Source organism: Taudactylus pleione, unplaced genomic scaffold (genome assembly GCF_031769625.1).
Source record: "Taudactylus pleione unplaced genomic scaffold, aTauple2 ptg000393l, whole genome shotgun sequence".
Taxonomy (NCBI): Eukaryota; Metazoa; Chordata; class Amphibia; order Anura; family Myobatrachidae; genus Taudactylus; species Taudactylus pleione.
Window position 1 is genome coordinate 7,751,650 of NW_028284794.1, and position 121,697 is coordinate 7,873,346.

Here is a 121,697-nt window from a genome sequence, read left to right on the forward strand (position 1 = left end):
TTATCCAAAAACAGCTGAAAAAATTTAACTTTTCAACCAAAACAAATACAGAAACATATATATATATATATATATATATATATATACAGTGCTTAGAGGGTAAGGTATATGTCTTGGTTAGACATATAAAACTTTATGCGGATAGAACAGAAAAATTTATAAAATAATAAACACCAATAAAATACATGAAATATGTTAAAACACATTAGCACAACTATAACTTAATAAATCCCCAATTGGTCATAGGGAATGGCAACTATAGTAGTTTATAGGGACATAATAGTAATATGTGAAATGGAGTATTTGAACACTCCAAACAGTATATTAGTGGACCAGTATATTATCCAACATGGCACAGGCCTTGGAATTGAAAAAGTTAGTATCCAGCTATTTGAGGTTTTTTTACCAAGTTCCGTGTGGGGGAACATGGGGTGTCCTTTATCAATGAAATAACAACATCCCATAGATGGAATTTTTTCCAAATACAGTACCAGCGCTGGAGCTCCACAAACAGCAATTGAAGATGATAATTGTGTCCACAAATGTCCTCGGGATAAATCCCACTGCCAATGTAGTCACTGACGCGTTTCACTGTCCTCTCACACTGTCCTCTCACTCTGTCCTCTCACAGTGTGTTTGGTTTATGTAACATTTTGCTTTTATGCCAATCTCAATATGGCTGCTAATTAGCAGCTGTTCCAAATCATTATTCTATACACATAAACCACCACATAATATTTCCACATATCAGTGTTTGATAATGGTCGGCAAACCTGCTTCACTTCAAAATGGATAATACCCTACCCTCCAACATGTCCCCTTCCATCCGGTACAAAATGCTCTGCTCCTGGGCTTCCCACCTAATTAATGATTGCAGACACCTGTGTTGATTGCAGACACCTAGTTAATAGATGAGGCAGGTGTATCACCACAGGTAGCTGCAGTCATCAATTAAGAGAGAAATCCAGGAGCAGAGCATTTTGTACCGGATGGAAGGGGTCATGTTGGAGAGTCTGTAAAACCACAAATTTCTGCAAGTACATAATTATTTAATGAATCAGACCTGCATATCCCTTTATCATGTGACTTAAATACTGCTATGTAAAGCCTGCTATAATGGAAGAAACTTCAGATATAGCCACCTACAGTAAGTAAGCAATTTCAACATAGATAAGTAATATAAAAGTAGAAAATGGTTACAGTTAGTATGAAGTTCAAATATACAGTGATGTAAACATTAACCACATGATCCTACCGGAATGGAGAAGGCGGCCGCTGTATTGGTAGTGTATTTGTGCCGCCTGATCACAAGGTGCAAACAAAGGGCCTGATTCAGAACCGCTCGTAAGCGGCCGCTCGTTCATTCCGAGTGATGTTTGCACAACTGCGCATGCATACGGATCGTAATACGCATGCGCGAACCAGTCAGTGTGGCCGAAAATCGTTTGTTCGCTAAATAGCGAATGCCTGCTATTTTGAGTGACATGAGGAGGCGTATGTGGGTGGTAACAGGGGAAGGTACTTGAAAACGGGGAGTGGAGATCCGAACGCAGGCGTGCTTAAAGGTCAAACGGGCGTTTTATGGGTGCGCATAATTAATACTGCAGCGTCATTGACCGCGTCACTGGGTTATTTTATAGTCAGAACTGCTCGCAAGATTGCAGTAGGAAAAACCAACCACAAGAATAGCGAGCAGTTCATACGCTGGTCAATGTACTCGATTAATCTAAGAAATAGCGGACATGACGTAGGATGTGAGCAGCCAGGGGGCGTAGTTTTCCAAAAAACGACCACAAGTTTTGTTCGCTTGTTCAGACCTAGTGGCGTGAACAGACCGCAAAGAGCGAACGGTTCATTTGAATAGCCACCCCTTTTTTCTGAACGAGCTAGCACAAATAGCGTCTGGCTCTGAATCAGGCCCAAACACCATGTAATCATATGTTCTATGGGTCATGTGATATAAACACATCTTGGTGACTGGTAAAGATAGAGGGATTGGTATTCCAAGAAATTTCAAAGTGAAAATTATTTATAAGATCGTTAACCCTATGGTATGTATTGCATGTAAACAGATCCAAATTTCATGATTTATAGATTTTTTTTATCATTGTTTTATTGATTTCAATCGATATTAAGGAATCCAAAACCATATCTAAACCAAAACACTTGAGGGTGGTTTTGCCAAAACACAATGATCTATTAGAACCAAAACCAAAACAGGGGTTATCCGTGTACATGTCTTGTTTCTAATAATAAGTGCACCCTTATTATACAAATAAAATTTTTATATAGGACAACTATTCTTTTTTACTTTGTATTGTAAAAAACACACACAGATATCATCTATTTGTGTCCTTCCCTCCTTCTACTCCATACAGTATATAAAAAAGAATACATATATTAGTTGGATTGATGACTATCAATATATCTCCTAGGCCAGAGATTCCCAAACACGGCCCTCAAGGCTCCCCAACAGTTCAGGATTTTATAGATATCCATGGTTGAGCACAGGTGACTCAATTAGTACCTCAATTTGATGAATCCTCCTCTGCTCATCCATGGATATCTCTAATACCTGAACTGCTCGGGAGCCTTGAGGACCGCGTTTGGGAACCTCTGTCTTAGGCATATGCTATAAATATGGAGCCTGAAATCTCCTCCTTCTCTCAGTAAAAACATGATCAGATAAAATCAGAAGCAATAGTCATTCCAATACATATCAAACAATTCTATCAATATCAGAATAATACATATAATATAACCCCATATCCATATTTATATTACATTAAAAAAGACTGTCATATGAAATAATTTAATTTCATCGCTCACTGGCACCTGTTAAGTCCTATACTAACTTGATATTAATTTATATGTGTTTTTGTTTTTACACACATTTCTGATAATAATGAAAGTCATAATATAATTTTTTTGTTGTTGCAAAAAATACATATATAATAAATATATTATTTCGCTACTAAAATGTAATAATTGGTAAGTAGTATAGGACTTATGACATATTTAAATGCTATGGTTATTTTATCTTTATCAAATAAAGTGAAAATGTATTTCATGTTCTTGTAACCTTCAACTATTATGAAAACAATTCATGATAATTATTCTGTTTATATGTTAAAGCATAAATCAAACTTTGCTGGCAGTTCTATCAAAATATTAGATTTCAGGACAATGAATCTCCTCAGGAGCTCATTCTAAAGGAAGCAGCTACCCAATACAAAGAAGCCAGGGTACCCCTAATTTCCTCAAATGGCTCTTGTCACCAGAGAGGAATCTCAAGCTCATTTTTGAAGTGTACAGTGATTCAGTTTAGCTTGGTTTCTTCTACAATTGGCTTGTTTCATTGTTTCATATGACAAGTGTTTGTAATTTGTGATTTATTTAGGTAATTTACAGGGTCCTAACAGTGAATCCTGCGAAAAAGTACAAACCACCCTCCCCTAAGATGCACAGACGTCCCACGAATGCTCCTAACACCACGTCAGTCTCTCCCACAACTGTTGATTCCAAATTCAAAGAACTTTTAGGACTGATCGACTGGCCTGAGCCTCCATCCACTGTGACACTCTATAATCTATCCACCAGCCCCAGACAATGTGATTACCATCTGCTGAACGCACGGGACACATACAGGATTGGAGAGACATTGGAGGTGCTCATCACAGCTCGGGACCACAATGGTCGGCCAAAGGTATATGGTGGAGATTACTTCCGGGCCAAGCTGCACTCTCCGGCACTGAAGGCTGGAGTGACTGGACAAGTAAAGGACCATGGTAATGGCAGCTATCTGGCCACATTCCTCCTCCCATGGCCAGGGAAAGCAGAGGTACAAATCCGGCTCATTCACTCCAGTGAGGCTGTGGCTGTTTTGAAGAAGAAAAGGGATAGTCATCCAGAAAAGGTACAGTTACATAGCAGCCCTTAGTGTCATGTTGATATATGTGTACTATTTGTGAAATAAGGCAGGTTAAAATAGTAGACACCAACAGAATCCAGATACAGCAGGAAGATTTAGTACATAAGCAGGTGTTTGGATTATTGAAGTATAGTAGAGCTCACAATTACAAAAACAGTGGACCTGGATGGAGCATAGATGAGTGGGACATACAGAGGACCAAATAGTCATGTATAATGGTAGAATTGCAGGAATATGCAGGATATATGTAGGGTCTCTGGAGTAAAGTGGAACATGTCCATGTTCCATTATGGCACACTAAAACAGTGACTAGATGGCACAGTGCATGTGCAGGAGACTGAATGGCAGCCATCTTGATAAAGTGAAATGCTTCACTTATGAGGCAAGTATGGAGATAGAGCTGTAGCACACTCCACAATTCAACAACATCTTCACTTCAAGCTCTCTCCATGTTACTCAAATATTTTCAACAAATTTGAGGGTTATACAAACAAGAATCCATCCTTTCTCCACAAGATCTTGATTATTGTGACACTCAATGTTAATTGAGTCTTCATTGCCTCTTGATTATTTTTGGGTTCACAGAATGTGATATATGCAAACTCCTCATGATATCTTCTGTGGTTTTCCAGTATTTGATATTGTTCTATGGTTGGTTGTCCATGCTGGTAGCTTGAATTTCAGGTGTGTCTCCACTTGCTGGCATATCCAATAACACATACAGTACTTGTTGTGAATTTCCAACTCAAGCTTTGTTTTAAGTGGTGCTGTCTCTAGGAATATACTGTAAAATCTCTTGACTTGACAAGCCTTTTGGTCTTAGGATTCCAGAATCTATAACCTCCAAGCATGATGCATTTTATACACTTGGGAGCCAGGTTACGTCTTCTTTCTTTGAGAATGTGTTCATACCCAATACACACAAAAACCCACACAAAAACCATGCTTTTATTGGTGTATTGTCCTTTAAGGCAGATACTGCTCCTGCTGAAAAACACATTTGGACTAGCATCTTTTAACATAGATTGGGATCTCTGCACTAAGGTTTGATTTGCACATTAACTTAACACCATTCTGCTATGGCGTGTATGCAATGGTTAGTTGATGCTCAATGCCATGCTTCTTCAGAAAGATTTCCACAACTTTGTTCAGATATTCTTCCTCATTGACAGACCTGAAGACATTTAGTTTGTGACCTGTCTGAATTTGGGATGTGGTATAAGAGACAGACAGTAATTAGATAGACAATGTCTTGATAGACACCAGATGTTAGATAGTCAATAGTTAGACAGGGACAAAAGGTCAACAGGGATAAAAGTCAGACACACTACAGTTAGACATCTTAAAAGGTTGACAGGTACAAAAGGTCGACAGGGTCAACAGGGTCAATAGTTCACCAAGAAAATGGTCGACACAAAAATGGTCAACAATTTTATTTATTGTATTTTTAGCCCTAATCTTCACCCTAACCCTCCCCTTGGTGCCTAACCCTAACCATCTGGGTAAGTGCCTAATCTAACCATGGGGGTAAGGGCCTAACCCTCCAATAAGTGCCTAACCGTAAAACCATAAAAAACAAAAACAAAATTGTCAACCATTTCTGTGTTGACCATTTTCATGTCGAACTATTGACCCTTTTGACATTTTGTACCTGTTGATATTTTTACATGTCTAACTTTGGCATGTCTGACTGTTGTCCCTGTCGACCTTTTGTCCCTGTCTAACTATTGACTGTCTAATATCTTGTCTCTATCTAAACATCGTCTGTCTAATTGCTATCTATATATATAGTCCGGAACCCCTGAATTTGTGCTAATTTCTACTATTTTCTTATAGTCTGCAATCTTCGTCATGAAGTAAGAACAGTATTCCATTAATGGGGCACTCACATAGACAGTGACTTATAAAATATAACTTTTATTTTTACGGTAAAAGCAAATGATAAAACCATTAAGTTAAAAAAACGGAAATCTGAAATACATAGTATAATACTCAATGTTCCCTAGTTCCGGAAACTTAGCTATATATATATGCAGTAATTAATATTTAAAAAGTATTTTAAAAAATATTAACTGTGGTATATGTACGTACACAGGGAATTAATTGCCACATCAGTGGAATAATCCCCTCCTCCTAATGCCCTCTAAAGCAAAAGTCCCATTTCACCACTTTTAACAGACTCAGCTAAATCAAACATTAATTTGTTAGATGCTACTGCAACATGCTGAATCTCTATACAAGAACAGCACAGGAGTATCTTAGAATGAATTGTATCCAATAAAGTAACAGGTTAATAGTTTTAACAATGTTCACTAATACAATGTTGCTGTTTCATTCAGCTATAGCTAAAAATAGCCTGTGTGCTGCTAATTTGTCTCTTATGCTGTAATTAGATTGTGAGCAGTTCTTGCTAAACACAAAGGTCAGACCAATTATATTACAGCTCTCGTTGTGCCTTCCTGGTTAATATGTTACTTCAATGTGTTGTCTTACTGGGTGTATGATTAGTACTTCTTTTATACCTAAATTCCGTGTCTGACCCGGAGGTTGGAACAGGGGGCCTGATTCCGCTTTGGAATCTCACTCAACTGATCATCTTGGTGAAACCATGCTGCAGGTGTTGTAGATTTAAAATGTGCAGAGAGATTTATATTTGGGCAGGGCCATAGCTAAGGTAGTGCGGCCGGTGCCATCGCACAGGGTACCACAGGTCAGGGGGCACTGTTTCTGCCTGAAAAATGTCTGTTTATTATCATTCTCACTTGTAGCTTCCTCTTATTTCATCCCCAGCATCTCCTGGCCTCTCATATCTCTTCCCAGGCCCTTCCCCTTGAGGCCATTCTCCTTTTTTGGGTGCATTATGTCCCTTTGAAAAATGAGGGGGGTGCCAATGCTCTTTCTGTCACAGGGCACCAAAAAGTCTAGTTACGGCTCTGGATTTGGGAAGGAGTTGTCCAAACTGACATGTAAATTGTAGAGTAATAACAAAGCTGTGCAGTATTTGTAGGCTACATACAAAAGAAGCCAGTATTTACCCCACATGCAAAAAAATGTATGTATTTACACCCCTTGCATTGCAAAATGGTTTGTCCAGGTTCATAGTTAAGTGCTATTTCTCACTCTATTCGAAAAGCTGAATCAGGCCCAGGGTTCCAAACCGGATCAAACCCATAAATTAGATGGCGCCGACCCAGGATATTCCCGAGTCTGCACTGTTCACACCGGAGCCAGGTCTGCAGTGACCCAGCTCTTCTGGTGTGGAAGTGGATGCCAAGTGCTACTGAAGCAGCATGCGGCACCCTCCAGGTCATTGTGACCTGGATCGGGACGTTTACACTGCATGGTTTCACGGGTCATTCCCGTGTTATACCCTACAAGTTATCTTGGTTGGATTGCCGGGTCACTCGACCCGGGAATCCAAACCTGTCAACTTTTTGACCAAGGAGCTATCCGGGTTAACCCTTCAATAACCCGTGTTAAGCTCTGGTGTAAAAGGGGTATAAATAATATAATCTTTATAAACTCTCTCATGTGGTTAAATTATTCTTCAATGAACGGCCCTGCTGCACATTTTGGGCCATATTGAATTAGAGGTGAAAAGACCGATGTCGGACTTTTCGCCGTCATCGTAGCTTTTCCTGGGGATAAAGTATGGGGCGCGTGCCCGCGTATCCCTGTCAATTAGGAATTGGTGAAAACGGGACCCGATGGAAAGGTAAGTATCAAAAAGTCCTGTCACTTTTGGGGAAATCAGCCTATCACCCCCAAAAAGATGGTCTGACATGTGGGATCACTCTCGGTACCCCTGAATTGGCCTGCTAAAGGTATTTGGAGTTTTTAAACGGCTGCAGAAGGTGCTTTAAAGAAGTGGTGAAGAAAAAAGTTTAGCTTCATTTTTTTGAAAAAATAACTAGTCCCATCATATTTGGGGTACATGAAAATGGGTGCAAGCATATTTTAAGTACCTAAAGTTATTTAAAATTATTAAAAATCCACCTGCCGCAACCAAGCGCATTCTATAAAACACCTGCTGCATACCTATGGACCCCCGTGAGTCTATTTGGCTAGTTTTTTAGTTTGTCTCCAAACTTTTCTTTTTTCACCCCCAAAACGAAACCACTTTTTTTGGAGTGTCCTATCGAACTTTCAAAAAAAATTCTGACACAGATTACTTTAAGGGAACATTCCAGGGGGTGCAGGGTACATTTTTTAAGTCTGCACTACAAAACCCCAATTCTGCACTTTTTTTCGCCACTTATTCAGTGGTGAAAACTTATCGCCGGTTTCTGACAAAGACTTCGCACCTGCAAAAAGTCTTCGAAATTGAATATGGGGATAAGTGAAAATTGCGAAAATGACATCATCGGCAATAAATTATCACTGATAATGGACTTTTTGCTTCTAATTGAATACGGCCCATTGTGGTAAATGTGACAAGCAAGTTAGTAATAGCAATAGCTCTTCTAAATTATCATGCAAGTTCTCATGAATCGTGCGTGCGATCTGTGCCTAATGGTCACAGATTATCTTTATGCCACTTCTCTAGTCTATGACATACAGTATGGTGCATATGTCATAATTATCTCACATGCGCCCTCTGTGAATGACACAATCTCCAGCACCATCTGATAAACAATTACTGGGAATATTAGGATGTTAGTAGATACAATATAACATGTCTCATATCTTCTGGGTTATGTTCCCCTCTCACACATGCTTTTCATTAACAAGATGAATGTGTGATCTCCATATGTTATAATATAGACACAAAATAGATCAGTGCTATTTACTTAGTCCTGAAAGTTAAGCAGGCGAGTCCACTGTGTATCCAGCATCCACTTTAATATAGTAACAGCACACTAATCAATTATTCTCCCAATATAATAGGCACACCTTAAAAATGTCACACTGTAGCCTGCTACTATCTACATATGATCTGAGAGTTGAGATGATTTATAATATATCAGTCTATAGTTAGACTATTTCTGGCGGTATGTGGACAGAAAGTTCCCGTCACTGGCTCTCTCCTGCCAGAGCTCCTGGCTTCATAAAGAAGTTCAATTACATTATCCACACCGATATTACCACACAGCATTTGTGGACATTACTGCATTTATCAAAAAATAAACAATGAATTGCTAACTGCCTATTCAATAACTAGCTCAGCCAAGCAATGACACTAGGAAAAAATGTGGGCGCCCGTCAAACCTAGGTCTGTTTGACGTACGTCTTGCATCAGAAATGCTTTGTCAAAAGGAATAACCAGACCTCTGGGTAATCCTTCCTTTTTAAAGCTACTTAAATTTGACTCACTCCATTACATATATATATTACAGGATGTGCAGTCCAGAAATCTTTCCCATTCACTCCCCATTACATAAGGTTAGGGGTATAAATTAACCCCCCGTATACCCGATGACTGTGACTATAGATAATAAGGACTAGAAAACATTTTACATAGAAAGAAACCCCTTTCCTTTATCCCTTCTATTTAAATACGGTCTTATCATGATTATGAGAACAAAGGAACTCCCAAACCACAGAGAAGAACATATTGACATACTGATGGTGCTGGACATTGCTTTATTCACAGAGGGCACATGCAGCAGCGCAGTAACTTTATCCCTGGTGGCCGGAGGCAAGATAAATGTTGGCGTCCCCGCCACCACCCCTCAAATTAAAATTTACCATCCCTCCAGCACCTATGCCAGACCCAGCTGCTGCCGCCCCCCTACGCAGTTCCCATTATGCAGTGCCCCTTATGTTGTGCCCCTTATACAGTGACCACCTATGTAGTTGCCCCCAGTAATGGTCCCCCTATGCAGTGCCTCCAGTAGTGCCCTTTTATATTGTGCCCTCAGTAGTGGTCCCCCTATGCAGTGCCTCCAGTAGTGCCCTTTATACAGTGCCCTCAGTAGTGGTACCCCTATGCAGTGCCCCTTATACAGTGCCCTCAGTAGTGGTCTTCTTATGCAGTGCCCCCAGTAGTGGCCCTTCCTATGCAGTGCCCCCAGTAGTGCACCTTGGCTGCCTATGGCTGCAGTATCTCTCTGTCTAAACTATCTCCACAGTGTATTGCTAACTAGACCAAGTTCCTCAGCTTTGTGGTATTCATTGTTCGTTTGTGTTAGGAATTTTATTACTTGCCATTTTAGTGGATGGGTTTTGGGGGTTGATTGCAATAATTGCATACACATGTCAGCATTCGCTATTTAACTTTCATTGAGAGGCTGCTGGTGCATAATATTAAAAGTGCATAATTTTACAAGTGCACTGTATCCATATTTTGGCGTTATACCGGCGTTAAACCGAAGTCTAACAGAAGGAGACCACTCTAACCTCAGCCCATCCAAAAAACCTGACCATCTGGACAAGGTATAAACAAGATATGTAAATTCACAATCTCTTCTCTACAAGCAACTGCTGTCTGCTCAACTTGGACATTACTCACCGGACTCACTCTATGAACTTAACACTTTACTTGCTAATATTTGGGCTGGCTCTCTGATTTCACAAATATTTTACAGCATAATGTACTGTATCTGTGCCAATTTCAGTTTATCTCTACCTTAATTATTTGCCAAGCCTGTCATCTGTCTTCTAACACAGTTTACTTTAATAATCCATTTCTTCCCCACTAAATCTCCATTTTTCCTTCCCTCAATTATAACCTTTTATCAATACACATACACCTTCTTCCACTGTACTTTTACTTGATTCTCTGCAAATCTCCTCCACTTTCTCTTACATATATATTCTGTTCCTACATCTAGATTTCCTCCCCAAACTCTACCCAGCCACACCATGACAATGTTTTCATCCAATTCCTCCTCCACTCAGTGTATACTCGTTCCACTGCTTTGCCCCCTTCTTCCACCTTTATCATTTCCCCCTTATCTCCTCCACCTCCTCCTTCCTTTATCTCCCATCCTCTGTCTGCCTTCCTCCCTCTCCTCTCCCATTACTCAACATTTGTTCTCTTCTACCCCACCTGGGTCCTACTACCCCACCGCTAATCCTTCTTCCAAGCCTCCTCTCCATGCCATGCCACCCCACCTCCACCCACATCTCATTAAACTCCCTCCCTGCCCACCACCTCCAGGTTCCCTTCCCAACACTGGTGCCCGCACAATCTCTCCACTACATTCATCTCAGTCAGCCAAATTAATCTCACCTTCTCGTCACAGCAACCCTGGTAATCTCATTCACATCTCTCCCATAAACACTGCCCCTCTATCTTGTGCCCTCTGGAATGCAAGATCAGTCTGTAATAAACTGGTTCCCACCCATGACCTTTTCATTTCCAAAAACTTGCATCTCCTAGCCATTACTGAAACCTGGATATCACCCCCTTACACCACTTCCCCAGGTTACTCCTACCAAATCCTACCCTCTGAACCATCCCTTACATTCTCTACATTTGAGGTTCATGCTATACACCTCTTCCAACCAGTAAACCTGCGAGTAGCTGTCATTTACCGTCCCCCTGGCCCTCCCTCTAAGTTCATTGACAACTTTGCTTCCTGGCTCCCACACTTTCTCTCCTCTGACCTCCCCTCCATTATCCTTGGTGACTTCACTATTCCAATTGATATCCCCACAGAATCCTCTCCCTCCAAACTCCTTACCCTCACATCTTCAATTGCTCTCTCACAATGGACCTCCTCACCCTCACATGTGAGTGGGAACTCACTCGATTTAGTCTTCACTCACCGCTGTAATATTTCTAATTATTCCAACTCCCCATTCCCCCTCTCTGATCATCACCTTCTTTCTTTTAACCTCTCCCTCCTCTACCTCAGAAGGCCACCATCACTAAACGTAACATTGAGGCTATCAATGCTGTTTCTTTATCTTCCCTGCTTGACTCGCTTCTCTCCCTATCCTCTCTCTCTCTCCTGCCCTGAACAAGCTGCTTCCCTATACAATGCCTCCCTTACTTCTGCTCTGGACTCTTGCACCGGCAATCACTACTCACCCTCGCAGATCCACACTACAACCCTGGCATTCCAAATGCACCAGATATCTGCAAAGGTGTTCAAGAACTGCCGAGCGACAGTGGAGAAGATCACGCTCTAAGGCAGATTTTCTCCACTTCAAATTTATGCTCTCATCCTACATTGATGCCCTTTCCCTATCTAAACAGTCCTATTTCAAGAACCTCATTTCCTCCCAGTCCACAAATCCCCAGCGTCTCTTCACCACCTTCAACTCCCTCCTCTGTCCACCCCCTCCCCGCCTCCCCTCTTCACTCACTACCATTGACTTTGCTACCTACTTTACATCCAAAATCGATTTCATATGTCAGGACATCACATCCCACCAGTCCCCCTTCTCTACACCTCCTTCTTTCCCTGATCACCCATCTCCATCCATTTCACCGACTCTGACATCCTTCTCCCCTGTATCTGGAGAGGAAGTCATGGCTCTCATCCAGTCCTCCCCCCTTTCTACTTCCCACCCTTGACCCTATCCCTTCCGTTACCTCTCTCCTTGTGCCTGTTCCCATCTTGCCCACCTCCTCAATCTCTCCCTCTCATCTGGCACTGTCCCTTCTGCATTCAAACATGTGATAGTCTCCCCCATTCTTAAAAACCTACCCTTGATCCCAACACTCTCTCCAATTACCGTCCCATCTCTATCCTTCCTTTTGCCTCCAAGCTCCTTGAGCGTGTTGTTTACAAACGCCTTACCACCTTTCTATCCTCCCACTCCCTCCTTGATCCTTTTCAGTCTGGTTTCCATTCTCTCCACTCCACTGAAACTGCCCTCATAAAAGTCAGCAATAACCTCCTTGCTGCCAAATCCAAGGGCCACTACTCTCTGCTTATTCTCCTTGACCTCTCTGCTGCATTTGACACTGTTGACCACCCACTCTTGCTGCAAATCCTTCACTCGCTTGGTTTACATGACACTGCTCTCTCCTGGCTGTCGTCCTACCTTTCAGACCGGTCCTTCTCTGTCTCTTCTCATGTCTCCTTTTCCCCACCACAGCCCCTTACAGTAGGTGTTCCCCAAGGTTCCGTTCTTGGACCTCTACTATTCTCCCTCTATATGTCCTCTCTAGGTGAACTCAACAGCTCTTTTGACCTCCATTATCACCTCTATGCTGATGATACTCAGATCTACCTTTCCTCCCCTGACCTCTCCCCCTCTCTCCTCACTCGTATCTCCAATGGTCTCTCTGCTATTTCTTCCTGGAAGTCCCTGCGATTTCTTAAAATTAATATGTCTAAAACTGAGCTGATCATTTTTCCACCCTCGAACATAACCTCACTTCCCACTATTTCTTTAACAATTGATGGCACAACTATCTCTTCTAGCCCCAAGGTGCGCTGTCTTGGAGTTATCATGGACTCCTCCCTCTCCTACAAACCACATATCCAGAGCCTCTCACAGTCCTATCGCTTCCATCTCAAAATTATTTCCAAGATTAGACCCTTTCTCACCCAAGATTCCACCAAAACCCTCATACACTCGCTGGTCATATCCAGATTGGACTACTGTAACCTTCTCCTATCTGGCCTCCCCAACTCCCATCTCTCTCCTCTCCAGTCTGTCCTCAATGCTGCTGCTCTACTCATCTTCCTCTCCAAGTGTTCTACATCTGCCTCCCCTCTCCTACATGCCCTCCACTGGCTCCCCTTCCCTTTTAGAACCCAATTCAAGGTTCTCACACTTGCTTACAAAGCCCTCACCCATTCCTCTCCCATTTACATCTCTGACCTCATCTCCCTCCACTCTCCTGGCCGCCTCCTTCGCTCAACCAATGCATTCCACCTCTCATGCCAACTGATTACTTCCTCCCACTCCCGCCTCCAAGATTTTGCCCATGCTGCTCCAGACCTTTGGAACTCTCTCCCTCTCCCTATCAGACTCACCTCCTCTTTACAATCCTTCAAACGGGCTCTCAAGACCCACTACTTCATCAAAGCCTTCCAGCTCCCATCCTAACTTGCTGCAACATGCTCCTTCCTCCGTTTACCCCATCTATGTCACACCTGTTTGTCTGCCCCTCCCCTTTAGAATGTAAGCTCTTATGAGCAGGGCCTCTACCCTCTTGTGCTTCTCCTTACTTTACTTTCACCTACTTCATACCCCTCCACCATGCCACCTAACACGTGGTTGCTTACGCTCTGTTGCATATCTAGGTATTATGGTCACTTATGTATCAATGTATATTATCCATGTCCTTGTCCTATTTTTTACTGTAAGTCTGTTGTCAAATTATTTGTTTATGTACTTTGTAAGGCATTGCGGAACACTTGTGGCGCCATATAAATAAACAATAATAATAATAATAATATGGGTGTCTGTCATACATAGGTCTGTTAGTATTCAAGCTCTAGAAGGAATGAATGTAACACCACAGCCACCAGACACACATGCACCTGCACAGCTACACACCCTCCCAAATCCTGCACCACCACAGCCCTACCCCACTTATCACATACAACCACAAAACCCATACTATCCATATTACCCATACTATCCATATTACCCTCAAAATCCTTATCCACACCCACAATCTTTCTCTACCACTTAACCCACACAGCAACCCTTTCACCCACCCCACTCACGAAGGTGCTTTAACTGCAACCAAGTGGGACATATAAGTAGGAACTGTAAGGTGAAGACTGTAGGACCCCCTAACCAGTCACCAGCTCCAATTGTGGCCTTAAATGCTGTATTGGAGAGTAAGAGTCAATGCTAGAGGTCACCCCTGTAGTCTACAGATAGTCAGGTTAACGGGAAATATTAGGGAAGAACCGGTGATGATGGTTGATGTAGCTGGTACTAAACATCCTTTTCTTGTAGACACAGGGGCAACCAGATCAGTGATAAAATCTCCAGCTAATTTACAGGTGACCTGCGAGACAGTACTAGTAATGGGTGTAATGGGTAAAGTGCGACATTATCCTTTAACCAAATTCACAGAGGTTACTATCAGGCCATTGCATGCCAGGCATTCTTTTCTCCTGGCAACAGCGGGTCCTACTAACCTACTGGGAAGGGATTTGTTATGTAAGATGGGATGTGTCATATATTGTACCCCTGATGGTAAATTTCTAGATATCCCAGAGAGAGTTGCGCCCGAGGTGAGGGATATGTTGGACACTCCCCAAACGATAATGTATCACTCTACTGGTTCAGGTAAAAATCCATCTCAGGTAGATCAAATGTTATACCAAATTCCAGATTCACTTTGGACCAAAGATGGACAGGACACTGGATTAATGGCAAATGTAGCTACCATAATGGTAAATCCAAAAAGCGGTAGGCAAGCTCCAAAAATTCCCCAGTACCCATTAAAACAGGAGGTAGAGATAGGGGTTTATCCCATAATTGAACGGTTATTACAGCAGGGAATTTTAGTCCGTACAGCAAGTGTAGCCAACAGTCCCATCTTTCCTGTGAAGAAAAGTGGTGGGATGAGTTATAGGCTGGTACAAGACCTTATAGGGGTTAATAAGGTAGTAGAGAGCCAATTTCCCGTAGTGCCAAATCCAGCTGTCATTCTTATGCAGATCCCACCAAATGCAACCCATTTCACTGTCATTGACCACTGTTCTGCTTTCTTCTCTGTACCTCTTCATCCTGACTGTCAGTACCTATTTGATTTTACATACAGGGGTGTACAATACATATGGACATGATTTCCCCAGGGCTTCATAGACATCCCCAGTATCTTCTCCCAGGCCTTACACAACTGTTTACAATCTTTTCAACCTGCCAATGGATTTGTTCTAATACAATATGTGGATGATTTATTGTTATTTTCTGATTCATTTATGTCATGTTTAAATGATACTAAACTTTTATTGCTTCATCTCTCGCAAACAGGACACAAGGTTGCTAAGGACAAACTACAGCCATGCCAGTCCAGGGTTAAATACTTGGGGTATTGCCTAACCCAGGGGTTATGACATCTGACAAATGACAGAATCCAAGCCATACAGACCATGACACTGCCGCAGAACCAACAGCAAATTCATACCTTCTTGGGAATGTGTGGATACTGCAGAATGTGGATCCCAGGTTTTTTTATTTTGGCCTTGCCATTACAGGACTTAGGGCCTCATTCAGAGGCGGTCGGAGGATGCAAGCTGTCGCTCAGAAACTGGGCGGCCACTTGCATCCTGACTGCCCGCCTCTGTTCCATTCGTTAGGCTGTGGGTTTACACCCACAGCTCTAACAACCACTAGGGTGATGGTCGCGATGGTCAGAGACCATCACGACCATCGGGGCTTACGACGAGACCCTAGGGTAGGGTCTCACTTGTCCTAAGCCCCGGAGAACTTCTGGTTCTGTCAGAGCCGGAAGCTCTCCACTGACATCACTAGTGATGTCAGTGGGGCCTCCCCCAAATGGTAGGCATTCCCATGGGAATGCCTCCATTTGGGCTGCCACCCCCAGGCCCGCCTTCCAAACGGGGCGAGCTGTCAATCAACATCGACAGCTTGCCCCCTTTGGAAAGAGACCCACTACGACCGGCACTGTCGGTCGTAGTGGGTCTCACGCATGCGCACAAAGGAGCCAGCTCCCTCATGCGCATGCATACTTGACAAACATCAAGGCGGCCATGCGGTCATAGACCGTACGGCCACTTCTGAATGAAGGCCTTAGTCTCTTCCTCAAAGCCTGATCATTTCATACACACAGAGGAATCAGAGCAGGCTTTCCTTAACCTTAAGGATAGTCTGACAAGAGCACCTGCATTGGGAATACCTGATTATGAAAAACCTTTTGATTTGTATTGTACGGAAGCTGATTGTTGTGCAGCAGGTGTCCTCACACAAAAACATGGTGATGCCAGTAGGCCCGTAGCATACTACAGTGCGCAATTGGACACTGTGGCAAAATCACACCCAACGTGTTTAAGAAGTGTAGCTGCAACTGCTCTATTGGTCAGTAAGAGTGAGGATGTGGTATTAGGCAATGATATGATTGTCTATACTACCCATGCTGTTTCTGCTTTGCTAAAACTCTGCCCAAACCAGACATGTCTCCTCAGCTAGGTTCACAAAATAGAACTAGCCCTAATAGCAACTGCAAACATCACCATCAAAAGGTGCAGTACGGTAAACCCAGCAACGTATTTACCATATGTGCAACGTGATGTACAAAGGGTGGAGAGAGGTGAGTCACTGGCGAAAGGTGAGCTCTGCAGGTATATTGATGCACATGATTGTATGGAATATCTGAATCAGACCTTTACTGCAAGACCTGACATACGGGATACACCTTTAGAAAATGTAGATGTGACATTTTACACAGATGGGAGTTGTCATAGACAAACTTACACTGGAGAGTTTTGTACAGGTTATGCTGTGGTAAATGACGAAGGTGTCATAGAGGCAGAGCCTTTAGGACCACCACACTCAGCCCAAGTGGCGGAGCTGGTGGCATTAAGGAGAGCGTGTGAATTAGCAGAAGGTAAATCTGCTAATATCTACACTGACTCTAGGTACCCCTTCAGGGTGGTACATGATTTTGGGGCTCTATGGAATCTGAGATATTTTATGACAGTAGCAGGCACACCAATCGCACATTCCAGACATATAAAAGGACTACTGACAGCAATACAATCGCATAAGACAGTGGTGGTAATTAAGTGTAAAGCCCATACATAAAGGATGATCCGGTGTCACTGGGCAACAAAAGGGCAGACAAAGCTGCCAAATAGGCAGCAGGGTTAAAAGTAAATGTGCCAATTAACCAAATGATGTTTCAAACGATTGACATGCTGAAATTAATTGAGATGCAAAATTTGTGTTCCATCCAGGAAAAGGCAACCTGGAGGTCCAAGGGATGTGGGCAAAAGTCTTCTGGACTCTGGAGAGAAGGACAAGGTAAGCCAGTGGCTCCCAAAGCGTACTACCCAAGCCTGGCTGAGGCAGCACACGGTCTGACTCACTTGGGAAAGCAAGGTATGTGAAAATTGGTGAGAGCATACTGGTGTGCAGCAGGTTTTTATTCTCAAGTGGAAAAGAAAGCAATGTCCTGTCTGACCTGCTTGAGGAAAAACATTGGGAAAACGATCCCTACCGAACCATCCCACATTCCTCCAACTGACGGACCTTTTCAGGTAATAAAAATTGATTTCATCCAATAACCACCTTGCAGGAATCTCTAGTATGTATTGGTGTGCACTGATGTGTTTTCTAACTGGGTTGAGGCATACCCAGCTGCCACTAATACTGCTGTGTTTACTGCCAAGAAAATTGTTCAGGAATTTGTATGCAGATATGGTATCCCTAGAATTATTGAAAGTTATAGGGGTACTCATTTCACAGGTGATGTCTTCCAAAACATGTGTAAATTGATGGGTATTAATAGTAGACTTCACACCCCCTACCGACTGCAAATCAGTGCCCCCTACCGACTGCAAATCAGGAGAGGATGAACGATACTATTAAAAACAAATTAAGAAAAATCATGGCGGAAACTGGACTGGGTTGGCCAGAAGCTTTACCACTTTTCCTCCACAGTATCAGGACCACTCCTAGACCCCCTCTCAGTCTGCCCCCCTTTGAAATATTGTTTGGTAGACAATCTCATTTGATTATAAGTTTGCAGGAAGATTTGAAAAGTAATAACGAGGTAACTGTAAGGTATCTTATAACAATGAGTAAACAGTTGAAACAGCAACAGAAGAAACTGAAATTGTTGTCACATGATATGCCTGAAACAAACTGTCATGATGTTGAACCTGGAGAATTTGTTATGATCAGAAATTTCTTGCGCTCAGGTTGTTTGACAGATTGATGGGAAGGTCCACATCAGATGTTGCTGATGAGTATAACTTCATTGAAGGTGGTGGAGAGAGATACCTGGGTCCATTCCACTCACTGTAAGAAGGTCAACCAACCAGTGGAAAAACAAGGCGGAATCGAGACAGATAACATAGACCTGTCAAGTTGCAAGTCTGTTCCGGGAAGGTTAAAGGTTACAGTGAGATACCTGTGCTAAAGAAATTTGTAGATCAGTGTTTTCAGCAATGGATTGGTCTGCTGTGGTTATCTTTGTGTTTTCTCCCAGAGTCCTCATTATCTCGGGTTTTTTCAGGATATCTGGTTTCTGTGATGGAGGACAGAGGACGGAGAGGGTAGTTGATGTTGATATCAATGGAGTAGAGTTGGGAGAAGGAGTGCTAAACCAACCGGGGGAGTACCTGACCAAACCCAGTACAAACTCGGAGACAGTGTGAAGGTCTATTGTCTGAGGATTATTGTATGTGTGAGTTCTGTGGGTCCATAGTCAATGAGAGATGCATCCAACAGTGCCAAGTATAACCAGTATTGGGGTGGGTATCCTTTAGAGGATTATCATACCATGGTGAGCAAAGTTTTAAACCAAACCGACTGTTGGGTGTGCTCTCACGTGCCCCAAGGACAGCATAATGTAGGATTAGTGCCATTTCCATTAAATATCTCTGAGATTTTAGAATTACAAAAAGGGAAGACACTGGATGGAAAATTTCTTAACACCAAACCACCCTATTTTAAACTCCACCAGTACCAGGTAGATAAAACACTTTTGTGTTTGAACATCACCAACTCCAATGACCCAGGAAGTTGGGAGGTGACGGGGAATAACCAGACAATGACCTTCTCACTAAGAGCTGATCATGAGCCTATGAATTATGAACTGTTACCCACAAACAGGTCAGGTGGGAGACACTTCCGGTATAAATATACATTAAGTTCCACCTAAGAAATGGTTGGTAGGGTACCGGAAGGGTATTGTGCCAAGATATTACAACCAGAAACTTGCATGAGTCAAATGGGAGAACCTGAAATAGGATCACTTGCTAGGGAAATTTGTGTGACTATAATGATGTTTACTATTCCTTATGTTCTCCCCGATGATGCATATTTTATATGTGGAAGGAAAGCATATAAGTGGCTCTCTACGAAGGTTTGTGTTATCTGGGAAGAGTACTTCCAGAGGTTATGACCCTTACACATGGTGAAATGCTTGGTATTCATAAAAACACACCATCACCATATCTTCACACACAGTATGAACATAGAGACAAAAGAAATATGATACCTGGTGATGTACATAAAGCCACACAGTTAATTAGTGAGACAACCGGCTGTCAAATTTTGGTAGCATTGGATCCCACCAAGATCGCTCGGGGTACCCTAAATTTTAGATATATCCAAGATCTTGCCAAATTAATAGATAATATCACTGAGATGTATAATGACACATTTAACAGCTGTCACTGGAGGGTGTTGCGTAACTTTGGCCACCCAATTTGGTGCAAAGTGTTGCACATATATTACAAATAACACTAGTGACCCCAAAAAGGTGATAGACTGAAAGATGGATGAAATTCTGCAGCTGAAATGGGAATTCTGGAAGAACCATAATGCTTCAGTGGCTGAAGTAGAGGAGAAGGAAGAGGAATGGGTTTCATGGTTGAACCCAGTGAAATGGTTCTCAGGTCTAGGAGAGTGGGTCAAGGAAATGGTTGCTAGCATAGGTAAACTCCTGATCCTGATATTGGTTGTAATCATAGTAATTGGCTTATGTGTCAGGTGTGTTCCTACTGTGTTGAAATATGGAAAATGTAAAGATAAGGTAAACTGAAAGAATGAAATTATGATGGTGGTCAGTAGTAACGATATGAATACTGAGGTAAATGTAGCACTGCATTACAGCACTGAACTAGAAGGTACCATCATATGACGTATAAATTTAGCCATGCATGAAATGTGTTATTAAAATGTTATTTTAAACATAATAAATAATGTAAGTCCCTATTCCCCTTCAAGACTTCCTTTATAGGATTGGTGCATCCCCACATCTTTCCCATGATCTCCCTAGATCTGCGGTGTGCGTATAAGAGTAGTTTTATGTCCCCTCTTATTATTATTATTATTATAATTTATTTATATGGCGCCACAAGTGTTCTGCAGCGCCTTAGAGACACATCATTGATGGTTGAAGAACCACCTTATGCCATCCCATAATATAACATTAAATAATGTCAGTGCATGCCTAGACTAAAATTTTAAAATCAGAGTGTCATAGCATGTTGTTTGCTATCAAAGGGTGAACTGTCGAAGCTGGATAATTGGCTGAAACAGAATCTGTTTAAAATTAAATCTGCATGACGCCATTTTGCGACTGGCCACCCAGTGCCATTTTAGCGAATCTCACACATTATAAGTACATACGGCGATGCTACTATTTACAGTTGTGTGATTCCCATGCAATAGAAAGATGTTAAAAGTCCTCATTATAAAAATATAGACAGTTACTAAAACATATTATATGATCAACCCTGCAAAACACGTACCACGGTGTACTCCACAAAACACATAGTTGCACAACGCTAACTAGCGTCTTTTTTTAATACCCCAATACTTACACTATATACACTTATATAAAAAGGTTCCCTAGCATTAAAGTTAATATTTAAGGTTTTATTCATTATCAGTAATGTTGTGAAAAACATGTTATTTGATATCTAAGGTTTAGTGCATGATAAGCTGACCGTGTTTGGTGTCATAAACCACTGTGTCTTAGCAGATTTCCCGTTCCTTCAGGGAAGAAATCTCAGCATGTGTCTGCAAGTTATGGATCATAGAGAGTTAGGGATTGAAATCTTTCCTGTAATGCAGCCAGTCTAATTTGTTATGCAGCTGGAAAATGGACACAAAGAGCTGTTGGAGGCTGGAATGTGACCATACGAATTGACCTATGAACTGTACTGTAACAGAAGAACCAGGAGGAAGAACCAATGGAATCATGCCAAATTGTTCTATTGTATTGCCTATCCCAGTAAGAGTATATATGCAGGCTTCCTGAAACTAGATGCTAGTCTTCTTGCTTTGCTGTTGATGGAAGTTTCATCTTTGATGCCGGGATCTGGATCCAGAGCATCTGCGTATGTAACGACTGTACCGTGTGACTGTATGATTTATTTGCGCTATTTGTATTTAGATCACAGCATGTAACCATCTGCTTTTATATTGAATAATACTTTTTGTGCTTTGGAACCACAATCAAAGTCTGAAAGCAAATATTTCTTGTGCGACTCATAATGCTAAATAACGACAATTTTAGAGTGTATAGATAGGAAGGAATCAATAGGGATTAGGCCATGCCCCCTTCACCCGGGCATGCCTGGGCACATGTGAGAAAATTGTGACATATGCAACATATACCTATCTGTATGTCATAAACTAGAGAAGCGGCATGAAGATATTCTATGACCATTAGGCTCCGATCACAAAGATGATTTGTGAGAACTTGCATGATAATCTAGAAGAACTTTTGGTAGGGTCTCATGGCCGCAAGCCCCAGAGAGATTTCGGCTCTTACAGAGCCGGAATCTCTCCACTGACATCACTTGCTTGTCATGTGTTATCAGCACTTTACCACTATAAATCACTGAGAGTGTTGTAATAGCAAATGGAGCCATGATTGCTATCCCTTATTGATTGTATGTGTTAGAGTGGGTACCCACAAGAAATATATATCTGCAGATGATGGTCGTTTATACACACTTAACAAGCATCACTGCGGTTCCGCTGGCCGGCGGCATCTACAGCAAGAGTACGGGCGGTCGGCTGACACTTTTGTTCATGTTCATGTTCGATATTTAAAAGGGCAATGCTTTTACTAGTTGTATCTTGCCTCTGTCGGGCTGGCGCTGTCGGCCGTTGGTAAATCATATTGAATCCGACCAGCCAGTTTATGCACAATATATGCAGGGTCTCAAAACTGAACTCTCTCTTCTTGATACAGACTACTGGCACTTTTTAAAGGTCCATCACTTTCTTTCCTCTGTTGAGGACTCTGCTGTGGCATGTTGGCAACTTTGATTATTTGAGGTGATGTGCACTTAACGTGCTTCCCCATCCTATCCCATCTAAGGTATATACAAATTATTTTACAAGATCTGTTTGCAGTTAACCCTTACTTTGCTCAGATAGAGATCTGGCAATAATGATTAAAAAGCTGGTATTGGACAAGGTTTTCCAGATTGTTAATGCCCGTTCCTGTAGGCTGGAGGTGCATGAAGCATGAGGTGCATGAGATTTTAAGGAGGTGGGACAATTGTATGGATATTTTACATATGAATACAGCATTGCTTCTCCGTTTTCGGGTATCTTCTCCTTTCTCACCCTGGAAGTCAATAAAACTTGAATTCATTCCTACCCGTCTTACTGTAACCTTAATCTTGCTGGATTCACAAGCTGCCACACTGCGAATGCTGTGCAAGGTGAACATCGGGCAAGTGTTCCCTGAATCTCCACCTTCTGACCACCAATCTGGATCAGTCCAGATTGGCTCCGGCATCTATATCCTGCTAGTGCTAGTGCTGCTCCGATGGCAGTGATAGAGTTCTCATGTTTCTGGTTCTGGCTTTGTCTCTTGTCTCCAGTTGAGCCCCAGTTTTCCTGCCTTCTATATTGTTGTTCTGCTGTTTGTGTCATCCAGGCGACACGGTCCGCATATCTGTTCCTTGCCGTTCATGTCATCCAGGCAGCACGGACAATACCTCTGTACAGCATCAGCTGCTTGTGTCAACCTGGCAGCACAGGCCACACTACAGCCTCAATTGCTTGAGTCAACTCAGTGACACAGGCTGCACTACAGTGTCAGTTGCTTGTGTCATCTCGGCGGTACAGGCCACACTACAGAGTCAGCTGCTTGTGTCAACTTGATGGCACAGCCCGCACTACAGCATCAGCTGCTTGTGTCAACTTGGTGGCACAGGCAGAACTACTGCACAGCTGCTTGTGTCAACTTGGCGGCACAGGTTGCACTCCAGTGACTTTTGTGTGCAGTCTTGCGCATTAAACACCAGTGACTTTGTTACAGCTTTACCCTGCTACTGCTGCATCTTGTCAAGTTATTCCAGACCTCAAGCTTGCCACACAGCCTAAAGTCTGCTACTTGGCCCAAAGGCCGCATCTATCCCAGTTTCACCAGCCATCAAGGCTGTTGCTGGACTTTACTCAAAAGAGTCACATGCATCCTAACAGCTGGCCTTCAAGTCCCCCATTTTGTCCTTCTTTAGTCTATCCTCATCAACGATCCAGCCTAAATTGCTCTACTCCTCCTTACATCTGCAGCCTTGTTTCCACATACCCCTTCTGCACTTTGCTCTGCCAAAGACTTCCATCTCCTGCCTGATCACTTGTTCCTATTTCTGCAGTCAGGGTTTCTCAACAGTGCTCCAACCAATGGATGTGTACTGAGAGTGATGGGACTGTTTTTAGTACATTTGTCCTGAGACTGAAGGAACGTCAAGGCTCTATTACATGTTTCATGAATGAGCAGTTTTCTCCCCCAAAGAGCACCCAGCAAATCAAAAATTAATGGGAGAACTGACTTACATCATGTATTTCTGGTGGACTCATTCACAATATACAATATTGATAACATTCCAGTGATCCTCATACCGCGTACCATATAAGTCACCACTAGACCAGCAGGGAAGTTTGTCAACAATCTAATCTTGTTGACTTTTCATCATTGAAACAAATTGTTTAATTGCAAGAGAAACAGGAACATGGTGGTTATATGCCAAAACAATGGCAAGTCCATAGGTCAATCTCAATGACTAAAGGCCAAGCAACGAATCAGATGCAGGTCTACGAGAATACCCAGTTAATTGCATCATTTAACAAATCTAGAATATTTAATAATGTACTTTGATAACTAAAAACAGGTCCATGAGACTTGCCATCAATAAGGAGTATATAGATCCGGGATACTTTGTAGGAATATTCATAAGTTGGTTTCTGCAATCAAATATGAATGTAGTGTAGATGTGTATCCTGCTAGGACCCTGCAGGATGACACTTTCTATGGGGCTACACATGCTGAGAGGGAGTTTCTTGTTTGTTAGTCAGTTCTGTTCCTGATGTGAAAATAAGTAAAAGCTGTTATTCTGCACTACAGAGTCCATGGGGGCATGTGAGAGTTTTTAGAAGTGGAGTTGTTGTTGATATCAACCAATCAGTTTCTAGCTATCTTCTAGCTATTCTGCAACAAGCTTAACCACTGTGCAAAGTGTTGCAGATCCAGACATACGCTGACAAACAGTGAGCCACATGCAACTCAAGGAGAAAGACAGACGCATAGAGTCAATTACACAGGCACGGAGTCAACAGCACACACCGCTGAGACCATATATTCTGAAAGCATAGATCTAATTACAAATCAAGGAGAGATTTTCACCTACCTATGTGATAAAAAGAGTGGCAGTAAATTGAAGATTAATATGGACACCGGTGACAAATGCAATGTAATCTCCAGGACCCTGCTGCACAACATCAGCCGGCAGGCAACCATAGACCACACAGACCCTGTAAACTTAGTGGCATTTGGGGGTCAAATTATTAAGACCATGGGCACCACCACAATTGAATACACATATTCACTGTTGCTATTCCACAGAGTAGATAATGATGTTAGACCATTGCTCAGACTACCAGACAGCGTGCGCCTTGGATTGATATATTTAAGGCCTAAAGTACACATGATACAACAAGACCCCCCAGAGTTCTGTGACTTTAAGAATCTATTCAGATGCGACACCATCTGCAAACTACCTGTCATCTACCACATGCACTTGGATGAATCCATCACCCCTACAGAGTGTGCATCCTGGAGGGTTCCAATCACTCTTAAGGATAAAGTTCTAGCTGTCATAACCCCTATTGAAGAAGTGACCCAATGGGTATCTGCAATGGTGGCTGTTGTAAAAAAAGATGAGACTTTCAGAATCTGGATAGACCCCGCACACCTCAATAAACGCATGCCATAAGCCAAGGTCTACAGCATATTAGATGCCAAATGTTGCTTTTACAAATCCCACTAAACAAAGAATGGTCACTCCTCACTGCTTTATGACACCAGCTGGGAGATATGCCTTCTTACGCATGTCATATGGCCTGACTACTGGCAGTGAGGTGTTTCAAAAGTGTATGGAACAACTGTTTGCTGGGTACCCCTGTGAGATTATAGTCGATGACATCCTCATCTGGTGCCGTAATATCCAAGAGCATGATGAGCATCCTCACCAGGTATTGGAAAGAATACGGGCTCTCAACTTAAAGCTCAATCCAGAGAAGTGCAAAATCAGAGTGGCTGAAGTTTCATATGTGGGTCATCTCCTCATGGACCAAGGTGTTAAACCTGATCTTGCCAAAACGACATCCATCCAGCACATGCCCCTGCTGGTGAACAAACATAGGACCTCATTTAGACCCTGTCGCAAGCGCTGAGTGCTCGCAACCAGGTCGATGTTCAGGCCCTGCACACGCGCAGTGGCTGCACTGCGCGTGCGCAAGCCCCAGAGCAAGAGAGAAATTCTGTCACTCCGGAGCTCACCACAAAAGGGGAGGCTGTCGATATTGATCGACAGCTCGCCCCATTTTGTAAGCGTGGCGGGGGGGTGGTTTAACAAAGGGAGGTGTTCCTTAAGGAATACCTGCCTTTTTGAGGGCGGCCGCACTGACATCAGCAGTGATGTCAGTGGGGAGCTTCCTGCTCGATTAGAGCAGGAAGCTCCCTGGGGCTTGCAGTTGCCGAGACGCAACCTTAGGGTCCCTTCGCAAGCCCCGATGGTCACAATGGTCTTGACCATTGCGACCATCAACCTGATCGTTCACTAAAGCTGTGGGTGGTAACCCACAGCTTAGCTAGCGACCAGGAGGCCGCACTTCCAAACCCAAGTGGCTGCCCTCATTCAGAGTGAGCGCTCGCTTCTTGTGAACGCCTGTGAATGAGGGCCATAGCTTCCAACACTTCTTAGGGAGTCAATGCTGTCAAAAATCCTCCCCACCAAGATACAGAGTGGTGTTGGTTGAAACCACACCATGCCGCGGTGTCAAGACTTAAGTGCATACTCACCAGCCCTTTTGTTCTGCAATACTTCAATGTACACCTACCGGTAGTGATCTCACTTGATGCATCACAGCATGTGCTGGATGCAGTTTGCCTCCAGAAGAATAGACCAGTTGCTTTTCATTCCAGTTCCCTGGCGGAAACAGATTCATATTATGTGCAGATCGAGAAAAAGCTGCTGGCCTTGGTGTTTGCCACAAATTCCATGATTTCATCTACAGATGTCCAGTCACCATCAAAACTGAAAACCAGCCACTCATCACCATCATGAGAAGCCCCTGCACAATGCATTTGCCTGTATTCAAAGGATGCTCAAATTACCGAGGTACCACCTAGACATCATCTACAAGCATGGCAAAGAACTGTTTGTGGCTGATGCCCTCTCCAAAGCATTCCTCCCTCATTCTGCTCCTCTATAGGTTGAAGATAACTATAATGGGATGTCCGTGGAATTCCTATCCTCTGCCCATATGGAAGAGCTGTGAAGAGAATCTTTGGCGGATGATTTATGTCGACGTCACTCTCAGGTTGTCCTGCAAGGCCAGGGGTATGCTTATAATGAGGTGGTTGATCTATAAAGTACAGGGTAAGCTAATAATGAGGAGGTTGGTGTATAAAGTACAGGATATGCTTATAATGAGGTGGTTAATGTATAAAGTACAGATGTACACTTATAATCAGGTAGTTGCTTGGTGTATAAAGTACAGGGTATGCATATAATGAGGAGGTTGGTGTATAAAGTACAGGGTAAGCTTATAATGAGGTGGGTGGTGTATAAAGTACAGGGGTATGCTTATAATGAGATGGCTGGTGTTTAAGTACAGGGGTATGCTTATAAGGAGGTGGTTGGTGTATAAAGTACAGGGGTACCCTAATAATGAGGTGGTTGGTGTATAAAGTACAGGGGTATGCTTATAATTAGGTGGTTGGTGTATAAAGTACAGGAGTACCCTAATAATTAGGTGATTGGTGTTTAAAGTACAGGGGTATGCTTATTATGAGGTGGTTAGTATATAAAGTACAAGTTATGCTTATAATGAGGTAGTCGGTGTATATAGATTTACCCTCATAATGAGGTTGTTGGTGTATAAAGTACAGGGGTATGCTTATAAAGAGGTTGTTGGTGTATAAATTACAGGGGTACACTGATAATGAGGCGGTTGGTGTATAAAGTACAGGGGTATGCTAATAATGAGGTAGTTGGTGTATAATATACAGGAGTATGCTAGTAATGAGGTAGTTGGTGTATAATGTACAGGATTACGCTAGTAATGAGGTAGTTGGTGTATGCTAGGTCACCAGGTCCAGATGGTTTTAGCTGGTAATTTTACAATCTACTCCGTCTCTACATTTTGGAACCATTGACATACTTTTTAACCTCTATACTAAATGGAAACCCCCCTCCATTCAGCCATTGTTAAAGTATTACCAAAGCATGGTAAGAACCCTCTTGTAGATTCATCTTACAGAGCCACATCTCTGCTCAATGTAGATTATAGAATGTTTACCAAATTGTTAGCAGAAAGACTTAAAGTTTTTCTCCCTTCAATAACACACCCTGACCAACAGGATTTATATGGGACCGAAGCTTGGTTACTAATATCAGAAAAGGCTCACTATTTTACAATCCTTGCTCAACTCTCCTGGTGGGTGACGCTGGGTTCCTTCTTTCTTTAGATGCTGCAAAAGCTTTTGATCTGGTAACCTGGGATGACCTGTTTGAGACTCTTAGGTGGTTTGGCATTCCCTCTTCTTTTATTGACTTACTTACTTCTTTATATTCTTCTCCTACCATTCAAATTCTAACCAATAAATATATCTCGCCTGCCTTCTTTATTCAAAAGGGTACGAGGAAGGGGTGTCACCTTTTCCCACTCCTATTTGCAGCTGCCCTTAAACCTATAGTGATCGCTCCGAGGGTCAATGCCAAAATTTCACAGGTATTAAAGTAAGGGTACAAGGAGTACAAATTAACTTTATATGAGGATTATATGATGCTTTTTATTTAAAAATAATTGCAGTCTATCCCAGCCATCTTAAAATGATTAATATGTTCCGCTCTTTTGGGGGGTATCGCATCAACATAGATAAATCTGAATTGCTCAGAATAAATGCTCCTTCCTTCCTAACTTCTTACTCACAAGTAGCCTCTTTATTCACAGTTGTAACCAATAAACTTAAATACTGTATCTGGGTATCGTCATTACAGCAGAGATCTCTTCAATCTATTATATAGTTAGAGATGTGCGTCGACCCCCGTGTTTTGGTTTTGGATCTTGATCTCCCCTGGTTTTGGTTGATTCTGGTTTTTGATTTTTTTTTTCTTGGTGTTTTGTTTTTAGGTTTTGGTTTTGGTTTTGGATCTGTATTTTTTCCCAAAAATTATATAAACAGCTAAAACCACATAATTTGGGCCTGATTTTGTTCCTACAGTATTATTAGCCTTAATAACAATCATTTTCAGGCATTTCTACGCATGTTTAATCACCTCACAGCTCACAATATTGATTTCACTATATTCCACCAATATAGACCAGAGGCTGCAGCGAGCTGGCAGGCTAAAGTAAGCAACAGAGCAGCGGCACAAACGCACGGCAGTTTTAAAAAATATAGGACATCTATGAAACATTGCCACACAGCAGTGGCAGATAGGATGGCAGTTTAATAAACTATAATAATGTCAGTCGGCAATGCCCCAAATTGTGCCAAATGTAAAGGAAAGAGGTGCAGGATGGAATTGTCCCTCCCACCCACTTTTATGTGGGATATTACAAAGGACATGCACAGTTTAACAAACCAAGCACTTTAGCCTCTAGGGCTGACACTTTCGTGGCTGAACTCCTTGGTTTGTTTGGGCCCCCACAAAACATTTTTTGGAAGGACTACCTTCAATTATTAAGGAGGAGGTTGATGATGAAGGTGTTGGTGGTGGAGATTGCATGTGCTGGTCCAAACTGCTGGTAGCTGATTCTGGACTGCTTGTTATTACTTTACAAATTGCATGAACTAGCTGTAAATTATGTAACAGGGATGAGGTGCCTAGATGGTTAATGTCCCTTCCTCTGCTAACTTTGGCTTTACAAATGGAACAGATGCCTTCACAACTGTTGTCAGAATTTAGATTAAAATAATTCCACACCCAAGATGTTGCTTTTCTGGCTTTCTTTTTATCATTAGCAAGAACTTCTGCCACTGGTGGCTGATTTACACAAACCACATCCTTATCATCAACATCCACAACATCCACATTAGCATCAGATAGAACACAAATTTCCCCTTCATCCTCCTTTTGCACTTCCTCCTCACTATCATCCTCATTTTTTATTATTTCACCATCTAATACTAGCACAGCCGTCATGGTGTCAGTGATCCGCTGTGAAACTGGGTGACAGCTGTTATACTTACTTCCTCTATCAAAGGACTGTTTGATAGTCAATTGTTTTTTTAAATTACTTCAGATCATGTATGAGGATGTTGATGATGATGCAGGTGTTGGAGATCGAAGGCTCTTGGATCCTACAGAGAGGGAGCAGGCAGGTTACACTGGACTTGTTACATTTTGAGTTTTGAAACTTGGCGACATACACTTTGATATTTGATGAATGCGCTCCAAGTGACGTAACAAGGAGGAGGTTCCTAGGTGGTTTAGGTCCCTCCCTCTACTCACTCTTGCTTTGCAATGGTTACATATGGCTTGACAACTGTTGTCCAGATTGGGGTGGAAATAATTCCACACTTGAGAAGTGGATTTTTTTTGTCTTTTGCCCTGGCATGACAACAATGGGCTTTGGCTTTTTCAATACATGGGCAACAGCTGTTGCCTTACTTACACAAAGGACATCCTCGGCATCAACATCCTCATCACCAACATCTTCATCATCAACATCCTCATCATCCTTAACACCTTGAAACTACCAAAATATCCTCCTCCTCCATTTGCAATTCCACAGAAGCATTCTCACTGACTACATCTGCAAGATGTTGACTGCCCTTCCCCACATTTACAGAGGGCACAGAAATGTTGGAACTTGGAGGATCCACCAGTACACTAGTATTTAGGTCTGGCTCACACATGGCAACCGCAGACACACTTGCACTCTCCTCGGGGATTTGTGATTTAAATTTCTCAGGGCACACAGTTGTTTATCTGAAGGGCTATCAGAATCAAAATCAGCAGTCTTCCTAAAGAAAGGCCACAGCCTTATCCTTTCCTTGCCACTTCGTGTAGTGAATGGCATATTGACAATTTTTTGTTTATCTAAAGGCAAATTTCCATTAAAAAATTTTTTTTCTTAACTTCAGTACAAGTAGCTTTACCATATTGATGGCGTGACTTAAGCCCTGGGGCATGGGCCTTCATAGAGGACGAGGAAGTTGACAGCCTTTCACTGCTGGCGGCAGCTACAACATGTGGTTCTTGGCCTTGCTCTCCTGTCATGTGACAGCCTCCATATTTTCTGTGGTCTTGAAGCAGTGTCACAAGCACTAATAGTGTAGCCAAGGTGCGGTTACAAAATTCAAACACGTGCAGCCATGCACACACACAAAAATATTAGACAAAGAAAAGACAATTGATTTAATTGTTTTTTATGCTCAAGAACATGGGCCCAGAGCAGTGACTGATCATGACTGGAGTGGGGCAGCACTAGGTTGCAACTTGCTTTGCTGGCTGGATCTTGTGTGGTACTGCGGTTAAGCCTAATACACACAGAAAAATATAAAAGACACGTTGATTGATTTTTCTTTTTAGCACAACTGGAGTCAGGCAGCACTAGCTTGCAACTTGCATTGCTGGCTGGATCTTGTGCAGTACTGCGGTTAAGCCTAACACGAATGCACGTGCACACACACAGAAAAATATAAGAGTTTTTTTTTTTGCTATATATTTTTTATTTATATTTTTATTTTTTTGGAGGACATGTGCCTAGATGAACACAGCACCAGCCCAGATGTATCTAGAGTTCTGCACCAGCCCAGATGGACACAGCAGACATGACAAACACCAACCCAGGGCACAGCAGACAGCACAGACAGCCCAGATCAATCAGCAACAGACCAGATGGACACAGCAGACAGCACAGTGACAGCTGTCTCAGGCACCAGCCCAGAATGGATCAGCAGTCACCAGCCCAGGACACAGCAGACAGCACCAGCACCTCTCCCAGCCCTACACTCCCCACCTTCCCTGTTCACATAATTAGCTTGGTAACATGGTTTAAGTTTTAAACAGTAGTTTAAAAATTATGAATGCCATTATGTGGTGTATCAATAGTTTCTAACTATTGAAACCTATATGTTAATATATTTTCTTTTATTTATCTTTAACTGTTTGTATTGCTATACATATTTTTTTTCTAATTGTACAAAAAAAGAAAAAAGGCCAGCACTGATTATTTCGGACTATTAGCAGATGTTATTTATATACATTTTCAAGATTTTGTGAAATGTGCTTTTTCTTGTACATACAATTTCTGAACTTTGGCCCTGATTCAGAGCCGGACGCTCTGACCAGAGCGCTCGCTCTGAATCAGGGCCCACCTCCATTAATATGGAGCGTCCTCCTGGACGCTCGTATAGCTGTGGGTCACCACCCACAGCATATACGAGCGTGCAGGATGATGGTCACGATGGTCTTGACCATCGTGACCATCAAAACTGTGAGCAAAAGCCTGCGGTTGAGTTTTTCAACCGCAAGGCCAGGAGTGATTTTGGCTCTATCAGAGCCAAAATCACTCCCACTGACATCACTAGTGATGTCAGTGGGGCCGGCTTCAGACGGTAGGCGTTCCCTTGGGAATGCCTCCGTCTGGCAGGCACGCCCCCGGCATGCCCATCAAAGGGGGCGTGCTGTCAGTCACCATCGACAGCACGCCCCCTTTGATGAGACACTCCGAGCGAAGGAAAGTCCTTCGCTCGTCGGGTCTCGCGCATGTGCACGACGGAGCTCCCTCCGTCGTGCGCATGCGCAGTGGGGACCATCGACCCACTTGCGAGTGGACAGCCGCTCACGAGTGGGTCTGAATGAGGGCCATTGTCTAGCTGTTCAATAAACAGTTCTGAAAAAAAAGTTCTGGGGTATGCTAGTAATAAGGTAGTTAGTGTATAAAGTACAGGGGTATGCTTATAATGAGGTGGTTGGTATATAATGTACAGGGGTATGCTAATAATGAGGCAGTTAGTGTATAATTTACAGGGGTACACTAATAATGAGGTGGTTAGTGTATAAAGTACAGGGGTATGCTAATAATGAGGTGGTTGGTGTATAATTTACAGGGGTACACTAATAATGAGGTAGTCGGTGTATAAAGTACAGGGGTATGCTAATAATGAGGTGGTTGGTGTATAAAGTACAGGAGTATGCTAATAATGAGGTAGTCAGTGTATAATGTACAGGAGTACTCTGATAATGAGGTTGTTGGTTTATAATGTAGAGGGGTATACTAATAATGAGGTTTTTGGTGTATAATATACAGGGGTATGCTAATAATGAGCTGTTTGGTGTATAAAGTACAGGGGTGTTCTTATAATGAGATGGTTGGTGTATAAAGTACACTGGTATGGTAATAATCAGGTGTTTGGTGTATAAAGTACAGTGGTATGCTTATTATGAGGTGTTTGATGTAGAAGGAACAGTTGCATGCTTATAATGATGTGGCTGGTGTATAAAGAATAAGGGGGAAGAGCTGTCTCTAGTAGTAGGCTTTGGGCTTCAGCAAAATGTAAATTATTTGTTTTGTTTTAATTGTCGATATTTCCCTTGTTATTACTGTAACCCTGGTTTAGTGTTAAAGAAAATCCATTAAATGTATACTTTAACATATATAGTACATTTCATAGCATTCTGAGGTAATTTAAATCTGTAATTGCTTAAATAAATAAGGTATATGTGTGTGGAGATATCAAGGTACATTATATTCCTACTGTACATGTTTATGTATATGTTTAAGTAGTGTGCACTATACAAGAATGTGCCAGAAATGGCAGGTAGGAGCTGCTGTCAGGTGGCCCATGTTTAACATAAGCGGAGTGATACATGCAGGAGTGAATTGGTTCCTCTCAGGAAAAGTGGGTCCGGTTAGAGGGAGGTGATATAACAGCTGTTAGCAGCAGCTGACAGTTAGTCTGGACTTCCCCTCCTCAGGTGCAACCTCCCTGTGGCCTGGGCAGTGGAGCCTTAGTAGGCTGCCAGGCACAGGGATGTGGAGCTGGAGAGGAGTCATCAGCGGTGGCATTCAAGGTGTAGGTCCCGGCAGTGGAGCTGCAGGGTGGTCCCGTCAGCAGAGCTGTGAAGGGGGACTGATGGCAGCCAGAGGCTGTAAGTGAGGTGGAGTTGCGATACACCCCTGCTGTTGAGAGGCTGTGGTCCCAAAGAGGGGCATGTCTGCAAGCGTGGATGTGGAGCAGCAGCGGTTGCATCAAGGTCAGCTGCCGCCTCATCACAGCTATGGAGCTGGGATGGTGGGGAGGGGACACACTGGGCTATGTGAGGAGACAGAGAACAGGAGAGAGGGAGAGTCCACTGGAGGTTTGTGATAAGCTGACAGGGAGCAGAGGGGCAGTGCAGCATCAGTGAAGCCATATGTAGCAGCAGAGGAGGGGCTTGGCAGCATGCCATAAGCATACAAGATGTTGCAGTATATGGGCTAATCCCAGCAGTGGCTGCCTGGTTAAAGACTACAATTCAAAAGTGATAGCAGTTATAAGTATGAGAGCCCTTTACCAAGCATACAAGCAGAAACCATTCAGAGCAGGGGAGTGGCAGTGTCAGCTGGTTACAGCTCAGGAGCAGCAGGTAGCCCACAAGTATTACAGCAGGACTGCTCATTGGCCAGCACAAAGATGAGAGCCCTGGTGGTCATAGGGGGGGCGGAATTCTCAAGGGAGTAAAGTAGTTGCTTGGGGTGCACCTGTTTTATGACACATTGGTAGTGGCAGCAGTGCCCACCAGTGGTCAGATTGCACTGCATTCTGCTACAGCAGGATAACTAAGTGTTAACCCACCGGATATACAGCACTGCTATTTACACTGATTTATTGGGCAATATTTGTCCTATGGGAACCTTTCCATTTTATGTCATCCTACAAATTGGAAATATAGAAGCTGGAAGCCAATAGTTAGCACTGAGAAAGGACAATAACTATTGCTTTGGTGAAAACATTTGCAAACAACATTTGTTTAGTTTTCTTAGTGTATCACCAATTAAATAACAGGATATAGCACCGGCCAGGATTCTGCAGACTTTGAACTATAGATAGTGTTTGCAGCACCAGCTTGATAAATCCAGCCAAGGGCTAAGGAGATATATATATATATATATATATATATATATATATATATATATTAGATAGATAGATAGATATTAGATAGATATTAGATAGTTATGAGATAGATATTAGATAGATGGATATGAGATAGATATGAGATAGATAGATATGAGATAGATAGATATGAGATAGATATTAGATAGATAGATATGAGATGGATAGATATTAGATAGATAGATATTAGATAGATACAGGTTGAGTCTCCCATATCCAAAATGCTTGGGACCAGAGGTATTTTGGATATCGGAATATTCCGTATTTTGGAATAATTGCATACCATATTGAAATGTCTTAGGTATACGGCCCAAATCTAAACACAGAATGCATTTATGATTTATATCTACATTATACACACAGCCTGAAGGTAATTTTATGGAATATTTTCAATAATTTTGTGGCTCAAACAAAGTTTGTGTAAATACATGAAATTAATTTCTGTGTCATATACACCTTATACACACAGCCTATAGGTCATTTTATACTTTATTTTTAATAATTCTGTGCCTTAAACAAAGTTTGTGTGCATTGAACCATCAAAAATCTAAGTTTTCAATATCTCAGTCATGCAGAAAATATTCCGTATTTCGGAATATTCCGTATTTCGGAATATTTGGATATGGGAGACTCAACCTGTATGAGATAGATATTAGATAGATATGAGATAGCTATTAGATAGATAGATATGAGATAGATAGATATTAGATAGATAGATATTAGATAGATAGGTATGAGAAAGATATTAGATAGATAGATAGATATGAGATAGCTATTAGATAGATAGATATGAGATAGATATTGGATAGATAGATAGAGATATATAGATGTATATATATAATTCAGTTATTGTATTTTTAGTATTCAATAAAATTTAATGTGATGCCGGTTGAAAGGATGTGTATGAAGATAAATACAGGTATACACATAAGTTGGACTGCATACAGTATAAGATTAGAGCAGTATTAATTAGGGGTGTGCACCGGCCCCTTTTCGTGTTTTGTGTTTTGGTTTTGGATCTGGATCTTTCTTCGTGTTTTGGATCTGGATTGGTTTTGCCAAAACCACCCTTCCGTGTTTTGGGTTCTGGGTTTTGTGTTTTGGATCTGTATTTTTTTGAAAAAAAGGATAAAAACAGCTAAAATCACAGAATTTGTAGGTTTTTCTGCTCCTATGCTATTATTAACCTCAATAACCTTAATTTCCACTCATTTCCAGTCTATTCTGAACACCTCACACCTCACAATAGTGTTTTTATGTCCAAAAGGTTGCACCAAGGTAGCTGGATGACTATGCTAAGCGACACAAGTGGGCGGCACAAACACATGACCAATCTAGGAGTGACACTGCAGTGGCAGACAGGATGGCAGTTTGAAAAACTAGGCCCCATACTGTACATAATGCAAAGAAAAAAAAGAGGTGCAAGATGGAATTGTCCTTGGGCTCTCCCACCCACCCTTATGTTGTTAAAACATGACATTCACACTTTAACAAAGCAATCATTTCAGCGCCAGGGTCTGCCACACGACTGTGGCTGAAATGATTGGTTTGTTTGGGCCCCCACAAAACAAGCTGGCAATTAATCTGTCCCTGCACAAACTGGCTCTACGGAGGCAAGATGTCATCCTCATCCTCCTCATCCACCAATTCCTCACCCTCTTCAGTGTTGTGTACATCCTCATCCTCACAGAGTATTAACTCGTCCCCACTGGAATCCACCACCACAGGTCCCGCTGTACGTTCTGGAGGCTGGTCTCCCTGGAAGAGTTGATAATTAATTTTTATGAACATCATCTTCTCCACATTTTGTGGAAGCAACCTCCTACGCCTTTCACTGACAAGGTTCCCGGCTGCACTAAACACTCTTTCGGAGTACACACTGGAGGGGGGGCAACTCAGGTAAAATAGAGCCAGTTTGTACAGGGGCCTCCAAATTGCCTCTTTTTCCTGCCATTACAGGTATGGACTGTCTGACATGCCTACTTGGATGCTGTCACTGATGTAATCCTCCACCATTCTGTCAATGGTGACAGTATCATATGTAGTGACGGTAGACATGTCAGAAATTGTTGCCAGGTCCTTCAGTCCGGACCAGATGTCCAAACTTGGTCCTGCCTGCCCTGCATCACTGGCACCGGGTTGCTTAGGATACCTAAGTTTTTTCCTGGCAGCCCCAGTTGCGGGAGAAAATGAAGAAGGAGCTGTTGACGTGTCACGTTCCACTTCTACTGACAGTGTGTTCACCAGCAGGTCTTTGCACCTCTGCAGGCTTGTGTCAGATGGAAAGAGAGACACCACATAGGCTTTAAACCTAGGATCGAGCACGGTGGCCAAAATGTAGTGGTCTGATTTCAACAGATTGACCACCCTGGAATCCTGGCAAAGCGAATGAAGGGCTTCATCCACAAGTCCCACATGCCGAGCGGAATCGCTCCATCTTAGCTCCTCCTTCACTTTCTCCAGCTACTTCTGCAAAAGCCTGATGAGGGGAATGACCTGACTCAAGCTGGCAGTGTCTGAACTGACTTCACGTGTGGCAAGTTCGAAGGGCTGGAGAACCTTGCACAACACGGAAATCATTCTCCACTGAGCTTGAGTCAGGTGCATACCCCCTCCTTTGACTATGTCAAAGGTGGATGTATAGGATTGTATGGCCTTTTGCTGCTCCTCCATCCTCTGAAGCATATAGAGGGTTGAGTTCCACCGTGTCACAACCTCTTGCTTCAGGTGATGGTGGGACAGGTTCAAGAGTGTTTGCTGGCACTCCAGTCTTCGGCACACAGTCGCTGAATGGCGAAAGTGGCCAGAAATTTTTCGGGCCACCCAAAGCGTATCCTGCACGCCCCTGTTGCTTTTCAGAAAATTCTGCACCACCATGTTTATTGTGTGAGCAAAATATGGGACGTGCTGGAATTTGGCCAGATGTAATGCCCGCACAATATTGGTGGCATTGTCAGATATCACAAATCCCCAGGAGAGTCTAAGTGGGGTAAGCCACTGGGCGATGATTTCCCTCAGTTTCTCAAAGAGGTTGTCGGCGGTGTGCCTCTTACTGAAACCGGTGATACACAGCGTAGCCTGCCTTGGAACGAGCTGGCGTTTCTGAGATGCTGCTACTGGTGACGCTGCTGCTGTTGCTGCGTAAGGTGATACATCTACCCAGTGGGCTGTCACAGTCATATAGTCCTTAGTCTGCCCTGTTCCACTTGTCCACATGTCTGTGGTTAAGTGGACATTGGGTACAACGGCATTTTTCAGGACACTGAGGACACTTTTTCTGACGTTTCTGTACAGTCTCAGTATCGCCTGCCTAGTGAAGTGGAATCTAGACGGGATTTGGAACCAGGGACACACTACCTTCATCAATTGTCTAAATCCCACTGCACTAATGGCGGATACCGGATGCACGTCTAACACCAACATAGCAGTCAAGGCCTCAGTTATACGTTTTGCTTCAGGATGACTGCTGTCGTACTTCATCCTCCTCGCTAAGGACTGTTGGAGGGTCAATTTAGTAAAAGTAGTGGTGTTCTTACTTCCTCTCTGGGATGAAGAATGACTCCCAGCAGCAGCAACAGCAGCAGCGGCAGCAGGAGGCGTAGCAATGCAGGATCCTCCGGAGGAATCCCGGATAGGAGAGTCAGTCATGCCAATGACATGGCCTGCAGGACTACTTCTGATCCTGACTAAGGAGGAAATTGATGAGGAGGGAGTTGACGGTGTGGTTTGCAGGCATTTGGATACAACAGGACAACGGGATTTAGGTGTCCCTGGACTGCTTACGGTCTTAGCCAAAGTTTCTGAACTTGACAGTAACTTTTTATGAACGCGCTGCAGGTGCCGTATAAGGGAGGATGTTCCTAGGTGGTTAACGTCCCTACCCCTACTTATTTCACCTTTACATATGGTACATATGGCAAGACAGTTGTTGTCCGGATATGGATAGAAATATTGCCAGACCAAAGAGGTGGAATGTTTGGTCTTCTGCCCAGGCATGACCGTGATGGGCTTTTTCATCCCACGGACAACAACTTTCTCCCCCGGAGCCTGATTTAAACAAACCACATCACCATCAGAATCCTCCTCACCAACTTCCTCCTCAGCGCCAGCTACACCAGTATCCTCATCCTGTTGTACTTCAACAGTGAAATCTTCAATTTGCATATCAGCAAGTGGACTGTGGGTGCTCCTTTCAGCACTTGCAGGGGGCGTGCAAATGGTGGAAAGAGCCACCTCTTCCCGTCCAGAGCTTGGAAGATCAGGCATCGCAACCGCCACCACACTTGGACTCTCCTTGGGGATTTGTGATATCTTCTTAGAACGCACAGTTCTTCGCTGTGCTTTTGCCAGCTTAACTCTTTTGATTTTTTTAGTGGGAGGAGGGCTTCCATCGTCATGTGAAGCTGAACCACTAGTCATGAACATAGGGAAAGACCTTAGCCATTCCTTGCCACTCCGAGTCGTAAATGGCATATTGGCAAGTTTACATTTCTCTTCAGATGATTTAAATGTTTTTTTCAAGGTCATTTTCCTGAACTTTGCCATTTGGGATTGTATGTGCCCTCTACTATGACATTGGGCATCGGCCTTGGCAGACGACATTGATGGCATGTTATCGTCTATGTCATGAGTAGTGGCTGCAGCTTCAGCACTAGGAGGAAGTGGTTCTTGATCTGTCTCTATTTTATTTTTATCGGAGAAAGTTTGGTCCTCCATTTATGTTATATCGATTTAATATATACGTGCGGCTAAGGCGCACACAAACACAGAAAATATTTTTTTATTTTTGCTAGAGAGTAGTGCACTTTGTGGGTTACACCACCCTTTAAGAAATGAGCCAGCCGGCTCTTTACTTATGGGACACAGGCGCACTCTTGGAGCTGCTCCTTTGTTGATGCACGTGTGGCTACTGCGCACACAATTCACAAACACAGAAAAAAAATGTTTATTTGGTTTGGAGTGTACTTTGGGGGTTACAGCACCCTTTAACGGTCAAGCCAGCCAGCCCTTTACTTATGACACAGGCGCACACTTGGCACTACTTTGTTGATGCACGTGCGGCTACTGCGCACACAATTCACAAACACAGAAAAAATATTTTTTTTAGCACTTGGGGGGAGCACCCCTGATGGACAGAGCACCCCATGGACAACACTACAGCACCCCTTTAGGACTGGGACACTGCACAGGACTTTGGAGTGGACACAGCCCCTATGGACAACTGACTGCACAACACAGTCCAGCCAGCCCCTATGGACTTTGAAGTAGTGGACACAGCCCCTATTGACAACAGCAGCACAGCACAACACAGCCAGCCCCTATGGACTTTGAAGTAGTGGACACAGCCCCCATGGACAACAGCAGCACAGCGCAGCACAGCACAGCACAACACTACTCTGCACTACACTACACTACACTACATAGCCCAGCCAGCCCTAACTCCCACCCTCCCTCTTCACTGTCCACAGCCGAGTGAGAAAATGGCGCTGACGTAGGTACCTTGTATAGGATCCAAAACACGCGAGACCGGGAAGGCGGGATGATGACGTTTTGCCTCGATTTCAGATCCGAGTCAGGCGGGAAAAGTCGAGCCTGACTCGGATCAGCCTCGGATCGGGGGGGTTCGGATTTCAGAAATCCGAACCCTCTCACCCCTAGTATTAATTGGTATAGGAGTTACCATTAAGGTAACATATAGTAATATACATGTAATTTACGGCATACATATGAAATACGTTTAACAGGAATGTGCCCACAATGTCTTTGAATAACAGCTTTTCCAGAGATAGGTGAAGTAGTTATTTATACTTGTATGATGTCTTATGTAATGACAAGTAATGGTGTGTTATGTACTATGATATGTACCATGTTATATGAACCTGTGTATTTTCTATAAATATAGCAGGTGATGTAATGTTATGTTCATGGTAAGGAATGTACATAATACTTATACTACAACTTCATAAACTTAAGCATTTACAACTGTACCATATGTTGTGGTGACTTATTATGGTGCTAAAATGTCGGTAAGCCTAACCTTCTGTAATTAGGAGAATAAGAATAACACGAGTATATCACATAATCCCCAATTTGGGTTTTCCCAAGTAGGCACACACTATATACTTATACCTGGGTGGAGGCACTGTTAACATTATATGTACCACTTAGTGGATAGATGGAGGAGCACATTAGACCACCTAGTGAAATGAGACTTAGTAATCTGGTATCCCTATAGTGGTAAAAGTGGGGTTACATTTCAGTAGATATAGTACCAATGAAAGCTTTATGGCGATAGGGGTGAAATTGGTGCCACCAGCTTCTGCCGCAGGCAGTAGAATTGCTTTGTATACTTTAGATAAAGTGTATATATATATATATATATATATATGTGTATATATATATATATATATATATATATAACATATATAATATATGTGTGTGTGTGTGTTCTGTCTTTCCAGCTCTATTTTTATGGATATTTCCAATATAATGGTAGCAGTGAAAGGATGGAGTGTAACTTGGAATTGACGGGAAAGGACGTGTGCAAGTACAGGGACCCCGTCTCTGGGGACACTTGGCAGTGTGTGCGACCACGGACGCTGCCATGTGACTCCCGGCTTTATCACTCCATGGGGGGATACCGCAAAGTGACTGACCAACTGGAGGACTCTCTGCTGAGTGGGTGAGCAATACTGACTTTTAGGGAATCTGTCATTGTTACAACTTCAACAGGGAAGTATAACAAACAATCATTAAATAAGATTGATTCATGGATGGAATATTCTAATAAGTGCTCCCCAATCTGTATTATATCAGGTGTTAAAGCAGGGCTGAAACTAGGATTTTTGTCACTCGGGGCAAGACAGTAATTTGGCACCCCCCACACCCATCATAAGATGACCTTTTCTGACATAAATGTAATATCCATTAGAGATGTGCACTGACCCTCGTGTTTTGGTTTTGGATCTGGATCTCCCCTGGTTTTGGATCTGGATTGGTTTTGCCAAAACTTCACCTCCATGTTTTGTTTTTCGGTTTTGGTTTTGGATCTGGATTTTTTCTTAAAAAATCATAAAAATAGCTAAAATCACATAAAAATTGTCCTTTTTTGTTCCTACAGTATTACTAACCTCAATAACATTTATTTCCACTTGTTTCCAGTTAATTTTGACCACCTCACAGCTCACAATATTGATTTTTTCATCTAGTTTAGGCCCAAAATTACGACAGTTCAACTTCAAACATGACACATCAGGAAACACTTATATTATTCAAGAGAGGCAAAAGGGAGTTGGAGAAAGTATGTAGTTGAAGGCAGGGCAGGGACAGGGATGGTTGATTGGCATTAAAAAAAAAGCTGTGATACATTCACATCAGTCCTTGCAATAGAAGAATCCTTGAGCATGGCTGCTGCTGCTACTGGGAGTTGATTTTCTCATCCCAGAAGTGGACCAGGAAGAGTGCTTTCCAAAAACAAACAAACAATTGACTTAAATAATCCTTTGCAAACCATCTTTAAAGGCATTTCACAACCTGTACAGGTACATAAAAAATATATAGTTAGTTAGTGGCCTCAAAGTGCCACTTAACCAGCACAGATATGTGGAAAAGCATAAGATCTATGATTTAAGGCAGGGGGTAGCCAACCGTGGTCCTCAAGAGCTACCAACAGTGCATGTTTTCCAGGTCTCCTCACAGAATCACAACTATAATAATTAACTCCACCTGTGGATCTTTCTAAATGTTTTGGTGAGTAATGAATACACCTGTGCACCAGCTAGGTCATTTGGAAACTGTGAGCTCTCAAGGACCGAGGTTGGCTACCCCTGATTTTAGGCCTTACTTTGTGTCTTTCTTGAGAATCATGTGCCTGCTTCTGCAGCTAGGAGTGGATTTTCATCCTAGAAGGGGACCATGAAGAGTGCTTCCAAAAAATAATTGACTTAAATAATCCTTTTAAAACATTCTGTTCTGTAAAGGAATTTCCCAACCTGTACATTAAACATTAAAAAAACATTAAAAACATTAAAAAAAAGTTAGTTAGTGGCCTTCAAATTGCCGTTGTTCCCACTGTCCACTTAACCATTTTACTTAGATATGTGAACAAGCAGAACAGAACATTAAATGCAACATTTCAGTTTAAGGTTTAAGTTTTACTTTGTGTCTGGAGATCATTTAGAAATCAGAAAAAGAGCTCCACCACATGCGGCAGATGACTAAACTCACACACAAAGGTTTAATAGAAATAGATACAACACTAGATCAGATGTTTACCATGGAGGATCTGTCTGATTCTTCATGGTGCCCCCAAAACCAAGATTGTGCAAATTTGGCTAAACATAAGAGTGTGGATGTGAATTTGTCTCATGGGGAAAACCCAACCCTCAGATGAGATGGATCTCAGCCAGTGGACATTGAAATCACCATTAAAAAGTCACAATGGAAGACTACAGTGTGGAGAATCTTTCTTCACAGTCAGGAGAGACCTTAGAGAACATGAAAAAAGATGCTCTAGGTGCTGAACTTCAAGGGATTTCTCCATCATGTTCTGCAGTGTGGAAAGGTTTCATTCACATGTTTTCTATAAAGCAGATAAAAGCTATAGCCTTCAAAGTGTCTGGCTATAACACCCACCTTTGCCAGGAATTACCAAAGATTATCACAAGCAAAGGATTCATCTGTCCGGAATCTGTCTGGGAATTCATGGATTGTATCTGGCCTGAATGCACTAAGACATCCAGTGATTCTGTTTTCTGTAGATGACTTTATTCCTACCTGAATCGCAAACTGAAATACAGAATAGTGAGCACAGACAACATGGAGGCCTTTGTTATTCTGCTGCTTGCATGCCAACCAATACCTCCCAGACCCCACCCACTGGGGGGACCAGGTCTTGATAATGACCATCCCCATCTGTTGCTAGTCCTTCTTCTTCCAAACCGTCCATCCTGGACTTCCTGTCCAAAAACGGTAAGCAGGGTACAGAAAGAGGAGCTAGATGTCCCCGATAAAAAAAAATTAATCTATAATAGATGATGTGGAGAGAGAAGAGCTTCATCTGTTGGAAGGAACAGGGGCTCCGACCTAATTGGCTTCCCTCCACAGAATAGAGCTTTGTTCCTCAGGAAGTGTCAATGCCTGAGCTGTTAGGTAGTCTCTGTCTATTGGTAAACACCATTCAGAAGATGGCAACCCAAAATAACAACAACTATAATAAATAATGTGTCCATTGATAAACAGCCTTATCCTTTAACAGCAACATACCCCATATGGCCAACTCATAACATCATAACATAACACCCAGTTTGTAACCTCCTCTTCCTTATGACACTAATCCAGTCACCATGGTTGATCAATTAGCCATGTGTGGTCCACCCAATTTTTGGCCTTCTACATTCTGACATCATAATAACACACCAGACTTATAATCTTTGCTTTTGCTTACGTTTTTGAATAGAACAGTTTTAGAATTTAGACTGTCCACTCTATATAGGTTTGTAAATAAATATAGGCTTTAGTTTTTTTAGAGCATAAAACTTTATAAGCTGTTAGGATAACATTTTTGCTATGTTTAAGATTAAAAAAACAACTTTTTGCTACCCAATAACTTAAAAAAAAAGATTTCATTGTAATTTTCATGCAGCCCCTTGACAGACAGCAGCACAGCACCCCTGCGCAGCTACGCCGATGACAGGTATGGTTAACACGCACACAAAAACTATTGTTTATTTTTTGGGCAGCAGTCCTATGACAGACAGTAGCACAGCACCCCTGCGCATCTGTGCTGATGATAGTAACAGCCAGGTGTGGCTGGCACACACAAAGAAAAATAGTTTATTTTATTTTTTTGGCAGCAGCCCCTCGACAGAAAGCAGCACGGCCCCCCTGAGCAGCTACACGATGACAGGTGTGGCTAACACACCACACAAAAAAAAATGTTTCTTTTTTTTTAACACTGGGGTGAACCCCTGAAAAGAGGTAGCAGCCCCTTAACAGACAGCAGCACAGCACCCCTGCACTGATGACAAGTGTGGCTAACACTAATTTTTTTTTATTTTTTTACACTGGGGGTCGGTGAAGAGCACCCCTGAAAGACAGAGCACCCCCTGGACAACACAGCACTACAGCCATCCAGCCCCTATGGACAGGACAAGTACAACAGCCAGCCCCTATGGACAGGAGAAGTACAACAGCCAGCCCCTATGGACAGGACAATGACAGCCATCCAGCCCCTATGGACACGACAACAGCCAGCCAGCCCCTATGGACACAACAACAGCCAGTCAGCCCCTCTATAGGAGACAAAAGCCAGCCAGCCCTTATGGACAACAGTAGCCAGCCCCTATGCACAGCATCAGCGTGCAATTAACAATAATACAACACAACAGCATAGCACAGCTCCTAGCTCTCTCCCTCTTCACTCTCCACAGTCAGAATGAAAAATGGCGGCTAATCATGGGACCTTTATAGAATCAAAACCAGCGAGAATCTGACAGCGGGATGATGACATTTTACCTCGTTTTCAGATCCGAGTCAGGCGGGAAAACCCGAGCTGACTTGTATCTGCCTCGGATCTCCGTAATTGGGGTGGGTTCGGTTCTCATGGAACCGAACCCGCTCATCTCTAAAATCCATTCCTTAAAAATATTAGTTAAGGTTTATTAAATAAAACCATCAAATGCCCAAATTATTTTATTCAACTTACAAATATTGATAGAACAAACATATTACACATAATGCCACATATTGTAATGCCCTTTACACATAATGCCACATATTGTAATGCCCTTTATACATAATGCCACATATTATAATGCCATTTACACATAATGCCCCCCTGCAGCAGTGCCCCTATAGTAATGCCCCCTGTAGTAGTGCCCCTTTAGTAATGCCCCCTGCAGCAGTGCCCTTATAGTAATGCCCCCTGCAACAGTGTCTGTATAGTAATGCCCCCTGCAGCAGTACCCCTATAGCAATCAGTTTGTAATGCCTCACTTTTAAACAGCCCACTACTAGTTTCACTATAGTGTCTAAGTCTGGGACAGCACCCACAGTGGAAAAAAAAATATTCTTTTTCTGGGCTCGAACCCGGGACAAGCACTGTTACAAAGTGATCACCTAACCTCTAGCTCACAAGCCATAGTCCATCCTTGTGCAATCCACCCACCCGCTGCTGTTTTTAATAATAAAAAAATATTCTTTTTCAGGGCTCGAACCTGGGACCACCACTGTTGCAAAGTGATCACCTAACTTCTAGCCCACAAGCCAGCTTATCAAGAACTGCACATAGTCCATCCTTGTGCACTCCATCCACCCGCTACTGTTTTTAATAATAAAAAAATATTCTTTTACAGGGCTCGAACCCAGGACCAGCACTGTTACAAAGCGATCACCTAACCTCTAGCCCACAAGCCAGCTATATCAAGGACAGCACATAGCAAGCTCATCCTTGTGCACTCCACCCACCCGCTGCTATTTTTAATAATAAAAAAATGTGTTATCCTTTCAAAATATTATACTAGTACATATATACACAGTACCCCACCATTAGAGAATAATTCATCCCATCACATTGATAGCTGTGCGTGCATCTCATTAATTTACAGTATTGGTCATAACAACACAACTACTACACTATTTTACAGTTATGTACAGTATGTGTACTGATTTGTGTCCTGTCCTGAGAGCTTATTTGATATTAAAAAGATTGGGTGTGTGAACATGCAAATACACTGTGTGAATGTGATTTTCATCCAATTTAACAGTATGGTACAAATTACACAGTGGAGCACTCGCCACCCAGCAGTTAAGCATTGTATTACATGCCGTAGCATATCCTTCATTGAAGAATACCATGGTACACCAAAGTCCAGCCATTGCGTAACATTCCATGGCACGACACAGAGGCCTGAATGGCACGCTATGAGCTACAAACTAGCTGGCTCCATCTGTATAGCAGTTATTTGTCAGCATCACACTAGTACAAGTATTCTGGATTTCCATTAAAGATATTCTACAAGCCGGTCAAAGCTGGATATTGCACACTTTCAGAATTGTTATTTTTCATATGTATATGCTACATTTCAACTTTTGTTTTTAAAATAGACTGATACTAAAGAAACAACACAAATTGAATCTAACTGGTGCTCCAGCACTATTTGTATCTACAGCTGGTGCTCCTCTTACATAATTTTTGATGAGATCGTGGATGGTTTATTCGAGATTTTTATATTTTATCTGTGTTTGTTTTCAAGAGCACTTATACCTGCAGAGCTTATAGATATTGAGAAGATCATTTATTGTCAATGTTGCCATTTATGTCATTTGGTTCTTATTTGTTCACATCTAGGATAATAAATTGTTTTTACAATTACCCCACATTGTTGTGTGTCTTTCAGGGTCCGGGATAGGCATTGTGGCGCTATCCTTTACTATTTTTCTGAATTCAGAATTAGGGTTTCAGTGGACCCCAAGGAGAGCTGCCTGCCATGATCTGGCTACAGAGAGGTGGGCACCCGAATATTTATTTTCAATTAAACCTATGCAGAAAATAAATTCCAACTCTGCATGCTCATGGATTTAGTCTCTGCAAGTTTTCTTTATCTTCCTTTATATTGTATTATCTTAATCATCTATTGATGGGGGCAATCAATCCATTTATTTCAATGATGGTAGCAGGTTGCCAGATCAGAAATGGAAAGGTACAGTATGGTTGTCCCTCCTTGTTATCCCAATAAAAAACTAAAACAGATATGATGGAAACTCTGAGGTTAAAAGTAAGAGACCTCCAGTAGTGGAACAGTTGTCTCTGAACATTTGCTCAGGGTGATCATCTTGCAGACTACATACAAGGCAGGTGCCCCAGAGGGGATGTAGCTAACTTAGCGGAATCCAGAATGCTAGCCATCGGAATACAGACTATGGACTAAAGATAGGCATCTAAATACCAACGCCTATCTTTAGTCACATGCCAAAATCCCAACAGCCACCATGCGAAACGAAGGTAAGCTGGGAGGGTTAGGCTAGGGGAATGGTGGATAGGCACCACTGGGGGGAGGTTAGGGTTAGGCACCCCCCGGGAAGGTTAGGTTTAGGGTGCCAGAAAGGGGGTTAGGGTTAGGCACCAATAAGGGAGGGTAAGGGTGAAGGAGGGGAGGGTTTAAAGTACTTACCAGCCCCAGTCATGATGTAGAGTGTTCGGGCTTCCGGCATCAGTATTTCATCTGGCGGCTATTCAGCCACCGGCATTACATATCGATTCCACCACAGAGACCTCAGACAGGGCAGTCATTTTGTCTTGATTCCCAGATGTTAATGCAGTGGATTTGTCCACAAGCTCAGAGAAAATTAATGAACTCTCCTTGTCTGGATAAGCTACAAGATGGTTGAATGTAGGTAAATAATTGGTTGGCTTGGGGCATCAAATAAAATGTTCATTTTAGGCCTGTTTTTGTCATTCCTCAGCCCTGTTACCGACAAGATTATCACTAGCACGGTCTCACCAATCCATGTGATCGCAGATAATAGCTCATTGGGTAAGTGCAATAGAGTTATTTACACTTTATTATGTCTCTTATACGTTTTCTTACATGTCTGACATAAGATAAGAACTTCTTATATTTCTATTAGTTCTCTGGACCTTATTACTTTAAATATTGATAATTATATCCTTTATTCTGAATTTACAAGTTGGAGTGGGGGATGTTTTTGGCTAGGATATACTTTATAGGACAAGGGAGGATTTATCAAACCTTCTAAAGAACACATGTGAAGTTATTGCTCTTAGCAACCAATCAGCTTCTAGCTATCATTTATCTAATACACGCTAGAATAATGATAGCTAAAAGCTAATTGGTTGCTATGGTCAATGCCTCCGCTTGTCTTCTTTAGAAGATTGATACATCTGCCCTTTGAGTTTTCATAATATATAGTCAGGTGCATAAATATTGGGACATTGACAGTATTTTCATATTTTGGCCTCTATTCACCACCACAATAGCTTTGAAATGAAACAAACAAGATGTGCCTTAACTGCAGACTTTCAGATTTAATTTGAGGGTAATTACATCCAAATCAGGTGAACGGTGTAGGAATTGCAACGGTTTCTATATGTGCCTCCCACTTTTTAAGGGGCCAAAAGTAATGGGACTATCAACTCAAAAGCTATTTCATGGACAGGTGTGGGCTATTCCCTCGTTATTTCATTATCAATTAAGCAGGTTAAATGGTCTGGAGTTGATTCTAGGTGTGACATTCGCATTTGGAATCAGTTGCTGTCGTCTCTCAATATGAGATCCAAAGAGCTGTCACTATCAGTGAAGCAAGCCATCATTAGGCTGAAAAATCAAAACAAACCCATCAGAGAGATAGTAAAAACATTAGGTGTGGCCAAATCAACTGTTTTGAACATTCTTAAAAAGAAAGAATGCACCGGAGAGCTCAGCAACACCAAAAGACCCGGAAGACCACGGAAAACAACTGTGGTGGATGACAGAAGAATTATTTCCCTGGTGAAGAAAAACCCCTTCACAACAGTTGGCCAAATCAAGAACACTCTCCAGGAGGTAGGTGTATATGTGTCAAAGTCAACAATCAAGAGAAGACTTCACAAGAGTGAATATAGAGGGTTCACCACAAGATGTAAACCATTGGTGAGCCACAAAAACAGGAAGACCAGATTAGAGTTTTCCAAACAACATCTAAAAAAGCCATTACAGTTCTGGAACAACATCCTATGGACAGATGAGACAAAGATCAACTTGTACCAGAGTGATGGAAGAGAAGAGTATGGAGAAGGAAAGGAACTGCTCATGATCCAAAACATACCACCTCATCATTGAAGCATGGTGGTGGTAGTGTCATGGCGTGGGCATGTATGGCTGCCAATGAAACTGGTTCCCTTGTATTTATTGATGATGTGACTGCTGACAAATGCAGCAGAATGAATTCTGAAGTGTTTCGGGCAATATTATATGCTCATATTCAGTCAAATGCTTCAGAACTCATTGGACGGCGCTTCACAGTGCAGATGGATAATGACCCAAAGCATACTGCAAAAGCAACCAAAGAGTTTTTTAAGGCTAAAAAGTGGAATGTTATGCAATGGCCAAGTCAATCCCCTGACCTGAATCCGATTGAGCATGCATTTCACTTGATGAAGACAAAACTGAAGGGAAAATGCCCCAAGAACAAGCAGGAACTGAAGACATTTGCAGTAGAGGCCTCGCAGAGCATCATCAGGGATGAAACCCAGTGTCTGGTGATGTCTATGCATTCCAGACTTCAGGCTGTAATTGCCTGCAAAGGATTTGCAACAAAGTATTAAAAAGTGAAAGTTAGATTTAAGATTGTTTAGTTTGTCCCATTACTTTTGGCCCCTTAAAAAGTGGGAGGCACATATAGAAACCATTGTAATTCCTACACCGTTCACCTGATTTGGATGTAATTACCCTCATATTAAATCTGAAAGTCTGCAGTTAAAGCACATCTTGTCTGTTTCATTTCAAAGCCATTGTGGTGGTGAATACAGGCCAAAATATGAAAATGTTGTCAATGTCCCAATATTTATGCACCTGACTGTAATTGCCTGTCATGAATGAGGCTCTTAAGGGGCACATCCACTAGGCGACAATGAAAAGATTGAATGATAACGATATTGTTTTAGTTCAGTCGTTCATTGTACTGTGCAGTGCCTACACTGAGCGATATATTGTTCAGTGTAGGCACCCACAATCATTCCCGAACATGGCCAATTTATTCTTATTGGCAGATTGACCGGCATGTTCGGGCGATGATTGATGTTAATGATTGATAACGATGTCATTATCATTCAATCGCTCTGTTTAATCGGGTAGTGGATGTGCCCCTTTAGCTTCCCATACAGATTGAAACACCTCAGAGATGTTTCCTTGTAATTGCCTGATGCACCTGTGCCAATGGCTATTCACCACTCCTTATTTAATCAAGCCCCTGGATTTAACCAATTGCATTAACAACATGGTCCTTCCCAGGATAGTTCTAGACTCCAGGTCTCACTCCCTGTGCCCTGTTATCATGTCCCCAGTAACTTCTGTTTGTTACTTTGTGGGCTACTAGCTGTTTACCATCCTCAGCTATCCAGTGATGCTCTCTGTGAGCTGCTACCTGCATTTCATCCACCGCTGTTTATCAACATCATATATCAGGTGTTGCAGCCTCCACGCTACATACAGACTTGCCCTCCTGTTAGTCTGTTACCGAGCCGGCATGTGCATCTGTGTCTCATCCAATCTGCTGTTGTGTTTCACCCTTGTACCATATCCATGGATCCTGCTTTACGTTGGTGCCTCTGGCTGCTACCATTGGGACTGTGCATGCAAGTTACCTGTACTCTGTTTACTGTGCGCTCTGTGCTTCACTTCAGGTTATACGGCTAAACTATTGTGCTGACCTTGTATTGGTTTCCCTGTGCTGTGTGCTATTCTCTTGGGCTGGTACAGGAAGGGTGCTAGTTCCAAGACTAGGGTTCAGTGTGCAGTATATGGTCTGTACACTAAGGTGTCCAGTCACCTGTATTACTTATCCTGACTCTCAGTGTTTGATTTCCTCACTGGGTTCCAGTTCCAGGTCTTGTATCAGAGTGGTACCAGGGTTTTAGCATCATCAAGCTCTACCCTGATTACATAAGACTCCAATACTGAGTTCTGAGTTCCAATCAACCAGTTCTATATTGTTCTGAGTCCTGGAGGTTACCCTGTCCCTGGAGATTGTCCCTGGTCTTGCTGACTTTGCAGATCATTAGGTGAAGGGTCGCCTAGAGGATCTGGACTGATCACTCTGTTTCCAGTTCTGTATCCATGCATATCACCAGTCCCTGGCTCCTACATAGTCACTAGTGTGCCTATACTCCTATGTAGACTAATGAGTGAGAGTATCATCAAGTCTCCACATTTCCTGTGCACTTCAGTCCTACCCAAGGGTCCTGGGCCAGATCTACAGAATACTAAAACTGTGACATCACCAAACTGTATTTAGGGCTTAGTGTAGACTAGAGTTGAATGTATATCAGCTATACAGTATGTTCTCCCACATTGCTTGCACATGTGTATAATTCACCATTATATATTGTTTGTGCCCCCCTGCCAATCCTTACGCTAAAAGCCTTATTCAATTCTTTTCGCCCCACGATACTTTTTCGAATGCCAGACTTTTCGCCGAAATCACCAGTTTTGCATGTGAAAGAGTGTCGCGCGCATGTTCCCGCTATTCAAATTGGGAAAATCAACCTGACACCCCCCAAAAGATACACTAACATTGGGGATCAATCTAGATGTCCCCTACTGAGGCTATTTGGGGTACTTAAGTGCTGTCAATTGCTCCAAAAAAGCGGCTTTGCACAAGTGGTGAAGAATAGAATTAAGCAGCTTTTTTTGGGTGAAAATAAGTAGTCCTGTCAAATTTGCGGTACTTTAAAATGGGTGCTAGCATAGTAAAATATCGCTAAAGTGTTAATTGTGTAAAAAAATGCACCTTCAGCAAGCACCTGCAATAAAAACCACCTCCCCATACTTGCATACTCCCCAAAAGTCTATTTCACTAGTTTATGCATTTGTACCCCCACTTTGTACTTTTTTGCCCCATTTTCAAATTGCATTTTTGGGGTGTTCCTCTTTTTTTTTTATTTTTTTGATGCAGTTATCCTTTGGGAGCCTGTTCAAAGGGTGCAGAGTGGTTTCTGCACCTTTGCACCCCAAAACCGCAATTCTGCATTTTTTTCCGCCAGGTATTCATAGGCGAAACTTTTTCGCTTATTACATTGCATTGACTGTCCGTGTACGTGAAAAGTCTTTGCAATTGAATTCGGCGAATAGTTTCCACTTGGCGAAAAGAGGCAATCGGCAATACTTTTTCGCCGATCACGGCTTTCCGCACCTAGTTGAATGCGGCCCTTAGTCTGCTACTCATCAATATGCACCAATTTATACAGTATGCTATAAATGACTGAATGGCTAATCACCCAATGTGTGTGCAAGAATCGATCTAACCTTTATCTCCAAAGATGGCAATCGCACCAGGTTTTTATATTAGGTGATCACAAGATTTGCCTAATATGAAGTTTCATGGATATTCTCATATTATGGTTGCCTACCTGCCTAGGGATGTTACTCCAAAACAAGCCAGTATACATGGAAGTAAGAGGAGAAAGTAGTATTCTGATGGGGGGCACAATTATCTTGTTATTTGAACAGGCAAAACATAACTTTTATTTATTCATGTTAATAACCACTCAGTGTAAGTGGAAACACATTCAAATACAGTGAACTAAAACAATATAATAAAGTATGAAATCATTTGTATAAAGGCTGTGAAAAGTCACAAACCCTTATTCAGTGTGGCAGGGGTGTATCTAGAGGTCTGAGAGCCCCTGCAAAATAGGGGCCTGGCGCCCCCACCCCATTGGCAGTTAGTAAACAGACACCGTAATGGCTGTAAGAGTGTCAATTGCCAGCCCCCCCACTCCCTCCCCTCCCTCGCTGTCCAGCAATGATGCTTATGACTGAGATCAGACTTTTAGCCGAACTGGCCAGTGGTGAACGCAGGATTTTTATTGGGGTGTATATATATATATATATTTTTTTTTTTTTCTTTACCTCCTTATTAATACTTGCCTCTGCCACTATAAGGCGCTTGTCCTTGTCCCCCTCTTTTATATATATATATATATATATATATATATATATATATATATATTAAGTATTAATAAGGAGGAAAAGCACACACACACAACATTCAGTACAAAACACATAGCATGTGTGTGGGCTATGCTGCTTGGACCTCTTCCTAGGTGCCGGGCTACTGGGTGGCCATGATACGCGTTCTCCCATGATGACATGCTCTCTCAGAAAGACTGCAGCACAGGCGCGCTGCCCGGACCCTGCCGGTTCAGCTGTCAGTGCTTCCGCCTCAGGTGGTATGACGCGGAAGCGCTGACAGCTAAACAGGCATTGGCTGGGCAGCTCTGAATATGGTGGGTGGCCTGTGGCCGGTGGTTGTCTCCATCTCTAAGAAAACAATTTGGTCTGTCAGGGGGGAGTTCCGCTACTGCTGGCTGCGGGTGGCACTGCCGGGGGGTGCCAGCGCCCCCCAACCAGCTGGCACCCCTGGCGAGTGCCATCCTGGCCAATAAGGAAATACGCCCCTGCAGTGTGGTCCTGTATTACTCCTGGTATATCTCAGCAATACACAAGCTTTGTAATGTATTCCAGCATATACTAGCTGCAATGGGCCATCCAATTGAATCACGGTTTATGCTGGGTATACACTGGCAGATATATTGGCCGGTCAGTTGATTGGCCAATATATCGTTTGTCCATCGGCCAGAGTGTACCAGCGATATGTCTGTGAAAGACGTTGTTCACAGACATATCACATAGGCTGTGCTGCACAGCTGATAGCAGATATATCTGCAGATATACTGTATCTGTCCATCGTGCTGTGTGTACAGATGATCAGCCGACCACCCGTCCACTTGCAGCAGCAGCCGCAGGGAGGTTCGACATGACCCCCAACCCACGGACAGAAGGAAAATGATGGTTGTTCAGTGTGTATGGACAACCATCATCTGCAGATAAATCTTCTAGGTGTGTACCCACCTTTAGACAACACACCCTGCTATATATTTTCATTGGGCATGTACAATTGTTATAGAAATTTTTTTATAAATGCCAAGTACTGTTAGTTATTGTTGCTACTTTACCCAATTTAATGTGATACAATATTGTAGCTATAAACACTTTATCGGCTTCCTATTAATCTATGTGTATCTCTAATATTCAGATGTTCTAATATGTCATAGATAATATTGATATCTCTACGTCACTCAGGAAGTAAAGACTTTAATTTAGGAGTTGTAATTCCAACACTCCATTTAGTAGGTTTCCTAAATGAGGTCTTAGGACCTTATTCAGAGGCGGCCGTATGGTCTACGACCGCACGGCCGCCTCGATGTTTGGCCAGTGTGGGTGTTAGGCTGTGGGTGTAAACCCACAGCCTAATGACCAAAACAGAGACGGGCGGTCAGGATGCAAGCGGCCGCCTAGTTTCTGAGCCACCGCTTGCATCCTCCGACCGCCTCTGAATGAGGTCCTTAATGTTAGTATGCAATTACCATAAGGATAGATATAGGTTAATTATCCATTAATATGGGCTGATTGTGTAACCTAATTAGATGATTCACATACGTTTATACAGAGCAGTTTAATTGTCTTACATAACATCTCAGTAGTATATTTAACCTTAGTGCATAATTCCGTTAATGAGGATTACAACACCGCATTTTTGTACTGTTACAGAGTGGATACAATACAACTCTTAACCCAATCTATCCCGTATAACCATGTAGTTAATTTCAATAAGCCATAGGTTTGGGGGCTGAAGTGTGCTGTCTAGCACATGCACGACACTGGGTTGGAATAGGCTGTCAGTACTACTAGCAATCAAGGCAGATAATAATGGACACAATTCTTTTAGTAATGTATTTTATATTAGTGCATGATGTATTTATTTATTTCTGAAACACAGTGTTTATATACAGCAGCAAAGTGGAGACAAAACTCACTAAACTACTTTGCCCTGCATAACAATGTAACAAGTGCCGTGGGTTCAGGGCTGAAGTCTGCCTGTCAGTACATGTGACAGTAGGTAGGAGTTGGCTGTCAGTATTGTCAGATTAGCTTTGATTAAGACATACGGCAGGCACATACTATTCTAACTAACCTCGCAGGCCTTGTGCTAGCTATTGGTCACACACACATACAGGGGGGTTAGGTATGACATGCCTGTCGGTAAGTATCCAAACCCTATCCCTCCAACCCAACAGCCTAAACCTAACCCTCCCCCCAGTTCCTAACCTAACATCTGTCGCCGCAGCCTAACCACCCACCTAGTGCCTAACCCTAACCCCTAACTCACCGCCAAACCACACTACTTACCATCCTGATGCTGATGGTCGGGATGCCAGTGCGAGGATTCTGACTGGTGCCAGCAGTCTGAGCGCCTACATCCTGAGTGGGATTAAAACTGCATCCCATACCAGGGGCGTATTAAGAGAGGAGGGGCCCCCTCCTCTCTCCCCAATGGCTGGCAGCGGATTGACCTCTGCAGTAGACCTCAGCATTAAGGACCTGATTCAGAGTTAAACACTAAAAGCACAGCTGTGAAAAATGATGCTAATGCCGCAAATTGTATCCCATTAAATTTGATAAAGTAGCAACAATAACTAACACAGTACTCGGCATTTACAAAGATCTCTATAAAGGTCCGTATACACGGAGCGATCAGACAAAGATCAGATATCGTTGCCTGAGAGTCCTTCATGTGCAGAATGTTAGATATCGAACATCCAACACATGCACCAACCCCCAAACAACTATAACGACCCGCGATCGATGATCACGGGTCCCTATAGTAACCAGGCTAATCTGGTCGATATCGGCCAGGTTGGCCTGCATGTACAGGTGATAGTAGATATCGATATAGACCATCCGTGCCCACACATCGACCATCATTTGGGGGTTAGAAGGGCCCAAAAACAGAACGATAAGTACAATAACGACATGATCAATATTGTTATCGTTCTTATCATCCTATTATATCTCACCGTGTGTACACTACACACCATAACAATTGTTCATGCCCAATGGAAACATATGGCAGGGAACGTTGTCTGAGCCATGATTCAGTTAGATAGCCAGTATATACTGGTATACATAACACAGTATAAAGCTTGTGTATTGCTGAGATATACCAGGAATAGAGACAGGAACACACTGGACAAGGGTTTGTGAATTTTCACAGCTTTTATTTTAATGATTTCCTTCTTTACTATTTTGTTTTATTCCTCTGTATTTTACTTACAGTGATAATCAACACGAATGAATGAAAGTTAAGCTTTATGTTTTCATATAATAGGATAATATATATATATATATATATATATATATATCATTATATATATATATATATATATATATATACAGTCAGGTCCATAAATATTGGGACATTGACAGAATTTTCAGATTTTGTCCTCTATTCACCACCACAATGGCTTTGAAATGAAACAAACAAGATGTGCTTTAACTGCAGACTTTCAGATTTAATTTGAAGGTAATTACATCCAAATCAGGTGAACGGTGTAGGAATTACAACGGTTCCTATATGTGCCTCCCACTTTTTAAAGGGCCAAAAGTAATGGGACAACTAAACAAAACTAAATCTAACTTTCACTTTTTAATACTTTGTTGCAAATCCTTTGCAGGCAATTACAGCCTGAAGTCTGGAACGCATAGACATCACCAGACGCCGGGTTTCATCCCTGGTGATGCTCTGCCAGTCCTCTACTGCAAATGTCTTCAGTTCCTGCTTGTTCTTGGGGCATTTTCCCTTCAGTTTTGTCTTCATCAAGTGAAATGCATGGTCAATCGGATTCAGGTCAGGGGATTGACTTGGCCATTGCATAACATTCCACTTTTTAGCCTTAAAAAACTCTTTGGTTGCTTTTTCAGTATGCTTCGGGTCATTGTCCATCTGCACTGTGAAGCGCCGTCCAATGAGTTCTGAAGCATTTGACTGAATATGAGCATATAATATTGCCCGAAACACTTCAGAATTCATTCTGCTGCATTTGTCAGCAGTCACATCATCAATAAATACAAGGAAACCAGTTTCATTGGCAGCCATACATGCCCACGCCAAGACACTACCACCACCATGCTTCACTGATGAGGTGGTATGTTTTGGATCATGAACAGTTCCTTTCCTTCTCTTCTCTTCCCATTACTCTGGAACAAGTTGATCTTTGTCTCATCTGTCAATAGGATGTTGTTCCAGAACTGTAATGGCTTTTTTAGATGTTGTTTGGCAAACTCTAATCTGGTCTTCCTGTTTTTGTGGCTCACCAATGGTTTGCATCTTGTGGTGAACCGTCTATAGTCACTCTTGTGAAGTCTTCTCTTGATTGTTGACTTTGACACATATACATCTACCTCCTGGAGAGTGTTCTTGATTTGCCCAACTGTTGTGAAGGGGTTTTTCTTCACCAGGGAAATAATTCTTTTGTCATCCACCACAGTTGTTTTCCGTGGTCTTCCGGGTCTTTTCGTATTGCTGAGCTCTCCGGTGTGTTCTTTCTTTTTAAGAATGTTCCAAACAGTTGATTTGGCCATACCTAATGTTTTTGCTATCTCTCTTTGATGGGTTTGTTTTGATTTTTCAGCCTAATGATGGCTTGCTTCACGGATAGTGACAGCTCTTTCGATCTCATATTGAGAGTTGACAGCAACTGATTCCAAATGCAAATTTCACACCTAGAATCAACTCCAGACCTTTTACCTGCTTAATTGATAATGAAATAACGAGGGAATAGCCCACACCTGTCCATGAAATAGCTTTTGAGTTGATAGTCCTATTACTTTTGGCCCCTTAAAAAGTGGGAGGCACATATAGAAACCGTTGTAATTCCTACACCGTCCACCCGATTTGGATGTAATTACCCTCAAATTAAATCTGAAAGTCTGCAGTTAAAGCACATCTTGTTTGTTTCATCTCAAAACCACTGTGGTGGCGAACAGGGGCCAAAATCTGAAAATTCTGTCAATGTCCCAATATTTATGGACCTGACTGTATATATATATATATATATATATATATATATATATATATATATTTTAACTTTTAATTTGTATTGAAATCAAATTACTTTAAGAAAAATAAGGATAATATGGTGACTGCAGGGGTGTAGCTTGTGCGGAACAGGATACAGAAGGAATATGTACCAAAGACCTTACTGGACAAACATAGCTAAATAACACAGTGCCGCAAGACAGACCCAAATTAATATTTTGTTATTGGAAAAAAATCTGCATGCACTAGCCACACGCCACCAACATTTAATGTTTCTAAGCAGATCTAATTATGCTCGCAAGTTGCAAATGATACTGTTAGGATCTGCAGTTAGCAGATTATATTGTGCTGTTCTCATGTGTTCATTAATTACAGCCTGTCTGGGTGCAGCATCAGCTGCATACTAATTAATTCCCTGTCTATGCACAGGCCAGGTGCACTAATCTTTCATTAGGGAGGATTGCAAGGTTTGCTCTGATTGGGCCCTGTGTCTGTTAAATTGCAGCAAGCCCTTCACTCCATGCCGGTGATAGCGTTCACATGTTTCCGGTTGTGGTCAGTCTCCTGATTATTCCAGTCAAGTTCCAGTACTCCTGTTTGTATTCCAGTCACTTGCCATTTGTGTCATCCAGGTGGCATAGTCCGTATACCAGCTACTTGCCGTTTGTGTCATCCAAGTGGCACAGTCCGTATACCAGCTACTTGCCGTTTGTGTCATCCAGGTAGTACAATCCGTATACCAACTACTTGCCATTTCTGTCATCCAGGTGGCACAGTCTGTATACCAGCTACTTGCCATTTGTGTCATTCAGGTGGCACAGTCCATATACCAGCTACTTGCCATTTCTGTCATCCAAGCGGCACAGTCCATATACCAGCTAATTGCCATTTGTGTGATCCAGGTGGCACAGTACACATACCAGCTACTAGCCATTTGTGTCATCCAGGTGGCACAGTCCGTATACCAGCTAATTGCCGTTTGTGTCATCCAGGTGGCACAGTCTGTATACCAGCTACTTGCAGTTTGTGTAATCCAGGTGGCATGGATCGCACACCTGCATCCTGAGTACGTTATTCCACATGCTGCTTCTTGTGTCAACCTGGTGGCACAGACCACACTCCTGTGTCCAGTGTGCGCCTTCTAGTGTACTGCCACCAGTGTCATCCCAGCGGCACTTGGCGCACCTCAGCATCCAGAATACACAATCTTGTGTTGCACAACTAGTGTCATCTCGGTGGCATATAGTGCATCCCAGCATCATTTTACCAAGCATTCCAGCCCTCAAGGCTGCTACACAGCCTAAAGGCTACATCTTAGCCCAAATGCTGCATCTCGGCCCAATGGCTGCATCTCGCCCAAAGGCCACATAAAGCAAAGATTACCAGCCCTCAAGGCTGCCACACAACTCTTGAACTATTACATTCCTGCCCTCAAGACTGTGCTAGACTAGGCTCCTAGGTAATCATCCCTACCAATCCTGACAGATACCCATTTACCCCTAACCAATAGGTCTGTCTTCCAAGTCTGCAATTTGCAAAGTACTGACTCACACATCCCAGTGCAGCAATCTGCAGATTTAGCACCAGTTCCGACACCCACAAAGCCCCATGAAATTCAATCACAAACACCAATTCAAAAAGAAGGAGCTCAAATTTGAAGTTGGAGACACAATCTTGGTATTCTAACAAGGAAGGACGGTATTGTGCATCAATAGGTCTTGACAGCCATTTGCATGGACAGGTTCACCCCTAGTCTAATCCGTAAAGAACCTACTTAAACAGAAAGTCAGGTCATAAACTCCAGAGAGTTAGGCCAAGAAAGAGATACTGTCGAGTAAACATGAGACAGTATCAGCCTATGCCTTGGCTCCCCTCCATGACCCTCAGGGCACAAAAATACTCCATCCAGGTCAACTGGTATGATCAAAGAGTTGCAGGAGCAACCAAGTGAGCCTTTCATGGTGGTTTGATAACCTGCCAGAAATAAGCAGGACAGGTGTCCCCAATCAAAGCCACAAGTGAAGCCAGCACTCTAAACCTTACCCATTAAATTCAAGAGAGGGCATCAGCAATCTCACTATCTACACTGTGCAAATTCCATACCCAGAAATGATGTTACAGGACATATACTGCATCATGAGACATGCAAGCAAGTGCACCTCAGGCAGGGAGGAAGCGATCTGGCCATGATGGCATGCACCACTGGTCAAGCTGCACCATGGACTCCACTGCAGCATCCATGAAGATCATTACTTTGAGAAGGGGCAGGCCAAAGAAGAACACTTTTAGAACTTAGAAAAACATAAGCGAGATTGAGCACTTTTAAAAATCCACAGAATGTGATAAGGCCTGGCAATCCAAGCTGCAACTTGTGTCACCACCCTACCCACTCATGCACCCTTATGCAAAATGAAACAGGCAGAGTATGGACTGTGTTTGATGCTAGCAGAGGGAATGGCCATTGCAGCAAATGGAAGCAGCATGTCTTTGTGCCAATCTCCATCAGACTTCTTGTAAGCCACCAGGGCACCAAAATTCACAAACAGCTCTGACATCCAAAAAAGGTTCACTTGGCATGGAGAATTTTTGGTGTGTACAAAGGAAGTTGTTGAGGCAGTGAACCACCTTCAAATTGCCTGTACAAGCCAGCACAAAACAGTGCAAGAAGGAACTAAAGAAAACTGTAAAGAGACAGAACACCCCATAGGTAAATATGATCTTTGGAGTAACCATTCCGCAAGTGGAGAAGAATTGCTGATGCAGAGGCAATAATCAGAAGACTGATTCCACATCCAACATTGCTAAGAGAGCTCCTGGACCAAACTTGACCATATACAGAGCAGCTTCAAACAACTGATAACACAGCACAATTTAGCCAGGGTGACTTCATTAACCAAAGCACCAGTTGGAAAGGAAGATGTTGAATAAGGGAAAACTTGCCCAGATCCAACAGTTGAAAGTGCAAGACTATTCAGAGGCCTGACAGTCCTGCAATTCTATTAATTACCACTTCCATCAAAATCTTCTCCAAGGCCAAACAAGGTTACATGATTGCAGAATGTAACTTATGGTGGGAGCTAGATGGCATGTCCTCAATCACTGAGAGCCTAATACCTTCTGCAAAACCATGAACAAAAAGAGGCACCCACACATTGATCTGGATTCCATGCAATCAACTTTAAGATGGTACCCAGATAGACAGTTGATGAAACCTTATTTATGGCCAGAAGCAGCATAAATGTGTGACCTCCTGGCTCTTCCTACCAAACTTGGCACAATCTTTAGACAGGTGGTAACCCCTGCAGTTCAGGCAGTAAAGGAGAAGCCCAGCGAAGGACAGGCATCAGCAAAGACACAGCCTTGCTGACTAATGTCCAACTAGACCTCTACATCCTAAAGATCAAAGTTGATCACTGACTGCTTACAGCAGAACCCCTCATCATAGGGGTACCACATCATCGCATGCATGCTCACAGCCATACCATGAATCAGATGCAAAAAGTGGAGCACTTTCATGTATTCAGAGGAGTGCATCTCTAAATAGTAGTTTGCAAACATGTACATGCCTAAGCGCCACACATGGAGAGATTCAACTGTGTCCTTGCCAACACACCACACTTCTGCACCTTGAGCAGACCAGTCTTGTCTTTAGCCATCAGTGTAAAAACATTGACATATTTTACCCAACATAACTTTTCAGGCATCCAAGAATGGAAGCCATGCCACATCACTGTGTTGTCACAGTGTCCCACAGCTATACAGTTTTTTTGGGGACTCTCTTGTGATTGTACTCACATTTCTAAATTGTTTTTGGGACTCTATTTTGATTATACCTGCACAACTGTTTTACTAGCTCTCCTGTGATTGTACCTGCACAATTGTTTTTCAAACTCTCTTGTGATTGTACTTGCACAATTATTTTTGGGACTCACTTATAATTGTACTGCACTTGCACAATTATTTTTGGGAGTCTATTGTGATTGTACCTGCACAATTGTTTTTCAGAATCTCTTGGGATTGCACCTGCCCAATTATTTTTTTTGAGTCTCTAGTGATTGTAGTGGACTTCCACAATTGTTTTTGGGACTCTATTGTGATTGCACCTACACAACTGTTTTTCATACTCTCTTGTGACTGTACCTGCACATTTGTTTTTCAGACTCTCTTGTGTTTGTACTGTACCTGCACAATTGTTTTAGGACTCTCTTGTGATTGTACCTGCACAATTGTTTTTTGGACTCTATTGTGATTGAACTGACTTGCAGAAATGTTTTCGGACTCTCCCGTGATTGTACCTGCACAATTGTTTTTGGGGTACGTGGTCAGGAAGCTGGCAGTCGAACCGCTGACCGCCAGCTTCCCGTCAGCATAATCCCGGCAAGGTATTTAGCATAGGCATCAAAATACAGATGCCTATGTTAATCCTGATGCTGGAACACTGACCCCGCCATCCCAATCATCCGAGATGGGTAAGTCGAGCACTTAGGTTTAGGGTCCCCCAGGGGGATTTAGGGTTAGGCACCCCCCTGGGAAGGTTAGGGTTAGGCTTGGGAAAAGGGGGATTAGGGTTAGGTACTAGGGGGTGAGGTTAGTGTTAGGCACCCCTAAAGGAGGGTTAGGGTTAGGGTGGTAAAGGGTTAGGATTAGTTAAAAAATACTCACCATGTTGGGATGTTCACTCTCCTCGCTTCCGGCATCAGTATTACATCCACCGGGCTTAGGTCCCATGGCATGTCATACCGATTCCGTCTTTGGGACTGTCTGGTGATTGCACCTGCACAATTGTTTTTGAGAGTCAGTTGCATTATATAAATAATGGCATTTGTAGATGGGGGACCAATTTATGTAGAAGTCTGGGAGTAATTATATAACACCACCCTTTTTGCCGTCTTTATACATGTGAGATTGTGGTGTAACTATATCACCCTTTAAATTGAATTGTATTTTTTTATCTCTCACTCAGTCTGCTCTCTTTCAGGACTCCCCTCCAATCTCTCGGCCTGCAGACCTCACCACGAATCTACACAGCCTTCTGGCTTTTATTATGATGACAAATGGACATCACTTACTTGTTTAGCACGCTATTTTTCTCGGCCACCCAATGCTCTTGCATGTATCAAGGGGAAAGACATCCACATGATTGGAGACTCCACTCTGCGCCAGTGGTTTGAATATTTAGAGCGTTTCATCCCCAGTAAGATTTTCACTTTATTTTTCTGAATATATTCATTGGCATGGCATACACTATTATATGGGGAGATCTCTATTTATCTGTGCTTTTGCAGGAAGAAAGTGGAAATGGATTTAAACTTGAGTAACTTTCATGAAGTTTCTTGTTCTTTTCCAAGGCATGGCAAAGTATAACAAGCAGTTCATTTAGCATTAAGTCATTTATTAATTAATGTAATGAACTTATAACAGTTACTACTAAATTATATCATAAATAAGTTTATCCAAAAGATGTTATTGAATAAGCTATTTTCTTAAAAAATTCCATGTTATTAGGCAAGCAATTGGCTGTGAGAACGATGCATGTGTATTATCCCTGTATAGCTGGCTACACACATAAATCTTTCCAACCAGCCAACTACAGTAGTTGTCCAGTTGGAATGAAAAACTTGTACTGTACTGTATAAAGGCAAATGCTGTAAAATGGATGTTTAGACAAGTTGGTTAAATCAAACGGATTTAATCAACTTGTTCAAATGATTATTTTTGCCTGTTTTTCCAGCGTTTGTGAGCAAGTGGTCATTTGTAATTTGCTCCCATTCAGCTCTTTACCAGATGTTTGTTCCAGTCAGTCAACTACTTGGCTGGTTGGAAGCTGGCTATACACCAGACTAATGATCCTCCAACCATCCAACTGATCAACTGTCCAAGTAAAATGGTATTCCACATATCTAACCAACTTTTTCATCAGACCAGCCAACGTCTTTCCGACTTGTCACAGAAGTAGGACGGACACTGTCAACCAACTTCTGCAGGTTTTTAATAAGAACTTTTATTTAAAAAAATGTTTAGTTTTTGACCATGGAAGACAAAAACCCAAAGAATAATGTAAATGAAGAGTGGGAAAATTAACTAGTAATGGCAATTCTGCAGCCCAGCTCCTAGTGAAGTATGAAAAGTTTTATTGAGATTTTTGCTAATTTAATTTAAAAAAAAACTAAGAAATCATATGTGCATAAGTTTTCACAGCCTTTGCCATAAAGCTCAAAATTGAGTTCAGGTGCATCCTGTTTCCACTGATCATCCTTGAGATGTTCCTATAGCTTCTTTGGAGTCCACCTGTGGTAAAATCAGTTGATTGACATGATTTTGAAAGGCATACACCTGTCTATATAAGTCCCACACTTGACAGTGCATGTCAGAGCACAAACCAAGCATGAAGTCCAAGGATTGTCTTGAGGCACAAATCTGGAGAAGGGTATAGAAAAACATCTGCTGCTTTCAAGGAAGAAGTTCGGAACCACCAGGACTCTTCCTAGAGTTGGCCGGCCATCTAAACTGAGCGATAGGGGGAGAAAGGCCCTAGTCAGGGTGGTGACTAATAACCTGATGGTCACTCTGTCAGAGCTACAGCATTCCTCTGTGGAAAGAGGAGAACCTTCCAGAAGGACAACCATCTCTGCAGTAATCCACCAATCAGGCCTGTATGGTAGAGTGGTCAGACGGAAACCACTCCTCAGTAAAAAGCACATGGCAGCTTTCATGGAGCCTGCCAAAATTCACCTAAAGGACTCTCAGACCATGAGAAACAAAATTCTCTGGTCTGATGAGACAAATATTGACTTTATGTTTGGAGGAAACCAGGCACCGCTCATTACAAGGCAAATACCATCCTTACAGTGAAGCATGGTGGTGGCAGCATCATGCTGTGGGGAAGCTTTTCAGTGGCAGGAACTGGAAGACTAGTCAGGATAGAGGGAAAGATGAATGCAGCAATGTACAGAGACATCTTGGATGAAAACCTGCTCTAGAGCGCTCTTGACCTCAGACTGGGGCCACGGTTCATCTTTCAGCAGGACAATGACCCTAAGCACACAGCCAAGATATCAAAGGAGTGGCTTCAGGACAACTATGTGAATGTCCTTAAGTAGCCCAGCCACAGCCCAGACTTGAATCCAATTGAACATCTCTGGAGAGATCTGAAAATTGCTGTGCACCAAAGCTTTCCATCCAACCTGATGGAGCTTGAGAGGTGCTGCAAAGAGGAATGGGCGAAACTGCCCAATGATAGATGTGCCAAGCTTCTGGCATCATATTCAAAAAGACTTGAGGCTGTAATTGCTGCCAAAGGTGCATCAACAAAGTATTGAGCAAATGCTGTGAATATTTATGTACATATGATTTCGAAGTTGTTTTTTTATTAAATTTGCAAAAATCTCCAAAAAACTTTTTACACGTTGTCATTATGGGGTATTGTCTGTGACATGGCATTTAGGAGCTGATTGGCTGGTACTTTATCTCCATTCACTTTATCTCCATCCAAGGCTTACTAAATAGAAGAAAGAGAGAGGGAGTGTGTGTGAGTGTAGAGAGTGTGAGTGTGTGTTATGGAGTAAGAGGTAAGGGAAAAATACATAGGTGAAAGAAGAGAAATGGGAGAGAGAGAGAGGAAGAGACAGGAAAGAGAGGGATAGTATATGGACAGGGGAGTACAAGGTCCCCTTGCTTGGCCCCTGAGTATAACATGTGAGAGTATGGTGGAGTGCCCAGTGTGAATGAGGTTGCTATATTGTCTCTCACTGCTCCATCATCAGCAATCACTATCCTGCAGTGGTTGCTAAGAAAAAAGACTCATGGCAACTGGTTGGGAAAATATAATTATGTCACCAGATATCAGATGAGCTACATTGTCAGTAGCAGGGGTGGGATGTGGGTGAGCTCTCTCCCATAAGGGTTGATGATACTGTTCCACCTTCCCCAGGGTTTCACTTGACAAAACATCCATTTCATAATCAGATGGATTGTATTTAGCTAAATTAAATACTATTGTTTCCTCCTGCCCAATAATCTTTAATTTATCTAAATTCAATCCATCTGATAATGAATTGGATGTTTTGTCAAAGGGACTTACATTTGTGCGAATGCATAAACAAAAATCTTTTGACACTGAGGTAGATCTATATAAGTTCCAGCGACAATTAAAGTTAAAACATTATTTTGGTGATAAAAGAGTAAGGTTGAAAGTCCAGGACAGTTTAGACCCAAAAGCACTTTTGAGCCTACTATAAATGTCCCTTTATTGACACATTCACTCATTAGTGAAAAAGAAGCATAGATGCTGATTAAGAAAGAAAGGACCTCTTTTTCGAATCTCACCCTAGACAGTTGAAAGCGGTTGATACATTGAAAAATAACAGGGATATCATGATTCGCCCCGCCGATAAAGGTGGGGGAATTATGGTGTTGGATAAATTGGATTATATAAATGAAGTTTCAAGGCAGTTGTCAGATGAATCCATTTATACAAAATTCTGAATGGACCCCACATCAACTTATAAAAAAGAAATAGATAATGTGATTGATTTAGGATTAAATAATCACTGGTTGGATGAACCAATTGCAAGGTTTTTGCAACAGGCTTTTCCTTTGACACCTTTAATATATGTTCTGCCAAAGGTCCATAAGACACTACATAATCCCCCCGAAAGGCCGATAATGTCCTTCCGGAGATCATTATGTCATAGTCTTTCGCAGTACATAGACTTCTGGCTATAGCCAGCAGTGTAGAATACTGAGTTCTATTTGCCAGATACCACCCATTTTCTAAACAAATTAAATGAGCTTTCCATATCCTCCAGGGGCGTCTTACTGGTAACATTTGATATTGTCAACTTGTACACAAATATCCCGAACGAAGAAGGGATGGACCATTAAAAACACAGAGGAAATAATTATTTACGGCAATTTTGTCCAATGAATATCCTATTCTTTCGTGTTTCTGAATTTTAATCCACATGTATATCTCAGGTTGAACCAATAGTACTCGGCAACGTGAGGCAGAGAGATACAGAAATGTAACATATGTTAACATTGAGTGAATGGTGGAATAACAATCCCAAAGACTGTATTAAAACACCAGTGTCCGTTAAATACAAGTAAACTACCGGATTTCTTCTCCCAGTGTTCTCATGCAAGAAAAAAATAATAATGCTTACATTTGTGCTTACATAAAAAAATGTAATAAAGCACATATAAAGGTACCTTTAATTCATCTGAATAACCATATACCCTCCCATGTAGTGTATCATGCCAGACATACATATGGATGCTCACACAGTATCTTACAAAAAATTGAACATATCTGTGGTTTAAATACCCCAGAACCAGAAGTCCCCGCCAATAATATGCTAATATATGCTATGCTAAAATCCTTTGTATGTGGCTCAATATAATGTCACATTTATTATCCAAACATCTTCTTTTTTACGTTCGGTTTATAGATGACCTTTTTGTTGTGTGGACTGGAGGCGAGCTGGATCTTTTGTGTTTTTTCAATGATTTGCACACAATAGAGAGTACCATGAGGGTGACCTTGAAAATTAGTCATTCAGTGATACAATATTTAGATGTGACAATAACTATTTCTGATGGGCATTTTAACACTTTTGTTTATAATAAAGCCACAGATAAAAATACTTTTCTTGCGGCAGACAGCTTTTACCTCCTACTATTAAAGAAGGGTATTCCCAACTTATACGGGTTGCAAGAATTACATCGGACCTAATAAAATTGCCAGCTGAATTAAAGAAAATGGGTGACAAGTTTGTGTAGAGGGGATATGCTGTGACCGAAGTACAGAAGGCAATTGAGAAATGTATGAAATTGAACAGGTCTACGCTATTAAGACCCGGAGCAAAAGAAAAATCTGACTGGATCATATTCTCAACAATATCAGTTCCACAATTTTGAAATGTGCATGATTACGTCATTGGCATATAATACAAGGAGACTTGTGTAAAGAACCACCTATGTTTTGCTATAAAAGTAGTAGCAACTTAAAAGACTTGGTCATGAGATCCGATGTAGGGTTGAAAAGCCATACAAATTGGCTAACATTAAGAAATAGAGTATTTCGTTGTTCAGGGTGCATTACCTGCAGATTCTTGATCACTGGTGATATTTTTGAGGATCCAGTGACAAAGAGATCATACAAAATTAAGCACCATCTGACATGGGAGAGCAGATTCGTTATATACACCATTAAGTGTCTATGCAATCATTTATACAGTATATAGGGAAGACCATCCAAATGTTCAAAGAGCGTATAGCTCTACATTGCTCCTTGATTAAGAAAGCTTTCAGAAATATGGATGGGAACACCCCCCCTGTTGCGAAACATCATCATTTGGATTTTAAGGTCACGCCAAATGACCATATTCCACCGATGAAAAAGAGGGGGTGATCACAATAAAAGTCTGCTATTATGTGAGAGTAGATGGATTTATCAAATAATATCTACTTCTCTGATTGGTCTAAATGAAGAGTTACATTTTTCCTGCTTTTTGTAACCAGTAACACCATGATGAATTGTTTATTTTTCAGTGTGTATATCCTTTTTATTATAATATGTGTTTCATATGATGATATCTGTCAACCTAGACACCTTCCCCTCCTTCTCATCAAGTAAATTATTTATTATTTATTTATTACCAGTTATTTATATAGTGCACAAATATATTGTGCAGCGCTTTACAGAGAATACTGTATTTGACCATTCACATCAGTCCCTGCCCCAGTGGAACTTATAATCTATATTCCATACCACACCTACACACACATACACACTAGGGTTAATTTTTGTGGGTGCCAATTAGCCTGACAGTACATTTTTGACGTTTGGGAGGAAACCGGAGCACCCAGAGGAAACCCACGCAAGCACAGGGAGAATATACAAACTCCACACAGGTAGGGCCATGGTGGGATTCGAACTCATGACCTTAGTGCTGTGAGGCAGTAATGCTAACCATTACACCGTCTGTACTGCCCAGCTGCCCAGTTATGTGCCCCAGCTTTTTTTTTATTAATTTCTTTAGCATTGTGAGTATTTCTAAGTATAGATTGAGAGCAATGTGACAAAGTTTAACAGTGTAAGTTCTGTAGCACCAATCAAGTGACTCCTTTGCATATCCTTGGGTATTTCTAAGTATAGATTGAGAGCGCTGTGACAACGTTTAATAATGTGAGCATTGGAGCACCAATCAAGTGACTATTTTGTACATTCTAGTAATTCGAGCTGAAGCTTGCATTCCAGGGGCTGAATGGCAGTTCCAGTTAATGACACGAATAGACGCGCGCCACTTCTGGTATCCGGAGTGTGGCTGCTGCGTGACATGTGGAATCTTCGGTGTTTAATCATCTTTTATTCGGAGCAGGTGAGTGCGTGATGAGGGGCATGTAGGGGGAGGAGCCAGGTTGCCAGATGAGTATATCTAGTAGACTGGGTCAACTAGTCAGTGCACTGCCCCTGGAAGAAGGTGCCTGAGTGCACCAAAATGGTCATTAGGCATTGGGCTGCCAGACCCTAGCGTCCATTCCCAGCATGATGGAAAGATGAGTATTATGTGCCATTAATATGATATTACGCACTTGGGAAATTGCACTTTTTTGCATATTTTGTACATTTGTGGAACTGATTGCTGGATATGCATATTATTGCATAATATAAAGAAGTTTTTTTGAATGCATTATGGTGTGCTGATCATCTATTGTGTGGACTGCTCACCGTCCATTGTCTGGACTGCTGCTATATTTAATTCTCTATGGTCAAGCACCTGACTTTGAGCTCAGTATGAGTGTGCTGGTTTGCCTGTCTTGTTTTCATTCTCTCTCTCTCTCTCTCTCTCTTCTACCCCCTCACCCCCCACCCCCCACTTTTCGTGTTTTAGATCTGGATCTTTCTTTGTGTTTTGGATCTGGATTGGTTTTGCCAAAACCACCCTTACGGGATTTGGTTTTGGATCTGTATTTTTGGGGAAAAAAGCATAAAAACTGCTAATATCACAGAATTTTGTTTTGTTTCTATGCTATTATTAACCTCAATAACATTAATTTCCATTCTATTCTGAATACCTCACAATATTGTTTTAGGACAAAAGGTTGCACCGAGGTAACTGGATGACTATGCTAAGTGACACAAGTGGGCAGCACAAACACGTGGCCCATCTAGGAGTGACACTGCAGTGGCAGACAGGAAGGCAGTTTAAAAAACTAGGCCAAAGAGTACATAATGCAAATAAAAAAGAGGTGCAAGATGCAATTGTCCTTGGGCCCTCCCACCCACCCTTATGTTGTATAAACAGGACATGCACTCTTTAACAAATCAATCATTTCAGCACCAGGGTCTGCCACATGACTGTGGCTGAAATGATTGGTTTGTTTTGGCCCCCACAAAACAAGCTGGCAATTAATCTGTCCCTGCACAAACTGGCTCTAGTGAGGAAAGATGTCATACTCATCCTCCTCATCCACCAATTTCTCACCCTCTTCAGTGTTGTGTACATCCTCATCCTCACAAAGTATTAATTTGTCCCCGCTTGAATCCACCACCACAGGTCCCTCTGTACTTTCTGGAGGCTGGTCTTCCAGGAAGAATTGATAATTATATTTGATGAACATCATCCTCTCCACATTTTGTAGAAGAAACCTCCTACACCTTTCGCTGACAAGGTTCCCGGCTGCACTAAAAACTCTTTCGGAGTACACACTGGAGGGGGGGAGACTTAGGTAAAATAGAGCCACTTTGCACAGGGGTCTCCAAATTGCCTATTTTTCCTGCCAGTACAGGTACGGACTGTCTGACATGCCTACTTGGATGCTGTCACCAATGTAATCCTCCACCAATCTGTCCATGGTGACAGCATCATATGCAGTGACAATAGACATGTCAGAAATTGTTGGCAGGTCCTTCAGCCCAGACCAGATGTCCATACTTGGTCCTGCCTGCCCTGCATCACTGCCAGTGGATTGGTTAGGATATCTAAGTTGTTTCCTCGCAGCCCCAGTTACAGGAGAAAATGAAGAAGCTGTTGCTGTGTCATGTTCCACTTGAGCTGACAGTGTTTTCACCAGCAGGTCTTTGCACCTCTGCAGGCTTGTGTCTGACACCATGTAGGCTTTAAACCTAGGATCAAGCACGGTGGCCAAAATGTTGTGTTCTGATTTGAACATATTGACCAGCCAGAGCATCTCCTGCACGGCCCTGTCATTTAAAAAAAAATGCACCACCAAGTTTATTGTGTGAGCAAAACATGGGACGTGCTGGAATTTGCCCAGACGTAATGCCCGCACAATATTGGTGGTGTTGTCAGATATCACAAAATCCTAGGAGAGTCTAAGTTGGGTAAGCCATTGGGCAATGATTTCCCTCAGTTTCTCTAAGAGGTTGTGGGCGGTGTGCCTCTAACTAAAACTGGTGATACACAGCGTAGCCTGCCTTGGAATGAGCTGGCATTACTGAGATGCTGCTACTGGTGACACTGCTATTGTTGCTGTGTAACGTGATACATCTACCCAGTGGGCTGTCAAAGTCATGTAGTCCTTAGTCTGCCCTGTTCCACTTGTCCACATGTCCGCAGTTAAGTGGACATTGGGTATAACCGCATTTTTTAGGACACTTTTTCTGATGTCTCTGTACATTCACGGTATTGCCTGCCTAGTGGAGTGGAAACTAGACAGGATTTGGTACCGGGGACACACTACCTCCATCAATTGTATAAATCCCACTGCACTAGTGGCGGATACCTGATGCACCTCTAACACCAACATAGCTGTCAAGGCCTCAGTTATCTGCATTGCAACAGGATGACTGCTGTTGTACTTCATCCTCCTTGCAATGGACTATTGGACTGTCAATTGCTTAGTAAAATAAGTTGTGATGTTCCAAGTTCCTCTTTGGGATGATGAGCAACTCCCAGAAGCAACAGCAGCAGTAGGCGTAGCAATGCAGGATCCTTCAGAGGAATCCCAAGTAGGAGAGGAGTCACGCTTGCCAGTGACCTGGCCTGCAGGACTACTACTGATCCTGATTGAGGAGGAAATTGATGAGGAGGGAGTTGCTGGTGTGGTCTGCAGGTGCTTGGATACAACAGGACAAAGGGATTTAGGTGTTCCTGGACTGCTTATGGTCTTAGCCACAGTTTCTGATCTCTACAGTAACTTTTTATGAACACGCTGCAGGTGATGTATAAGGGAGGATGTTTCTAGGTTGTTAACCTCCTTACCCCTACTTATTACACCTTGACATAAGCTACATATGGCAAGACAGTTGTTGTCCAGATTTGGATAGAATTTTCAGACCGAAGAGGTGGATTCTTTGGTCTTCTGCCCAGGCATGATGATGGGCTTTTTCATCCCACGGACAACAACTGTCTCCCCCGGTGCCTGATTTAAGCAAACCACCTCCCCATCAGAATCCTCCTCGTCAACTTGTTCCTCAGCGCCAGTAACACCAATTTCCTCATCCTGTTGTACTTCAACAGTGACATCTTCAATTTGAATATCAGCAACTGGACTGTGGATGCTCCTTCCAGCACTTGCAGACGGTGTGCAAATGGTGGAAAGAGCCAACTTTTCCATCCAGTGTTGGGAAGGTCAGGCATCGCAGCTGCCGATACACTTTGAATCTCCTTGGGGATTTGTGATATCTTCTTAGAACGCACAGTTCTTTGCTGTGCTTTTGCCAACTTAATTTTTTTAAATTTTTTTAGTGGGAGGAGGAGGTCTTCCATCATCATGTGAAGCTGAACCACCAGTCAAGGAACCTAGGGGTAGAAGTACTAAGCCTTGGAGAGAGATAAAATGGAGGGTGATAAACTACCAACCAATCTCCTCCTAACTATAATTTTTCAAACACAGACTGTAAAGTGACAGGAGAGGATTGGTTGGTACTTTATCCGTCTGGAAGGCTTAGTACATCTACCCACCAAACTGTTACCTAAAGTTAAGAAACCAGTCACGTTGTGATTCAGGTACATAATCAGTTCATGGTTCTTCAAGAAACATAACAAGTTGCACATACAATGAATCTAAATTAATATACCCATAAACACAAATGAATCCCCTCAGAGTTTCCCAGCCTCCTACTGGAAAATCTAAATCTAAAAGCTGATAAAACAGAGAGAACAAGCCTCAGAAAAAAAAGTAATTTCATCTGGTAATTAGGCTGGTTTGATGCTGGCTTAGGTCCCTAGTTCATAATAGTCTCCACATGATGCATTTCGAGATTACTCTCCTCATCAAGCATGTATGCTCCATTTGAAAACTGTCCTCCATTCATACTGGAGTGCGATGTATAAAGTGATAAAAAAAATTATGCACCAAAATGGGAATCTCAGCTTGTGACTGAGTAGGTGTAACAGGGCTGTAATGTGACATTATTATATAGGCCAAGTTCTGTGAGGGCATTTGAATGTGAGATATGCAGGATTTGATGTTGGTGTACACACACATTTTCAATCTTATCTTTTACATCTACTATAGGGCTGGTGCAAGCGGACCCTGATTATTATAATGTTGGTTAGGAGTATCAAACCAAACAAATGTTCAGGGGCAGTCTGCTAGCCAAATGTTAAACTAGGCCATGTAGGGCCAACCTTGGGAGAATTGAATCTCAGGGGCCTATCAATTATTAGGACATGGACAGCTACCATATAGGTTGTGGCCACCAGCCAGAGAGGTGTGGTCAGTCACTAGAATCAGAATTCACAACCCCTGTTACCTCATCTGACTGATTCTTCAATACTTGGGGGTAGGGTTCTTGGGGGGTGGCAGTGGAGTCTACAGGGGATTTTTCCCATACCTCTTTGTGCACTTCAACTCTGTGCACATTCTATTTTGCAAGCAAAACATTTAATCTAGTTTAAGTTAATCAATTGGCCATAATCACTTTTCATGATAAATTCTATAACTCTGTTCTGCTGAGGTTACAATAAACAGTCTATTTTTTCTTCTTAGGTCTCAAGAGGATAGACTTGCATACCCATAACAGGTCTGGACCTCTGCTAGCAGTGGATACTGATGCTGGCCTGGCCATGCGATGGAGGTTCCATGGACTTCCACTGAGGACCTTTAAAAGTTTGGTTTCTAATCTGCATTATGAGGCGGCTGTCTTGGGTGGAATTGGTGGCGGGCCCGATACTGTAGTTGTGCTGAACCTATGGGCCCACTTCACCACCTACCCTGTGAGGGTCTATCTAGAACGGTTGGAACGAGTCCGTCAGGCAGTTGCATCTTTACTTTTCCGTAGCCCTCAGACCACTGTGATAATTAAAACCGCCAACACGGGTTTTAAGTCAGTTTATTACAGTGACTGGTTGTCTCTTCAGCTGGACATCTTACTGAGGGCAACCTTCAAGGGAATGGCTGTCACTATCCTGGATGCGTGGCAGATGTCATCATGCCACTATAATCCTGATGACATTCACCCAAGTCCCCCAGTCATCAAGAATGAGGTAGACCTCATGTTGTCCTACATATGTCCACAATGAGGCACTTCTCAGCTACAAGCCAACCAGAACTGCATCCTACAGTACTTTATGTCTTTCTATTTGGTACAGTATTTGGTTTTGTTGTGGTTTATAGAAATACAGCTAGGTAATACATAAATAGTATAAAGGCTGGCATCCCTGCCATGGGATGTAGTTATGAAACCGCCACCAGTCTCAATCCCGACAGCATAATCCTGGCAAGGGAGTTAACATAGGCGTCTAAATACCGAATTCTGTGTTAATCTAACGCCGGAATGCAGAGGACGCTGGTTTAGGGACCCCTGGGGGATATTAGGGTTAGGCAGCGCCCTGAGGAAGTTTTGGGTTAGACTAGGGGTAGGGGGGTTAGGGTTAGGCACTAGGCTAGGGGGGAGGTTATGGTTAGGCACTCCCCTGGGAGGGTTAGGTTTAGGGTGTTGGGAGGAAGGGATTAGGTTTAGGCACCCATGAGAGGAAATTTAGGGTTAAGCAGTAGGGGGGAGTTTAGGGTTAGGCACCCCTAAGGGAGGTTTAGGGAGGGATAGGGGAGGGTTAGGGTACTTACCTCGAGGTGTTGGGATTTCAACCCGCTGTTGGTATTTGATCCGGTGGCTAAACAGTCGCTGGTATTACATATCGATTCCCTCTGCCACTGCTGAGGGCTTCTTATTTCAGAGGATTGAAGTAAAATTTTTGTTGAAAAAAAGTTTTATTTGTTTTGTCACTAAACTTTTATGTATATTAGTTTGTTATGTACTTTTTATTTACCATTTACTACTATAAAATAAAAAATATATATAAAAAATCTAATAAAGCATATTACAGTAAATTATAAAAGTCAAAACATTATTCATTGTACACAAATACATCTTACTGTACATGGCACAACACTCAGAGGTGGACACATGGTGGACATAGTGGAGGGATTGGAGCCATAGTGGAGCTGATTTTGGACATAGTGTAGCGATTGTTTGCTGCTGATCATTCGTCTAAGTCACACCATGCTTGTGTCCTGATTGTATCCATGCAGAGTTGCGATTCTAATCGCAAGCATATGCTGCGAGATGATGTGCTGGGCATTCCTGGGTGGTGACAGGTAGGTGTCTTAGTGCCCGCCTGGAGATGGTCCATCTTATGGGCATGTTGGTGAAAGTGGTCAAGTGCACAGATGCTCAAAGGCTCACATAGGAGGCCATAAATGGGGGGAGAAATGGCACCTTCTACAGGGCTTATGCAAGTTTAGTTGGTGCAACCGATGGTGACATCTAAGGGTGCACCAAGCGATATTACAGCACCTACCGATACAGACAGTGGGTTTCTCAGTCCTTGCACATTTGGATACATGGATGTACACAAGGGAAGGGCTTTTCAGCAGAATTTACATAGCATTGAACACAGGCGACCGGCAATAGATGCTGATACAGGAGCTTCTGCTTCTTAATCAGTGTTTTGTTTTATTTCTTATAAGGACAGGGACTAGAGGCAAAATTAATCTCTTCATTCTAAAATCATAAGAAGACAACAGCGGATCTCTAATCTGGAGCTTCTGACCACCATATACTTACTGACTGCAAGTGCCAACTTCACCACCAGGTACTGCTGCCGCCACCAGGCTAATAACTGGCACCTAGAACCACTTACATTGAGGTGTTGTATTTAAAGTATCTACTGCATCATCCATGTGCTGGTGACCATTTCCTCCTGGCTGTTTGCATACGATCAGAAACAGGTTGTAGTGTTCGGGAGTTGGGGAATCGATAATGTTTTGGCTAATGTATGAGTATTACAGGATTACAGCAGATAACAGGCATTGTGCAGGATATTGTATGAAGAATAGTATACACGGACTATTATACATCACTAAGGGGCCTATTTATCAATTCATATTTGCGAGCTTGCCTCCGAAAACATCTGTTTTTGGGGGACAACCCAAAATACTAAATTTACGCTAAGACGCCAACTGACTGCAATGCTAATCCATCACTGTATTAATTAACATGCACCAACAATCACATTATCAAAGATCACACCAGCCATCTGGAGGTGCAGTTTCTTCATTCGAACATGGCCATCTGTGTCAGTCCCACTGCATATTTAGACGTAGTCGCTGACTGCAATATGCCCGAATCTGGCTAGCCACCCCCATGTCACCCAGGAACTCCCACTGAAATTGCCTCTCTGCGTGCAAATTTTGATTTGCACCTTTGAAAAGCATGCATTACAAAATGGCAACAAACTAAGGCCCAATGATTAGTTTAAGCCTTTGGGACACAACATATCCAGACGATGTATCCACCTCGATTCTAATTGTAGGAGTTTTTTGGAACAATTTTCCCCTCTCAAAGAAACTGGGACATAGTCTACTATATACGATATCTGATGGTGGCCATACTATGTTTATACTGGGCATAGTTGCGAGCCACTAGCTGCTCACTATCCCACTATTTAATGCAGCCCTGATGGCCGACCTGTGTTGGGTCATGCGTTCCTTAAACTGTCATTCTGTCTTACCAACATAATGCAATCCGCATGGGCAAGACAGAAAGTACATTACAAACTTCAAGCTACAGGATAAGATCCATTTTATTATATATTTATTCCCTGTATAAGGGTGCATTATAGAATCTCCTGTGATCATATAGTTACAGGTTGTACAACCCAGGCATTTATAACATCCTTTTTTCCATTGTAAAAAGTTGAGTTGATTATTGGATCCCAGAGGAGAGTCCAAGTGTGTTTGCGGTTGCCATGTGTGAGCCTGACCTTTCTAATACTGTACTTGAAGAGGATCCTCCTTCCATCATTTGAGTGCCTTCTGACGTAGAAATCAAAGATGCTTCTGTGGAATTGCACGAGGAGGATGAGGAGGATATTTATGTAGTTTATCCTTTGTACTTCTCCCCCATATTCTTAAGAATGATTTACTTCAATCTCATCATCCTCCTTTCCTTTCAAAAAATAAAATTAAATAAAATATGAGATTTCTCTATTCTTGTAGTACATATCTCTGTATCCAATTCCACAGTCTACGCCTGCAGCATCTTCTTGTTCTAAACTATTCGGTATTTCTGAGTTGAAACTAGCATTTCCCTCTGAACTTCTCATTATATTACAATACATATTAACAAATGACTATGACCTCGGAAAATGACCCACCTATTGTGATTTATGTATTTGTCTACTGATATGCCAACTTTTGTTTTGCCATCAAACTATGTATATTGTGTTACTATGTGAACTTTGAATACATGTTTGTATTTGAATCTTTGTCTCAATAAAAAAAATATTGTTATAAAAAAAAAGAATGGTAAATCATAGAATACACAAAGTTTAAATAAAAAGCAAAACAAGAACATACTATGTGGATGAAGTAGGAGCAGGTGTGAGACAGAAGGTAGAGATGGCTGGGATCTCACCTGCCGATAGAAGGAGGAAATTGCTACTTATAATGCTGACATTTACAGATTCATAGTTTCTGTTACCTGGGGCATGACGCTTAGTATCATTGTTTCTCTAAATGACCTTGGAATGCTTCCCAGCAGTTATTAAGTGTGTTACGGGAAAAGCGCAGTCATTCTTTACACAAGGAGTTTCAAAGTATCATTAGACAAATTTACATATATTTTCATATCCTGTCCAATACACCCAAAACTATAATCACTAATTTGAGTAGATTTTCCATTAAATATACAAAGTACAGGGTAGTCTGTCTAATAATTTGAGTATGTGATATACCTGCTCATTGTATAACATATAGGAATGAAAGTATAGTGTGTCTTTGTACAACCTCTGCCCCTAACCACTGTCATGGAAGGAATGACTGCACAATGAAGTCCTCTCAAGATTCAGGCCCAGTTTTCCCTGTCATGATGGGATATCATCATGCTTACCTGAAAGACCTTCTGTGTTTTCTTATGTAGTCTATATTGACAAAATAATTCACATAATTTAGGTATTGGTGAATGACATATGGGTCCCCCAATGCAGCCTGGACTTTATTCTGGTTCATAGGTCCTAGCACCCAGATTTTCTGTCCCACTTCATTAACTCTCTCATGGGCAGTGTGGTCATACTATTGCTTCTGGTTTGCCTGGACCTGTGCTATAGTCTCCTGCACCAACCCTGTCATAGCCTGTATTGTCTCTCTTCTCACATCTATCCAGCAGTGAATTATCAGCTTCTACCCAGGTAGTGACAGAACTATCCACTCTCTGACTAAGCTGCACATTCCAGGGGAATCAGTATGATTTACATAGCCACATGGCCAGCGGTTCAAATCCCAACGCGGAAGCCCGGCAGTGAAGATCCCCTGACAGGTAAGTATTTTTTCTATTTACTAACCTAACCTCCCCCATAACCCTAACCCTCCCTTAGGGGTGCCTAACCCTAACCTCCCCCAAGTGCCTAACCCTACCCCCCCTCTAAGTGCCTAAATCTATCCCCCTTCCTAACCCTAAGTCTCCCGTGGGGGTTGCCGAACCCTAACCTCCCCCCGGAGGTGCCTAACCCTAACCCCCCTTCCCCTAGCCTAACCCTAATTTCCTGGGGGGATGCCTAACTCTAACTCCCCCCTGGGAGCCCCTAACCTAACCCTCCTCCCGCAACTGTCCGTTCCCGGCTTACCTTCAACCGTTAAGACAGGTGTCGGGCTCCCGGCATAGGTCTAATGACAGGCATTGGGATTTTGATGCCTGTCATTAGACACTTGCTGGGATTAGACAGTCGGGATGCCGACAGTCAGCATTTAGACTGTCGGCATCCCGACTGCATACCCATTACTGGTCAGTATGGCACATTACATTAATTCTTCTAAGGGACTCACTAATACAACATATTCCTACCCCCCATTCTCAATTATAGTATTTGGGACCCCACCAGTTCTGGTACAGAATTATTCACACTTACATACTGTACATCCTTCACTACACCCCAGTTGCTAGGTCTCACAACACAACGAGAAACTACCTCTAGTTCTATATCCAAGGGACACACATTTTTCCTCTGCTCTACCTACAGTGAGGCAATTGGATTTTTAATTTATCTCTTGGGTCAAAATACTTTTGATCTTGCACTCCACAGACTTACTGTAGGGGTCTATTTACTAAGCAGTGTTAGGAGACAGAGTGAAAGGTGATAAGGTGCCAGCCAATCTGCTCCTAACTGCCATCTCAAAGGCTGTGTTTGAAAAATGACATTTGGGAGCTGATTGGCTGGCACCTTATCACTTTTCACTCTGTCTCCTAACACTGCTTAGTAAATAGACCCCTTAGTCATAGATTTATCTATCTCTAGCTTGCAGATGCAGACATAGCTGTCCCTACCTCTGGCTGTGAGATTTGTGAAGCTACAGGGTTAGAATCTGGGTTTCTAATGCTATGGACTCACTGACTCTCCATCATTTCTAACTAGCAAATTCTCCTCATCAGTAGCACGTACAGAGTGAGTTGATTTAACATTGCAAGTCACAGAAGTGTTACAGTTTCAGGTGCATATTAAGGAGGGGGCCCATGTTCACTCATTGTTCGGGGCCCCCTCCTCTCTCTCCAGCTGCTGCGGCACACTGAGAGGTTCAGTAGACTCCAGGCACTAGACTGTGCCTAGAGTCTACTGTGCATGCTTAAGACACAGGAAAAATGGTGCGGCAGCCATTTTCCTGTCGATTTCCTACTGCGCATGCGCAGAACGCCGGGAAAATGTCTGTGGCGCCTATTTTCCAGGCGTTTTGTGTAGCACCTCTACAGCCAACGTGGGACTTCAGAGACATAAGTATTAGAAAGTATGGGTGCACCTTGCACCCATTATATATATGCCCCTTTACAGATAATACCCTCACTCTCATATACATTCTCCTCCAAGCATTGCTCAGATATGTCATGAAATGCTTCAGCACTGTCATGCACTTTACATTATTGCAGTTTCATATGCATTCCTAATCATTTCAGCATAATCACTCATTCTATATATTTGCAGATGGGTTCAACATGAGAACCATATCACTATAGCACAGTTTTGCAGAAATATCACCGCCTACAATATGTTAGCATTATCACTGAATTCTGCATAATTGCAACAGTTCCCATTATCATATACTACCATAGACAGATCACATGGCTCAGCCTTAATGGAAACTTCCTGGACAGAGGACCATATATTATTGGTACCTATGCTGACCACTATGAACACACAGATAGTCCCCCTTTGGGCTATCCTGTCAGCAGAAGGATCAGTCCCCAGATGAAGGTCTGATGCCTGAGCCCCTGACTGTATAGGATAGCAGCTATATACAGGCTACTCCCACCTTTTAAACTATTGCATAATGTATTATCCCCACAATTTCTATCAGGTTCTATTTACATTTCCTCCTTATTCTTTACATTATCCTCACCACACAAATTATCAGTATTACAGTTTAAAGCAGAGGCACTAAGATATTCTCCTGCAGGTGGATAGTTGGTTGGGGTAAAAGTATGCCCTGCAGTCTAATCTCCTATACAGCTGGCAGCACCAGGCTTCCTAGTGACTGGTGCATAGTGGATGACATATGTATGTACAATCTGGGCAGCCTCAGCTAAAGTCACAGTCTCATGATCCAGAACAAACTGCCTCACTTCAACAGTGCAAACATGCAGGAAATGGTCTTTGATCATTAGATTGTTCAGAACTTCATAGGTTTTTATAGCCAGTCTTTTCAGCCACAGCTACTGTGTGTACTGCAAATTCTCCACAACATCAGTATAGATGTCATTAGCACCACGGTGTAAAGTCATGTATCTTTGTCAGTAATCTCTGATGTTAGACAAAATTTCACGATTAAGGTCTGCATTTAAGTGTCAAAATCACCATTGCTCTCCTGAGGGAGTGCTGCAGAAACTTCCAGTGCCTTGACAAGATGACAAGATATCTATTCTGCTGGGGTAACTGAGATTGCCAGCAAGTTATTTCAAATCCCTCCAGGATAATATATCTAAGTTCCCATTCTCATAAATAGTAGGGAAATGTTCCAGATGAGGCTTAACTGTTACCTGCCTGTTACCTGCCTGGGCTCATTGTTCTGTGTTTGATTGCTCCTCATTTGTTGCTGGCCCATCTGTTGAGAATACTTTCTCCAGTAACTGAAAGACCAGGTCCAATTTTGTGGCAGCATCAATAGGTCCGACATGCTTGATAAGAGTTCAGATAATAAATGTCCAAATTGGATTCCAAATTTGCATATGTCAACAATGCCCAAGTAAAGTACAGCCCAGTAAAGTACAATGAAAAGAATAGTAGTGCACAATAGAACTGTCCTTAATGTATCATATTGAGTCACGGTAGAGGTGTCAAGATTTTGGCAACATTTTTACACCTGACATAATGTTGTTTCATTCTGGTGCACTAAATTGACTCATCCTTATCATCAGTGGGTCTCTTGGAAAAGGTCTGCTTTTTCCTGACAACAGAATAAACAGAAGAAACTGAAGCAGAAGTTGTCATTGTGTCATGTGCCACTTGAGCTGACAACTTGCTCCCAAGAAGCTCTTTGCATCTCTTAAGATCTCTGTCAGTTGTAATGAAAGATATTATGTACAACTTAAACCTAGGATCAAGCATGGTTGCCAAAATGTAGTAATCTAATTGGAAGATGTTGACAACCCTTTGGTCTTGGTGAAGTGAATAAATAACTTGATCTAGAAGTCCAACATACCGAGTGCAATCACTTTGTTTCATCTCCTCCTTCAGTTTCTCTAGCAATTTTTGCAATAGTTTAACTAATGGAATCACCTGACTCAGGCTGGCAGTGGCTAAACTCACTTCATTGGTTACTAATTAAAATGGCTTCTATATCTTGCACAAAACTAAGAATATTCTGTACTTTGCTGGAGTAAAGTACATTCCCCCTCCTTTCCTTATATCATGGCTTGTAGTGTAGATTTGGATGGTATTTTGCTGTTCCTCCAGTCACTGTTGCATGTAAAGGATGAAAATCCACCTGGTTACTATCTCTTGCTTCAGTTGTTGGAATGCAAATTGAACTGTTCTTGCAGCTGCTGCGATCTTTTGCATGCGGTTGCCAAATGCTGAAAATGCCTGGAAATGTTATGGGCCACAGACAGCATCTCCTGCATGCACCTGTCATTTATAAAAAAATTCTAAACCACCAAGTTTATTGTCTGGCCAAAACATGGTATGTGTTTAAATGCACTCAGTTGTAATGCTCGTATTATGTTACTTGTCTTACTTGACACCGGTATGCCTCTTAGTGAAGCCAGTGATACAGAGAATAGCCTGTCTGTGAATGAGCTGGCATTGTGTGTTAGATATTGCTGCTACTGAAGGTGATACAACCACCAAGTAGGCTGTCACAGTCATGTAATCTTTAATTTGACCAGTGCCGCTTGTCCTCATATCTGTAGTTAAGTGGATATTCAGCACAATAACATTCTCTAGGCCAAGAATGAGGGTTTTTTAATGTCCCAGTACAGGCAAGGGATTGCTGTACTGGTAAAATTAAATCAACATGAAATTTGGTAGCTAGGATATAGGACCTCAACTAACTGTCTAAAACCATATTCATGGATGCAGATCTAATCCTAGCATATGCATCATGACTTCAGTGATCTGCTGTGCAACTGAGTGACAGCTTTCATACTTGCTTCCTCTTACAAAGAATTGTTTCACAGTCACTTGTCTGAAACTACTGGTAGTCTTCTTGATTCCCTTCTGTGATGAAGATTCACCATCAGCAGCAGTCCTACTGGAAGAACCATTCTTTGTGTTTTTTTCAAGCATATGGTGTTACTAAATGCTGTTATGCTTGTGATGAGTGGCAGGATGCATCCTGCCCTTTATCACAAATAGAATATATGAAGGGTAAAAGTTGATTATCATAGGTTTTATTTCAGGCTTAGTAATGACGTAGATTTTTCATCTTTTCAGAATACAATATCCAAAATGACTACTTCTAAATTGGTAATTTACAAATGTACTTTGGATTTTTATCTGCTTAGTGCAGGTTTGCCGCCATTATATACAGATGATTGTATTTGGTCATTGGCAATGTTAGGTTGGGGCATGTGTGAAATGCGTCAGTTTTTATAAAGATTAAAGTGTGTCCTCATGCTTAGAACTCACAACCCATATGGCCTACAGTAACAGTGACAGAGCAGAGGAGTGGTTGGCAAAACATATCTTTTGTCAATGACTGTAACACACATCTACTAAAGGTTAATGCAAAATTTGCAGATGTCTGCACTTGCACATTGATGCTTCCCTTGGTGGCAATTTTAATCCAAACTCCAGGCAGCGACAGTAGTGGAGGGTGCCATCTGGACTGTCCGGGTGGGTGAGAACTACAAACACTGTCTGTTGTAAGTGTGTCACTATAACTAGCATGACTTCCGCCACTGTGATAGATGTCTCTTCCCACCCATAGGCCTCTTCAACCTTCTCCATACAGGGTAGGACTGAAAGGTTGTGAAGTTGGGGATATTCCAAGTGGAAACACCCCAGTCTCTCCCTGAGGACTGGACCCATAGCCCAGTCCTCCACTACATTGGAATGAGGCAGCACCTGGTCGCTATCCATCTCATCTGCCCATGAATGTATTATTAGATACAACTGCAGGCCCACATATGAGGTGCCTGTGCGACTGCATCGTTAATGTGGGGAGGATGAGTGTAGAGCAGTAATCGTGGTGGAACAATGGGTTAACAGGTAGGCTGTCCACGGATGGACTGTCCATGGACAGCTCTACAGGATAGAGAATTTAATCACATTGCATTGAATCCAGCACCTCCATAAAGGTGCTGTGCAATTGATGCCCCTACTCTTCCCATGATGCAACGGTACCCTTCTGATCCAGAGTGGCAAAGCAATGCAGTTTAGTAAACATAAAAATGAAGATAAAGCAGATCAGCAATAGGTAAGTAACCCTCTTGAATAATGTTAATGTTTTTTTTCCCTGTCTTATATTTGTTATGTGTTTTTTTTAATATGTGTTTGTCATAATATATAAAAGATTTATATTAGAGGTGTAGTATATCATCGTATTAAGCATCTTTAGTTGCTAGCATTGAACAGTTATTCAATTATCCATTTATTAACATGTTTTTTTATTACACTTTAGTTTATAAATAAAAGATTGTTTCTTTCTCCAAGAAAGCTGACAGAATTAAATTTTTATTACAATGACCTGTTGATAGCTATTATATTTAAAATCATTGAAGGAATAAATATGCAGAGCATTTATAGCAACAAGAACATCCAACAAATCTAATTTTTTTAAATGATTGGATTTTGGAATTATAATTTCTTGTCACCACTTACAACTACAATAAGAAATTATGGATGCCAGGTGTGTTGCTTAGCGCCAATCTTGAGTGAATGCACGTCAGAAGAGCTCTGCCTCATTAACATGTTTTTACCTGTCCAGCTGACCACTGTTGGGTGGATCCAGTGCTAGTCCCTGCCACCTGTGGATCCCTTTTTGGAGAATAAGAGCTGCTCCCAGATCAATCTTCCAGCTGTTGACTTGCAGTTGCTTCTGAGCCAGCTTCTAGATTTTGGAGCCTTCCCAGTGACCCTTCCGCCACAGTGGTTATAGCAGCTCCAGCTGAGGGATCTCACCCTGACAACACTCTCAGTTGAGCCCATATTTACAATCAGATAATCCAGGGGGAATCAACAAGCCACCACACTCCAGTTGCAGGGACCTCGGTCGCATGAGCCCATTTAGCCTGTCCACAGCAGGCCATGACTGGCTATCCTGCAAGTAATGCAGCAGGTCACATACTAACTGAACAGTGGAGCAGTACTTTTCTTTTACCAGGTGAGACCATTCACTATGGGGGCACGGTGAGAATAAGTTAAAATGTTACATTGCCATTTTGGCCCCATACAGGACATATATATATATATATATATATATATATATCTACTGGCCCTGTCATTGTGAGCCTATGTGTGTTTCTCTACTATTTTTTTTTTGCATGTCACTTTGCAACAAGGTTTGCAGGAGAGAATAACTATAAGCCAATAGTATAAACCAAGTTTCCTGTATTTCTGCACAAATTTTGGACTATTTTTTTCCCTCTCTTATGGGTATATTTACTAAAATGATAGTTTTTAGAAATTGAGATGTTGCCCATAGCAACCAATCAGATTCTAGCTATTATCATCTAGAAGGTTCTAGTTAAACATTAAGTAGAGTCTGATTGGTTGCTATGGGCAACATCTCCACTTCTAAAAACTCTCATTTTAGTAAATATATATTTTATAACACAGGGGGCCAAATGTAATAGGGTTAGAAAATGTGAGAGTTTAGCAGTAATCTTTCACACTTTTTAATCTCTGCCAATGTAATAGAGTCCAGAAACCGGCAAACTCGCATAATTTTAGACTAAAAAACTCTCATGATTTAAACTCTCTTCCAGATGTTTTCCAATTTTGAAGATAACACTCAACCAGTGTGAGAGGTTACTGCTAAAATCTAATTTTCTAAACTCTCACCCTATTACATTTGGCCAATGGTATGGGTTAGGTATGAAATCCTGGCTGTCGGGATGCTGCTGGTCAGAATACTGACAGCGGCATACTGACAGCCAGAATCCCAACACCCATAGGAACTAATGGTAAGTTTTTTCCTAACACCTAACCCTCCCTCCCCAGTGCCTAACCCTAACCTCCCCCTAGTGCCAAAGCCAAACCTCCCCCTCCCCGCACCTAAACCTAACACCCCCTCCCTGGTGCCTAAACCTAATCTCCCCCTAGAGCCTAAACCTAACCACCCCCTCCCCGCACCCTAATCTTAACACTTCCTACCTGGTGCCTAACTCTAACCCTCCCCCTAATGTTTAACCCTAACCCCGCACCCTAACCTCCCCCTAACACCCCAATACTTACCTTCGGGATGCACATGGTCAGGATACTGGTGCCGGGATCCTGGCCTGTCAGGATTTTTGCGCCGGTATTTAGACTGTCGGCATCCTGCACACCGGGATGCCGACTACTGTACATCCCCTTGGTATAGCCTTATTTTACTGGATTAACATGTTATTGTGTTCCAGCAATAGTAAACTTTACTCCACTGCCATCTTGTGGATTTAATATAACACTACACCTATCAAATCTGCAATTACTGATTCCTGCTGCTCCACTCACCGGCCTCTCAATTGCCTCCTTTGTTAATTACTAAAGGGTTGTTGCAGCACATTATGTTCTGAAGTTGCTTCTATTCTATCCTCCCAGAATTATTATTGCTTTGCCTGCTCTATAAATCTTCACTAATATATTCACATTATGCATAGGAACACTGCAAGTGGTAAATTTACTAAGAATCGAGAATGGTCGAGTTCAGGTTTTTTTTATCTCGATTTGCATCGCCAAATCTTGGGTGATTTTCCCGTTTTTCATCTCTCAAATTTACTATAAAGTGAGTTTAGCTGAAAGTATGATGGCCGATGGTGAAGCAGATCGAGATATCTCCCATGAATTGCAAGTGAAGATGAGATTACTCACCCGAGATTGCAGTGTTTTCTCTCTGCAAATCTCTCCTGAGATAGCTAGATATGTGCAGGCTGCTTGTGTGTTAGATCTATAAAAAACATATTAAATTATTTTAAAAAAATTATGTAACCAGCCCCGGACTTCTCAGCTGGTCCTGGTACCTAAAATTCCAGGGAGCAAAATAAGTAAGGTTCTACCAAAATTTAGGAACCAGCACCAGGCTGCAGGGCCAGTCCTGGTTTTAAATATAGAAGAAAAAAATTGTGTAGGGGTCCCCCTATATTTGAAACCAGCACCGGATCAAACTGACCAGGGTGGAATGCCATAGCCAGGTCTCCAGGGCCAAAGCATTCTCACCCCAAGCTGTTCAGGCCAAGCCGGGGATCTCAGGGGAGGTGGGGACCCCTGAAAAAGGGGTCCCCCCTCTCCCAAAACCCCAGGCTTGGTCTGAAGCCCGGGGTTCTTCCCCGCACCCCTGGGCTGTGGGTACGTGGGTAATAATGTGTACAATTAAAGAAAACTATTGTATTTTACAGTGGAAGTAAAGGTGCCAGAATGCCTACCCTTTGGCACTTGTGGAACTACAAGTGCCAGCAGGCGGCCGGCACCCGTACCTCCACTGTAGAAATCCATGTGCATGGCTCTGCAAAAAAGATCATATACTCACCTCCATTATGGCGCTGCTCTCCATACTAGGATCTTTGTTGCAGGGTCATGAAAAGTGGACAGACTGGCTGGTACAGGTAAGTATGTGTGATTGAGGTATGTGTGTAGTTAACTTGTACTATCTAAGGTGTGTGTTATGTCTTTATTTAACTATTTATTTTACAGTGGAGGTACAGGTGCCGGCCACCTGCTGGCACTTGTAGTTCCACAAGTGCCAAAGACCAGGCATGCTGGCACCTGTAGTTCCCTGATAAATCCTGAAGATAGTATGTCAATGTACTGAAACGTTGATAACCAAGACACAGTTGTCATGTTTTATTTATTGAGAGTGCCGCACCTTCGCATGGTTATACTTTCTTAACGTGAGGGCACCTCTACATATTGTGTCTGTTATTGGGAGTGCCGGACCACTGCTTGACTATACATATATATATATAAATATATATATATATATTTATATATATTAAATCCATCATAAATAGAATCACATGACGCACATTAGCGAATGCACAATATCCTGCATGCGAACGCTGTTTATTAGCTGCACACGTACACATCTGCCCCAAATCAGATAAACCTAACTAGCGTCTTTTCCCAAACCCCTAATACTTACATAATGCACACTCACACAAAAGGTTCCATAGCTATAAAGTAAAAGATCCAAGTTTTATTCATTTATTACAAATGCTGTGAAATAAAGACTATTTTGGTATCTAAGGTTTAATACGTGATAAGTAAGCCGTGTTTGATATTATACTGATCCGCACTTTCTCAACAGCTTCCTGGTATCATCGGTGTGAAGATCGCAACATGCATTCTCAAATTATGGACCATAGAGACTTAAAGCACCAAAATGTACATTGTGAAACCAACAGCCTAGATTTGCATGAGGTGGGAAAACTGACGCAACAAGCTGTTAGAGGCTGTTCTGTGTCCATTTGAATCAACCTGTTAAATGCCCTGTAACAAATGCGCAGTGATGGGGAACCAATGGAATCAGCAACAAACCTCTCTATTGTGTTGTCTATTTCTGTAAGGGTATAAATGTGTGTGTTGTGACCCCAGTCTGGAGTCTTCTTGGTGATTGCTGATTGCTGATTGACGGAGGTTTCTTGCTGATGCCGGTATCTGGTCCAGAGCGCGTGCGTATGTATAACTGTATCTTGGGTTTGTATAATTCTTTGCGCTAAATTGTACTTAGATCACAGCGTGTAACTGACTGTACTTTACTTGAATAATACTTTGTGCTTTGGAAATACATGTTCAAGGTCTAAAGTCTTTATTTTACTTTATGACTGCGTACGCAAATAGCGTCAATTTTAGAGGTTTATAGGCAGGGTTTAGAAGGTATAGGTAGGTGCATATAGAGGTTGAAATCCAGTATCCTTAGGCAACATCACCGCTTATCTTTTTTAGAAGCTTTATTAAATCTACCCCAAATGGTCTACAAGAGGCCTCCCATGATATCAGTTTACTGTATCAAGAACTTAAGTTTGTTAGAGGTAAAAATGAGGATCTAGAAAACATTGAGAGGAGAAATAATCTAAGAATTCAAAACATTCCCATATCAGTAACTCCCCTAAACTTTGAAGCATATTTGAAACATCTCTTTCAGATGCTAGTTCCTCTTAGGGGTAAATTTACTAACAGTCGAGATGACAATCTTGGGTGTTTTTAGGCATGTTTTTCATCTCACAAATTTACTAAGGGCAAACTCGGGTGGGTTTTTTAGTGAGTTTTGTTTTCTCACTTTTTTTTCTCGTCTGAGATGTAAATCTCGCCTTAACTCGCCTTTGTCAAATATCGTTTTTTTTTTAAGAAATACATCTCTCAAATTTACCAAGAATTGAGTTATAAAACTTGCCCATGAAAATCATTATCTCAGGCGAAATTTCCCGATTCAAACAGACGTGCCTGTCAGCAGCGGGTTCTTGCGAAGCCAGTGTAAAATACCTTTAAAATGCAAACTCGCCTTGAAACGCACCTGTTTTTCAAAAGTTAACATGTGTTTTCACTTCCATTAATGAAGACACTCACGGGGAGACTATAAAAGGAGGCTGGTTTTGGTTTTTGGTTCTTGTGAGGGAAGATGGCTTTTTTGTGAATGCTGTTGTGTTTGGTGTGTGGCTGGGAAACCAGAGGCTCTACCACCAGGCTGCAAGTGAACTGGAGCAAGAAACTGAGCAGGCAGAAGAGGTTATGCAGGTACCATGGAGGCTGCGCAGGCAGCATTTTTTTAGGGGGTGTTTGAACCTGAACGTATTGGTCGATCGTGAGGTAATACAGAAGTTCCATCTGTATGGAACATATTCCATCTGTATGACCTTTTCAAACTTGACATAGTCCCTGAGACAGGTCGCTAACGTGCTGTCTCAGGAATGCATAAGCTTTTGAGTGTGTTGCACTTTTTTGCTACAGGAAACTTTCAGTCTGTCACTGGTAGGGTCATTGGAATTTCCCAGGCCACATTCTCTAGATACTTAACCCAGGTCATGGCCTCATTTCAGCCTCTGCTCCAAGCCTCAATCTGCTTCCCTAACCAAGAGTCACACTGGAATGCAGTCAAGGTAGCTTTTTATGGCATTGCAGGTGTGCCAAATGTCCTGGGCGCAATAAACTGCACACTGCGCACACATTGAGCTGAGACCACTTTGGGCTAGGGTGCATGTTTATTTGAATAGGCACCATGCCCATTCTGTCAACGTCCAGGTGGTTTGTGATGTCAAACTCAAAATCATGAGTGTTGTAGTTGGCTACCCTGGCTCATGTCACGATGCCTTTGTCCTCAGCCAGTCATACCTCCATGACAAATTCGAGGATGGTCAAATGCATGAAGGATGGCTGTTGTGTAAGTATTTGTTACTACCTTTTTGTGTAAGTTAAATCTAAATACACACATTTGGCTAAATTTGAATTCTCTCTTCTGCACAATAGGTGACTCTGGCTATGGGTGTTGCTCTTGGTTACTGACTCCCAGGTTGTTTCCAAATTCTCAAGCTGAGCACAAGTATAATGATGCACATAAGTCCACCAGATGTGTGATAGAACGTACTTTTGGCCTTTTAAAGACTACATTTCATTGTCTTTATAAATCTGGTGGAATTTTATTGTAGGCTCCAAATAAAGTATTAGATATTGTGCTCTGCTTCTGTCTTTATATAATGTGTGTTTGCAGCAGCCTTTATCCATTGATTATGTGGAGGACAGCGAGCAGGCTGGAATTTTGGATACATCAGGCAACAGCGTGAGCACAGAAACTGAAAGACAGGTGAGGCAGAATCTGATTGTGGAGCACTTTACTGGTAAGTGTCATGCATCACATGTTGGCAGAAATGTGTATTATCTAAACTGTTTCACTTTTATGTTCCTAAGTGTATTGTGTTTATACATTTTCAGGGGACTTTGTTTTTTTATATTGTGTTGTCCATTCCCAATGCCTGCATGCTACATTCATAAGCATAAACTGTACAGCAAATAATTTAGTCTTACAATATTAATTCAACATGTATTTTTCAAACAATTTTCCACCTTATCATTTGTGAGGTATGTTTGTAACCAGATGTTTTTGAAACCATAATGTGTGTTGTCTATGTGATACTTTCCAACATTGATTGTTGTAGTGTCCTTTGTCCCAATGTTTGTTTTGGGCACCTTTGAATGAACCAGAAACTTTAACATCCCAAACCAAACTTTAAACTTAGCTATAAGGTAACAACATACAATTTGTGTTGTAAACTTAAAAATTAGACTTGTTTTTGCTTTTCAACAAATTTATTTTTGTTGTTTTGGTAGCAAACTTTGTTGTTTTTAATTACCCAAAAATAAATGTTAAAGGTTATTTCACATAATAAAGAAAGATATATGTTTACATTATTTTTGTTGTAAAGATAGTTCAACCCATCATTGTGCAAACCAACAAAACAATTCGACTATAATGTTTTGCAAACTATCTTAAATTACAAACACATCATATACTTCTAACATTTTGCAAAAAACACAATGTTTAAAGTTTTTTGATGCACAAAAAAAACAATCTAGCTTCAATGTTTGAGGTAGATTAGAATGGTTCAGCAATGTTTCACACATTACATTTCGTAAGCCACTGTTGGAGAATCTTCCAAGCTAAAATTGACTAAACAACAACCCCTCTACAGGTGCAACAGGACATCCCCAACTTCAAAAAGCAACAAACAACGCGTGATGTAGTGTACAGGACATCCCACTCTGTTGGAGGCCAACTACAACTCCCAAAGGTAACACAGACCCACCTCAAACACACTTTTTAGAGAAAATTTTTTAGGGATGATACATAACCCTAATATTGTATTACGCAAAATAGTAAATGGGAGACATTAAGATGCATTCGTATGCAAGTCAGATGTAAACATCAAAACAAGAGTAGATTAGTAGAGCTATTGTAAAGTAAATTTTTATCAAAATAACCCAAATCTCCATTTTTTGGCTAAAAGATGATTTTTTTTTCTTTTTACAAACAGATATTTGGCCCTCATTCAGAGCCGTATGCTCTGAGCAGAGCGCACGCTCTGAATGAGGGCCGTCCTCCATAACTATGGAGCGTCCTCCTGGACGCTCGTATAGCTGTGGGTCACCACCCACAGCCTATACGAGCGTGCAGTTTGATGGCCGCGATGGTCGTGACCATCGCGACCATCTAAACTGCGAGCCGGAGCCTGCGGTTGAGGTTTTCAACCGCAAGGCCCGGAGTGATTTTGGCTCTATCAGAGCCAAAATAACTCCCACTGACATCACTAGTGATGTCAGTGGGCCGGCTTTTGACGGGAGGCGTTCCCTTGGGAACGCCCCCATCAGGGAGGCACGCCCCCGGCACGCCCACCAAAGGGGGCGTGCTGTCAATCAACATCGACAGCACGCCCCCTTTGATCAGACTCAATGAGCGAAGGAAAGTCCTTCGCTCGTCGCGTCTGGCGCATGCGCACGACGGAGCTCCCTCTGTCGTGCGCATGCTCAGTGCAGACCATCGACCCACTTGCGAGCGTACAGCCGCTCGCGAGTGGGTCTGAATCAGGCCCTTTGTTCCAAATTGCCCACAATGAGGAAAGTTGAACTTACAACACAAAGAAACATTGTGTCCAAACAAAAAAAACCCTTGCTGTTAGAAGTAGACCCTTCAAACAAGTGCAAAATTTATACCAGCAAAAGCCTTTACAAGGTAAGCAAACATACCTTACTTTGTGTCCAAAAACATAACATGTACCTTGAACTTTTTTAAATAAAAGCCTCCAAAAACAAATAGCTACACATATATTTCCATTTTCAGATCCACACAAACTCACCATTAAGAAGAGGTGAAGAGAGTCCCCCAGAAAACAAGACCACATCCTGACATCTTGGTGGTGTTATTGGCTGTTCAAAAGATTGCGGTGTCAGACGCCTCTTTTTAGGTGGAAGATTGGATAGACCTACAGAGCAACATTCACAGTGTCCTTCTGTCATTTACATTACTGTGTGTCTCTAAACAACTATTGGCCCTTAACTTACCAGCCTCCTCGGACTCCTGCTGCTGATGCTGCTGTTGTTGCAGCTGCTGTTGCTGTTGGTATTGATGGCGCTCTGGTGGTGTTGGCGCTGCTGGTGCTGCTGCTCCCTTTGTGGATCAGTATTTTTTTCAATAGAATTAAATCCCCTAAAAAAATTACCGGGTTAAAAAGTAAACACATGTTTATGGTCCAAAATGCAAAATACACAGCAAGTGGTAAAAAGAACTGATACAAATCAGGAAACTTCCAAGATTTTGTAGGATAATGGCTATAAATGTAAATGGGGTTTCCCCTTTTGCCTGATTATTGAAGTGAATGGTCATCCTGCATCTGTGAAAGACCCTGAAGATGGCAAAGAGCTGACTCACAGACTTAAACTATCCAACAACAGAGCTGGAGCTCCCTCCTGTGACCGTGACAGGTCTCCGACGTGAGCATCCAGCATGTATTTTATAGTTTCAACCTTTAAAGATGTTTGGTAGTCCAACATGGCACTTGACACCCTTGGACTGGAGATTCAGGATCTCTCACCTCTACTCTGGCTCCAGGCGATAAATTGATTTTTAATATAAGATTTTTTAGAGCATAAGTTCTCGGCTCGCTTGGTTAAATTATGCCGGAAGTATGGGGTTAAAGTGGTGATCTTGCCTCTAGACTTTCCTTCTACACTGTTAGTGTTCCTTTTTTCAGAGGTAACAGATAATTATATTGACATTTTTAGTATAATATTTTTCTTAATGCAGGTGTTGCATCCATTTAAAAACTATTATATTTTAAAATTTACAGTTGAATGGTACATAGGGCCTGATTCAGAGCCGCTCGCTAGATGCGACCGTTCGCACAATGTGTATGCAAATTGCGTAGGCAGTGCTATCGCACAGCAATGCATTAGCACGTCCAGTTTTTCTTAGAGAGCGATCACATAGTGTACGCAGACACCAACAGCCTGTTTTAAGATGCCCACTTGTGCACGTCAAGTCCAGGAATTGTATGCAACCATCGGTACATCGGGTAACATCGGATGCTATCGCAGCGCTTGAGGTTGACAATACACTACCACAAGCACTACGAGCACTTCAGTGTAAAAACAAGCCAGGTGACGTGTACTATGATGCTGTCTCCACCTCCACTCCCCCGTTTCTAGTGGCCTGCCCCTGTTGCCACCCACAAATGGCTTGACCTTTCACTCATTCAGCTGAGCTGGCTATGCTGAGCGAGAGAACACTTCCCTATCTTTCACAGTGGTTCGTGCATGCGCACAATGATAACCATCGGCAGCTACGAGCGAAAGCTTCTTAGCATCAAGGTCTGAATCAGACCCATAGTCTACTAAAAATGTTTATTTTATTTATTTTTAGTACTTTATCTTGAGCGAGCAGTGGCAGACCTTCCGCAGAACGTCAGCGCTGCCGCTCCACCACTCCTCCGGGCACCGCAAAGCCAGCTTCAGCTTGGGATTTTGGCGGCCATCCTGGGGTCCTCGCTAGCTGGCCCCATGGACGGACCCAGAATACAGCACGGACACAAGGGGACAGGTAAGGCGGGTCATTGCTCGTGGTGACACATGGTATGGCAGTCATACATCCAGTTTCAGGGGACAGACCGGAGCAGTAGAAAGTGAACACAGGATTTGTCCACAGTTATCTACTAGACCATCAGGGTACATATGGAGGGGGAATCCAGCATCATGGTGTTTAAAAATCAGCATGGGGAGATCAGCTACCCAGAGCTTAGGGCACCATTCCTCTGAGGTCATGCTTGCCTGAGCTGCTATCCTCCTTCAACCATGCCCCCTCAGAGGTCTCCGGTGCCCATTTTCTCCAGGTTCAGCCATAGCTCTCTCAGGGATATGCAGGGTCCGGTCACCCTACATACCTCTCCCTGGAGTCAGGTTATGTAGTGCTATAGCCTACCAGATGTTGAGGTCACTGACCACAGAATCTGTGTAGTTGATTGTATTTCTGTATTGTATGTGACTTATGCTAGCGCTGCCTGTCTGTTTATTTCTCTATACTGTCAGTATATATCTTTCCCTTTTTTTCTGACTGTATGTTAGGGTTTTACCCAGTACCTCACATCTCTACAATTAATGTATCGGTGAGGGTTGTCAGTAAAGATGTGCTCCGACCCCTGTGTTTTGGTTTTGAATCTGTATCTCCTTGTGTTTTGGATCTGGATTTGGTTTTGCCAAAACCGCCTCTTGCTTGTCTTGGTTTTGGATCTGTATTTTTTTTTTTAAATTTATAAAATCTGCTAAAATCACATAATTTGGGCTTTTTTTTGTTTCTACTGTATTATTAACCTCAATAACATTTATTTCCACTCGTTTCCAGTCAATTTTGACCACCTCACAGCTCACAATATTGTTTTCATCCAGTTTAGGCCCAAAATTTGCACCAAGCTAGCTGTCTAACTAAGTAATGCGGCAGCAATGAGTGGCACAAACATGTGGCAGTTCAATTTCCAACAAGGCACATCAGGAATCAAATGTTTTTATCATTCAAGACGCCTGAGGACGTTGGAGTATGTATGAAGTTGAAGGAAGGGACAGGAAGGTTGATTGGTAGTAAATTTAATTTAATATTTTTATTCCGAAGTAAATTTATGAGGAAGGAGGGGAGGGGAGGAGGGGAGGCACTTACAAAAAATATTTTACTCATTCACATAATCTTTAACCCAGAATAATCCTTGACCGCCATGCCTGCTGCTGCTCCTGGGAATGGTTTTTCATCCCAGAAGGGGACCAGGAAGACTACTAATAGTGCTTTTCAAAACAATTGACTGTTAAATAATCATTTGCAAAGATTCCACTTGAAAATCATTTCCAGACCTGTACAGGGGCATTAAAAATAACATAGTTAGAGGCCTCCAAACTGCCATTGTACCCACTGTCTACTTAACCACAGATATGTGGACAAGCTGAACATATCAAATAAAATATTTAAGATTGAATGTTTATGTTGTCACGGCCAGGGTCTCTCAGCATGGTGGTCGGCGGGTATTACCTGTGAGGTCACTATGGCGGGAGGTGTCTGGTGGTGGCACTGGTGTTTGGCGAGGGGCTTTGGCTGCACGTGGTTCTCTGCGGGCACATTGTCACTCAGGGCTGATGAGGCCTGGCTGTGTTTCCATTCCGTTTGGCATGGGTGCCACCATCTTGCCTTCTGACCATGTGATTCAACTCCCCAATCCTGGTGAGTGATGTGTTCCCTTCAGCCAGTCATAGCACGGCAAGGGGTATTTAGGAAGGTCCAGAGCCTTCCTTCATTGCCAGTGCAATGTGTATCTCAGCCTAGCTGAGAGGGAGTTCTCTGTGTTCACCTCTTGTTCCTGTGTATACGCTATCTGCCAGCCTGCTTGTAGGCTCCAAATAAGCCGCTGGACTAGCCTGCATCCTCCACTGCTTTTTCCCCTGTATGAGTGCCTGAGCCTGCTGACACCATACACCCTGCCTCCATTTCACTCCCAGCAGGACTCATCACCTCTACCTGTGTTTATTTCAGTTCACTAACCTGCATACCTGGACTGTTCTTATCTGCCACTATCTGGACATTCTACCATTATCCTCACTACAGTAATCAAGTGCACTTTAGTGCTAAACCTGGACTTTTGCTTTTGCCATTCCCATGTCTTCTAAGCCACTCATTAAAAATTCTACCTTTTTATTTAAATCTGCTTCTGTGTTTGCTCCTGTCACCACCCCGGGTCCACAACTAAACCAGAACATTACACAAGTCTTACGTTGTGTCTTTCTTGAGAATCCTTGACCGCCATGCCTGCTGCTGCTGGGAGTCTTCCCAGAATGGATGAAGACATTGTGTCTTTCTTCCCAATGGACACAGATCTAAAGAGATGTAAAGAGCTGTTGGTAAGCAAATTGTCAGCTCAAGTGGCACGTGATGCAGTGATGGCTTCTCTTTAAGTTTCTACAGCAAGTGCATCTGCTGAGAAAAAACAAAACTTTCAAAATGCCCATTGGTGATGCAGATGAGTCAACACAACCAAGTTTTAACTTTTGACATCTGGTCGGGTCAGAATTGCCTACAATTATTGACACCTATTCCATGACTCCATCTGATATGGTCACCATGGTTGAGGACTATTTAAAATTGTTAATAATAGCATCCAAATAGGCATGTCAGACAGTCCATTTCACTACTGGCAGAAAAAAAAGGCAATTTGGAGGGCCTTGCACAAACTGGTTTTGCTTTACTTGAACTGCCCACCCTCCAGTGTGTACTCAGAAAGAGTTTTCAGCATAGCCGCGTACCTTGTCAGTGATCAACCTATGAGGCTACTTCTCCAAAATGTGAAAAAGATGATGTCCATCAAAATTAACTACAAATTGTATGAGAAAGAGCTTTATCGTCAACTACGTGCAAAACTTATAGAGGCATCTGTAATGGTGGATTCAAGCGGGGACAAATTAATATTGTGTGAAGATGATGTATACACTGATGAGGGTGAGGAATCAGATGATGATGATGATGACAATATCTTGCCTCTGTAAAGCCAGTTTGTGCACGTAGAGATCATTGCCAACAATGTCAGCTGCCCATTGGAAGCTTGTTTTTTAGGGGCCCAAACAAACCAATAACTTGATGATTGAGGATATTGTTGATGAAGGTGTTGGTGGTGAAGATGGAAGGTGCTCGGATCTAGCAGAGAGAAGGGAGCTAGCTGATGCTGGACTGCTTGTTGTTACTTTTTTAGCCAAAGTTTCTGAATTTTGCAAAAAACTTTTTTGATGGATGCACTGCAGATGATGTAACAGGGTGGAGATTCCTAGATGGTTAAGGTCCCTATCTCTACTAATTTTGCCTTTACAAATGGTACAGATGCCTTCACAACTGTTGTCAGGATTTGGGTTAAAATAATTCCACACCCAAGATGTGGCTTTTATGGTTTTATGCCCAAGCATCACCCCAGCCTATAACCTCATTTTATATAATTACCCCAGCCTATACCATCACCCTAGATTATACCAGCATCTAAGTCTATATCGTCATCCCATCCTGTATTGTGTATAAATTACAGCTGTGCTCCCTGTTAGATTGGGGACTCATTGTCCACTTTAGTGGATATGAGCTCCATTTTAGTCCATATCACCACAACCCCTACACATCTTCTGACCTGGGCTACAGGAGGACAATCTGCACTCTGGAATATGGTTGAATGGAGTTGCCCCTCTGACTCGCTGAAATTCAGGTAGAGGGGCCATGGGTAGGGAGTAGGGACACTATATCAGAGAATGCATCACAATATATTTTGCGAATACACTGCGTTTTCAACTTACAGTGTCACAATATTTTTTTGAATACACTGTGATTTCCACTAACAGTGTCAATATTTTTACGAATACACTGTGTTTTCATCTTACAGTGTCAAAATATTTTTTTATGAATACACTGCATTTTCCACTAACAGTATCAATATTTTGTATGAATACACTGCATTTTCCACTTACAGTGTCACAATATTTTTTACAAATGCACTGGGTTTTCCACTTACAGTGTCACAATATTTATTATACACAGCGCTACCACTTACAGTATAGTGTCACAAACAATATGTGTATGAATATTACACTGCGGTCTGACAGGCAGTGTCACAGTAAAAAAATAATAATAATATAGTACACTGTGGTACAGCAGAAAAAATATATATTATATTATTTTTTTATTAATTATGTTATTATTAACTTTTAATTTTTCATACACTGGGCTCCCTTGAATGGACAGAGCAACCCTGGTTGGTCACAGCAGCCCCTGCCCTGGATGGACACAGCAGCCCCTCAATGGACACATCAGCTCCAGCCTTAGATGGACACAACAACCCCTGGATGGACACAGCAGTCCCTGCCCCTGGATGGCCACAGGAACCCTTGGATGGACACAGCAGCCCCTGACCCTGGATAGACACAGAAACCCCTGGATGGACACAGCAGCCCTTGCCCCTGGATGGACACAGCAGCCCCTGCCCTAGATGGAAACAACAACCCCTGGATGGACACAGAAACCACTGTATGGACACAGCAGACCTGGATGTACACAGAAGCCCCTGCACTTGACAGACACAGTAGCCCCTGAATGGACAAAGCAGCCACTGCCCCTGGATGGACACAGCAACCCCACCCCTGGATGGACACAGCAGCCCTGTCTTGGAAAGATACAGCAGCTCTTGGATGGACACAGCACATCCATTCACTACACACAGCTGGAGTGAAAATGTCGCAGATTGTGGGGACTTTTATATAATCCAAAACCCGTGAGAATCTGACAGTGGGAGCATGACGTTTTGCCTCGCTTTGAGATCCGAGTCAGGCGGGAAAACCCGAGCTGGACTCGGTTCTAGCCTCGGATCTGCAAGTTTGGGAACTGGGCACACTCATCTCTAGTTGTCACATACAGTTGGTTACTGCACAGTGACATATTTGTAATGTGTGCTCCCGTAACTTGCCAAAGCCTAAGACATGATCGGTATATTGCATTCCTACTTGTATTCTACATAACCAGTGGTTGCATTATACCCAGTGCCATATTGTGTGCTATACTACTCTATTGCTATGTCTAGCAAAGGCAAGAGTAGCAAGCAAGCATCTGCACCCATACTGCTATCATGCAAAATATGTGCTGCTTGATTAAGTGAGGAGGATTTGATAGAAGATGGGTTATGTTTTAAATGTTACACTCCACCAGGCCCACCAGACCCCCCAGCCCCTGCACAAGAGCCCCCCTGGGCTTCCTTTTCTCCGGTGGTAGCTACTATTGAGGACTGCCTAGCGGTACCAACTGTAATTTTTCCTATGGGGTTGCCACAGCAGACCATAATTCTACCTCTGGGGCTGCCACAACAGGTTCAGGCTATACAGGTATCTTCTGTGCCCCCTCCATGGGTAGACGTACTCTCTAGTTCAGAACAGAGTCTCCTGGCTACCTCTACAGCCTTTAAAACTATGTTGCAAGGTGAGAAGCCCCTACTCAGTAAGCCTTCTAAGTGTCCTGTGTTATCTTCACAGACCACGCAGCTCTGAGATTCTGAAGTGTCATCTGAGGAAGCAGAAGATGCTGATCTCTCTAACACAGACTCCCATCAGGGGGAGGATGAGAGTCAGTCTAAAATTAATATTCCTGCCTTGGTGTGAGCTGTCAGATCCATTTTACTAATAGAAGATGATGAGCAAGCCCCTAAATCAAAACACCCACTGTTTAAATGACAGAAATTGACGTCAGCAGATTTCCCTCTATCAGATAAAATAGCTGAACACATGGGCAGCAGCCTGGCTGTCGCATGGTAAGAGGTTTCAGCCCCAAAAACTTCTGACCTCCTGTTATCCATTTCACTGTTCAAAATGGGAGACACCCCCTGTGGTGGATTCGCATGTTACGTGTTTAATTAAAAGTGCTACGTTGCCTATCCCTACGGTATCCACTTTGAAGGCCTCTATGGATAGAAAGGTTAAATCAATATAGTCTCTTTCAGGGGCTGTTGCACATCCGACCATGGCTATTGCATGGGTGGCTAAAACTATAGAGAGCTGGGCTGACACACTTGAAGACTCTTCCTTCAAATGCTTCTAGGGATCAGATGTCTTTCATTGCTCACATACTGTATGAGATGCAGCTTCTTATATTGGAGAAGTGATATTGGATGCCAGTCTCCTAACCTCCAGGATCTCAGACATGACAGTGTCTGCCCGCCGTGCCCTGTGGCTATGCTCATGGAAGGCGGATGCAGACTCCAAGAAAGGCCTAGAATTGTTACCCTACAATGGGGAGATCTTGTTTGGCCCAGACCTTGACAACATTGTAACCACATTGGCAGCTTCAAAAACTGAATTCCTGCCTTTAGCATAACTGGACGGTCCTCCCTCTGGGGTATCTCAGAGCGGGAGGCTGACTTCTTCAGTTTGCCCAGTACTGGTATCAAACCACCACAGATGCTTGGGTAAGAGAAGTGGTCTCTCACAGGTTCACCCTCACATTTCTTCGATGGCCACACAACCAGTTTTTCTACACAGGCCCTCCTTGAGACCCAAGCAAGGCCATACAAATCCAGAAAAGCCTACAGTCCTTGCTGCAAGCAAGGGTAATTGTGCCAGTCCTGCTATCTCAGCAGGGGACTGGTTATTATTCTACTCTCTGATTCAAAAGTCAAATGGGTCTCATCGGCCTATCCTCAACCTTAAATCCCTGAATAAATTCCTCTGGGTACCCAGGATTAGGATGGCTAGCTATGGAGCCTGGGGACTTTATGGTATCTCTGGATATTCAGGATGTGTATATATATATATATATATGTAACTATAGCACCCTCGCATCAGCAATACCTCCGGTTTGCTACACTACAGCAATAATTCCAATTCAGCCTTCGCCATTTGGACTATCCACAGCTCCATGAGTGTTTACCAAAATTATGGTCATGGTGGCCCACCTGCGTGGTCAGGGTGTCCGACTGTTGCCATATCTGGATGACCTCCTGCTCTTAGCAGGATCCCCAGAAGTGCTTCACCACCATATGTGGCTAACCATTGCTTTCCTTCACAAGCACGGATGGTTAATCAACTGGAGAAAGTCCTCCCTGAATCCCTCACAGAGGATGATTCATCTGAGAACTCTGCTGGATTCTCAGGATCAGAGAATCTTTCTGACATCAGGCAAGATCTCCACACTTCAACTACAGGTGAACAGATGTCTCCACACTTGATGGGTGTCGATCCACTCAGCAATGCAGGTTCTGGGATCCTTGGTGTCCACCTTCAACATGGTGGAGTATGCTCAGTTCCACTCCAGGCCTTTGCAAAGTCTGATCCTCCCCAGGAGGAATGTGTTACCCCATCAGATCAAAGCTCAGACATTGGTACTCTATCTGGAGATGTGTCTGTCCCTCTCTTGGTGGCTATAGACATCTCATCTAACCAAGGGTTGCCCCTTTTGGATCCCGGACTGGGTACTCCTAACAATGGATGCCAGACTACAGGGCTGGGGCACAGTGACCGGTCCACACTCCTTTCAGGGTTGCTGGACATCGGTTGAATCAACCCTGATTCCAACATATTGGAATTTTGAGTTGTCTACAGAGCCCTCATACTGGTCCAGAACATACTTCATGGAAAACCTGTACAGATACAGTCCGACAATGCCACAACAGTGGCTTACATCAACCATCAAGGAGGCACTCGGAGTCAGGCAGCGATGACAGAAGTGTAATGCATTCTGACATGGGCCAAGGGTCACCTACTAGCCATCTCTGCGGTGTTCATTCCAGGAGTTCTCCATTGGGAAGCATACTTCCTCAGCCATCACAATGTGCATTCTGGTGAATGATCTCTTCACCAAGAGTAAAAACACTAGGACAAATAAGCGATCCTCCTCTGAGGTATAGAGATGAATCAATAAGTAGAAAACCACGGTGTATATATATATCAGTTAATAATAAATCCCAGGAATATTGATTTCTGAGTATATCTTCTTCCAAACAGTGTTAGAGTTGATAATAAATCCCAAAAACAGTGAAAACTGGTTTCTTAAAAATCTCCTTCAGTTAATTTTCTAATTTCAGCACAATCAGAAAGGCATAGTGTATAAGCATTAGGGGTTAATAATGATACCCCAAGCAGTTCACCTTCCCTTTAGACTGACAGGTCCCCTTCAAAAGGTAAGTGATGGCAGCCTCCACAGAATACCAATGCATTTCGGCACACAGCCTTTGTCAAGATATATCTGTGTGTCTAATGATTCCATATATATAGACGTGAATGAAGTAGTAATGCCCCTCCTCTTAATTACAGAGATTGTGCCATTTTATTATTAAATATAGGAAAATCTATCATGATCCTACTCTAGCAATCACGACCTGCTTATTAAAAAATGGATTCGTTATTTAAAACTAGGTATCTACATACCTGATTAGTTCTTTTAAAAACACTGTGGCTCTGCATTCCATTCCTCTGGAACGCAAGTCATTTCCCCCTGAAGAGTGGTTACAACCCCTCCGACTAAGGTGTCATCTACCACCCGCCGGAGAGCGCCAAATTCTGCCCCCTGGGAGTGGTCTTACAGCATCGCTCCATCATGCATCCCATTACTTGGAGCGCACGTCGTGCGCATGCTCTTTGTTCCGTGTAATCTGTATGTTGGTTTACATGGTGATCCTCCTAATTAGTGATCACCTTGTCGAGGGTGCACACTTGCTTTTCACGGCGTGTGGTACACTAGTCCCATGGGGATTTTTTAGTTTAAAATAGTGGATTTCAAAATCATTACTATTTCATTATGGATCCTATCAGATCTATATATAGGAATAATCATTTTCGCAAAAATAAGTAACGTTGATTTTATACCCAATCAGACCTGTTAAGATCTCACATGTATGGTATATATATATATATATATATATATATATATATATATATGGTGTTGGCTAGTTTAGATTGCACATGTACATATTTACATATTGCACATTCCCTAATCTATTCAAGGTGCTAGTCAGTATAGATTGCACATATACATATATTACACATTGCCTGATCAAACATTATTAAAATCGTATATTCCATATTTCCATTTAAAGTGCTGATTAGTATAAATTGCGCATTCACTCGAGTATATATGTACATATTACACATTGCCCATCTTTCCTCATAAAATATTAAACAATCCAGGCTTGTATCATGTAAATATCGATATACTTATATCTGTTTAAGGTACTGACTAATATGAATCTTTATATTGCACATATATCATCTCAAATGATACTGAACTATTGCACATCTATCCATATTCACATGTATGATGTACATGTATCCATGAAGAGTTTCACCAATCCGAATGTACATCAATAAAATAAGAGAATAATAAAAAGTAAAAAAATACACACATATGAGACATACATGAATCTAAAATATAGTATGAATCCAGTTAAACCATCAATCAATTTATCCTACCCATCCTATTAGTGAATAACTCCTGTGGTACTGCCAGTGGTGATACTATTCTCACATAGGACTAGATATATATTAATTGTTACCATTTTCTTCCCAGACTAGAGAAACCATTTTAACTTAAACTCACTGTTTAAGCCATGAGGCATAAGGGTTTTGATATCATATATCAGCTTCATTTCTGGTTTAGCCAACATACTATCTTCCCCCTTCAATCGCCAATGGTTCTCAACTCTTTTGATTCATATAATCGATTTAATACTACCACTGGAACAATTGTGTTTCTCTTTAAAGTGTTGTGATATAGAGTGGTTCTCAAATCCCTTCTTAATGTTTCGCAGATGCTCTGTCCATCTATCTCTTCATTTTCTTTTTATTCTCCCTACGTATTGTAATCCACAATCGCATTCTATCATATATACACAATTAGTGGTATTGCAAGTAATAAACTCATTTATTTTGAAAACCTTCTTTATGGATGTTGAGCAGAATTCTTCTGTTTTTGAAGGTTAGTTAATATGTGTCCTACAGATGTTACATATTCCTCATCTGTGAAAACCTTTTGTTCTTATTCTGCCTGTCTTTTTCTCAGGTATAGTACTCTTGACTAGACAATTTGTAAAATTTGGGGCTCTTCTATATGTAAATTTAGGTTTAGAGGGAATAATTTAAATTTAAATGGGGTCTTGTTTTAAAATAAACTATTTTTTTCTAAAAATATGCTCCATGATTTTCTATTGATAATTGTACGTACTGATAAATGATATGGGTAACGGATTTTCTTTTTCTTTACCTTATTTGTACTCTAAAAGGGTATCCTGGGGTACATTTTTAAAATCTTCCATGGTGGTTTCAATACTAGCCGCATCATAACCTTTCTCTATAAATTTCTTTTTTAGGTCTTGTGCTTGAGTTTCAAACATAGAGGTTTCTGTACAATTTCTATGTAGCCGTTGAATCTGCCCCTTTGTAATATTTTTCAACCATGTTCCATGGTGATAACTTTTGCTACTGATGTATGAGTTACTATCTGTAGGTTTTATATAATTCTTAGTAGCTAGTTTATCTTCAAATTTATAAATAGTAAGGTCCAAAAAATTATATTACAAAGGGGCAGATTCAAAGAAATTGTACAGAAACCTCTATGTTTGAAACTCAAGCACAAGACCTAAAAAATAAATTTATAGAGAAAGGTTATGATGCGGCTAGTATTGAAACCACCATAGAAGGTTTTAAAAATGTACCCCAGGATACCCTTTTAGAAAAGAAAAAGAAAACCCATTACCCATATAATTTATCAGTACGTACAATTATCAATAGAAAATCATGGAGCATATTTTTTGAAAAAAATGGTTTATTTTAAAACAAGACCCCATTTGAAATAAAATTATTCCCTCTAAACCTAAATGTACATATAAAAGAGCCCCAAATTTTAAAAATTGTCTAGTCAAGAGTACTATACCTGAGAAAAAGACAAGCAGAATAATAACAAAAGTTTTTCACAGATGAGGAATATGTAACAACTGTAGGACACATATTAACCAACCTTTAAAAACAGAAGAATTTTGCTCAATGTCCACAAAGAAGGTTTTCAAAATAAATGAGTTTATTACTTGCAATACCACTAACTGCGTATATATGATAGAATGTAATTGTTGATTACAATACGTAGGGAGAACAAAAAGAAAACTGAGAGATAGATGGACAGAACATCAGCGAAACATTAAGAAGGGATTTGAGAACCATTCTATATCACAACACTTTAAAGAGAAACACAATTGTTCCAGTGGTAGTATTAAATCGATTATAGGAACCAAAAGTGTTGAGAACCATTGGCGATTGAAGGGGGAAGATAGTATATTGGCTAAACCAGAAATTAATCTGATATATGATATCAAATTCCTTATGTCTCATGGCTTAAACAGTGAGTTTGAGTTAAAATGGTTTCTCTAGTCTGGGAAGAAAATGGTAACAATTAATATATATCTAGTCCTATGTGAGAATAGTATCACCACTAGCAGTACCGCAGGGTGAGGAGTTATTCACTAATAGGATGGGTAGGATAAATTGATTGATGGTTTAACTGGATTCATACTATATTTTAGATTCATGTATGTCTCATATGTGTCTATTTTTTTACTTTTTATTATTCTCTTATTTTATTGATGTACATTCGGATTGGTGAAACTCTTCATGGATACATGTACATCATACATGTGAATATGGATAGATGTGCAATAGTTCAGTATCACTTCAGATGATATATGTGCAATATAAAGATTCATATTAGTCAGTACTTTAAATCGATACTGTATAAGTACATCGATATTTACATGATACAAGCCTGGATTGTTTAATATTTTATGAGGAAAGATGGGCAATGTGTAATATGTACATATATACTCAAGTGAATGCGCAATTTATACTAATCAGTACTTTAAATGGATATATGGAATATACGATTTTAATAATGTTTGATTAATGTTTGAGGCAATGTGCAATATATGTATATGTGCAATCTATACTGACTAGCACCTTGAATAGATTACGGAATGTGCAATATGTAAATACGTATATGTGCAATCTAAACTAGCCAGCACCTTTTATATACAGGTTGAGTCTCCCATATCCGAAATGCTCGGGACCAGGAGCATTTCGGATTTTGGATTATTTTGGTTTTTGGAATACCTGGGGAGGGGGCCTGGCGGGTGTCACAGGAGGCCCGGTGGGTGTCATGAGATGCCCGGCGTGTGCTGCGGGTGGGTCCAGAAGGTGCCGCATGCATGCTCTGGGTGGTTGCGGTCGTCCAGCAGGGGCTACATGTGTCGCATGAGGTCCGGCGGGTGATGCGGAGGTCGTGAGGGATCCGGCGAGTGAGGCGGAAGGGTCTGGCAGATGCTGCGGGTGTCACGAGCAGTCCAGCAGTTGACACAGAATGGTCCGGCGGCTGCCGCTGAGGGTCCGGCTGGTGTTGCAGGGGGGTGGCCTGGCATGTGGGCCACGCCCACGCTGCTAGTCATTGGCCACTGACACTAGTGACGTTATGACACCGGGTCACGTCGTGATGTCACAGATGCCCCGAAATATTCCGGTTTTTGGAATATTTAGTTTTTTAGAATAATGGATATTGGAGACTCAACCTGTATATATATGTGTATATATATATATCTATATATATATATATATATATATATATATATACATCTCCATACATGTGAGATCTTAACAGGTCTGATTGGGTATAAAGTCAAGGTTACTTATTTTTGTGAAAATTAATATTCCTATATATAGATCTGATAGGATCCATAATGAAATCATAATGATTTTGAAATCCCCTTTTTTAAACGAAAAAATCCCCATGGGACTAGTGTACCACGTACTGTGAAAACAAGTGTGCACCGTCGACAAACAAAGTGAGGGAGATCACCATGTAAATCAACATACAGATTACACTGAACAAAGAGCATGCACACGACATGTGCTCCAAGTAATGGAATGCATGATGGAGCGATGCTGTAAGACCACTCCCAGGGGGCAGAATTTGGCACTCTCCATTGGGTGGTAGATGACACCTTAGTCGGAGGGGTTGTAACCTCTCTACCGGGGGGAAGTGACTTGTGTTCCAGAGGAATGGAATGCAGAGCCACAGTGTTTTTAAAAGAACTAAGCAGGTATGTAGAAACCTAGTTTTAAATAAAAAATCAGTTTTCTAAAAAACTAGGTCGTGATTGCTAGAGTAGAATCACAAAAGATTTACCTATATTTAAGAATAAAACGGCCCAATCTCTGTAATTAGGGGGAGGGGCATTACTACTTCATACACCCCTATATATGTGGAATCATTAGACACACAGCTATACCTTGACAAAGGCTGTGTGCCAAAACTAGTTGGATATCTGTGGAGGCTGCCATCACTTACCTATTGAAGGGGACCTGTCAGTCTACAGGGAAGGTGAACTGCTTGGGGTATCATTATTAACCCCTCATGCTTATACACTGTGCCTTTCTGAAAAGGTTAATTTTGGTACACTGCCATCTTGCTTTTTATATATCTTTTTAATTATATGTGAAGTTCAATAAATGTGACAGTATTTCACGATGGAAGATTCCATGTTCTTTATTAATTGAGGTGCTGTCCAGCACTGAAGGGGTGTTTTTCTGGAGTGTGCTGAAATAAGAAAATTAACTGAAGGAGATTTTTAAAAAAACAGCTTTCACTGTTTTTGGGATTTATTATCAACTCTAACACTGTTTGGAAGAAGATATATTCAGAAATCAATATTCCTGGGATTTATTATTAACTGATACATATACACAGTGGTTTTCTACTTATTGATTCATCTCTATACCTCAGAGGAGTAGCACTTATTTGTCCTAGTGTTTTTATTGTTGTATTGTGTGACGTGTGTAGGTCACAGACATTTTAGCTGCACCCCGTGAGATTTGGAGCGCAGGTTTAAATTTATTTTTTGTTTATATATTGATTCTTTACCAAAAGGTTTTTCAACTCCTAGTGAGCAGATGGGGCCTCCCAAAGGTGGACCTCATGGCCTCCCGACACAATCACAAACTGGCAGTGTATGGGTCCAGAATAAGAGATGCCGAGGCAAACTTTGTAGATGCATTATCAGTAAAGTGGACCTTCCAGTTTGTGGACCTATTCGCTCCAGTCTCCCTTCTTCCTCGGGTTCTTCAGAAATTCAAACAAGATAGTGGCTCCAGCTTGGCCCAGATATCATTGGTACTCAGATCTTTGGAGTTTCTCCAACGAACTCTGTTCCTGCTGTCTCATTTACCGGACCTGTTGTCTCAGGGTCCTTGCCTTTACCTGGACCTGGGTCATCTATATTTGATGGCATGGCTCTTGAGACATCCCTCCTGAGGTCCAAATAATTATCTAGCTCTGTAGTCAAAACTATGCTCAGAGCACGTAAGCCAGTCTCTGCTCGGATCTACCAGAGTGTGGCTTACATATTTCCAATGGTGTCTTACCAGAAGCTATGACTCCCAAGTGTTTAGGATTTCCAGAGTCCTGGCCTTCCTTCAAGCTGGATTGAACCTTTGATTCCGCCTGGCCACACTGAAAGTGCATGTCTCTGCTCTATCCATTTGGTTCCAGTGTAGACTTGCTTCACTTCTGGATGTCCACATGTTCCTCAAGGGTGTCCTCCGTATACAACATCCCTTTGTCCCTCCAGTGGCTCCATGGGTTTTGTCAGTAGTGTTTCGTGCCCTCCAGGGTCCTCTGTTTGAACCCCTGCATTCTGTGGACCTCAAGTGGCTCACAGAAGACTCTTTTTCTACTGGTTATGGCATCAATCAGAAGGGTGTCAGATTTAGAGGCACTCTCCTGTTGCTCCACTTTTCTGATATTCCATCAGGACACTGCTGTGCTTTGGACTTACCCTGGTTTCCTTCCTAAAGTAGTTACTAGTTTCCACATTTATAAGGAAATTGTAGTCCTAGTCTTTAAATCACCAGACCTATCGGCAGGAGAGCCCTCTTTGGATGTGATCCATGGCCCCAGGATATACATGGACCATACTAGTTCCCTTCAGAGATCAGACTCCTTATTTGTGCTCTATGGATTTCACAAGTAAGGATGGCCAGCCAACAAACAGCTGTTGGCTAGATGACTTTGCTTGACTATCTCACAGATTTACATGCAGGCAGGCCTTCCTGTACTGGCTAGTGTTACTGCTCACTCTACTGACTCTGTGGGTCCTATGTGGGCAGCTTGCAGGGTGCCTGTTATGAGTTCCAGTGACCACTCCTAGTGAGCCATCTAGAACTCAGGCTACGAGATCTTCTGCCACTAACAACCTCCTGTTATTCCCTTAGAGATTAATCGCTCACCGGTACTTAGGCGGCCGCCTGGACTTACTGCTCGGAGTAGTAGCAGCTTACAGGAGTATTGACTCGAATCCTGAGAAGAAGAAAAGAGTCTTGTACAGGCAGAACAAATGATAGTTGAAGGAATGTTGCTTGAGAGCCGATGGTGTGACCAATGTGTCAATGATGCGGCTACTGTGCCGATGGTGTGGCAATTGTGCCGATGATGCAGAAAATGTGCTGATGGTGCGGCAATAGCTGGTGATAGATAGTTATTAGTAATGCTGTGACTTTGGAAGCTGATGGTGTGGCAAATGTGCAAATGATGTGGCAAATGTGCCGGTGATGCAACAAATGTGCAGATGGTGTGGCAAATGTGCAGATGGTGCAGAAAATGTGCTGATGGTGTGGCTTGAGTGCCGATGGTGCAGCAATAGTTGGTGATAGACAGTTAAAAGTAATGCTGTGGCTTTAGGAGCCGATGGCATGGCAAATGTGCTGATGGTGCGGCTTGAGTGCCGATGGTGCAGCAATAGCTGGTGATGACAGTTAATAGTAATGCTGGGGCTTTGAGAGCCGATGTTGCAGCAAATGTGCCGATGGTGTGGCAAATGTGCTGATGGTGCGGCGTGTGTGACGATGGTGTGACAAGAGCTGGTGAAAGACAGTTAATAGTAATGCTGTGGCTTTGTGAGCCAATGACAGCATGTTGGTATTGGTGCAAATTGAAAGCCATAGAAGAAGCTGGAGACTCGAGGACAGCGTGGAAGCTGTTGGTGTGGCAAAGGTGCCAAAGGTGCGGCAAGAGCCGATGGTAGAAGAATAGGTAGTCAGTGCTGCAGTTTGGAGAGCCATGGTAGCACAGTAGTATAGGTACAGCTAAGAAACCATAGGGAAGCTGGAGAGCCAGAGATAGCAAGGAAGCCCCTTCGGGAAGGCCAAAATCTGTACCTTGAAGAGGAACAGAATGCTGACCATGCAGCCAAGCTGAGGGAATTCACAGATACACTATAGTCAGTGAGGCAGCAAAAGTCCAGTGTGTACAAATAGGAGGAACCCACAATCACGCTGCACTGTGGAAGACACATCACTTACTGAGTCATGCTGATCACCAAGCAACAGGAGAAACTGGAGTAACCCCATCCTGACTGGGTAAACTGCTGAGGGAGACAAGTCATGACCGTGACATGTAACAGCTCCCCTCTTGATGCGGGTTGAAGAACCCTTAGAACCTGGTTTGTCTGGAAAATCTTGAAAAAAATTTCTTCTCAGCCTGGGAGCATGTAGAGCAGTCTCAGGAACCCAGGAGCGTTTCTCTGGATCATAGCCCTTCCAGTGGACTAAGAACTGCAGATGACCCCTGGATATTCTAGAGTTCAAGATCTTCTTTACTACAAACTTGCATTGACCATAGACCACAACTGAGCAGGCCTGGATGAGAACCTAGCTTTGAACTTGGCTGAACAGAGAAAGGAACAGTGAAAGGTATTGTTGACATGGAGAGAGTTGGGTAATTGAAGTTTGAAGGCTACCAAGTTCACCTGTGAAATGATATGAAATGGATCAATAAACCTAGGACCCAACTTCTGTGTAGGTTGGTGGAGATTAATGCTTTTGGTGGAGAGCCAAACTATATCACCCTTCTTAAATCCACACGATCTCCGATGTTTGTTAGCAGAATTTTTGGAGCAGAGGGATACTTTCCAAAGGCTTTGATGAACCTTACTCCAAATATGATGGAGCCGAGAGACATAAGATGAGGCTGGTAAACTGTAGTCAAAAGAGTTTGCCCTCAGATGTTGCCATGAAAAACAAAAGAATGGGGATACCAAATATGCAGAATGGCACAAATTGTTGAAAGCAAACTCAGCAAGCGGTAGATAGAATACCCAGTCATTATGACACTTGGAGACATAACAGCATAGATATTGTTCCAGACACTGGTTAATGCTCTCAGTTTGTCCATTGGACTGCAGATGGTAACCTGAATAAAGACTAAGGACCTCATTCAGACCTGCTCGCAAGCACTATGCGCTCGCAAGCGGGTTGATGGTGAGGGCCTGTGCATGTGCAGCGCTCGCATTGCACATGCGCAAGCCCCTGAGAGAGTGACAAATGCACTAGCTCTGGGGCTCGCTACAAAAGGGGCGGCTGTCAATGTTGATCGACAGCTCGCCCCGTTTTGTAGGTGGGGGGTGGCCGGACAAATGGAGGTGTCCCTGAAGGAACGCCTGCCATTTGCAGGTGGCCCTACTGACATCACCAGTGATGTCAGTAGGGAGCTTCCTGCTCTGTTAGAGCAGGAAGCTACCTAGGGCTTGCAGTAGACGAGACCCTACTACAAGGAGACCTATTGTATAGGTTCAAAGCTCCGGGATAGGGCATCATCCTTGATGTTCTTTGAACCAGGATGGAAGGAGATAAGAAAGTTGAACCAGGTAAAAAATAATACCCATCATGCTTGCCGCAAGATCAACCTTTTAGCAGACTGAATGTAAGACAGGTTCTTATGGTCAGTAAGAACAATAATCTTCGAAGGCCCATTTAATTGCTAGCAACTCTCAATTTCCCACATCATAGTTGTGTTCAGCAGAAGAAAATTTGCGAGAAAAGAATGCACATGTGTGCAACTTATCATAATAAGGAACTTTCTGTGACAAAATGGCTCCAGCTCCTACTTCAGAGGCATCCACCTCTAGGACAAATAGAAGGTCAGGATCAGGATATCGGAATACCGGTGCCTGAGTGAATGCGACCTTGAGAGCTTTGAAGGACTGGATCACCTTAACTGACCAATTTTGGGTATCCGCTCCTTTCTTGGTCAGTTCCACAATGGGTGCACAATGTTGGAGAAAGACAATGAATCAGCGGTAATAATTTAAAAAAAACGATGAAATGCTGGATAGCTTTAAGAAAAGGCCCCCCTTCAGTATAGCCATGACTTTACCAGGATGCATTGAAAATCCTTGGGACGCGATGGTATATCCAAGAAAAGAAACCTGAGTGACGTTAAAATCACATTTCTCCAACTTGGTTTATAGGTTGTTCTCCTGTAGTTTTTGAAGAACCTGATGTACGTGCTGATTGATCAAGTGATTTAGAGAAAATGAGACTGTCATCCAGATATACGACAATGAATACTCCCAAAATCTCTCGGAAGACATCATTAATCAGGTCCTGAAAAACTGCCGGAGCGTTGGATAAACCGAACGGCATGACCAGGTATTTGTAATGTCCTGTGTGAGTACTGAATGCCATCTTTCACCCGTCCTCACTTTTGATTCGAGTTAATAGTTGTAGTAGTTAATAGGGGCAAATATAGTATTTGTATGGAGTGTGTGGCAAGTAAAAAAAGGCTTGTCCTCCTTAATGGCAATTCAATAGAAAACAATGTTACTGTGCACTACTCCTTTGGTAGATATATATTATTATTATTATTATTATTATTATTATTATTATTATTTATTTGGCACCACAAGTGTTCTGCAGTGCCTAACAATGTATGTAAAAGAAATAGGTGACCAAAGACCTACTGTACAATACAATACAATACAGGACAAGGACATGGATAATATACATTGCCACATTAGCAACCATAACACCCACTTAAACAGCAGAGATTAAGCAACCAAGTATTAAGCACCCTAGTGGGGAGTAAGAAGTAGATGGGGAGGATATACTCATGGCTAGGTCACCAAGTTCCAGCTGATGAGGGTATCCAGGATATGACTTCGTAATAGGCACAATATCCAGCTCATCCCTTGTTACTATTGCAGCTAATTCTGAAAATGTTATCAGCACAGCTCCTAGCATTTGCTTACATAGCTCTAAGAGTTATGTTAGTGCATCTCTTAGTCCAAACCATGTTCAGCAAACACATAAAACAATGACAAATATAGTTGATATAATCTGGTCACAGATGTTGTTCAAAGTTTGTTCAACTGTTTGATTAACTGTTATGCATATCACACTTAATACTTGCAGGGTTGCCGACATTTAGCTCCCTCCTTCCGGGAGGGAGCTGTCGGGCAACCACAGGGGAAAGTCTTGCGGCAAAAAGGGGGCGTGTCGTGGGAGAAAATGGGGCGTGGTTAGGATGATGTCACATGGTTGGGGGCGGGGCATGGGGCATGACAGCACAATTTCATCATCGTAGCCCCGCCCCCTCATCACAATGCCGATATTAATGGCATTGTGATGCAGGGGGCTGGGCTACAATGACGCGATTTACCGCAAATCTCGTCATCGGTCCCAGCACTGCCGGGGTTTATGCAGGTGGGTCGCTGGGGCCGGGAGTCTTGCCTACCTTTCCGGGGGGGCCAGGAGCAGCACCCGATATTCGGGAGGCTCCCGGACGAATCGGGAGGGTAGGTAAGTATGAATACTTGCCACTTAATACTTGCCACATGCAGCTGACCCAAGGGCCACAGCTGACCCTTATAATTCTAAAGAAATAGTTTGTCTGATTATGGCTAACTACAGCTGGCCTCTATTGGTCAGCTGATCAAAGCAGATAAATTGCATTGTGTTAAGTAAACACATGCTCAATAAACTACAGTATACTACCCTCAAGAATATCCACAGAACAAGTAATACCAATTACAAGCACATTATAAAAATCCCACACATTTAAATACACAGATTATTATGCATGAGGGTGAATGCAGATTTGAGTGTAATAATCATGCAGGATGGAAATGGAGATCACTTACCTTTTGATTAACTGTTATGCATATCACAATTAATACTTCCCACACTTTGGGGGTCATTTAGACCCGGTCGTTAGCGCCGATGCGCTCGGACCGGGTCGGTGGCCCCCCACAGAGCATGCGCACGATGGCGCTGGCGCCATCGTGCGCATGCGTGAGACCCGCTACAACCGACAGCACTGGTCGTAGCGGGTCTCGATCCAAAGGGGGTGAGCTGTCGATGTTGATTGACAGCTTGCCCCGTTTGGAAGGCGGGCCGGGGGGGTGGCAGCCCAAATGGGGGCGTTCCCATGGGAACGTCTGCCGTTTGGGGGAGGCCCCACTGACATCACTAGTGATGTCAGTGGAGAGCTTCCGGCTCAGACAGAGCCAGAAGCTCTCCGGGGCTTACGACAAGGGAGACCCTACCCTAGGGTCTTGTCGTAATCACCTGAGCGGTCATTAGAGCCTAACGACCGCAACAGAGGCGGGCGGTCAGGATGCAAGTGGCCGCCCTGTTTCTGAGCGACCGCTTGCATCCTCCGACCACCTCTGAATGAGGCCCTTTGTATCTAACAACATGCAGCTGTTTATGTGTAATATGACAACACTTGATGGGTGGTGATTATCAGTTTAATAAGTAATTTATGTAGACTGAATAACCTGCATAGCTACATAGCTACACCGACGCCCCCAAGCCTGCACCCAGAGCCACAACTAGACTTTTTGGTGCCCTGTGCCAGAAAGAGCATTGGCGCTCCCCCCCTATTTTCCAAATAGGGATATAAGACAAAACACCCAAAATAAGGGCCATAGCCTTTTGGGGAAGGGCCAGGGAAGAGATAGGTGAAGTCAGGAGATGCTGGGGGAAAAAAAGGAAAAACTCCAAATGAGAATGATAATAATAAACAGAACATTGATAGGTCCAAACAGTGCCCCCTGCCCTGTGGTGCCCTGTGCCATGGCCCAGGTTGCACTACTCTAGTTACCGCCCTCCCTGCACCAAACACTGGCGACCCCACTGTGATGTGTGTAGCCACAAATATATTAGATTTTTTCATAAGGAGGGGATATGGCCACAAATCCCTGAGTTGGCCATGTCCACTTCCAGTACTGAGCCCCAGCAGAGCTGTTGATGGACCTTGGGGTGTGGACATAATGACAAGAACTCTCCATCATGACCCCACATTGACCACTTCTGCCACTTCACGACCCCTGCCTCGCTGACATGGCTGCCCCCAGTAGTCAGTAAGTAAGCACTGACCTGTGAGTTTCTCTGGTAATGCATGGCAATGTTCCCTCCCTCCTGCTCCATGCAGCTCTGCCTCTGCATCTCTCTACACAGGTAGTACTCTCACTCACTTTGCTAAGTTACTGATGGTGAAAGGGCGGAGCTTTGGGTGGTTGGGTTTCAAGCTTCGAGTGGTTGGGGCAGGGCTTTGCGCACCCAGCATGATAGGCAGAACTTTGGTGACAGGGAGTTTGATGAGTTTGACCAGTGGGTGGGCTTCTGGTGGGTGGGTGCTGGGGGACATTAAAGCAGGCAAAGCTAATGGGCAGGGGCCAGGCTTCGGTTGGAGTGCGAGTGCCTCAGGTAAATGTTCGATGTTTTGTGCACCCGTCGGGATGGGTGGAGCTTTTGAATTGTCCAGCATTGAATAGGCTGGGACTGGGTTCTCCTGATGTCCGCACTCCACTGGTGGTGACAGGAATTTTTCTTTGTTTCTGTCAGCACTGTCTGCTTATTTTCATTGGGGGCCTGGAGCTGTAGCTTAACCTGCCCCATTGTTAAGCCAGCCCTGGCTGGATCACTTTCACTTGGACTGTTTAAAGTCTGTAGGTATTGTGATACTCAAACATTAGAAAGATTTGTTGCTCAATTCATATACTAAGGTATTTTCTAAGGGCTATTTCTAAGGGATAACAGGCTAAATTTATATTTGGTCCAATTGATTGATGCAGACTAGGTTGGCTTTGTGCCAACCACAAAGGCTCTAAATAATACAAGGTGTACTGTTAACCTTATCTCATATATCAATAAGCTTAAAATGCCAGAATTGCTCTTATCATTAGATGCAGAAAAGTCCTTTGATCACCTGTCCTGGCCGTTTATGTTTCAGACCTTGCAGATTTATAGCTTTTTCAGTAATACAAGCTTTTATATTGTCGCGACATTGTATCATTGATGTAAACCACAAGATTAACATCAATTAAACTTGCGGTTACTATGTAGCGGCTCTCACCATAGATGGGCTATGGGGATTTCTCACCATAGATGGCTATGGAAGACAGAGGCTGGCCGCATTCAGCTAATCAGGGAGCTGCTCCGACGGAGATGCTCCCTGATTGGCTGGCAGCCCCTGCACTGACGGGGCACACATGTGCCTCGGTCATTTACACAGAGCAAAGGTATGTGTACACACATACATTTGCTCAGTCCGCATGGATCGTTTTTTTTTCGTTTTTTTATTTTAACCCCTGGATTGTCTACTTGGAGAAGAGGATGTGATCTATGCATAGGAGAGGTGAGTATGGATTTTTTTTTCAGGTACACCCCTATGGATTACTTCGGATAATAGGTGAGTATGTGTGAGTGTAAGTGTGCATGTATGTTTTATTAAAATTATACTTTCACGGTGTAAGTTTGTTTATTTACGTATTTCTTTAGTTGTGGAATTACAAGTGCCAGCGGGCCCGTAATGCCCCGCATGCTGGTATTTGTGGTTCTCCAAATACCAGCATGCAGGGGAGGCTTGCTGGTACTTGTGGTTCTACAAATAAAGACAATATGGTAAATTTAATTTTACACTTTCACTTTACACTATCAACCCGGCACCCACAACCCTATGGTGCCGGGGATAGCCCCGGGCTATCAGTCTAGGCCTGGGGTACCCCTTTATTGGGGGGGTACCCAAATCCCCAGGGATCCCCGGCCTGGACTGACTAGCGGTCAGGGATGATGCTTTGGCCGGGTAAACCGGTGAAAGGTTTTCCCTGGCTGTGGCATTATCCCCCCGCTAGAAAGAGTTTGGTGCTGGTTCAGGAATTTTCAGGGGACCCCTACTCGTTTTGTCCCCTGAGTTTCCAGAACCAGGACCAGCTCAACAAAGCCCTGTGCTGGTTCTTAATATACAGGGGCCCCCTACGCATTTTGGCCCCTGTATTTTTAGAACCAGAACAGGCTTTATAAAGCCCGGGGCTGGTTATGCTTTTGGGGAGGGGGTGCACGTCATTTTTTTTTTTATTTAAACACATTTTACATAAGTACACACAGAAACATGTACATATCTCATGGATATGTGCATGTTTCTGTGTTAATCTGACCTGCTCGGGATGTAAACGCTAGCCTGAAGCAGGTCTATTATTTGGGGACTTTTGGTAATCTTTTTTTTGCGAGTCTGAAACAGACACTCTATTGCATTGGGCGAGGTGATTGTTTTCAATGTGAAAACATCTGGATGCGAGTTTGAGAATGGAGAGTTTTAGTAACTCTGAAAAATGCGAGTTTTAGTGAACAGACACCCTATTACATTGGAGAGTTGTGAAAAATTGCGAGTTTAGCACCAAACTCGCCATTTACCAAAACAGACACCCTATTACATTTGGCCCCATATCTCTGTATTTATATTGGTAATGCAATCATCTAAACATACATATTATATTACATGATTTCCTGGATATTTTTGACATATTAAACGGAGAAATAACCTATAAATGCATTCCACCAGTTTTCCACATGAAACATTCGGTTCCTGAAATGATGTCACACCTGCCTGCGCGACTTGCTGATGCTCCATATCTCCGACATCAAACCTGAACTTACAGGTTTTTTGTGTGCTGGATCAAGCCTTGCAATCAGGACTAGAGAGGGCGCTTTTGACGATGCGGCCTCCTCCAATTAGCTGTTATGATCAGTTGGAATGCACCGCCATTTTGTAGTACTCCCAAAATATGGTGTACGTCTTGACTTCAGTCACATGATCGGAGCTATTGGAATGCACCACAATCTTGAATTCATTTTTTTAAAAGGGAATTAAAGAACAATAAAAAAACTCAGAATTCCTAAATATATGAGTCTCAAAATATCCGGGTACCTTACACATAATGAATATATAAAAAATATTAATAGAAAATATATCTAAAAATATATTTAAAATGACAGAGAAAACGTATATAAAATCCATAAAGTGTATATCATTTTATATCTAAATATATAAATAAATAAATAAATAAATAAATATTTATAAAAAACCTAAACCAGCTTATAAAAACCATTTCAATTTGAAGTCACTATTTAAACCATTCAGTATTAGGGTATTTAATTCATAAATCAGTTTAATTTCAGTCTTGGCTAGATTATTTTCTATATCTCTCTTACGCCAATGTTGTGTCACCAATTTAATCCCTACTACCGTTTTAATATATTTAGTAGAATTATTGTGACATTCTTTGAAATGGTTAGATAGGGAGTGCATATCTAAGCCCTTTTTAATGTTCCTTATATGTTCTCCCCAATGTTCCGGTAACAATCTCGATGTGCGGTCTATATATTGAAGGCCGCAAGTACATTCTATCATATAGACGCAATTATTACTATTACATGTGATGAAATCTGTAATTTTATTAGCTGTTTTCAATTTATTGGAAGTAATTTCTTCTAATTTATTTGGCTGATTCCTAATATTTTTACTAGGGGTGAGCGGGTTCGGATTTCTGAAATCCGAACCCCCCGAGCCCCCCCGATCCGAGGCCGATCCGAGTCAGGCTCGACTTTTCCCGCCTGACTCGGATCTGAAATCGAGGCAAAACGTCATCATCCCGCCTTCCGAGTCTCGCGGGTTTTGGATCCTATATAAGGTACCCGCGTCGGCGCCATTTTCTCACTCGGCTGTGGACAGTGAAGAGGTAGGGTGGGAGTTAGGGCTGGCTGGGCTGTGTAGTGTAGTGTAGTGCAGAGTAGTGTTGTGCTGCGCTGTGCTGCGCTGTGCTGCTGTTGTCCACTACTTCAAAGTCCATAGGGGCTGGCAGTGTTGTGTTGTGCTGCTGTTGTTAATAGGGGCTGTGTCCACTACTTCAAAGTCCATAGGGGCTGGCTGGACTGTGTTGTACAGTCAGTTCTCCATAGGGGCTGTGTCCACTCCAAAGTCCTGTGCAGTGTCCCAGTCCTAAAGGGGTGCTGTAGTGTTGTCCAGGTGGTGCTCTGTCCATCAGGGGTGCTCCCCCCAAGTGCTAAAAAAATAATATTTTTTGTGTGTTTGTGAATTGTGTGCGCAGTAGCCGCACGTGCATCAACAAAGTAGTGCCAAGCGTGCGCCTGTGTCATAAGTAAAGGGCCAGCTGGCTTGACCATTAAATGGTGCTGTAACCCCCAAAGTATACTCCAGTCCAAACCAAAAAAAAAAATATTTTCTGTGTTTGTGAATTGTGTGCGCAGTAGCCGAACGTGCATCAACAAAGTAGTGCCAAGCGTGCGCCTGTGTCATAAGTAAAGGGCCGGCTGGCTTGACCGTTAAAGGGTGCTGTAACCCCCACAGTACACTCCAAACCAAAAAAAAAATATTTTCTTTGTTTGTGAATTGTGTGTGCAGTAGCCGCACGTGCATCAACAAAGTAGTGCCAAGCGTGCGCCTGTGTCATAAGTAAAGGGCCGGCTGGCTTGACCGTTAAAGGGTGCTGTAACCCCCAAAGTATACTCCAGTCCAAACCAAAAAAAAAATATTTTCTTTGTTTGTTAATTGTGTGAGCAGTAGCCGCACGTGCATCAACAAAGTAGTGCCAAGCGTGCGCCTGTGTCATAAGTAAAGGGCCGGCTGGCTTGACCGTTAAAGGGTGCTGTAACCCCCAAAGTACACTCCAGTCCAAACCAAAAAAAAAAATATTTTCTTTGTTTGTGAATTGTGTGAGCAGTAGCCGCACATGCATCAACAAAGTAGTGCCAAGCGTGCGCCTGTGTCATAAGTAAAGGGCCGGCTGGCTTGACCGTTAAAGGGTGCTGTAACCCCCAAAGTACACTCCAGTCCAAACCAAAAAAAAAATTATTTTCTGTGTTTGTGAATTGTGTGCGCAGTAGCCGCACGTGCATCAACAAAGTAGTGCCAAGCATGCGCCTGTGTCATAAGTAAAGGGCCGGCTGGCTTGACCGATAATGGGTGCTGTAACCCCAAAGTACACTCCAGTCCAAAGCAAAAAAAAAAAGATTTTCTGTGTTTGTGAATTGTGTGCGCAGTAGCCGCACGTGCATCAACAAAGTAGTGCCAAGCGTGCGCCTGTATCATAAGTAAAGGGCCAGCTGGCTTGACCGT

The 121,697-nt window shown here is 42.4% G+C and overlaps 1 protein-coding gene across 1 annotated transcript; it reads left to right on the forward strand.

The window, feature by feature from the left end:
- Window positions 1–294: 294 nt before the first annotated feature.
- Window positions 295–75,286, forward strand: LOC148507443 (NXPE family member 3-like). The gene is made up of 6 exons (XM_088446100.1): window positions 295–375; window positions 3,401–3,916; window positions 41,597–41,817; window positions 48,600–48,670; window positions 63,772–63,987; window positions 74,754–75,286. The coding sequence occupies exons 1-6, from the start codon at window positions 295–297 to the stop codon at window positions 75,284–75,286; spliced, it is 1,638 nt and encodes a 545-aa protein (XP_088302226.1).
- Window positions 75,287–121,697: the final 46,411 nt, after the last annotated feature.

Bases quoted from the DNA above. Each gene is read 5' to 3' on its own strand.
- LOC148507443 (XM_088446100.1), top strand. From the start codon at position 295: ATGGAGTATTTGAACACTCCAAACAGTATATTAGTGGACCAGTATATT. The intron at 3,917-41,596 runs GTACAGTTACAT...CTGTCTTTCCAG, and splicing joins GGGATAGTCATCCAGAAAAG to CTCTATTTTTATGGATATTT. The intron at 41,818-48,599 runs GTGAGCAATACT...GTCATTCCTCAG, and splicing joins GAGGACTCTCTGCTGAGTGG to CCCTGTTACCGACAAGATTA.